The sequence below is a fragment of the Lytechinus pictus genome, chromosome 9 (assembly GCF_037042905.1).
Source record: "Lytechinus pictus isolate F3 Inbred chromosome 9, Lp3.0, whole genome shotgun sequence".
Classification (NCBI taxonomy): Eukaryota; Metazoa; Echinodermata; class Echinoidea; order Temnopleuroida; family Toxopneustidae; genus Lytechinus; species Lytechinus pictus.
The window spans coordinates 15735922-15880100 of record NC_087253.1 but is presented as its reverse complement, the minus strand read 5'-3'; the positions used below and the strand labels follow the sequence as shown (position 1 = coordinate 15880100).

The window sequence follows — 144179 nt, the reverse complement described above, 5'->3', positions numbered from 1 at the left end:
GCAGAATCGGTCTTTGACGTGTACACCGTTTTTCGAAGTCATACACATTTTCATGAGGCAATGACTTCCTGGTATAACATTGAATACACAGCATCATGCAGTCTTTAAATGATGCATACATGTAGCTCATGTTCATGTACAGACTGTACAGTGCGTAGTGCAAAGCGCACTATCATTGATCACTATTGATACTGTTATCATTATCATTGAATTATTCTGATATATATGGGATATCCAATATCTAGAATTCGTTTTTTCAACTCGTTCAGAAGTCAGAAGGAGGTGTGGGTCCAGGTTAAGTGTATTGTTACAAAGTAGAGTTGTGGACTTTATGATCCATTGGTGAATGATATATGTGACTCCTAGTGGCGCCTAAACGCTCTGGCTTAGATAAAGCGTAGGATGTGTGAACCATTGTGTAAATAATGACTCAACCCTCCAACTCTTTGTTCAGAATGTTCCTGCAACATGACTGGTGATTCCAAATCCAATTACAAGATGGCAATAGGTGATACTCTCAGTCTCTCATAACCAAATAAATGTACCCTACATGGTTGGTCAACTCATTCACCAGCTTAACCAAGTATAAAAGAAAATATAATCCTGCTGCAAAAAGTTATGAAAAAATATTTCTGCCATAAAAATTAAGTAGAAAGGGAAAATATGAAAATACAATGACTTAATAATTTCGTACTTTATTTTTGCTATGAGTATGGTAGAAAGAGATATAAAACCCAGTATTTCATTGAAGTATGGTAATAATGTAATGGTATAATATTCTAGTATTTAAACCTAGGTTTTAATCATCCCAATATCCACCAATGGGTCATCCTTGTGTCCATCTTTAAAGGTCAAGTCCACCCCAGAAAAATGTTGATTTGAATAAATAGAAAAAAATCAAACTAGCATAACGCTGCAGTTTTCATCAAAATCGGATGTAAAATAAGAAAGTTATGGAATTTTAAAGTTTCAATTATTTTTCACAAAACAGTGATGTGCACCACTCAGTGACATGCAAATGAGCCAGTCGATGATGTCCATCACTCACTATTTCTTTTGTTTTTTATTGTTTGAATTATGCAATTTTTCATTTTTTACAGATTTGACAATAAGGACCAACTTGACTGAACCATATAGTTTTAAACAATACTAATTCCACATGTTCAGGGAGGAATTAATCATTGTTTTACTTGACAATGAGGAGAAAATTAGAATATTTCATATTTTATACAATAAAATACAAAAGAAATAGTGAGTGATCAGTGATGTCATCAGTCCCCTCATTTGCATACCGACCAGGATGTGCTTAGAACTGTTTTGTGAAATTAAGCGAAACTTTAAAATGTCATAATTTTCTTATTTTACATCTGATTTTGATGAAATTTTCAGTAATATGCTCGTTGGATTTTTCTCTTTTTATTCAAATCAACTTTTCGTTGGGGTGGACTAGTCCTTTAAACTTGTCAACTGCAAAAATCTGATAATAAGAAGCTGTAAAAATATGTTTGCTATGTGAGTGTATGTGACTATGAGTTTTTTTTCTTTATCTTTTAAAGGAATCCAGCTGACATATTTTTGAAAAGGCCTGGTTTAAGCTTAGGACATTCTTCAGTCTGACTTCTGACTGTATCAAGGTCGGAAGCATGAATGCCCTCAGAAGACTCACCTTGACAGAGACGATAAGGAGGGGGTTTCTTCAAGGTACTGTTGCTCCACCCTGCAAGGTCTGCAGAAACCCTGCTCTTCCCTTGTCAACCTTGCCTGATACAGGAATCAAGATGCTAGCATGGCAGATCGATGACTACGGTGGAATAGATCGGTTTAAACTTGTTGAGAAACCTGTCCCCATAATCACCAAGCCTGATCAGGTGTTGATTAAAGTCCATGCGTCAAGCATCAACCCTTTAGATATTCGAATGCGAGGTGGCTATGGTGCTAGGTTGTTCAACCGGGCGCGAGGTGTTAGTAAAGCTGGTGATGAGCTTCCGTTGACTCTCGGTCGCGACTGCTCTGGAGTGGTCGTGGACATGGGTCGACTCGTAAAGGGGATTGATATCGGCCAAGCGGTCTGGGCCAATGTCCACGCAGCGAGCCAAGGTTCCCATGCACAGTACATCCTGGTGACGAAGAACGACCTCTCAAGAAAGCCAGAGAATCTAACCCATGTTGAAGCTGCTTCTATAAACTACGCAGCTATCACCACGTGGAGTGCAGTCTATGCAGTGGCGAAGATCAGACCCGAGAATGCCACAGACAAGCGAGTGTTGATTCTTGGAGGATCTGGCGGTATAGGATCATTCGCCATACAGCTCATGAAAGCTTGGGGCGCTCATGTCACCACAACTTGCAGTGCATCAGCCACAGAATTTGTCTCCAAACTCAAACCCCACCATATTGTTGACTACAAAAGACCGGATGTGGAGTCGGAACTGAAACGTATCGGCCCTTTTGACTTCATCCTTGACACCGTCGGAGGAGACACAGAACAATATGCCATGAAGGCCCTGAATAAGGGATCGCAGTATGTCACGCTTGTCTCACCCCTCATGTTGGAAACTGACAAGCATGGTTTAGTACGAGGTAGTCTCTCTTCGAGCTGGGTTCTCTTCAACAAAAACATGCAAGCCAACAAATACGGTGGGAAGTACCGATGGTCCTTCGCTCATCCAAGCACCTACGCTCTGAACGAGGTTGCAAAATTGGTGGAACATGATTTGATACGGCCATGCGTGGAAAAGGTCTTTCCTTTTACAGAACTACCTGATGCGTTTGCAAATATTGAGACAAGGAGTGCGAGAGGGAAGACTGTTGTGAATGTTGTAGGACAAGAATTGAAGGTTCCAAAGTCAGCTGATTTCTACATGTCATAATACATGTATATTATATACCTATAAATGTAATTCATGAGTATTGAACATAATATCAATTGCCTATTAACACCCTTCTATATTTTGCAAGGTCTCTATTAATTTATTTTCAAGACAACCTCAACTATGGTGGTACCTGTTTCGGCTCTAATTTGATATTAGTCTACATGTAGATATTGCAAGAAACTTGCTATCAATTGCAATTCAATGTTAGCTCCTAAAATCAATGACAAGTCTTTGATTATTTTCAAATTTGCAATTGATTGCTTGTCAGCTTCTTGCATCAACAAACATGAATTGATTTGCTTTAGTTGAAACTGATTTATCACTTTTAAATTTGCAACTGATATTTGCAATTGATTACAAGACCCTGTAAGACCCTTTTGGGCTGATTTTCTCTCTCAAATATTAAAATGTGAAACACACTTCGGGGTTTCCTACTTTAAAGATAAAGTGTAATGTAATTATCTATCTATTTGTCTTGTACCAGAGAGTAACATGAATTTGTAAAATGATCTTATAGAAACGTAATAAATTTGCACAGAGATGATAGGCAATTTCAGGATGAGAAAACAAAAGTACAAGATGATTGTTCAAGTTGAAACAAGGACTGGATCTTGTCAAGTCAACTTTCTCAGGTTAAAAGACATGATGACAACATGTCCTGGCCACTGTAAAGTCAATTTGAAGAGATGCTCCTCGTCTCCTATCCTATCAAAGCTTGTCTGATAAGGCCACTTTGTCAAAAGTATGTGCTGTGTCTTTTAGCTGGGATCTTTTATGAGGGCGCTGTGCATCTTTTCGTATTAGGTCCAAAACTGACAGTATCATTGTAACCCTAAGAATTTTTTAGACTTTTTAAGATCTTGAAGTTAGCATTTCTAATCTGCACTTGTGATATTCACAATCACAACACATTTACAAATCAGAATCATCTTTTTTTCAAGGAAGAAAGTTATCAGTTAGTGACAGTAGTTGATTTTAAAGAATTTCAGGTTATGCAAATCGATTCAACCAATATTGTGTGTGGCAGTAGGTAAAATAATGTCCGTTTTATGGTGTGCATGGTTGTTTTGTCTTGTTGAATATGATATGTGGAGCGTTGTGGCCCAGTGGATTAGTCTTCTGACTTTGAAACAGAGGGTCGTGGGTTCGAATCCCAGCCATGGCGTAATTTCTTTCAGCAAGAAATTCATCCACATTGTGCTGCACTCAACCCAGGTGAGGTGAATGGGTACCTGGCAGGAATTTATTCCTTGAAATGCGTGTGCGCTGTAATCTTAGTAATTACGGCTGCCAAGCTACAGCCGGGGTAATAATATCCAAGTCCTTCAGAAGCGCGCGCATAGACATTATTCATAATGTGATATGCGCTATACAAGAACTGTATATTATTATTATTATTCACAAGTGGTGTACATCTACATGTTGAATTTACAATCTTTGTCAGTGACAGGTGCTTGTGTTTGAAATTAAGGAGTACAGTTTCATTAGCAAACATCTAGATATCATCAATTTATGAAATACATGTAGCTCAAGTTATCATTGGTTTATTCTGAAATATTGTGCAGGCAGTGTTTACTTCAGCTTGGGAAAAATGTGAAGGGGTGGGGGGCAGGGGTGAGTTGGATACATGTTCATGTCGATTTATCGTTTTATTTTTACCTTCTCCTTCAACCAATGTGAGTTTGAATTTATAGAAGGCAAGGATTTACATGCGTGGGATAGTTTCCTCTGATGCAGTTTCGTTTTCTTGAATGTTATCATGAAAAGTGTGACATTGTGTATATTGTATCATGCAATTCATCAAAAGATTCACAGCAAAATGACTAGAGTTTGAAATACCGTAATCCAACATAATTTTGCAATATAATTTGACTCGCATATAAAAAATTTGGGGAAATTATTATTTTAAGAAATTTTGGTAAACAATTTCGGTACAGTTTCCAGTTTTCTGTGATACAGAAAAAAATGGAGGGAAAAATCACTGGTTTCAGGAAGATCAAAAAATCTACAGATTTTCACAGATAATGCAATCAAAGCAAAATCCAATAAATAATACTGTGAATGAGTGTAAAATGTGCTCATTAAACCTGTTTGAAGTATTCAGCATCGGTTTCACCAGCTGTCTGCATGGAAATTTATATTTTTCAAAGAATTTCACTACCCGTAATTAAAAAGTTCTTATGTGTATTACTATTTGTACATGTTGCCGAACCACATAGAATGTGACTTTTAGAGCACCAAATAATACAGAATATGCATTATAGAATACAGAAAATTGATGTCTCTAGACCCCCCCCCCCCCCCCTCTCTGCCTAAAGCTAGACTTTGTGTAGTTGTTAAACAATCTACCATAGGTCTACATGTAATTCTATGTGATTGTTTGTTGAGAACTTGAGACACAAAGCGCATCTGTTACAGATGACAGATAGTGGCCATGCTAATATCTAGAATCAATGTGAATAATCATTGTGTAATGTATTTTGCTTGAAACGGCTCATCTTATGACAAATTAAATTGATTTGATAATTTAGTAAAAAAAAGTATGTTTACCTGTGCCCTGGCTTTTTATCAATTTGTATGAAAGTGGGGAACGAGAGAATGGATAAAGTTTGAAAGAAAGTTTTTCAAAATTATATGTAAAATAAGAAAGTTCAAAGTTTCTCTTGAATTCATAAAAACTCTTTTTATTGACATCCTGGTCAGAATTCAAATGACGGAATTTGGGAACCTATGATGTCACCCACTGACTATTTTATTTCTTATATGAAAATGTTTATGTATTCATTGCAATGTCATGCAAAGTTTTATTCTTACCTAAAAATGTGGAATTGCCATTGTGATCCCATGATGATCTTCGTAATGATCAAATTTACAAAAATAATAATAAATTGAATATATTCAAAGTGTATTTTAGAATTTTTTTTTATTAATCACCTTTTATTCGTAAAAAAGGGAATCAAATACAATAATATGCCCAGGTTATCAGTTCTAAATGAACGAAATACAGGGCAACATAAATTGAATACAGTATAGGTATACATAAACAAACATAAAGCAAGAGATGATAATTATTTACATATCAAACGCGTCAATTCGATTCAAAACAAAATTTATACTTAGAGTGGTGAGAAGGGGGAAGTAGGGGATGTGCTATCCTGTGGTTTAACTTAGGTTGTTCTGATTTTAAAATGAGGTCATTGTACTAACATATGGTATTACAAAAATATATAAATTATGCAATTATAAATATATAAACAAATAAAAAGTAAATTCACATAAGTAAGCCTAGATCTTGAGTTTATATTTTGTATATATAACAAATGTGATTTTGTTCCGCAAATTATGATATATTACAGTCTGGCATACATAAATGAAACAAGAATGGTTGGAATAAAAAGAAATCACGGTGGGAAGAATGAGGAAGCAAGGGCTGATGGAAAAGAAATGGTGTAGAAAAGGTTTGGAAGAAGAGAAGAAATAGGAAAACGGGAGAAGGCCGGAAAATAGATAAAGAAGGTAGAGAGGGGGTGAAGTATAAGGAAAAGGGAAAAGGAATCAGCCCTTACGCCAAATACCCCAAAAATAGTAAGTGTATCTACATGTGATTTACACCATCAAATCTTCCATTTGCATACCACGGTTTTGTCCTTTCATATGGAAAAAAGTGAGATTTTAAAATGTCATAACTTTCTTACTTTACATCCAATTTTCGAATTATTTTCAGTGTTATGCTTGTTGGATTTTCTCTAATTCAAATTATAAACCATCATCTCCCCCTTCATGTGCATACGTTTTGCTGCTTATAATGAATAATGTTCATGCAAATTACTGGATCAAATATGTTCTCAGGGTGTGCAGTTTTCATTCGAATATCAAATTTGATTTTTCTTCTGTCTAAACAATGAAGAATATATATTGACATTTTCACATCACAAAGCGGAAGGCGTCCAAAGTCCACCCTTTTCAACATGATGAAGTGTTTGTTTCAAAGGGTACCATGGCATTAGTTTCATGATTAAAGTATACATGAAGATGTCAGAGCACTTGTCACCCATTTTTTTTTTTCTTGCAGACTACATTCTCAAAGGCAAGCCCGTAGCTGCAAGGGGGTACGGTGGGTTAACCCCCCCCCCTAAATTTTCAAAAGCAAGAAAAAGTATTGGAGGAAACCGGCCAGTTTTCTGGGGATTGGCCAACAGTTTCAGTTGATAACCTTTTTTTTTTCGGGGGGGGGGGCTTGACAATTTTTTTTAACGAAATGTCCAACAGTTTTGACTGACACCATTTTTTTGAGGGGGGGGTAAGCAATTTTTAAGCTACATTCGAACCCTCTAATTAAAATCCCTGGCTACGGGGGCTGAAAGTGAAAATACATCTCTACATCTCTGTTGTCATTATAGACACATGAGAGGTATACAAAAATCAAAATGCCTGTACGTTAAAATATCATTCTTCTTATAATCTAAAGTGTGAATAAAAAAAACAGATTGCACATCAATCTAGTGGATTGGTGAGATGTGTCTGCTCTTCATGAATTCCTAAAACTTTGACAGTCCTTAAAATGTTTTGGGTGCATGCTTTTTATAAAATTACACCTAAACACATTAAACACTTTTTGTAGTGTGATCATGAACATGAGACGTATTTCACTAATCAAATATTGCGAGCGCGAAGCGCAAGCTGAAAACTTTTTATATTCAGACCAGGAAAAAGGGACATTTTAAGGACTGTTATGGGAATTCATGAAGAGCAGACACATCTCACCAATCCACTACTCATTTTAAGTAGTCTTGAAAAAAGCATGTGTCACTAAAAAATAAAAGTCGAAGTGCAAGGAACTATATTCGGTGTATATTGACTTGAAAACGGAATGTTTTAGTACCATTTAATCCCCTTGAACGGGACTATTTATCTCATTAAACAGACAATGCGAGTACCAGGAGTGATAAACAAAAAGGCCCTAGGCAAATTAGGTTTCCTAAAGTAAAAAAAAAATATATTTCGTGTGTAATATAATAAAATATAATGTAACATCATAATCAGTGGCGTACCTAGGATTTTCAACAGGGGGGGCAAAATCGGCCGCCAAAATTTGACAAGCAAAAAAAAAAAAAAAAAAAAAAAAAAAAAAAAGGTCTTCAATGAAAAAATGAAGGTTTTCGTACCAAAAAAAAATTGACAAAAACAAAAAAAAGGACTTCTATGAAAAAATGAAGGTTTTCGTACCAAAAAAAAATTGACAAAAAAAAAAAAAAAGTCTTCAATGAAAAAATGAAGGTTTTCGTACCAGAAAAAAAATGACAAGCAAAAAAAAAAAAAAATAAATAAATAAAATAATAATAAAAAAGGTTTTCAAGCTCATCAGGGGGGGGGGGGGGGCAATAAAGGTCTTCAAGCTAGCTCGTCAGGGGGGGCAGGTATATGTCTTTTGTATGGGTTGTGGCCCCCCCCCCCCCCCCCCCGTAGGTACGCTAGTGATCATAATATGATAAATAATAACTTCTTCTTATTCTTCTTCTTCTTTTACTCCTTTTCCCCCGGTTTTTTTATTGCCAGCCGATTGGGGGATGGGCACGTGCCCCCCGTAGTTACGCCACTGGATTTTGACATAATAATAAATATTCGGAAAATATAATCATATTTCACCCTTATCCCTTTTCTCTTTATTTTCTTGGTCGTTAACAATTTCGGGAGGGGCAAGAGCCCCCTATCTAGCGCTGTACGCCCATGCACCCGGGATTTATTTAAGCCCGTGCTTTATTTATATTAGGTAAGTTAATATATTTTCTGCATTTTAATTGGCTTTATTAGACCAATGGTCATGCCGCAGCCTTCAATCAGCTAGGGATGATATTGCAGTATCTCGGAGATTCATTGAATTTTGTATCTATCACCATTTAATGGTGCCGTGGCCGAGAGGTCTAATTAGGCGCCTGGCTATATATGGAGAGTGCGGGTTCGATTTCCGGCCGCGGCACCTATGCCCGTGAGCAAGGCATTTAATCTACAATGCTCTTTTATCCTGCTTTCAAATACTAGTAAATGGAAATGCTATACGCGTTATTGGTAACTACTGGTGTGCACTTGTTAAAAAAAAATCCCCGCACACACACACACACACACACATATATATATATATGTATGCATTATGCAGGGGCGGATCCAGCCTTCGCCAATAGGGGGGGCCCAGATTTTTTTTTCAGCCATATTTTCCCCGATCGGCCGCTCGAAGATGATTTTTTGTTTGTTTCTTTGAAGGGGGTAGCCTTATAAGTCACTTCTTAGCTATCAACACAAATATATAATATCATAATCCTTATTTTATAATGCGAGCGCGAAGCGCGAGCAAATAATTTTTTGAAATTGTATTATTTTTTCCTAAAATTTGAACATTCTGGGCAAAGTTTTTATCCTGAAAAAGATGTGCCTGCAACTAAATAATTACTACGAACGCGAAGCGCGAGCAGAAATTTTTGATACACGTTTTGAACTGATCGAAAAGGTAGGCCTACCTATTAAAGATTGCTTGCAGTTAGCCATGAAGACGTTACATATCTACAATCAAATAATGCGAGCGCGAAGCGCGAGCTGAAAATGTTCGTATAGGTTTTGAACTGATCGAAAAGTGCCTTTTAAGGACTGATTGCACTTAGCAAAAAAGACGTTACATATTTCAACAATCAAATAATGCGAGCGCGAAGTGCGAGCTGAAAATGTTTGACATATCTACATAAAGAATGGAAAATTTTAATCAATTTTTGTAATCGTAAACAGGATAGCTATATAAGTAAACAATTGATTTAGATTTAGACCTAGAATCTAGGCATTTTAAATACATCTTTTATCATGAAAATAAAAGCGAGCGCGAGCTTAAAATATTTGATATTCCGATCTGAAAAAGGGGTAAATTTCAGCTTTATATTTCAAGCACTTTGTAGGAAAATTGTAAGGTGGATATAAATTGCACTTAATAAAGAGCTGATATTTTTCATTATTATTACTTTGAGACATAGGACCGGGACATCCTTAGGACAAGTTATCATATGAATAATATGATGACTATCTTCCTATTCCTCTTGCTAAGCGCGAGATTAAACAAAAGGGACAATTTGATTATTAAATTGATATCTTATCTATTAATGCATAATGAGGGCGCGGAATCTGATGATATTATTACTTTGAGACATAGGACCGGGACATCCGTAGGACAAGTTATCATATGAATAATGATGACTATCTTCCTATTCCTCTTGCTAAGCGCGAGATTAAACAAAAGGGACAATTTAATTATTAAATTGATATCTTATTTATTAATGCATATAATGAGGGCGCAGAATGTGATGATATTATGGCCTGAACACTCTACATTTCAATCACTTTTATTATTATAAATAGGATACATCAGTAATCAGTTGATATATTTTTAACCATTAATGCAAGTGCAAATTGCGAGCCGAAATTTGTGATAAACTGTCATAAAAAGGGGATTTTAAGCCTGTTATATATAATTAATATTGAGACATACATAACCCGCAAATTAAAATGCAAGCATGGCAGCGCTAGCTGATACGTTTTGACAATCAGACCTGAAAAGGGATATTTTTAAAACTTTATGGAATACATGAAAATAATAGGTACCTGATAAATCAAAATTCGCGAGCGCGCGGCGCGAGCAGAAAATGTTAATATTCAAACCATAAAACTGACATTTTTACAGAGCACTTTTTAAAAATCAATTTGTACATCACACAAAATAATGAAAGTTCATTTCCGAGGAGAAATATGTTTTTTATATTGACTTCCAAACTTGATATTTAAGCTCCATGTTGAACAATATATGTGAATCACCTAACAGGCAATGCGAGCGCGAAGCGCGAGCAAAAATTTTATATAGTGACATGAAAGATTTTTTTTTTCTAAGTCTTCCTCTCATCTTATTTTATTCACTCGTCTTCCTCCTTTTCTTTTTTCTCCCTTCTTTTCCTTCCTTTTTTCTTTCTTTCTTTCCTTTTTTCCCTTTATTTTGCTCCGCCAATAGGGGTGGGGAACCGGGCCCCCTGGATCCGCCTATGAGGGCGGTGCTACACGGCACCACCCCCCCCCCCCACACACACACACCCTCACACACATTCAAGGGTCGCTGAACGGGGGGGGGGGGGGTCTTGGGGAAGAGGGGGCGCGGTCCCCACACTTTTCTGTTGGAAAACAAAAATACAATCTTATTTTGATTTTTTTTTTGCATTATCAGCATCCCCTGCCCCCCCCCCCCCAAAGTTGGGAATCTTACTGAAAATAAGCGTTTGATCTTTCGTGGCCTGTGCAAGCTAGCTGTTGTTAAGGTTATGTTATAATAATGTACTGTAGGATCTATACTCGGTGTGTGTGTGGGGGGGGGGGGGAGGTAATCTGAAAAGTCTTATAAGTGGTGATACTTGCCAAATAAAATAAAAATCAATCAAGAATGCGCCTAACTGGCCTATACAGTGCGTATCAAAAAAAGTTTACACTTTGAAAAAGCCCTAGGAATTAAAAAATGTACAACATGTGGGTAGTTTTATTACATATATTTTTGGGTTTGGGTCTCGTCTATCCAATGAAAGTAAAAGTTATGACAGAATGTTACACTTGAGTGAGCATGCACTGTCCATTTTTGTTAAACTTGCGGAAATCTGTTAGCGCAGAAATGCTTGTTTTCACGCTGTGTCAAGGGGAAAGGGCGAAATCAAACTTACCCTGCGAAACATTTCTCATACATTTCCCTTGCACTTTTAGTCGATTGAAATAAAACGGATACATTTCAAGCCTTTTATAACAATTTTGCCACCCAAATTGAAATTTCAACACTTAGTAAGCACAATCTTTACCCTTTTTGTGCCAGCTGGATCCGAGGACATAACTAAATCTGAACAAAAGTTTATATCAGACATCTCCAGCATTTTTCACTAAATTTTTATCATTGGGTTTCATTTAATACTTGTTTCTCCACACTTTTTCCAAGCTTGACAATGATTAACAAAATAAAAATCAAGCCTAAGCCATTTCATGTAAATCACAGCTCAGAGTAAAGCAAATATCGTCACGATGGCCTCGTTGTGTGGGGGAGTGGGGTGGGGCGTAATGCACTCTTCAAAGTGTTTTGGGCAAGGAAACAATTAAAAAAGGGTAAAAGATATCTTCAAATCAATTTTACTAGAGCTAAATGCCATGTGTTTTTCATGATTAAGGTCTACTTTTATTCGCATAACTATTTCAAAGTTCTGCGCAAATGATTTTTCACTAACTTTTCAAAAGTAAGTGGTGCTCACTCAAGCGGAAATATTTTTCGACAGTTGTATAATTTGCTTAAATGGATCTGTACCAATGTTAAAATGTGGATAAATCATCAGGATATTACAAATGTATAATTCTATAGGATTTTTTGTAAACTGTAGTAGCTGCCCCATGGCCCTGGGAAGCTGGGATGGGTGCTGGGTGCTGAAGCCCCCAAAAAAATTCATTGGGGGTGGTGCGTGTTATTTTCCATATATAGGCATCGCACCCGGCCCCTGGAAAATGGCAGAAATGTATTGGCGGCGGAAGCCAAAAAATTCTAGGGGGAGGTTCACCTGAAATTTTTGAATTGACACTGGTAAAAATTGGACAAGCAAAAAAAAAAAAAGGTTATCAACAGAAACCCCCATGCCCCCCCCCCACCCCCACCTCACGTCCCCCCGCTTCCGCCGCCTATGCAGAAATGTAATGAAAATTAACGACATTTAGTAGGAAAACCATTTTTTTTTTTGCTTGTCAAATATTTCTCTGGACTCATGATGATGATATCATTTTGGATTGAAACCTTCATTCTTTTGTCGAGACCTAAAGCACTCCATTTTGTAGTGATTTTTTGTTTTGTTTGCTTGTCAAAATTCACTTCGGCAGCGGCCCCACTAAAAAAATCGTTCCCAGGGCGCGGTTGCCCCATATTTTGTGAAGTGAAAAAAATGCTAAAAGTAAATTTTTAAAATTAATATAAAAAAGGATATTGGTCGTATGTGTACCTCTATGTGACCTTTTACCCCTATGTAGTTTGATAGGAGGAATCTGTCTTCTTGCTTCCCCCCGCAACCCCTCCCCCGGCCCCCCCCCCCCCCCCCCCCCCCTTTGTGCAGCGCAGCTGAGAAACCTCTCCGCTCGCTCAGCTCCAGCTCCCATACCGTTGTACGCTGACGTCACGCGAATCGATGCCTGATCTACTTACTGACCAATCAGCGCACAGCTCTCATATTGATTGACCAATCACAGCAGATGACTAGTGCGGTTACTTCAAACGTGAATTTGCGACTGTTTACGTATGCACGCCGCCGTGGACATTTAAAAATTGGTAAGTTACCATTTGTAAATTTTGTTTCAAAGATGAAATTATTGAGATAAAAAAGTGTAAATGTGAAAATTTGTTGGTGATCATGGTAATATGAATGGTATAAAAGAAATTGATGGTTTGAGTGACGGGGCGGAGGCGCTGGCAAGGGCCAAGATTCGGCAGCGGCTGCGTAACCCAGGCACCACCACCAACGCTGCTGGGCGCGGCCAGCCCAGCGGGCCTGGCTGAGGCCTAACCATCAGTAGAGGCGCACGGCCAATATGGGAGACTCTCTCCAATAGGGGAGACAATCTCCCACATTGGAGACTTGCTTTGCAAAAGGACAAAAGAAACAACACCAACAAAAGCATGATTTTTTCCACCCAAAATTTTGTCTCACTGAGGTCAGAAGCCCATTTGTTTTGTGTGTGATTGACAACAAAAAAGACCTTATCAAAACAAAAGTAGACGGTGAATTTTTAAAGTAGACGGTGAAAAGGGGTAATTTTTCATGAGGAATCTGCTTATCACATTTTTATTTGCCGCCAAGTTAATCCTTTTGCAGCAAATGTAAACAAAGGAAATTGGACTCGAAAACTGGAGACTGTCTCTGAAATTGGATACCCAAAAGGCCAAATTCTTTACAAAAGTCTCTGATATTGATTTGGAGATAATCTCCCACATTGGAGACAGTCTCCAATATTGGCCGTGCGCCTCTACTGACCATAGACAAATAAATACGTATAGACGGAAAGGTAGCACCCGCGGAAAAGCCTCATTTAAATAACATTTGCATATAACGTACAGATACTCCATAGAACTAGAAGCTCCATGGTGATAAGCGTATTTTTTACCACTTTCGGCCACACCTCCTGGGAGACATTTGAACCGAATCCTAAGCCCCCATTTGCATATTGCTAAATGAATCATTTATTTTTTCTTCGCGTACTCGCAAGATACTGTGATTTGATTGGACATTACCTCATGAATAATGTATTTTTCTATTGAAATTCGTACGTCATAATTTGACCCCTTTCGTCACTTCTGCTTAATTAAGGGCTGATAGGTGACGTCACCCGCACAGAAGAAGGTTATATCCTTGAAAGATTTTCGGTGAGTACTGTCAGATTAACGCTGAATTTTAATTCATTTACAAAAATAAATCAAAAGATCTAATGTTATATATGGGATCTTGAGAAGTCTGGGTACAACATGAATTAATTTGTGTTTATAAAAAGTGAACAATTAGGAAGCAAACGACTTGCGAAAACTCAAAACTATTTCCATCGTCGTGAGCTAAAAATGTAGGCTAGATTACATGTAAATCTCCATCTGCTACCATTTGAGACCTCGTATTAATTATCACGCCAGACTTTTGGGCGAGAGTTTCTCTGAAATTTCGACGCCTACCGAGATCTCGGCAGGCATGGAAAGAACTAACCCACGGGGCTCCGGCCCGCGGGCCGAACAACAACAACAACCCCTGGGTTAGGAAAGAACTAGATATAGTCCCTATAACGTTTAGGCTAGACGTTGTCTGGGATCTATCACGCATCCATATTGACTCTATAGAAAGACATTCACTCCATTAAGGCCGTTCCCTTCTTTGAATTCACATATCGACAATAGGACCGGAGCCTAGTCCTTGATTTTTTAATTTTATAAAGATGTTTCATTTCCCAAAGCCAAAGTCCAAACTTATTTCTAGTTCTTTTCATGTTTTTTTTTTATTTTTCTAAACTTGAAAGTTAATAATAGGCCTACAGGTCTTGGCTAAAGCTAAAAGATAACTTTTCTACCTCTTATCCTATCTATTCTCTAGCTTAGGTTTATAGACCTAGACTAAACTTAGGCCTACAACAAAGCGACATCCTGTATAATCTATTTAGGCCTAGCGCTAGGCCTAGTATTATTTCAGTCACTGAGTCAGGGTCGAAGTTAAGGATTTATTTATTGGAGGTTAGCTTTTGTTTGGCCTAACGTGTAGATTTTCCATCGGGGCATTTGTCGTCAGAGCAAATGTCATGAAACCATTTAAAAAACCCTGGGTCAAGACAGCTTTAGTTTAGATCTAACACTTGTATGATTAAATAACATTGAAATTTTGCAGAATGGTAGGTTTAACAAAAATGAAATTTAAATCTACTTTTGAGTTTTGATGTAGATCTAGATCTACTTACATTTAGTTCCAGATCTATGTACGTCAGAGTCTATGATTAGATCTAGATATATACGCTATAGTCCAAGTGTTATGTGGTTTTATTTAATTTTTACAATAGCTTGTATTGCTGACATTTCTGTCTGTGTGTATTGTTCTATTCAACAGACATAGAACATGATGCTGCTTCACATCCTCTTTTAGAGACTCAAGGATTACAAGACCGAATTAAGCTGCAGGACCCTCCTGATTCAAAAAGGTAAAAAAAAAACAATAATCATCCTATCTATCAAACTGAATGTCTTCATGTATTTACAGACCAAATTACTTTATCCAAAAATGAGTCCAGATGTTAATGATTTCATTGTCCTAAAAGGGTTATATTAAAATCCATTTCAAATTTCAATACCCACATGTTCAATAATTTACAAGATAATTGTATAGTAAACTCTTTTTAGTGTCAATACACAATAAATTTCTTTGAAATTTTGCTAACTCATAGATTTTGACATCATTGGCATCTGGAGTCATTAATTTTAGCCATGCCTTATTTCGGTGCAAATCAAAATCTACATCTCTGCAAAGAATACATACTGACTATCTAAATATGAATATGGTATCAAATTATTTGGGAGAATATATTCTTTCTAGTGGTATATAATTATTATGTGTTCATGACATATTTTTACCTTAAATTGGGGTTTTGTGAGGTGTCCTTTTTTTTTGGGGGGGGGGGGGCTCACATGGTAGACCAAGATCTAAGTTGTATTGACTAAATGAAAATAAAATCAGCTCAGAGACTAGGCTGGAGTCGTATTGACAGGCTCCATTTTAATTTTCACCTGTCATGTTTTCAGGGGACAATTAATATCACCTACCGGTAGATCTAGCTTGTCAAAATTAAATAAGAAAATCAGAATATACTAGGCTAAGCAAGTGGAAAATCATATGTAATCAACTTATTTGCTTCCTACCCACTCATGAATTCTTCAATCCACACCAGATTTTGTAAAGGTGACTCATTCGGCTTGTGGTTTCATTAAAATTTTATACTATTTTTTTATTTTTTTTATTTTTTTATGATGGCTTGATTGAATTGCTAACATTTCTGTCGTTTTTTTTGGGGTTTTTTTCAACAGATATGGAACATGACTCTGCTTCACATCCTCTGTTTTAGAGACTCAAGAAATACAAGACCAAATTAAGGGTTTGCTTTTTAATTCCAATAATAATTTTCTGGAGGAAGAATTAGGGAATAATGCATTGACAATATGCCAAACATCCTATATCAAACTGAATTACTGCATGTATTTACAATAGAGTATTGTAACCGCTTCCCCCCTCACCACTGACCAAACAAAACCCACAAACAATTTAAGAGGGATAGGGTTATTTTAGGGGTAATTATCCTTGCTGATTGTAGCAGTAGTTTTTACAATTATGGATGTAGATAATGATAATGTTTATTAATAATACTTAGAATAATAAATTTATTACAATGACATAACAGGAATGAAGAAAAAAGAAGGAAAATTCAGCAATACAATATGTGCATGAAATTGTGTAACAATTTTGGCAATGAAGAATTTTTTACAAAAATAATGATCAATGAATTTGGGGGGGGGGGGCATGTGACATTGCATCTGTGTTTGTGAGGACAGTAGTCTCTTTCACACCATTTCATCTTAAGCAGATGGGAACGAGCTCTGATCAAAATTTGATCTTTAAACTCAAGAGGAAAATAATTGTTACCTGATTTATGTATGTGGAATAAAATGAATTGAAATAATAATTTTGTCATTGTCACTGAATTAACAAGTCTTCTATAATTCTTTTTAGCTGAGAGTTTAGGTGAATCAAGTTATTTGAGGAGACACTGGAAGTACTAGTAGAATTAATGGACGAGCAATAGTGAACAAGCAGCATAAATTTAAGAGTAATGAGACCTACATTTTGCAGCCATGGATCAAGGTTGAAGGGATGGTAGTTGCAGGTTTTCTCTGTAAAAATCACCCCCATTAAAAAACATAACAAATAATATATAAAGATATTTAAAAGAAATGAATAAATTTGAAAATAAAATAGAAAACAATCCTTTTGAGAACCAGGACCTTTAAGGTGGAGGGCAAAAGACCCCCCTTAAAGAATTTTTGATCCATGGCTGTTATGTAGATGTGATAGAGAATTTCTAAATATATATATTTTTTTTAATGAGAAAGATACATCCATGGGTGATTTCAAGTTTGCTGTTGAACTTTTGCTGTGGCGTCTTACAAGTTTTACATCATCATCACAGCACCAAAATTACAATCAAATTGATTCATAGATTCATCTCACTTGATGTTGAGCTATTAATGTGATTTGGATTATTTTTGTAAACTCACATTAGGTTTTGGAGGAAGGAAGAACTAAATTGTGCTACGAACACCAACGCCAAAGTTGGAATCACCCAGTGTATTTTCTTTTTTTAATGAATTGCGAGAAGAGCTGAGAGGTGGAAAATATAAGAGAAAGAGTTGTGTGTGTGGTTTAATAATGAGAGTGCGATATGGCAAAGAGAGAGCTGAAGAGAGATTAAAAGAATAGATAATGTATTATAATAATAATGTGAAGGGGCATAGGGTGCACAAGAGAGTGGACAGAGCCAATTGACAATTTACCCACAAGGAGAAACCATGAAGGGCCATTTTATTCTTTATTTATTTTGATAGGAGGCGGGGATAAATGAGGGAGAAACAATTTATAAAGAGTGGGGAAGAGGAATAAGATTAATAGAGATGACTTTTAAAGACAAAGATTAGGCCAATCAGAGTGTGTGGGGGGGGGGGGGGCAAAGCCGATCAGTGCGCCCCCCCCCCCCAATTTGACAGGCTCAATTAAAAATTGTAATGTAAAGTGTGTCCCCCTTCTGAAAGTGAAGACCCCCCTTTTTTTTTGCTTGTCTAATTTTTCCTTGGGAAAATGTGCCCCCCTTTGGAAAAATCCTAGATCCGCCCTGCCTGAAACTGATGAAGTTTGGTAATGACATGTCACTTATTTGTGCTCTTAAAAAGAGTGAACACAAAGAAATTAGATTACCCCCCCCCCCTGCAAAAAAAAAAATTAAATGATCATTATCAATATAAATTGGAAAGGCTTAGCGTAAAAAACACACTATTAGTACTATTAATTACAGAAAATAAATAGGTTCTAATTAAATCCAATCCTATTTTCTAAAGAAATTTCTAAAGAAATTTTGGATTCAGAATTTGTTTTTACTATATCATTACTAACGATTACACTGCGATGTGAAACATGCCTCTAGTGATTCTGATCTGGAGAACAGCAGAGAAAGGTCATATTTTTTTAAAATGAAAGAACCAAATTACAAAACCAGTAAGTGAAACGTTCAAACTGAAATACATTGTTATATTGGCGTATTGTTATTGTGAAATAAACTAGTTCGTAAATATCTTCCCCTTTCATTTACACCGATGTTAAAAAGAAGATAAAAACAGGCAGATTCACCCCCCCCCCTCCATCTCCAGGTTAAACAAGATTAAGAAAAGTGTCAGGCTGCGGTGCTAGTGTACGTTGCATGTAAACTGCATTCTATGCACGGATTGAAAAACGATGCATGCATGATGACTCATTGTAGTGAAGAACGCTGATTGGTCAATAGTAGTAAGAAGTAGATTAATCACGTGATGAATATATTAAATGTCATGAATAATTAACGCAAAGTTGACCTCGCTCAATGCGCATGCGTGACGCTGATCTCCACTTTCTGCTTCGTCATATAAAGAGTCTATTGGGATGTGTGGAGCAGCGAACTGATGAATTATTCATGTATATGCAAATGGGGGCTTAGGATTTGCCCAAATGTCTCCGACAAAATGGCGGAGCTTCGGGGGCCTGGGCCTAACCCAGGGAGCTCCGGCCCGCGATGTTTAGTTCCTGTATAACCAGTTGTTGTGTGACCGGACAGGTTGTGTGTCCGACTGTCCGGACGATCAATTTTAGAAAGTCATTTGGAAAAAATTACAAGCGAAGTTTCATCAATTTTTAGAACAAAATGTTAGGTAATATTATAAAGTACAAAATAAAATAAAGAAGATGAATACAAATTAGGCCTAGTTATTTTATACAAGTATTTTTACTATTGAATTCATATTTATAGTGTAATCCAAAGACAAAAAAGAAGGCTTCAAAAAGATAAACTGTCCGGACACCCGACCCCCCATCCTACTCTGTAGAGTATTATTTAAAGCCAGGGTGACCAGAGTTCACAAAATGAAATACGGGAGTAACGGGACAATCAGCAAACAAAGAAGGCTACATAGTGTTAGACTTGTGGAAAAAAAATAAAGATTTGGAAGGGAGGGTGAACGAAAGAATGAAGGAGAGAAAGAAATGAGATGAATTGAGATTGAGAAGAAAGAAAGGAAAAATGGAGGGACAAAAATAAAAGAAGCATGAAAGAAAGAGAGAATAAAATGTTTCCGTCATAGCTTCTTTGAAATGAATATAGAAAGAAATTAAGAGAAAGGAAGGGAAGATGAACAAATGTGTGAAAGACAAAGTATAAAGGAGAGAAAGGAAAAAAGAAAGACAAAAGGAGGAGGAATGAAAGAATGCAGGAAAGAAAAATGTTTCCTTCATTCTTTGAAAGAAAGAAAGAGAGAAGAAAAATAGGAAGGAATGGAAAGAAAGAATATTAAGGGGAAAGAATTAGAAGGGAAAAATAAAACAAAGAATGAAAGAAGAAAATAATGGAAGGAGAGAAAGAACGAAAAGAAAAGGGAGAGGGGGGAGCAAAGAAAAGTTTAAGGAAGGAAAGAATGAACATTTTAATAAAAATATAAAAGGAAAGAAAGAAAATGAACACAGAGAGAGAGAAAGGGTCGGGAAAGAAAGATAGTACATGTATACAAATAGCGAATAGGCATGAGTGCGATGGTGCGAGATTTCGCATGAGGTGAAAGAAAGATGCTCTATTCAACGAGGCGTTAGCCGAGTTGAATAGAGCGTCTCTTTCTTTCACCGAATGCGAAATCTCGCACCATTGCACGAATAAGAATATTCGCTGTGTTGTACAACGCCTCGGAATTTAGCGAAAATACGAAAAAACAAGAGTTTTTCCCTGCAGTAATCTATGGAAAGGGAGCTCAAATATTGGAAGCAAAAAGCAAAATCCCACAAGCGCACATGGCCTTAGGCAGCTTTGCGCATTTAGTCAGCAGGCTATACGCGTATTGCACCTTCCTTTTTACTGAGCGCAATGAATTAAATCGTATTGTGACGTCACCTCATAAAGCCGTGCAACGGTACATTTTGGATGGTACGTCTTGTGTGCAACGGTACGAATGTTTGACATTCAGCCTCCATTTGCTCGCGTACAACAAGCTAAGTAGGCGTTGTACAATATGGAACAAAAAAGGGCAAGCAGGAAGGTTAGAAGGATGAAGAAAGAAAGATGAAAGAAGTTCAACTTCAAGCAAACAAAAGAAATTCAATCGTTTAACAAAAATCATGATAATAGGTGTTTTCTTAATATATTTTAAAATGAATAAAATTTCAAAGTGAAACATTGTCAAACTTAAAAATTAGATGAAACATCGCAGCATCATACACACCAAGACTCGTCAAAACGAAACCTGAAACAACTAGATCTAGTTATGAAAATTCAATAACTTGTTCCTCTGATCTCCAAATCACCAATCTGAGAATCCATAATATGAGAATCCATAATAGGATCCATAATCCATAGGATCCATAATCCATAGGATCAATAGGATCCAGAATCCATAATAGGGTGTCAAAAACACAAAAATAATGAAAAAAGGGTGTCTATTTCGCTAGGAAAATTACGTGTTTAGGGTCGAATTTGCGGGAATGATAAAACAAAATTAAAATGTTTTATAAAGGATGTCCATTTTGCCCCAACACTTCGTGTTTAGAGTCCGATTTGCGCGAGGTGTAGAAAGTGGGGTCGTACTAAACCAAATAAGGTAAAGCCGACGACCGAAGGACCCGTAACAATAAAACATTCCTGTACTTGTTTAGGGGTTCATTTCAGGGAATATTTGCCAAGAGTATCGTTTTGTTTCCAATACTTGTTAAGGGTAGGGTTTCACGCGCCAATACTTGTTAAGGGGTGCATTTTCAGAATATGGAAATTACGTGTTTTGGGTGCTTTTCGAGACCCCATGGTCGCGCATGGTATCCACTCGTGAATGGAAGTGGCCCCCCCGGGTCTTTTTCACATATACAGGTTTTTTTTTTTTTTTTTTTTTTTTTTTTTTTCCCCCTACTATATAGTTTAATGTTTTTTTTTTTTTTTTTTTCCCGTCACACCTAGCGGATTACAATATCAGTTACACCATATGCGTATTTATATATTTTTTCATATACATTTCTTTTTTTGATATATTTATATACATATCACTTTATATAGATACATATTTACACTTACCTTCTTCTCTTAGTTTGTTTAATGCTTTATCATATATACTTATATGTCTTTTGCACATTATCAGTTGTTCCCCATTCTTTTTCTTTTTTCCCCCACTCTTATGCACCAGTTTATTATAAAGCCTTTCTTTGTAACCTGTTTGACCCACCTCTTACTAATTCTCTTGTTTTTCATCCCATTATCACTGTTTTGTTCCAGATCCTGTTTGATGTTGCCTGCCTCATTATTTTAATCCCTCTTGGCTTGAGGTCTTTTACTGGCCTTACTTACACTAACTTCCCTTTGTGTCTGCCTACTCCTTTTCTTTCATCCCGTTCACTAACCTGATTGGTCTTCTCTACTCACTAATGCCCCTTTTGTCTCCTTGTTTCTAGTGTTGCTGTAGCTTGTTTGTGGTCTATATTATGGTTGTTCCACTTTATATGTTTGTCATTTTGCCTCCGACGAAGATTCTGCTAGGATCGAAAGCTTAGGCCCCTTTTTGACTTTCTAATCCATAATATAAATAAAAAAATTCCTGCTGATTTTGTGATTATTTTGGTGGAAAAACTGTTTATCATGTGAGATTGTTTGCACTATTGAGAATTCCTAGCTAGTAACCTGCCACGCACAGGCAGGAGGCCAGGGGCGGTATTCTGAAAACGTTCTTATCTTAATTTTTTTCTTATCTACGTCACGATCTCAAATTGGTATTCTGAAAACGTTCTTATCTTTTTCTTATCTTTTGTTCTTATCTTTTTCTTATCTTGCTAAACATCCTATGCTGAGCGCGTAAATGTATTACTCGCGCATATAATACAAAAGCGCGCTAAAAAGATAAGAACAAAATGAAGATAAGTGGTATTCTGAAAACGTTCTTATCTTTTCTCTTTCTTATCTTTCACGATATTTATGATAATATTTAAGATAGCTAGAGGGTTATCACATCTCACGATGTCCGCGTTCTTTCTTGCTTAAAATCGATGGCCACTAGTAGTAACAAGTACCCACAAGTATTTCTCCCACCCTTTCTTTCATTCACCCTTTATTTTCCCGTCTCTTTTTTCTATCCCTTTTTTCTTTCTTTCTTTCTTTCTTTATTTATTTTCTCTTTTTCTTCCTTTCTATCTGTCTGTCTTTCTTCCTTTCTATGTGTCTGTCTTTCTTCCTTTCTTTAAGTTCATTCTTCTTTTATATTTTTTGTTTTATTCTTTTGAATCTTTTAATTTCTTTACTTTTCTTTTGCTTTGTTTCATTTATTCTTCATCGTTCTTCCTTTTTTATTTTCCCTTTTAATTTTATCCCTTTCTTTCTTTTCTTGAATAAGTCTTTATTTCTGCTTTTATTCTTTCCCCTTTCTCTCTTCCTTTCCTTTTCTTTTCATTTTTCTTTCTTCCGTCACATTTTTGTAATCTTTTTATTTCTTCCTTATTTTTTTCTTTCATTCTTTCGTCTTTATATGTGCTTTTCCTTTTTTCCCCTTTTTCTTTCTTTCTTCCTTCCCTTAATATTATTTTTTCCCCTTATTTCTTTTTTTTCCTTTTTATTTTTGGTTTTTTTTTTTCTTTTTTCGTTCGTTCATTCGTTTGTTCTTTCTTATATATTTTTTTTCAATTTCTGCTTCCTGACACTCTTGTGTCTTATTTACTTTCTTTTTTGTGTTTTATTCTTTATTCTCTCATTCTTTTTCGTTCATTCTTTATTTACTCTCTTACTTTACTTTCCTCTCTGTGTCTTTCTTCTATCAATTAAAAAAAATCTTTTTCTTTATTCTTTCCATTAATGTTTTTTCGTTTTCTTTTTTTATTCATTCTTCACTTTTCTTGACTTTTTATTTTCCCTTTTCGTTCCTTTTCTTTATTTGAATTTACCTTTCTTTCTTTTTATCTTTCTGTAATCTTTATTTTTGCTTTAATTTTCCTTTCATTTTTTCTCTCTCATCTTTATTTCTTTGTTTCATTTTCCTTTTCCTCTCTTCCTTCAATTTTTACATTTTTTATTCTTTCGTTTTCTCTTTCTTTCACACTGTCTTTTTTTTTCAAACTTTTCTTTTTCACTTCTTCATTACTTCATTTTATCCTCTTTTAATCTTTTTTATTTTGTCATTGTCTCACCTGCATAGCAGAGTGAGACTATAGGCGCCGCTTTTCCGACGGCGGCGACGGCGACGGCGGCGTCAACACCAAATCTTAACCTGAGGTTAAGTTTTTGAAATGACAGCATAACTTAGAAAGTATATGGACCTAGTTCATGAAACTTGGCCATAAGGTTAATCAAGTATTACTGAACATCCTGCCTGAGTTTCATGTCACATGACCAAGGTCAAAGGTCATTTAGGGTCAATGAACTTAGATCATGTTGGGGGAATCAACATCAAAATCTTAACCTAAGGTTAAGTTTTTGAAATGTCATCATAACTTAGAAAATATATGGACCTAGTTCATGAAACTTATACATAAGGTTAATCAAGTATCACTGAACATCCTGTGCAAGTTTCAGGTCACATGATCAAGGTCAAAGGTCATTTAGGGTCAATGAACTTTGGCCAAATTGGGGTATTTGTTGAATTACAGCCATAAATTTGAAAGTGTGTTGGTCTAGTTCATAAAACTTGGACATAATAGTAATCAAGTATCACTGAACATCCTGTGCGAGTTTCAGGTCACATGATCAAGGTCAAAGGTCATGTAAGGTCAAAGAACTTTGGCCACGTTGGGGGTATTTGTTGAATTGCCATCATATCTCTATAAGTGTATTGGTCTAGTTCATAAAACGTGGAAATAAGAGTAACCAAGTATCACTGAACATCTTGTGCGAGTTATAGTAGTTTTCAAAATCAGCACTGCTGCTATATTGAATCGCGTGATGCAGGTGAGACGGCCAGAGGCATTCCACTTGTTTTACTTTTTTCCTTTAAGTTTCTTTCTTTTCTTTCTTTATTTTTTCTTCCTCACTTTATCATTGATAATCGTTCTATTTCTTTTTCCTTATTTTTATTATTATTTTTTTTTCTTAAGTCATTTTTGATTGCTTACTTTCGTTTACTCTTTATTTCTTTCATTATTTTCTGCTTTGTTCCTTTCATCTCTTTTTTAAATTTCTGCTTCATTCTGACACCTTTCTGTCTACTACTGTCTTTCTTCATATTTTATTGTTTATTTGTACATTCTGCTTTATTTACTTTTTTTCTTTCTTTATTTTGTGCACGTGTCTCGAAATAATTATCAGTCATTGCGTATAAAATGCCTATTTCGCGTAATGCGCCAGAAACAGTGTACGCACAGCGCCCATGATATTCTCTTGACATAAGGAACGCTTCTATTGGTTAAACTGCCAATATAAAGCGCATTTTGATTGGTAATATCCTAAAATGGGCGTGTTGAAGATAAGAAGGAGGCAGTCCTTACAAAGATAAGAACGCGTTAAGAAGATTTTCAGAATACCGATTTGCAATGATTTTAGCGTCTTCTTATCTCAATGAGATAAGATAAAAGATAAGAACGTTTTCAGAATACCACCCCTGTTCATTTGCAATGTATTGGGTTAGCAAGAAAATCACTTGCAAAAGAACTTGCAAAAGTTTACAGTTATCGATTTTATTGTTGCCTCTGCTCCGTCATCTTTTGGTTATTTGATGAAAATTCGTCACTTTTAAATGTATTACTATTAAAGTCTACATTTTGATCATTCTGAAATACGGGACAAATAGGCGTCCCGGGAAGGGTTTGTCGGGACAAAGGAGCAAATTACGGGAAATACGGGACGTCTGGTCACCCTGATTAAAGCTGAATGTATGTTCTGGTCATGATATGTTGCCTTTGTTACCACAAAGTGCCACAATTTGTAACTGGTTTTAGAAAGCGAGTACATTTGTCCCCCGAGGGTTCGGATAGTGGAGAGGAGGGTAGCGGTAGTAAAGTGAAGCGGAGCCTGTAAACACTCGCCTGAGGTAGCAACGCTTCAGCATTAGTCAGTAACTTTAGGGGTGCTGGTCCGAAAATTGGGATTGTCCCAGAAAACAAGGATATTCTCATAAACAAGGACAAATATGTCTTGATATTAAATTGAGATTGTCCTTGTGTATGAATTAAGGGAACATTTTTTTTTTTCACTTACCCCTGCGGGACATAGACGGCAATTACGGAGATTGAGAGTGCTAAAATAGATTCAGTGACCACAATATCCCCCAGTTCACCATCTATTTTTCATGACTTGCCATCTTGTTATGAATGAAACCTGATATATGTTTACATTGACTAGCGGCCTCTAGCGCACTCATTGATCCAAGTCCTTTGGAAGCGCATAGAGACGTTATTTATAATGTGTTATGCGCTATACAAGAACTGTCTATTATTTATTTATTATTGATGTCGGCACTTGACAGGTGTGGAGAAATCTCTGAAAACTGGGACAATCCCAATTTTCTGACCAGCGCCTCTACTGTTAGTTAGAGATCTAGATTGCTGAAATGACCATCGCGGAGTTCAAATATCCCCCACCATATTGTAAGGATCTAGTATTATCATCTGTAATATATTTTTCTTCAAAGTAACATGGGCGCAAGCACGATCCAGGTCGCAATGGTTAGATACGTGATGGATATGATTATGCAAGCACTACTCTGTCACATATAGACTGATCTTTACATAAAAAATTATCACAGATAAAATTTAGAATACCACCTCTGATTTTTGTCATTTTGAATTCAAGCACCCTGTCCGATCCTACAGGTACATCTCGTGATCTGGGCCCTGAAATGTTTTGGCAGGAGAACAACAAAAAGAAGGTCAAACTGAGTTGGGGTCTTGGGGAACAAAACAATGCTATTGGTAGCATATTTTAGCCATAACTGTCTCACCAGTAAGTTTTGTATTTTTGCAAATTGAATCTCTCTCCATTCAGTATCTAGATCTACAACTTGTTTCCTTTTTTTGTCAATTTAAAAAAAGGACTTTTCAAGGAAAACATACTGATCCTGAGCCATGCGACCAAGGGCAGGTCGCCCTCAAGCAGGGAGACTGAATCATAATGGATCAACTTCCGATTCTCAGCAGCAGACCAACATCCGGGTCGTCATACGCATTCGTCCTGAAAACCAGCATGAAAGAGATGCACAGAATTCTCGTACTGTTGTCCGTCCACTCGATGAGAAGGTACTGGTCTTCGATCCGCAAGAGGAAGCATCGCCCTCGTACTTTCGTGGAAGACGTGTCCGGCAGCGCAATGGGATGCGGAGAAAGAACCGTGACAAGCAGTTTGCCTTTGATCACATTTTTGCAGCAGGAGCGTCGCAGGAGTATGTCTACGAAAACACCACAAAGTCTGTGGTAGACGGCGTTCTAAGTGGATACAATTGCTCTGGTAAGACTAAGAGTTACAAGAATGTGTTTATGGCACTGTTTCATGAAACTTAACATCCAATATTCATGTTTATATTCATTCATATTGGATTTACAAAGGATGAGATAATTAGGTCCTACATTAAAACACTTTTAAACTTTTTTTCTTAGTCTCTGATTGGCCAGATATCCTTCAAGTTACCATTATCATCCACTAGTGTATACTGAAAACTCTCCTCCGCTGTTTTGCAATCCATAACAATTAGAATTTTCTTCATATTTGTAGCTAGCTGGCCACAAACATTATTGAGCTGTCCAAGATTTTCTACAGTCAAAACGATTACCATGACCGACCTCAAGATCTGATAAGAACTGCTGTGATCACTACGATTATTTACACCATGATTTAATGTAGACCACGGTTTCAATCCCAGTGCAAATCGTGAATTAGATATTACCAATTTACCCAAAACTAATCTTCAGTTTCTTAAAGGACAAGTCTACCCCAACAAAAAGTTGATTTGAATAAAAAGAGAAAAATCCAACAAGCATAACACTGAAAATTTCATCAAAATCGGACGTGAAATAAGAAAGTTATGACATTTTAAAGTTTCGCTTAACTTCACAAAACAGTTATATGCACATCCTGGTCGGTATGCAAATGAGGAGACTGATGACGTCATCCACTCACTATTTCTTTTGTATTTTAGTATATGAAATGTGAAATATTCTAATTTTCCCCTCATTGTCAAGTGAAACAACGATTAATTTCTCCCTGAACTTATGGAATTAGCATTGTTTAATACTATATGGTTCAGTCAAGTTGGTCTTTATTGTCAAATCTGTAAAAAATGAAATATTGTATAATTCAAACAATAGAAAACAAAAGAAATAGTGAGTGATGGACATCATCGACCGACTCATCTGCATGTCACTGAGTTGTGCATATCACTGTTTTGTGAAAAATAAGGTAAACTTAAAAATGCCATAACTTTCTTATTCTACATCTGATTTTGATGAAATTTTCAGCGTTCTGCTATTTTGATTTTTCTCTATTTATTCAAATCAACATTTTTCTGGGGTGGACTTGACCTTTAAATTCAAATTCTTCTCTCTTGTGTGATACAGTGTTTGCTTACGGTGCGACCGGGGCAGGAAAGACGTTCACCATGTTGGGTGGCCCAAACCAACCTGGTATCATGTTCCTCACCGTCATGGAGCTCTACCAGAAGATTTCTAGTGAGAAATCAGAAAAGCTTTCTGATGTCGCAGTGTCGTATCTGGAGGTATGGTGTTTTTATTATAATTTGCATGTTTAGATTGGCTTTTATACATATATGATAATAAAAATAAATTAGCACTTTAATAGCACATCAGAACGACGTCTCTAAGTGCTTTCCCTTTGCTTTGCAAATATATTATTACCCCTGACCCTGTGTGGTTCTAGCTTGCCTGCACAGGATGTACATGTACATGTATGCACTCCCTTGGGAGCATTCGTACAAAAGTTTCCAAACTCAATTGCGCTAGGCATCCTACATAGACTTCTGCATTCTGATTGGTAACCATTTAACATCTGCGTGGATCTGGAAAGAGTCAAAGTGTGGATTGACTCCTTGCCAAATGATGTGAGGCTGCATTGTAATTTGAATACACAACTCCGATTACAATAGAAGGGTCTGAACCACTACACCACAATGTTTCATTCTCCATCTATTCCATGCACAGTGTTTGTCAGGAGAAAATGTGAAAACTGATTTTCATATCACGAGATTATCAAACTCAACGTCAGTTTTAAAGTTCTAAATGTGCAACTTATAAGCATACCAATGATATCTCATAAGGTTCACAAGACTACGAATCTCTAAACAGTAACACCATCAGTTGTTTATTTCTTGCTAGATCTACAATGAGACTGTGAAGGATCTGTTAGTACCATCAGGACCTCTGGCCATCAGAGAAGACCCTCAGAGGGGCGTGGTCGTCAGCGGACTCTCCTTACACAAGGTGAGAATATCCTCCAAATATGGCCTATACCAAGTTACACAACAATCTGTGATTGATTACAAATGTGAAAGAACATTTGTGATTTTTTTTTGTCATGGACCCCTAGTTGCAATTTCCTGATATTTTTGCTCATGCTGTGGCCCATAATGGCAGAAAGAGTTGCAATCAAACGAAACTCCACAAAGAAATCAATCCCAACTTCATTGCGAGCCAATCGGACGCCCATATCTAGGACTTGTCCTTGATTTTAATCTGATTCTTTCTGCAAAGGGACCTGCATCTGCCAACTGTTCTTGTGAAAAATAGAAATATGGCAAGAATACAAAAGGGTAACTAACATCCAAGAAATTCAGGATTCAGGGTCCAAAAGAGGAAAAGATCATAAGATGGGGCAAACAAGCATCGTTCATAATATTGATAGTAAACATATGCAAGCACTGAAATAATCTTGAATCTTATGTAGTCATTGATTGAAGTACACCTCATATTAGAATTTTGCATTCTCGCTGCATGAGAGCTGTTGATGAGCAATAAAGAAAAACAAAATATGGTCTTTTGAAGAAAAAAAATGCAAATTTCAATTGAAAGAGAAAGATTCAAATATAAGATGCACAGAATGGTGACATAACATTTGCTCCTGCGACAATTGCTCCGGGCTTTATTTCGTCTAAGATGTAGGGTTAGGGTTGCAATAGGGTTTTATGTTAGAGGTTTAGGATAGGGTATATTGTTCAATCCAGGGTTGAAGTTGGTCTTTTCCTTAGTGTGTGAAATTTACAGTGGAGCAATTGTCGCCGGAGCAAATGTCATGGAACCGTATAGAATATGTTTTTGTTTTTCTACATGTTGGTAGCACTTCTCTTCAGTTATTCATATCATGCTTCTTTTTATTTTACAGCCTAAGAATGCCAAGGAGTTGTTTAGCATGCTCGAGTATGGCAATACTCATCGGACCCAGCACCCAACCGATGCCAATGCACAGTCGTCAAGATCTCATGCGGTCTTCCAGGTAAATCATTACTAGATCAACATACATATAGCTTATGGCCAATTGGCAAACTTAAACTTATAGGCTTAGGTTTTTATTTTATGTGGTGGTTGCATGCAGATCTCATAATAAGCTTTTAGATGGGCAACAAATTTCTTTGAAAAAATGCCTTAGGAACACTCACAGTAATGGGGGAAATTTAAGGGCAGCAAGTTCGCTGAAGTGGGCACCCATAAATTTCTTTGAGTTAAAGATAAATTCCAGTTGTGGGAACGATCTCAAAATGACTTTTTACAGAATTTAATATAATGATCACCAAAGTGTCTGTTTGTATGAATAAAAAATATGTGCCAAAGGATTCTGGAAGAAATTGTGTAAATGCTGAGAAATAAGCAAAATAAGCGCGGATTCGGTCACTTCCATCGGGTCTTTATTCCAGCAATAATGATACACTGTCCCACGTGTGCCTATCTGTGTTGGCGATCTTCAGTGTGATCGTTTTTTCGCTAGATATAATGATTTCACAAAGTTCAGTTTATGTAACTGTACCAGATCTAGATCCACGATGATATATCAATACTTTTAATACCTTGGTTTTACAGACTTTCTCACGAAATCAGTGTTTTACTGCATCTACGTTTATTTAGCTTTAATGCAAGCACTATCCTGTAAATTTCAACACTTTCAAGACTCAGTGTTTATGTGCCTCTCATTCTTTCGGGTTCTCAAATGCATATGACGATCTGGAGCCCATTGCATGAAAGTTACCATTATGGTATTAACTTTGCCATCCAATGGTAACTACCATGGTAACGATGATCAACAGCCAATCAGAATATTGGATTTCATGCAAGTTACCATTGGATGGCAAAGTTACCATTATGGTAACTTTTATGCAATGGGTCCCAGGATGTCGGTCTGTTGCTTGGGATTGGATGTTGAGAATATGTGTAAGAAAATTGAAGAAAATATCAATGATATTTCCTATCAGCTTTGAAACAGCAAGTAAAGGACTAGTTTTTACATTTCATAATATTCTTGATAAAAAAAAACAAATTTTATGTATTTATTTATTCATTTATTTTATTAATTTTTTTTTGTTCTTCAATATATTGCAGGTGTTTGTTCGGCAACGTGACCGGACAGCAAACATCAGCACCAACGTGAGGGTGGCCAAGATGTCGCTCATTGATCTCGCGGGATCAGAGAGGGCAACGGTGACGACCAATCGTGGGGCTAGGTTTCGGGAAGGGGCGAATATCAATCGCTCACTTCTGGCACTTGGGAACTGCATCAATGCATTGGCAGATAGCAGGGTAGGTTTCTTTGCGGATGATGAGCATACAGGTGGACGGTCAGCCAGTCTGTTACAAATCTTGAGGATTGAACTTCTTTCTCAGTTTTTACCCAATGCTCACAGGACTTTGCACACACATTGGACTTTAACCCTAACTAGGCCGGGCTTTTTTTGGCTGTTCTGTGGCCGGGGGGGGGGGGGGGGGGGGGGGGGATGGTGATTCAACCCCCCCCCCCTGAGATCTCGGCCGCCGATAGCGCGAGCGCTGCAAAAATTTACACGCTGGTAGTGTGTGATGTAATCTACAAGGCTGTATGGTAAAATTTTCCAAAATAATGAGATTTTATTTTATATGAATTAATTATGCTAATTAATGCATATATCATACTTTTTGCTCTAATTCACTAAATAAAGCTCCTAGAATGCTTATTTTTGGTAAAAATATTCTTTGTAGCATTCTTAACCATCGCAATAGAAAAAAACTTCGGTTTGGAAATCAATTTCTTATGTATTTTATTGTTTTATGAATTTCTTATGTATTTCTTTGTTTTTCAACCTTTTGTTTTTCTATGTTTTTTTCACCAGATTTATTGCACAACCTTTTTGAAGCATAATTATGCTAAAATCAATAGATTTCAGCTGTTTAAAGTAAAAATAATCATATCTTTGATTGAGAAAACTCAATTTGCATTGACTTTGTACACAAAATCACGTTTTGGAATAATTTTTGGTCTGACATGCACTTACAAAATGTTGCGTAATTTCGGAACCGCGTACCCAGGCGTCGTAACTTTGGTCTCAAAAGATGCGCGAGACTTAAAAGTATAAAGTCTGTGAGTGGCGCGGTAAAAAAATTCCGGGCGGCGGAATGATCGCAGAAAATGTTGAGGGGGGGGGGGTTGATTCAACCCCCCGGCCTGTTTAGGGTTAAGTAAAGATGTGCAAGACCTGCTTCTGCATTGGCATGGCATGGCATATTATGGCAATTACTCAAGGACAAATCTTGCTGAGTCAAGTGTTGCCTCAGTTTTTGCCCAATGCTCATAGGCATGATACATGTTGGGTAATGCATTGCCTTGGCAGCAACATATTGTGCCAATAATTTCTGAGACATGCTCAAGTTTTTGCTTTGCTTGATATTAAGTGTATAATTCAACATAAATTTTATGTAAGCTTCAAGTTTGAAGCATGCCAAGTACCATTTTACAGACTGAAGTTTTATTTGTTTTAATTATGATTCTTCTTTCACAAACAGAATAAAGGCAAGCATGTACCGTACAGGAACAGCAAGCTAACTCGCCTATTGAAGGACTCCCTCGGTGGCAATTGCAAGACAGTCATGATTGCTGCTGTTAGGTATGTACATGTAAGCTAGTCAGGCTCTGAAAAAAAATAATAATGGCCATCAATTTGGTTCTGGTTGAATTGTTTGGGTTTTTTTTTTTTTTTGTGGGGGGGGGGGGGTTCCTTTTGAAACATGTACAAAAAAAGAACCCGGTAGTGAGCAAGAACTTTGTTTGTCCCCATCTCTTGTATCTTCTGGCAAGAAGTCTCTTTTATGAGGATACTTTCAACATCCTCTTGGTGTGTGAACAGAGAATAGATTTATCAATCTGAGTAGTTTGATATGTATATGCTTTCAGCCTCTTTATCAATATGAAGTTGAAGTTGAAAATTTATTTCAAAAAAATGCATACAAGATTGAAAAGACAAAATTATACATTTTGTGCCTACATGATATAGTAACACCCAAACACGTCTTTGGTACATAATATAGTAATACATCAAAATAAATAGAGACACATTTATTTTCAAAAAACATTATTCAATAAACTGACAATTCATTCAATGAGACTATTGGTAATTACGATTAAATGATAGTATTAGTAACAACAAAACATAAAGGGAGTGAAATGTCTCTCTTCTTGCACATTTCAGCCCCTCTAGTCTCTCTTATGAAGATACCTTCAACACGTTGAGGTATGCGGACAGGGCTAAGGAAATCAAGTCTAATCTACAGAAGAATGTCGTTAGCATGGACCTTCACATCACCAAGTATACCCAGATCATCCATGAACTAAGGATAGAGGTGAGGCTAAAAGAAGAAATTGTCTGCCATAAACCGATAAGCCCTTGTCTATCTGCCATTTTCATTTTTAATTCAAATTTGTGGGAGGAAATGTGCCGACCAACTCATACATTTTTCTTCTTTTTTTTTAATTTTTTTAAATGAAGTTGATAAATGGCAAAATTGTGGTAACAATGTCCAAATTGTAATAAGAGAGTACTTATGCCTGAACATTCCTCAATTTCCATATAAGAATTGATCTAGGACTAGGAGCTTTTTCATATTGTGCCTTTTTTTTTATTCATTATGCCAAATATATTTTAGGCATAAGGATGTTTTTATTAATTAGGAGAAATTCATGCATTACTGAATAGGATTCTTAACTGATTTATAGTTGTGGGCAATAACTTTACAATCATCCATTCTCATATATTTCTGAAATCTTATTCTTTTGATGCCAGGTTGCCGAATTGAAGGATAAACTACAGAAGCAGACAGGGGTTGCTACTGCAACGGTTGACCTGCCGGCAAGTGTACCAGATAACGAGCATGTACTTGGGTGAGTGAATCATCATCTTGGCATTGATTAGGGGGTGTTTTCATAAAACAGTTTATAAAGTTATGAATGACTTTAATGACCAGGCCATAGAAAACCAATTGCAGAGGATAGTGAGGCCTCTACCCAGAGCTGCCAATTAGTAGGAGTATATAGTAGAACAGAGTTTCGGCATTTACAGCATGGCATCTGCATTAGCGTCAAATAACGTTGATGTCAGTGGGCAGCTCGTGCCGTCCGCAGCGCGTACGTGTACAGGTTTCTGACAGCGCCCACTTGAATCCTGAGAACGCATACATTTAACTTTCTCTCTGTGCTTTTCCCCCTTGTTTTATTCAGTCTCCAGGTGGAGGTCCACAAGGTGTTCCAGGAGAGATCCAGCATACGCAAGGAGCTCCTGGAGCTAGAATCCTTCGACCGAGACCTCACTGCCAAGATCATGCGAAAGACCCTACTCGTGGAGAGAAATCGGGTCTTTCACGGCAAGACCACGTTAGGAGAGAAGGTAAAGCCTAAACTCTGTTTTTCAAAGAAAGTTTGTTTTATTACTTAGCTTTCTTTGTCCTTGGCCTAAAATTGCCTAGATTATGCAAAGTCCTTCTTTGTGGAGAGAAATCAGGTTTTCCATGGCGAAACTACATTAGGAGAGAAGGTACGGTCCAAACCCTGTTTTTCAAAAAAAAGTTTGTTTTGGGGGCAATTTCATGAAATTTCCTTTTTGTGCATTATAGACTACTCTTTATGGAATTGCCCTTTGTATTCACTTCACTTTCTTTTTGTGTGACCTACAATGTAACTGCCCAGATCATGTGAAAAACTACTAGGGATAAATCGAGTTTTGCTCGGCAAAACCATGTTAGAAGCGAGACAAAATCCAAACCCTGTTTTTCCAAAGAAAAATTTTGTGTTTGTGATACTTACCTACCTATTTTTGTCTATGACCTCACCGCCAAGATCATGCAAAAGACTATCTTCATGGAGAGAAATCAGGTTCCCCAATTGTTTCTTTTCTTTTAAACATAGAGACATTTAAATCGTCATTACAGCTGGCATGCGACTCTATACAAAAGTAAAAAAAAATCTTGACAGATTTAGAAATTAAGAAAACATTCTTTCCGATAAGAAAAGGGAACATTCTAGATAAAATGTCTTCTTTTAAATATCTATTTCAAGAGGTATCTCTCTAATGGGTATATGGTTGAAAGTTGATTATTCATGAATTTTGATTTTTTTTTTCCCCCTCTCTTGATTTTAGACAATATCCAAGTTGGACCGTGCAATCGCCGCAGCTACGAGTCGTCAGGAGCGCGTGAGGACTCGTAAAGTCGGCGTGGAGCAGAGGATGAAGGATAATGAAGGTGTTCTCGAGAGGCTCTCAGGAGTGATGCGGGGGAGCGACGGTACCATGCCACAGGTAATTAAACCCTTTAATGGGGGGGGGGGGGGTTGAGCCAAAGATAGGTACATACAAAAAAAAAAATTTCTTTGTGGCTTTGGGGCACCGTCCAGTTGATTGTTGCAATTGATTCCACATATTAATCTGTAATTGATCGTATCAGTATTAGGGGGTGTTGCAAGAAAATATTTGCAATCAATTGCAAATATTCTGTTGCAATTTTACCACTGATAGATCAACGTAAGCTGTAGCAAATCAGATAGAACTTCTTGTTTCAAGGAGCAAATTAGCAATCAATCACTAATTTGTAATTAACTGCAAGACATATGATTGATTTAGGGACCAAAATTAGACTTGCAATTGATCGCAAGTTTCTTGCAACACCCCATGAGATTAATTTGTCAATCGCGATGCTATGTGTTAGTGGTGTCACAGTTTTTTACTCTGTTTCTCTTTTCTTATTGTGTGTGTGAATTTTTTTATCTTATTTTTTTTAATATAGATTTTGAAGGACACCTTACATATGAGGCATTTGGAGATTGAGGTAAAAGATGGTCGAAGGCAGGCCAAGCATCTGAGAAAGTTTGCACGGAATCAGGAGAGTCATATCAAATCTTCGGAAAAGTAAGAAAAAGAAGTTTGTGAGTTATCTGTAGGGGAAAACGTTGGTTTCAAGAGTCAAGATTTTATGGTCATAAAATTAAAGCAATGTTTGTAAAAAGAAAAAAAGGAAAAAAAAGAACTATACAGGCTTATCACCACAGTAATACTTCATTTTATTATGTGATTTGAAGCATTCTACCATCGTTGGTCCCTCTTGTTTTTCATCTTTAAAGTGAAAGAAGATTAAAAACCAACCATTGATTTTCTGTGTCATCTATTAAAAGCTAATGCTGAATCTGGGGTCCGTTGCAGAAAGAGTTGCTTTTAAACGCAAGTCAAAACACCAATCGCAAGTCCCAAATGCATGCTGTTGATTGGTAGAAATCAAGTTATGCATGATTTTAAAAGTTGCGAATGATTGCAACTCTTTCTGCAACAGGCCCTTTATCAAAATGTTTCGCAGTCATTGCTACCTGTCAGATCAAGGGCTGTGATTCCTAAAGATTCGCAATCATGTAGATATGGTTTACCATCAATTGCAAATGTAATTTACAATCCATCACAATGCTGATCATTTATTTTTTATGGCATTATCCAGGCTTATGCTGAACCTGATCACAGCGTTTCGCAGTCAGTACTACCTGATCAAGGGCTCGGGGTTCCTGACCCCCGACCTCGTCGAGCAGTTTGAATCAATCCAGAAGCAGGTCGAAGGTGAGAGAGAGGTCATGTGGGCCGACCAGAGTCTCAACGAAGGATCGGAGGAGCCGGGAGTCGACGACTTCAACAGGTTGCTCAACCTGCCTGTATTGAGCTGTGTCCAGATTACCCCAAGAGGTTTGTTCTATGTTGCCTCAAGCATCCTTTCAGACGTGAAAAATATCAATAAATCAATAAATTTTTTTCAAGTTCTTATATAGCGCGTATTACTATTTTTACATCTCTTCGCGATTTCAAAGGGACTTGGATGATACTACCCTTGCCTTGGCCCTGCTAGCCTTTTATAGCACATTTTTAACCAATCAAATGTGCGCATATGGGGTTTGTGTTTATGTCTTTTTGATTGCGCACCTAATTTTGGTTCTGGCATGTTCTTTTCCATAACGTTGCATAATTCTGGAACTGCGTAATCAGGGTTCGTAACTTTGGTCTTAAAAGATGCGCAAGACTTAAAAGTAAAAAGCCAGCAAGCGGGTCAGTTGGAAATATTTGCCTGGCAGAAATAGTTTGGGTAAATGTTTGGGGGGGGGGGGATTGATTAACAACACCCCTGCCATTTTCGGGTTAAAACACTAAAAATAAAGGTTGTTAATGTTATTTTGCCCTTTTCTTTATTTTTCTCTTCTCTTTTAGCACCTATCCCAAAAAGATCTGTGAAAACACCGAATTCTGATACCAAGAAACCAACAGCCACGCCTTGCCAATCTATGCCTATCCGTCGGCTTTCCTACGCCGGAGTCTGTCAGACTATGGTGGGCATTACACCCACAGCTAATGGGAGAGCGCTTAGGATACCTGATTCTGATGGCCAAAACATCGGTATGATGATATTGACCTGTTATAATGTTCAGCTCATGTTGTTTTAAAAACTATTCATCATCCACAGTGACGGATCCAGACGGGGTCACAAGGGAAGCAAACCCCTTATTTTGTTCTTTTTCAATTCAATTCATTTAGTTTCAATTTTGATAGAAATGTTCAGGGAAGTACCTTATGCATTTTTTTTTTTTTTGAGAATCACACATTGAACATATTGATAAAGCTAAATCTAAGAATATAGTCATCTGCACTGTCTTTTTTTAATTTGCTCTTAGCGCCACCTCTTTTTCAAAGTCCTGGATCAGCAACTGAACTAGTATCCTTTGAAATTATTCTGTTTTATTAATTTTTTATTTATTTTCTTTATATTTTATCATTTTTTATGTAGCATTTTCACATGATCTTGTATACTAATATATGCATTGTATTCTAGAGCTTTCAGAGGTATTTGAAAAATGAAATATGTAGATTCAAGACTTTATTCCCTCATATAATTTAAATGTGCTCTTAATCAATATCGTTTCATATCGCTTCCAGAGTTTTCAGAGCTATTTCAGAAATTAAATATGTAGAGATTCAAGACTTTATTCCATTATATTTATTCTATTATAAGTTGAATTTGCTCTTAATCAGTATTTTATTATGTTGTATTAATTTTCTTCTAGGTCAAGCCCAAAGGATTGCAACACCATGCAACAGGGAGGATCCCAACAAACCCCAGAGAATTGTCACACCTCAGAAAATGACCAAGAGTCCATCCGGCTCTGCCCAGCGTATCCCTTCATACAACAGAGATGAAATTAATCTCCCGCAACGGGTCCCAACACCACAGAAGTCAAGATCTCCTTTTACTTCGGCGGAAGCCTTAACGGCGGCTACCTCTCGGACGTTGCCTTCCCCAGCAGAAGTGGAACAGTCCTGCTCACCAGTGACTCACCCTGCATCGGAAGACTCCACTTGTAGCAGAGTAGGGGGTGACAGCATTACAAGCCCGGATGTTTTGAGGACTAATACATCAGACAATGTGGACATGGATGGTGTTGTGCCCCTCCCAATTACACCACAAACGAATGAAAATCCTACCCAAGAAACAATGGAACATGCCAAAACAGTGGTTAAAAAATCAGCCGACACGCCTGTCTGTGAGTCGTTGCCAGTGAAACCTATTGTTGGAGGAAACACTGTCATAAAGATCCCTGCAGAAAGGACCAGTGGACCAGTCCATTCTCTTGAAGGGGTTGCCAGGACGATTTCATTCGATGAGGAAGGACAATCAAATTCTCACCGTACGAACACGACTCCGGTAACTGGTAAGTTTGTGGATAAAAGTTTATCTGAATTATATAAGTGCAACAATCACAGAATGAGTCTGAACGGAATCCGACAAAGGGTTCAAATGTAAGGCCTGTATACTGAACTACACTGTAAAGTTTGATGTAGACTCTGGTCTAAAGATGTGGTTTTTAGCAAATAGTGGTAAAAACCTCAAACAGTAAAGATTTTATTTCATCTTGGTGCTCACTTTCATCATTACTTTTTCGAGAAATGATGTATGAAATAGATTTTTCAAAATCCCTTTCGATAATGATGTCCATGTTTTTATTGTGTTTTTAAAATGTATATTTCTTTTTTTCTTCTTCCTATCTCTTCATGGTGGGCATGTACGTGTAGGGCAAAAGATGACGTACGCTCAGGTTGCCAGCTCACCGGTTCTTCAACCCACCCGCCTTCCCTTCGGTGAACTCTCAAACTCTCCCCGCATCAGCAGTGCGCCCTCTCCTGACAAGAAGCCCGCAGGTTTCAACGAATCGTTTACAATCCACAAGGGCGTCTTACAGGAGAACTTCAGGAAGGATGCTCAGCATAAGGGGTGAGTTCTGTTGCTACATGAAATGCACCTTTTTTGAGAAAATATAGATGGAATTTTTGGTCCGAATTTGGATGAGCAGTTACTATTTTTACTGAAAATAGTAATACCGTTTGTCCAACCGAGGAAGGATATCTCCCTCCATACTATCCAAAAAAATGCCTGGGGGCCGTTTCATAAAGCTGTTCGTAAGTTAAGAGCGACTTTAAGAACGACTGGTGATCCTAATTACGCGCTAAACCATCTCCAATGAATATGCCATTTACCATTAGAAAGGATCACCAGTCGTTCTTAAAGTCGCTCTTATCTTACGAACAGCTTTATGAAACACCCACCTGGTATTATAATGCATACTAGCTGTAGAATTCTTTTAAAAACATTTAATTCATATAATAGAATATTCCCCAAAATTAGAAAAAACTGACATACGTTTGCTCAATCGCACATCATTCTACAATCCATTTGATGAATTTTCAGCATTATGGTTTTGTTCTTTTCTTCTTTATCCAAATCAACCTTTTATGAGGTTGACTTTTCCTTTTAATGCATAAACATTGCTTATCATTAAAAACAACTGACATTTTTCTACATGAATTTACAGATTTAATAGGAGGGAGACGTTCGCTGGCAGACCGTCATTACAACATCAACGTAGCAAATCGCACGGTCATCTAACTGGAAGCTCCGGTCAGTCGGTCAACAGGGCGATACATGCAGACACCCTCAAGAAATATGGAATGCCCTCTATGGCTGACACAGCATCAGGTATGTAAGAGGATCGCACGAGGGTAGGAAATAATTTTTAGTTTTTAGGGGCTATTTTTTGTCCACATTGGGGCGATTGATGAATTTGGGGGGCTATTTTCTTTCATTTCCAGGGCTGGTTTTTGTACATCAAGCAATTATGCGGTACAAGCAAATCTCAACCTGTCATGTGTAGAATATCGATTTTCAAAGTGTTAAATGTAGTTTGTGACAGATCTTGAGGCGACTCTTGAAGCGATGTTTGGCCCAAAGCATGCACTATGGGGAATTTTAGAGGCGATTTGGGCTGTTATGAGACCAAAATCGCTCTTATGCATTTATTTCCTACGTTGGATCGCACCTTTTAGTGTGGTAGCATAGGTTCGTGCTGAGCCCCTTGATTGCAAACATGTATTGGTATGAGAAGTTGATGAATGGATATTGCTGCAGTGACCTTTCCATATTGGCACAAGAAGAATTCATAACATAAGACATTCAAACCCCAGAAAACTTAATTGGCCCCTTTTCTTCTGTGTCCGTCAAATGCAGAACACACAGTGGAACTGACCCTGCCAATTTTTTCACCTTTGATCCACTCAGTTTTTACGAAAATTACAAAGAGTATTCATTACAGTAACCACATATAGCATTTATGAGGCGCCGATTATCTCTTTGCCTATTCAATGGTGACTATACATTACCCCATCTGTAGCACCAGCTGCTAAAGGTGCTTGGTGCATTCATGCAAGGAATTAATCCTGCCTGGGACCCATTCACCTCACCTGGGTTGAGTGCAGCACAATGTGGGTAAATTTTTTGCTGAAGGTAAGGAAAACATCTATGCTAAGGCTGGACAGATTTAGTGAAACCCTACTTTGACTATAATAATGATAATAATATGGTCCACTTATAAAGCGCAGCTACTATAATTGCATATTCTCTACTGCTCTTGTCTTGATACTTGGTTTCATACTTTTACCCCGGCTGTAGCTGAGCCGCCATATAGGCGCTAAAGCATTCAAGGAATTCACCTCACCTGTGTCGAGTGCAGCACAATGTGGGTAAATTTATTGCTGAAAGAAAAAAGGCCATGGCTGGAATTCTAACCCACGTCCCTCTGATTGAAAGACGAGTGTCGTAACCACTAGACCACGATACCCCACAAGGGACTGACAACTTGCAACAGATTAATGATTGTTTCCCACCATTGTTTTTAAAGATCTTGTTGTAGTTGGTGTTACCAAGCCTATCCCAGCCTATATGTCTATGACCAAAGCAGCAGCTAATAAGAGAAGGCTCAATACTGGAAGCCAAGTCAGCCAACGGTAAGAGATATTTGACCACCCTCTTTTTTGTATTCATTTGACCATTTAAAGCATATTTCATGATTGAAATCATTAAAGGTCAAGTCCACCCCGGAAAACTGTTAATTTGAATAAATAGAGAAAAATCAAACTAGCATAACGCTGAACATTTCATAAAAATCTGATTTAAAATAAGAAAGTTATGACATTTTAAAGTTTCGCTTATTTTTCACAAAACAGTGATGTGACATGCAAATGAGACAGTCAATGATATCCCTCACTCACTATTTCTTTTGTTTTTTATTTTTTTAATTAAATGTATACAATATTTCATTTTTTACAGATTTGACAAGAAGGACCAACTTGACTGAACCATATAGTTTTAAACAATGTTAGTTCCACATGTTCAGGGAGGGATTAATCATTGTTATACTTGATAATGAGGAGAAAATTAGAATATTTCATATTTCATATAATAAAATACAAAAGAAATAGTGTGTGGATGATGTCATCAGTCTCCTCATTTGCATACCGAACAGGATGTGCATAAAACTGTTTTGTGAAATTAAGCGAAACTTTGAAATGTCATAACTTATTTTATATCCGATTTTGATGAAATTTTCAGTGTTATGTTTGTTGGATTTTTCTCTTTTTATTCAAATCAACTTTTTGTTGGGGTGGACTTGTCCTTTAATTTAGCTTTTATGTTGCGCTTTTCTGTACTAACATGCTAAAGGCTTTTTACAATCTAAAATAAAGGATGATTCTGCTTTGCAAGTGTTTATGATATGTGTCCTTATGTACTCTATGTTTATATATTCACATTCATTCACATGCATATTATATAGCCTAAATTGGTTATTATGTGCAGGATTGTAGGATATTAAATTATATTACATAGGTTATGTAGATTCGAATCAGTGATAGGTCAATACGCCATCACGTGACCATAGCTGCGAGGATCGCATTTGTTATATTCTGGGTTTTGACGTCACCTCAGTAGATATAACTGCGTTGTATTGTCAATTGCGGCGTTATATTCACTAAGGTGACGTCACTCGCTGCTTACAAGTTGCGTAATCAGGTAGTTTGATGTACGCGCTAGTGTTAACGCGTCGATTGCATGAAGAATGCGCTTGATGTATTTTCAAAATAGTTTCTATTATGACGTAGATGGATCAGAGCTGTAGCAAGAATTTCCGGTTGGAGCAAGATGATGAATGTAATCTCTGATGGCGAATCCACATAGACTATATAATATAACAGATATTGCCTGGTCTATCGTTTCGGGCAAAATATAATCCCTTGGGAAAAATATAACTCCGTCGGGGAGAGGAAATGTTGTATTCAAACTCTAGGTAGGCAATATCTGTATAATATTATTCATTCATCAATTCTATTGTTTCATGAAAAATGTATTGTCAATACAATTTGTCACACCCGAATATGCAAAACCTAGGGAATATACATCATATTTTAAGCCCAGTCATATATCTCTGGCTCCAAGAGATTTGACTGAGGCAGATTCTGCTATTATCCTTAACATGCTTCCACCCATCCTAAAATTAATAAATTCTCTATTTCAGCTCGTACTCTCAAAGCAGCAAAGAAAACCATTTCCCCACCAACAGAGGGCGCTCTACATTCAGTTCTTCTGGTTCCTTGCAGAACAGCAACAGGACTGGCCTTGCCAGAGCATTTAGTGTAGGAAACCTGCATCAAACAACAAGGAATGTCAATAGGTAAGTTTGAAGGAATACACACTTTATTTCGTAGCTCAGAATGGGTCCATGCGGTGCATCCTAACCAATATAGTTACAATTTTGTGTTTTTCAAGTGTTGAGTTCTAAAGTTAAGTTCCCTTTTTGTTGTGAAGACTTTGGTTGATATCATTTACAAGTAAATGAAATGAATAAAAAAAATTAGTAGAATAAATAATAAAACTAAATACCGGTATATACTTCCACAAAAAAAGCATATTCTCTTGAATAGACTGTTAAATAGAACATTCTGCAAGCTCTTTTATGAATGCTCTCCTGAACTCAAGTAAGGCTTGAGATGGGGGCGGGAGGAGTATAACTGATTTTAGTTTGATTTTTCACCCATTTTGGGAGACCAAATTAATGACATCTGGAAATACAGTTTTAGAGTAATGTATAGTTTATACATATATGTGCCGGATTAGAAGCAAATATTTTGGAAAACCTGGATTTCACAGCTCTGCATATCTAGAGGGTTTACCTCTTTTTCCTCCAATGAGTCTGAAATGTTCCCATGGGCCTTATTGAAACATTAAGCCCGGCAGCATTGTGAGCAACAATAACTAATAGAGGAGGAGGAGGAGGATGATGATGGTGATGAACTGATGATGATAATGATGGTGACGATGATGATGGTGATGATGATGATGATGATGACGATGATGGTGACGATGATGATTGTGATGACGATGATGATGGTGATGTATGTTGATAATGACGATGGTTTTGGTGGTGATGATGATGAGGATGATGATGATGGAAGTGGCAATGATGATGACTGACAATAATAATGACGGTGATGATTTGATAATGAATTTTTAAAAATCTTGTTCTCTGTTTTGTTTCAGGAGCACTCACCGGAATCAGTCAAACTGGAATCTTTGAAGTTGTTTTCATCATGTCTATCAAAAAAGTCCTTGAAAACAATCTACCCTGATGGTCCTGAAAATATAAAATAATGATACTTATTCTATAAACATCCATTATTTATCTGTGACAGAGAGTAGATTGTGGGATGTCATGTTAAGTGCTGACTGGTGTTAGTGTTGAGCCAATTTTTCCATCAGCATAATGCCAAAGAAACCAAGACTGGTCGTGGGACAGGTCTTGGTGTTGAGCTACTTGTATCAATATTGTGATTTTTACCATCTTCGTAAATTCACATTAGGTGTTGAAGGTCGAGAAGGCATTAAAAATTGTGCTTCCAACGCCGGCATTAAGACTTGATTCGGGATAGGTCTCATTTGGTGTTGTGCTACATTTATCAATAATGTGATTTCTAATTTGTGCTTCCAACACCTGGATCCTATTTCATAAAGACTTGTTAATGCAATATTTCTATAACAAATTTACTATCAACCAATCACATTGAAGGATTTCAGTAGCTTTTAACTGTTATTGAAAAATTGTTATTACAAGAGGTTTCATGAAAAGGAGCCCAGTACTAACAACAAACTTGAAATCACCCAATGACCTTGGTTTATTAGAACCCACAGGAAGGGAAAGCATGGGGATGGGAGAAAGGTTAGATGTGGTGGTAAAAAGCCAGACTTAGATCAATCAAATTATTTTTAAAAAATAGCACATTTTTTTTTTTCTGAGAGTTTGTCATTATCTTGTTAGAACTTTGGTAGAGTTTGTGTTTCTAACGTTTAGTAACATTCAGTGACTCCATTGTCTCACAACTTGAAATGGGAAAATGTTCCATAGCTTTTTGAACTAGCTAGGCTTAGAGAAATCAAAGTTTGTGTAAAAAAAAATATCCCAAATTATCCCATGAGTCAGTTGCAATTAGTTTTTTTTTTTAATATGTGAAAATTGTGAAATTTGCTTTACAAATTTATTCATTGGGTATTAGAAAGCTACAGATAGAGATTATTTCATGAAATTTCCAACCCATTCTATGCTAGAGACGGTGGCGGATCCAGGAAGGGGCACATCCGTCCCTTGTCCCCCCCACCTTCCCCCTTAAGACCTTTGGGGGGGGGGCTTGTTAATTTTTTTTCTGTTCAAAAAAGGAAAATTTCTGGATCTGCCCCTGGCTTGAGAAGGTCCTTTATGTAAAAAAACAAGAATACACAGATATTTTGCTGAAGAGGTAAAGATATTTAGATATTTTTATTTTATGTAATTCACATTACTGATTCAGGGCACACACATTTGTATAATTAATAGCTACATGCACTTTGGAGGGATTTACCAAGAGATAGCCTTTGAATCAGGGTCCTGTATACCATATTTTTCTTTCACATGTAAATAAAACAAAGATACACAGATATTTTTCGCTGAAGAGGTTTAGATATTTTTTTTTTATATCCTTCACATTACTGTTTCAGGGCACACACATTCATAATAGTGGCATGCGCTTTGGAGGGATTTACCAAGAGGTAGCCTTTGAATCGGGGTCCTGTATACCATTTTTTTTCTTTCACATGGGCAATCATGGGAGAGTGTATATGTTATTCAAATGTCACAACTAACAAACAAAAGATAACTAATGAATTCACTGCAGTATTTTTAAATCTATTACCATACTAATGTGGCCTTGAGACGTATTGTGGCTATTGCTCTCTACGGTGATGAAAATACTTGTGGAAAATTATAATTCAATTTTCAAGTCTTTACTTCACATTCTATGTAATTTCCTTCAATTGTGTATGCAAATCTATAATTACTAGAAATGATTTTGTTGAAGTTTAAAGGGCCAGTATCTTTTGAATGCTAATATTCCAATTTACTGAATTCGGATTAATCTATTTGCAAACACAGGATTATGCTGGAATGGGAAATTGATTAATGCTAATTATGGAGTCTGGGAGACTTATTTTATCATATTTGTTTGGGGGTTGGGTATTTTTTCTTATAAATCATTGTGAATTCACCTGAAAAGAAAAGAAAATAATTATCACATCACACAAGAGAAAAAAAATCTTTCTCTCTTTCTTTCACTTTCTGGTAAAATGGTATCATATTTTGGCACCTTTTTCAGAATCAGGTAAACTTTAAAATCATGAATAGTTTGCAATGCATTATGTAATCATTTTCACTGTTCGAAGATTAACTTTGTTTTGTTTATTTGTTTTTTGTTTATTTGCTATTGTTAATCAATGTGTAAAGTTTCATTCAATGCTATGGCTAAATGTAGAGTAAGTTTTAGAGTAAATTTTAAGATGGAAGGCTCACATATAGTGTATATAGAGAATATATTATTGTATTATTATGTTCTTTTGGTGTACATATTTTTATATATATATGAATTAATTTGTATTTTCTGTCAATTATCATGCCTTAATTGTAAGCAATATGCACCTGTTGATATCAAATAAAAGCTATTTGCAGTAAGAAATTTTATTGTGTTGTGGTTGTACTTTAATGTACAGTTTGTTTATTTGGTCATTTAGTATTAGGATAAATTAAAACGTGTCCCAAAGCAGTGATATATGACTCATTAATGGGACTCGAAGCTCTGACAATTGGGCTGCAAATTCATAGTTAGGGTATGGTATTTAACCCTAATTCTCCCGGGGGGGGGGCCATAATGGCCCCCCCCTCGACAATTTTCGCGATATATCTGCTGCGCGAAATTTTTTGACCTCGCCGCTCACTGACTTTTTACTTTCAAGTCTCGCGCAAATTTTGAGACCAAATTTGTGACGCCTGGGTACGCGGTTACGACATTACGCAACATTATGTAAGTGCATGTCAGACCCAAAATTGCTCATAAACGTGATTTCATGTACAAATCCAATGCAAATTGTGTATTTAGCCAAAATTCATAAATGTATCATTATTTCTACTTTTACTGTTTAAACTGAATTAATTTTGCCTTGTTTATGATCAGAATTAAGTCTGGAACGATTTCCATTGAAAAAACAATAAAAAACAAAAAGTAAAAAAACAAAGAAATACATAAGAAATTCATAAAACAATAAAATACATAAGAAATTTATTTCCGAACCAAAGTTTTTTTGAATTGTGATTGTTAAGAATGCTACAAAGAATATTTTTTCCAAAAATTAGCATTCTAGGAGCTTTATTTAGTGAATTAGAGGAAAAAGTATGATTTATGCATAAATTAGCATAATTAATTCATATAAAATAAAATCTCATTATTTTGGAAAATTTTACCATACAGCCTTGTAGATTACATCGCCCACTACCAGCGTGCAAATTTTTGCGTCGCTCGCGCGATCGGCGGCCGAGATCTTAGGGGGGGGGGGGCCATAATGGCCCCCCCCCCCCCCGGGAATGACAAAAATCAAAATACCCCGGGAGATTTAGGGTTAATCTTAAAGGATTTTTGTAATAGTTAGGGTTTGGTATTTAATCTTATAGGATTTTTGTGCCAAAATGTTTTTTTTTCTTCAATATTCTCATTTTGTAAAAAAAATGATGGGGTTAAAATTTTGAACACCTTGATACTGTGATCTCCATTATGCAAACTTTTTTCACCAATTGCATCAGAAAGCTGAGAGAAATGTGAAATAAACAATATGAATTTCCGCCACTCTTCATCCATATATTATATGGAGCCTAATCTTGGAAGTATTATAGCCTCTATTTGAAAAACAGTGTTGATTAAAGTTATTTTTAAGTGGAGAGGGGCAGTTGTCACATGGTCCCTTGTTAAGTAGTAAGTCCATGGATGTAATAATATGTCCTATTCACGCACATACAATTTGAAAGTGAAGAGAAATAAATAAAAAAAATTGAATGAGATATCAGCCCCCACCATGATGAAGAATTTCAGGGATTGAGCAAAAAAAGGGAAAGCTGAAAATGAAATGCACTATATATTCTGGAAAGGAGAGAGCGGGGGGAGGGGGGGCTGCTGTTGAGATTGAGTCTGAGAGGGAAAATAGCTAGAATGGGGTCTGAGGCTTGCCTCGGAATGAAAGTGCCTCTCCCGAGTTATAAATTGCAGGGAAAGATATTCAGGATTGACAAATATGGTGGGGGCATTCATAGTGATCCATGCACTTTTTTGTTCAAGTTATTAAAAAATAGGTTAAAGATCATGATCACACAGGCAGTTGCCCCCCACGACGCCCCCCCCCCCCAAAAAAAAAAATGACAGGCCAAAAATATTAAATAGTTAAAATGGATATTGAGGGAGGAGGGCAGCGCCTGTGATATGTGCCCCAGAAACTGGGGTGAAAGCAGAGGGCATCCCCCCCCCCAATATTTTTTTTTCAAGTAGTGCAAAAAAATGAGTATAGCTAGAAAAGGAAAGAAAGAAGATAAAAACTAGGTCGAGGTCTCAACCATACTAATTCAATTAAAAATATATGACATAATATTTATATGAAGAGGTAGTATAAAGAGGCTATAGGAAGTCAATGTTATTATCATCATTTAATGCTGGCCACCCCCCCCCCCAAAAAAAAAAAACAATGAATAAATGAATTAATAATAATAAATAAATGAAATATACACAGAGATAATATGAATGATATATATAACCAAGAATTAAACTAAATGAACGGTAAAAGAATAAATAAGTAATGGTTAATGAATACATGCATAAATTACTAAATAAATGAACAGGTAGATAATTACGACCCCTTTATATCTGAGTGTACCTTATCTCACCTAAAAAGCTAATTGACCCTATTAACCCCCCCCCCCCCTCGATTTCAAACATTCGAAAATAGACTACTACCTTCAGCTTTCTGAAGCTATGTATGACGTCACGGGGTCAGAGTGGGAGTGTGATCGTTGCAATCTCGCGTGGATTATTTTGTGTGTGTAATTTGCATGCAAATTTACGTGGCTGCACTGCACTAGCTGCACTGGTACGGAGCCGGGACCTGACAGAAATCACGACTTAAAAAGCATCAAAGTTCCCTTCATTTTCGTCTTCTAATCAAACGTTTGTTGTATATTTCAAGGAGCTACCCGTCTGAACAGTTACCATGATGGATGTAGATTTAGATCAAGATTTAATGTCGAAATTCAGCAGCATGGGAACGACCGATCGAGATGTTTTGATAAACGAATTTCAGAAGTTGTTGGGCAACAATCTTAACCCGGCGACCTGTGCATTTTTCCTTGACATGAACAACTGGTAGGTTGGTTATGGTGCCTTGGACTTGGTGGCCATGGAAATTGTGATGGCGATGACTGATAACGATGATAAAGAGGGAGGAAAGGCAAGGAGGGTGATTGTGATGAAAATGATAATGATGATGCTGGTGGTAATATGATCATGCGTTGCCATCGAACAGCAAATTTGATTGGCAATGCAATGCCAAATGAAAATGGGATGTCTACTGACATGACTGAATGAGGCCGAGGCAGAGGCCATGCTGAATCAAATGGTTTTATTTTGAACAATTTGAAAGTGGGGTCTTGGACTTGGTATTGTTGGGAGGGGGAAGAGGTGACCATACAATTACAAACATCACCATGATCACAATTGAAATGGTAGGTTTGTTGGTAGTTTTATGTTTTGTACTTTGTAGACGTTCACAATAAAGACAAAAAAAAAATTACCGCGGCCCCTCCCACCCAGAGTTTCAACGCCTATGCCATGGGCTGGCTTGGCCTTGAATAGATTAATGTTTATGAAATTTGAGAATAATGTCCTGATGCCATGATAATCAAGTTGATGTAGACAGCTGGCAGCCGTCTGTTTCGAGGAGTTTTTTAACTTTTTTTTTTTTTTATTTCTCCTCGTACACAGACGGCTCGCTAGCGTGCAGCCACCATTAGGGGACTTGCAATGCAAAATCCCCCCGTCGGGGCTCTTCAATTTTTGTCTTTAATGAATAAAAATTTTGAAAATTAACGCGACCAAAATGCAAATTAATATTCCCTCTTGGCATTAATTGCCAAAAAACTGAGAAAAATAAAGTTAAAAGGAACAAAAACAGTGACTTACCTCGGCTGTCGCGCAAATTCACTTCCCCGTTTTATCCGATCTTAAGTACATAAACATATGGCCATTGAGTCCCCTGTACAGATCGCGCTAGAACTTCGGTCTCTGTATTTGGTGTGTGAAGCCAACGGAGTTCAGCTGAACAACCAACATAACAGAGACCGAAGCTTTTGGTCTAAAGTTGATGTGGATTGTGGGTGATTGAAACTTATCTTTGTAAAATCATATTAAAATCTCAGCTCAAAATCTGCAAACATTTGTTGGTGGTTTCATTGGATTTTGTTCTAACTCATTTTGAGATCGTTACCACAACTGGTATTTATCTTTAATTGATGAGACATGTGGCTGCAGGCTGATCCACATGATATGGCCGCAACAATTGTGAAAAGGGGCCGGGACAGTAAGTTAAATGTGCAGGTCTGAAAGTGAGGATTTTCCTAGAAACGAAGCATATCATAAACTGAGACAGCTCATGTCGTGATGAAATATAGTTCAGTGTCCTTGTTTTGAGGACAGGTTTTTTTTCACTTGCCCCTGCAGTACATCAATGGAAATTACTGGAATAAGAGCACTAAAAAAAGATTCTGTGATCTCTATTTCCCCATCTATCATCAGCTATTGTCCTACATTTTTGTTAGCACACTCGATTTGTGTTTGCCAGGTTATTTAATTTAACTCGAGCGAGGAGCTCTGCTGCTGTAACCTATGGCAAGCTTCACAACAAAACTCCTTGAGTAAATCTGATTTTTATGCATTACTTTTAATTTGAGGAGCCAACTTTTTGTATATATGGCAGCAGGTTTACCAAAATGAAAATTATTTTTATTTTTTTATGATTTAAGGACGTTCCCCAGTTATGTTTGTGCCCATTCTTATCTGCAGGCGAATATTTTAGACCATGCGCGTTGATGTCACAATAAGTGAACAGGTGAGTAATCAGCTGCAGGTACCAGCTGATTTTTTTCCAGTCATCCATACTCTAACTGCTGATCTTGATGCACATATTTTACAAAGCTATAAATGTGCTGAAAATAAGCTACATGTACCAACTTTTTAAATGCCTCTACATCTTCAGAATATTTTGCTCTGCAGTGTTCTAACCTAGCCTGGCCTTGAGGACTCCGTGATAATATTTTTTTATGGTTATGATATTGTCATTTGATCACGGAGCCTTGAACCGCCTCCCATATATGTTAAAGAGACACATGTAAACAAAGATGGATTTCCCTGGGAAATCCATCTTTGAAGATAGAAATCACGTAAATTTCTATCATTTTATTTAACTCTACACCTTCATACACCTAATGCGTATGAAGGTGCAAAATAAATGTTAAATGTTAATAAAAAGGTTTAGAGGTTTCTTACCAGACCGATCTCGTTTAGATCCCTCGATCCATTTGTATACACCGCACATACAATAGGCTTGACCCTTGAACCGCTTCGTTATGACGTACATGTACATGTACGTAGCTCCGATAAGCAATGTTACAAAATGCCGTTTTGAAGAACAATTTATAGATAAAAATTATTATTTAACATTTAAAATTTAAAACTTGATTATGAATATTATAAATATTATAATGATTATTTATGATTAAGTTTTAAATTTTATAACCATAGGTTTTTGAAAACTTCATTTTTTAAGCTTGTGCATGAAGTGTCTGAAATTGATTTTTTAAAATCATCTTTCATACCTCCTTTGAATTAGAATTGCGTAGGTACATGTACATACTGCATACTGTATGTGCAGGTAAGAAGTACTTTGCAGATTTGGACACCATATTTAATGGGATACTTTTCAAATAACCTTCATTATTCTCTTTTTACTCGTTTTACTGGACATCATCAGGAACTTGCAAGCTGCCATCGGATCCTATTACGACATCGAAGCCAACCTCCCTGTCCAGCGGCTACCACACATGACGTTCGTAAAAGACGTAACGATAGGAGAAGGAGAATCGGTCCCACCGTGTACAGAATTCACCAAAACATGGAGAGTACGAAATCCTGGTAAGACAGTCTGTTTTTTTATTTCCCCATTGCTTTAAAAAAACTGTTGGAGACTGATCCCACATTAGATATATTGCGGGATGGAGTCTATGGAAAGTATGCATTACATGTATAGCAGGATTATTCAGTATTCAACATGTTATATGTAAGTTCGTGAACTGGACGAACCCTGTATGAAGCATACATGGATAGGAATTACAGAATGCTTCAAGATTAGTATTAAAAAAATTCAAGTGGTGAAGATAGATTCTTTATTGGCGCCATTTGACACACTGGGTATTGTGGCGTGTACAGTTCCTGTAATCCAAGAAGAGGTTTGAGGTTTGAGCCCTAGTCACATCTTTCAGATGGTGTTGTAAATGACAGTCTAAGGCTTAAATAATTGCTTCAAGATTTAACTCAATCACTCAGTTCCAGTACTGGAGCCTGTTTCATAAATTCAAATACATAAAACTATGTAGACCTTGCCATCACCATGGAAAACTTGATTATGATGGGCTGCTGAGCTATGCTACCGAGCTATGCTACCATGGTATATATCTTATTGGCAATGTTTGAAATTGGGTTCTGGGTCAGTTTGCAGAGAAATTTTGATATATTTATAAAGAGACCTTAGATTTCAATACTTTTTATGTCGAGGTGACTTTTCCATTGGGCACATTTGTATATTCCGGCAAGAAATGAAAAAAAATAAAATGACAAAACAAATCCCCGGCCCTAATTAATGAGACTCTTAGAGGAGCATCATTGCTAGTCAACAGGGCATCCAAAGTCATAGCCTTCAATGGCTTGGATTCACAAAGCTCTCTGATAAATGAATATATTTTTCATTATCCCTGGCAATTGGACCTGGATGAATAACAAATATATCTTTTAATCGTTCACACCTACATGTACAGCCACTGACCAATGGCCACCGGGGTCGTGTTTACGTTTCATACACGGTCATCAGCTAGGACCACTGGACAGAGTCTATACAGAGCCGTTGAACGGTCAGACAGATATGGACATCAGTGTTAAGATGCACAGCCCCTCACACTGTGGGGTCTATCAAGGGCAATGGAGGATGTGCACATCAACAGGGGTTTTCTACGGGGGTAAGTATAGTATACGTATATAATATTAGTACAATTGTTCTGTGGCTCCAGGAAATGTACAGTGTGCTGCACTTACTGTATGAAGTAGAATCGTGAATATTTGTGAGCTACCACCCCAAAATCCACCAATAAGTCGCCAGGTAAGGTTCTCTGTAAATAGCCAAAATAGTAATTTAGTCTCCAATATCCAAAAATTTAGAAAATAGCTTATCTGAAAGAGCAATTCTTTTTCTTCATACTGTGAAAATTTGAAGTCGTGAAGTTGAATAAAAGAAAAGATACAAGAGTTTCTTGGCCACTTCTTTTTCAGACCGCTCGGAAGTTTCAATGAGATTACACCGTATGCACATCTCATGCTTGAGTGAACCCCAAATTTCAAACCTTTTTTTCTCCTTTTTTTAAGCTCTTGCTGAATTTCCTCTGCATTCAATCAATTACTTGTAATGGTTATTGTTGGTCAATTTCAACATATGACATATTTTAAAGTTTAGGAAATTAATTTTAAAGCTCAATAAAAATCTTAATATTCATTTTGGTCAACTTATTGTTGGTTTTGGGGAGGCAGGTCACATTTGTAAATTCTGGTAGATGTGTCATTAAGCTGTTCATAAGTTATAAGCGACTTTACAAACGACTGGTGATCCTTTTTAAGGTGCTAAATCAACACTAATGGAAATATTGTGCATATCATTTACCACAAGAAAGGATCACCAGTCATTCTTAACCCTTTGCGTGCGACGGGCTTCCACAGAAGCCCAGCGAGTCGTTCACTTAGCTACGACGGGCTTCTACAGAAGCCGAGATTTGTTTGGTTTAATTCGATGAAGTTTTTCAGCTTTTTCGTAATTGTTATGTACTAAAACTTTTCCCACCATTTCCTTTATAAACCTATTTCAATAATCAAATGAAAAAAATATACAGCTACGTGGAGAAAAATGCCCAAAATAGGAAATCATTTCAACTTTACCCGAATTTTTCGTTGGAGTCAAACGGGAAGGATAAATTTTGTGACGTGCACGTACGCGCGCGCACACTAGGCCTGATCACGTGATTTGTTCTGATCACGTGATTTGTTTTGATCACGTGATTTGATCCATATCGTTGTTCTGAAAGATATAAGCTAAAATCTTTTCTGGAAGATCGTCGCGTAATAACCTACGCGTTTATTCACCATTTTCGTCTTATTTGTTTCATCAAGAAGATATTACTCTAGATAGAATGATATCTCCTTGGTTTCATCGATCGATTGTATTTTCAGAAAAACAAAAAGCTTGTAATGTCTTTTTAGTACTTTGAGCTGATCGCGGTGCACTTATGAACTTTTTCCCTCCCCATCATCCCTCTTCTCATTATTTTTCTCTACTATTCTAAAAAAAAAGAAGAGAAAAGAAAGCAGTTTAGCACACCATTTATCTTATGCTCTTTTCAAAAGGGAAACGTCCATGTAGTTCATGATATCGGCACTACCCAAAACAAAAGAATGTCTGGGCGGCAACTCAAACGAATTCCTTCCGAAAAGAGCAGGATACAGATGGTCAACGCCCCGAACAAAAGAAAGATTAGCGTTTATCGGCAAGATTACCTATTGAATGCTCTTCGTACTTAGCAATACAAAAAGTTTTTATGAATACTTTTTTTCCGACCAACATACCTTATCTAAAAAAAAAAAAAATTGTCTCAATTACCAACAAAACAGGTGCTTATGACATCGGTCAGTGATTCATTTTGCATAAAAGCGCTTCCCTGGGTGATGATGCATATGAGGATGAAAGAAGAATCATTTAGGGAAATTATAGGAAAAAAAATGTTCAGATGTCACGGAGAACGAGAGAGAATTAGAGATGGAGAGATAAAAGGGGGGATAGACAAGTGCGCTTTTGCTAACATTCCATAATATCTACTTAAACGAATAATAACATGACTTTATTTTTTTTTTTTTATATTACTTTTAAAAAAGTCCCAAAACGTTTGTTTGTCGCAACTCGGTCCTCAGACCCTTGTCAAACTGATGACTTTGTATTATTATTCTTGTTTGACCTAGCCCCCCTTCCCGATGGAAATGTTCTGACCTACACTGTCATATTGCTTGTTTGTCTCCTCTCTCCTATTTTCTGTTTTAATTGCTATAGTAACACGGTGGAAAAGATAATAATAAAGACCGTCCTGTCCAGTTTTTTCCCCCGTTACGACCAAAAGAAAATAATTTAAAAAAAATCGCATTGGGGCGCTTCCCATTGTTAGCATCCAAACCAAAATATTTGGAAAAAGATTTATGTTATTCAGGGACAGCAATGTATTTGTTTACGGGGGTGAATCGGCTAAAAAAATCAAATTGTTTTAATTCATGTCATTTTACAGAATGAATTTATTATAGGATAGGTTTTAGATGCTCTTTATCTTATTTTTATTTTTTCTCCCAGATAATTTTTTTTGCATTGAAAAGTTGACGGAAACATAATCAATTAAAATGATAAAACCAATAATGAACTAGAAGTTTCCTCGTCTGATATGGAGGAAATATATATGATGAGAAATTACGTTAAGGCGCCCACTATAAAGAAAACACTGGCGTGTCCGGGGTGTCACCCGACAGAACCCTCTCAATCCTACAAACTTTTATTCACGTGCGACCTACACTCCCCCCCCCCCCCCCAAGGGTTGATACCGACCCCAATTTTATTGATTTTCCTACTTTTTCGCGAATTTCTATTTTTTTACCGGCCAATAGCGTGGTAGAAAAGATTCATATAAAAAAATATGTTTCCGTTACTTCAAACATTTTGGGCACTTATCCTGGTTAGCATCAAAACCAAAATATCTGATTTTTAAAATAAAAAACAGGGGCCGCTGAGCGTTTTGATAATGGAGGGGTTGAGCTGAATGTGGGAGGGAGTGGACTGGCCAAAAAATCACAAATTTATAGTCTTCGGATTTGTTGTATGTTTGCTGAAAGGGGTGAGGAATGAAACTTCCTACCAACTCCGCAGCCTTTGGACTATTAGATAGAACAATTAAAACGATAAAGACAAAAATGAATTCTAACTATTAGGAATGTTTTTTTAATAATTTATTTATTACTTTGTTTTCGGTTGTAAAATCAAGGAGACAAATTAAAAATAGAACAAAACGAAAGTACAAATAAAAAAATGCTTTTGATTGCGGATGTTATAATCAATTCAAGAAAAAATACTTTATTTTACTATTAGTAATTGCTAGCGTGGCTCTTTTTTAGGGAAAAGTAAGATAAAGAAAGAAACGTAGAAAGTGTCAAGAAGAAAGTTGAGAGGTATGATTTCAGACAATTTTAATAAGTCACTTTTACTCGTTTAACTCTGAAATAATTTCAGGATATTACAAATTGAATGCCGGTGCGCAAACTTCAGGAACAAAATTATTTTATTATCATAGCTGCGTGGAAAATCGAATTAAATGAGACGTATGATTTATGAAAAAATCTTTAAAAATGACTTTTAGTGAAAGATTGAGGCCTCTTTCTTGCCATAACCCTAAGCCCCAAGTTCACACACAAAAAATAGTTTAGTCGTGCATTTTTATAAGATGATCCTCATCATTATCATTTTGTCTTTTGCGAAAGATATCTACCTATGTTATCAATATAGGAAGATGATTTAATATTTATTGTGAAGTGACAGTTACAATAGTAATTTTAAAAGTTTTTTTCGGGATATTAATTTGAGAAACGGGGGGGGGGGGGCCTAAATTTTCGACATGATGACCACGATCCAATTGGACGAGAGGCCCACAAATGCAACCATCTCCGATCAATACAAGTTGGCAAAAACGAGGCATATATATTCTCTCGGAACCGTAATATATAATGTAAAATGACAGGTACTGAGAAGAAAAATTAGAGAGACAGGATTGAGGGTGGTGGGGGCGGGTATATACCTCGTAATCCAAATCGGGGAGAAGGAAGACGATACAGATATAATTTAAATGATAAGAACTCAGAGAAAAAAGGATGTTGAACTCTTTGAGATTGCAACAGGAAAACAGATCGAATACTGGTATGCAATCTTCAGGAACAAAATTATTTTTATTACAAGCAATAATTCATGAATAGAAAAAACCAAAGGCGATTTTTAGTGAAACATTGAGGCCACCGTCTTGAAGCCCAGAAGCCTCAAATCACAAATTAGTTTCGGACTTTCGTTGCGCAGCATCATCATTGTACTTGCAAAGGAACATTTACCATTTTTTATTCATTCTGGAAAATAAAGGTATTTGGTATGCTGTGATTTCACAAAAAAAGGATTATCGTCGTAATTATACACTTTGCAAATGATCTCTCTACAAGGAGGTAAAGAGACCATTCATGAGTACGTGACAATATAATAGGCAATGAAAAAGGCACTAGAGCAGACAACAAAGCGGTATCGATCGAACCCGACCTGTCCGCGTGTGCTGATTGCCCTTACGCACTTTTGTACACAGTGCCTATTGACTTGGGTAAAAGCGAAGATTTTACAAAATAACACGACTTTTTCCTCGTAAATTTCTCAACTATTCTGTTGATTTGAGAAGCAAAACCTTTATTTCTAGAAAGAAAAATGTCTGATCTTTCATCTTTACATTTACTAAAAATCCTGAAAATACATCAGTTTGGCGCAATTAGCAATTGATTCGGAAAACACCGCCACAGATCCAAATACCAGCAATGTACCAAAACGGCTCCGCCGCAGGGAGAGGTATCGGGATTCGCGGGCCCGCACGCAAAGGGTTAAAGTCACTCTTATTTTATGAACAGCTTTATGAAACACACACCTGGTGTTTGTGTTAAAGATATATGTGGAAATATGTGCCAGAGTATCCGTGGCAATTCTTTTAAGTGAAATCAACATTTCCTTGTGATTCCTCACCATACTAGTGGATGTTCTCCCTTCCAATATTTTCCCCTCAACCCCTTGATGGAGAGGGTAGAGCACATTGTTCTTTGAATAGAAGATTCAACTTCAAGATTCCCCTCCCCACAACATTTCTGAACATGCATTAAGTACAGACCTAATAGTGAAATACAGGTGTTTGACGAATCAGAAGGCGAAATATAACTTAGATGAAATATTATTACCAAAGTTTTACTTGGGTAACTCTGCTTAAGTCAATCTTGTGTTAAGTCAATCTTCTATAAGTCAAATAATCGCCTGAAGTCAGATCATTCAAAACATGTGTTGTATATACCTCTTCTTAGTCAGAGTCAAACAGATTTCTATGGTAAAAAAACATTTGACTTTTTAGGTTGAATTGCCTGTATTTTGTTGACGTAATACTTTGAGTTTATAGGCGATGATTTGACTTTTGGAAGGTTGACTTAAATGCACACTCTACATTTTGGTATTGTGTTTACACATTTTGTTTTGCAGAGACCATATGGGTTATCGTAGAAGTGAAAGAAGGTGGTATGCTAGGACTTACACAACAACTATCTCAACTCGGTACAGGATCAATGGAAACAGATAGTGCGCCCTCTACAGATAGAATCATGCCTAACCCTTTTGGTTCTCCAACAAAACCAGGTCAGTTGTTTAGGGACAGTGATTTTCCGTTTAAAAAAATTGCCTTTTCCGTTTCAGAAAATCTCAAATTCCGTTTCAGCATGTCAGAAAACGGAAATTCCGTTTCCCCATAGACTTTGTACACACGGAAAAGTGACAATTCCGTTTACACATTTACATGCACACTCGAACTGGTCAAAATTTGTATCTGCTACTGTACCAACAACACAATAAAATCCGTTCTAATCGGATCTATGCGGGTGAATAAAATATTTTAACACACCCATTTTGCATGCATACATCCTCACCTTTCATATTATTAGCATTATTTCACGGTGAAATGATATTTCATCGATAATTTTGGGGGTTTTTGGACATCGTTATCATCAGTCATCGTCTTTTCCCAATCCGCCATCTTGGATTTTAAGACCACGATATCGTGCTGTTACATCTTCAAACGTAGAGGGCAGCAACACACAACTGTGTACATGTAGTTGAACGATACACGTGTGCATGTGAAGCCCAACCCGGCCGGCCGGGTACGGGTACGGTGGGGGGTACAATCGAGTGTGCTGATGTCGAGTGCAGTCACGATGTGTGAATTGTCATGATAGTAGCGAAGTGAGATCGTGTTTTCTGGGTTTTTTTGGCCATTTAATATTCTCATTTTGTTGTGATTTTGGAGTAATTTCTGTTGCTATTCTGTGTATTTTGAGGGAAAATACGTTTTCCGTGATTTTCCGTTTGAAATGCCATTTTCCGTTTCAAAAGGCCCTTTCCGTGAATTCCGTCCGTTTTCCGCGATCGCGGAAAATCACTGTCCCTAGTTGTTCTGTTGACTTTTTTTGTGTGTATTAGTTTATTTGTGTGGGTTCTATTGTCTTTATGTCTATATATTTTGTTTTTAGTAGTTATTTTTTATTTATTTTATTTTTCTTTATTTTCACTTTATTTATTATTATTTTTTTTTTTTTGGGGGGGGATTCAAACCAGGTAAAACACTCCGAAAAGAGATTGTGATTTACCTACTATATAAACCCATCTTTGTGAAATCATTACTATAGTATAAGCTGGAAAAAAAAACCATGACACTGAAGATGACCAACGTAGATAAGCACACGTGGGACAGTGTATTATCATCACTTTGACGAGACTACATTGCCTGGAATGTCTATTTTCTACGCTCGGGCATGCGTTATTGGATTCTGTTCGAACTCATTTTTAGATTGAGCACTGGCATTTATATTAAATCATATATACCTGTGGTTCATGGTAAAGATTTCAAAGTGAGTTTGTATAGAATTCAAAAATATATGACCACCCAAGTGTCTGTATGTATGAATTAAAAATATATGCCTAAGGAATCTACAAAAGATTGTGTAATTGCTGAGGAATTAGCAATATACGCATGATATTCCACCTATTTGTCAGGTCTTTTTCCAAAGAATGATAATACACTGCCCCACATGTGCCTGTTTGTGTTGGCGATCCTCTTGGTGATCTTTCATTTATTTATTTAAATGTACCAGCATTGACCGCATTGGTCAGATCATGCCATGAGGACGCGCACTACTATGTATCAATCAATGAGATCGCGCGTTGCATATCATGTACGCGTCGGCATTTAAGTGCGACTCTAAGTCATTTTTGTGAAACCCCCCCCCCCCCCCCCCAGATTTTCTCATGAAATCATTGTGTGCTGCAATTAAGGTACTTTCATTTATCTTTAATTTATTGTGTTTTTTTTTTTTCTGTTAGATGGTACTTTAATAAGAGAGTCAACACCCGAGCCTCCATCCTTTCACTCACCAAGTAAACCAGAACACAGCTCACATCTATCATCACCGGTTAGACCTCCTTTATTTCAGGTAAGTCCACTTTGGAAGGGAAGATCCCCTTGACAATGATTTTACTAATAGCGTTAGAGCACAATATTGGTGAAGGTTCAATGAGAGTTCATCAAAAAATAAGAGAGTTGTGAATTTGTAATGCTTTGAATTTATATGTCATACACGAGCAGTTCCCTCATATCAAGGCACTGGTCTCCTGCTTTGTATTGTCCATTGTATGAAGGGAAATTTAAAACCCATTTTTGCCTGAATAACGTAATCTTGGCCTTGTCGCGAAGACAAAACTTTCCGCAACCAACCATTTAGTATGTTTTTTGTTTGCTCTCTCTTCACAGCACGATTCTTCAGTACAGATCCCCACCCAGACGCTGTCAGAACGTGACCCCAGGATGCCAGCGGTCTTCCACGACTACCAGCTCCCCCACCACCATGCCCCCGAGAACACTGCCCAGCCTGCCTTCCCAACCAACCAATCAACCGCTTCCTTCTCCACCCTTCAAGCCCCGAATCCAACAATCAACCAATCAGAGTACACGTTTCATGATCTCAGGACAGAAGACACAATGACGGATGAGGACTTATAGCATATGCAGAAATCTTTTTTTTTTTTATTAGTAAAATTTAGAGAATACCTTTAGATCTAAAGGGATTTTGAAATCCTTTTTGGCCTACTTATAGTGCTGATGCACATGGATACATGTACAGTTAGTAATTAATATATTATGGTAGTACTGCAACTCGAATTATTGAATTGAATAGCAAGGGGTAAAGTTTTTAAACATTTCCCACCTTAAAACCAGACTTCTGAAAAAAAGTATGCAATGGAACCAACATTGGAGCAAAGTTCTGTGTGTTTCTTTGAGGCTAAATGATTTGCTCTTCTCTCTTTCTTTCATACCTTGCTTTCTTTCTTTGTTTCTTTGTCTCCATGTTTTTGCTCTTTCTTTCTCTCTTTCTCATTTCAGGGGCCCCTTTCATAAAGAGTTACAACTGTTGTAACTTTGCCTTTATGGCAACTACCATGGTAACCTTGATGTTGATTGGCTGTTGAGCCCTGCTGCCATGGTCGTTGCCATTATGGCAAAGTTACAACAGTTTTAAGTCCTTTATGAAACGGGCCCCTGATCTTTTTTCTATCTTCCTTTCTTTTTTTCTGTCCTGTTTTATTTTTTCTTCCTTCTTCTTTCCTCCTTTGCCACCAATATCATGAAGATCCGAAAGTTATGGTAACTTTTCAATCATGGTCATGTACTTACTGGTGTAACAGGGTTCAGCAGTCAGTCGAAATCAAGATCTCTATAATTAGCGCTTTACAGCGTTTATCCCCCGTCACAGGATTCTGTGTTATCTGCATGCGGTGTATGAGCACTCTCCACTCTCTGGGGAGTATGCCACACTGGCAAAGTTAACATAGTGGGCGATTCCATGCTAGAAAAATCACCCATTTTCACAACAATTTTTAACCTGCTGTCCAAACGAACAAAGAAGTTCAATTTGCTTTGTGGTAATATCAAAGTACTTCTGGGTAGACATGCAAAAAAACTGACAACCAACAAAAATATGTTGTCCATAGGTGAATTAGAGCTTAAAATGTTGCGTGTCGTACGGGACATTTCTGCGTCCCGTACGACACAACATTTTCACCTACAATATACCCATAATCATTTATTTTGTGTTGGTTATTAGTTTTTCACATGACTACCCACTATAGCTTTATCATTGACAAAAGAGAATATTTTATTGCCCAAGCAATCGACTAGGAAACTAGAAATTGCTGTCAAAATGTCCCGTACGACACGTATGGAATCGCCCTAATATGGCCTTTTCCTGCCAGTAGGTTTATTAGAGATGGACAATCTTTCTTACCCCAATTGTTGGATATGGCTCACCGTGACAGTGTATGCAAATCTCCACTCCTTGGGGAGTATTTCAGAATGGCAAAGTTACCATAATAAGACTTCTTCTAGCCAATTGGCTAATCTCAATCAATTCTCTTGGTATTATTCGGTTGTGGTTTTACCGGGTACTCTCCAATCTTTCCCCACAAGATAAGCAGAAACCTTTCCCTGCAAGATAGGCAGAAAGCCGGTTCATCATTGCAGTTATTGTAGTTCTAATGTCCAGAATATTCCTTTTTAGAGATATATAACGTGGAACTGAATTTAGTAGAGAGTGTGAGAGAGCAAGAGAAAGTGAAAGGGAGTGATAGCTTGTATAAAAGACAAAGTGGCGTGTGAAAGTGGAACTGAATGTGTCATTGAAGTGGCTGATACTGTCTCAGGGGGGTGTTTCACAAAGATTTAATGTTTACTAAAAAGGAATCCTTATGTCAGTCCAACACTGTGATGATATGTAACACGCATTCTCATTGTATAATATGAAGTAGCGAGTGGGTGTCTTGAACATGATTTGACCATGGCAGTGATGCATTATATATACCACATGCAACTGGTAATGTAGATGTGAGTTTAGTCACATTGAAACCTGTCTGAAGCACCCCCTGATACAGAATTCAAAGATATTTATTTTTTTCAGAAATTATTTCTGACGATTATTTTCAAGCTGACCCATGAGAGGTTATCTTTTTTTTTAATGAACATGGAGTTTTAGTATTGGTATAAAACGAAACAAAAACCCAAGTGGCATTATTTTGGAATCATCATGTAAGACATAAAGAGGGAATCTTTAATGGTGTTGATTAGACCTGGGAACTCAAACAACCGATGCATTCAATCAGTTTACCGACAACCAGCAACCGAATACTATTATTTACACTAATCAAAAGTTTGCCAAATGTTTGATTACTGATTTTAAATATTCGATTATCAAAAGTATATGGCTTATCTTGGATATTTGACAACAAAGTTCAAGATACTTGAATTTTATGCTAAAAGTTAAGGAATTCCAAACTATGTAACTCTTTCAATACACAATTATTACTCTGGTCAGTCGAATGACAGTAAAAGGGTATTTGTCCCAGGCCCAGTGTTGATATTAATTTGCCTTAATCTTTCACATTTTTTTTATCATGTTAGTATTACTCACTTTTCATATCATTATGAATTTTCAAACTTGTTTTAGCATACTTATTACTCATCAGTATGGTACAAGTTTAATATGTTTGGGCATAATTTCTCTGAAAATTCGGGTTCAGTATACATGTAGTTGGCATTAAACAGATTGTCTCATATTGTCTGTCTTTTAAAAAAAAATGCTGTTTGGGGTAAGGCACTAAAAAAAGAAAAGAAATGTAAAGTAAGGAAAAAAAAGTTGGTATTTTTACAGGGGTTTAAATGTTACGTAATGTTACATTATTGAAATTCAGTTCTGTGAATTTGGACCTTAATGAGCAATAATTATTATTGCAGAAGATTCATGTGTAAAACTGTTGTCCATTTAGACAATGTAGGGGTAGATTTTATGTATATTTTACCAGGATAAATACTTGCAATATTATTATGTTTATGTTGTGAGAATGTGTGTATTAATCTATATGAGTGTAAGTGCGGTTTATGTTTTGAAATATTGACATGATTTCTGAAACTTGTGTTAAATGAAATAATAAATGAAACGAGTAAATGATAATAAAAACGTAAAAATATTGTTCATAAAATGGAAATTATGACATGTGCAGTGCTTCAAATTCTGGTATGTGTTTCTATTTTTGTTGAAGGTTGTATTGTGGATAAGTTGTTTTAGAGGAGAGAGGGAGAGGGGAAAGGAGGGAATGAGAAAGGGGGGAGGGAGGGAGGGAAAATAAAAAGCAAGACAATTAATCTGACAGTGAGACTGGGAGGGGGTGTCCTTTCTATGGTAGGTTCGGTGTCATTTTTCCCTTGGTGGAGTGGTCGTGGGCCCCGACCAGGGGTTCCATGGTGAGACTTTTTTTTTGGGGGGGGGGGGGTTAAGTTATAAAATGAATTCTCTTTGGAAGTTCAGGGTCTGATTCTTGGCAGGGCTCTTAAAGGAGAATGAAACTCTTGGAGCAAGTTAGCTTTTGTGAAAGCAGAAAAATCAAAGAATAAGATCAACAAAACTTTGAGTAAAATAGGACTAGCAATAAAAGAGTTATGAGCATTTGAATGTCGAGATCACTAATGCTATGGAGATCCTCCCATTGGCAATGCGACCAAGATCTGTGATGTCACACACGTACAACTCCCCCATTTGGACACTGAAAATATACCCCAAAACATCTCTTTTTGCTTATTCTAATCATATGACAAACGATTCATCATTGATATAATGTTGTGAGACCTCTGTACTTGTCCTCTCATAAAGAGAACACCTCACCTTGTGATAGACTCTATAAAAGTGAGAATATAAGTGAAATAAGTACTAGAGTAATGAGGGAGTTGTACGTGTGTGATATCACAGATCTTGGTCGCATTGCCGATGGGAGGATCTACATGGCACTAGTGATCTCAATATTTAAATGCTCATAACTTTCTTATTATTCATTCAATCTTCCTCAAACTTTCAACAATATGTTTCTTTGATTTTTCTCTTTGATATGGATTCAGCTGGTTTCAAGGGTTTCATTCTCCTTTAAGAAAGGCATGTTGGCCACATTGTTCTTTTGTCTTGCATAACAAAAATAAACTGCTTTTAAAGCTGGTGTTCACCTAGTGTGAGATGAAGTTAATAATAAACTAGGGGAAGGCGGGGTAAGTTGTGACACATTTTGCATGTTAGAATTGATATGACTAATTATATTGTAGAAATAAGTACCTTGCCTTTTGAATTTGAATCTTGGGAAATATTTTTAACCTATATATAACTTTCTACCCACACACTAAAATTCATTGTGACCTTTGAAAAAAACGATGTCAAATGGCTCAACTTGCCCCATCTGTGGGGTAATTTGTGCCACCTTCTGGGGTAAGTTGAGCCACAAAAACTATGTACAAAATGTATGCGGGAAGAACCAGAATGTCAATTTTTTATTTAAAGTCTTTTCACTCATGCTTGCTAATTCTCTATGAATACTAAAATTCTCTAAAAGTAAAAGAACTGTCATGAGAATTTGCTCCTTTCTGCCTGCATGTATGGCTTTTTAAGGTTTATTATTATTTTACATTACCATAAGAATTACCATGGCTCAACTTGCCCCATGTTGGCTGGCTCAAACTACCCCAGTCCGAACTTAATGCAATATTTTTACATCCACACATTTCTTATGCATCCATCATTTAAAAGACTATATGACAAGAATGAGAATCCATACCTGGACTAACAATATTGTTCTTATTTCTTTATTGTATTTAAAGACGTGTGTGGGTAAAAAGCACTGATCTATTTCACACGTACCCTTTTTAAATTTTTGGCTGAAATTTGAATTTTCCCCCCGTACTTTTTGTTTCAAAGTCGAAAACAATGTGGTGGGGTTAAGGGTTATGTAATGGGTCATCAAAACATACTACAACGTCTGACTCATTCATTATTGGCCTGGGGGTGGTGGCTCAACTTGCCCCTATGCTCAATTTACCCCGCCTTCCCCTATATCCCCTTTTCCGATAATTCAAGTTTAAATTCTAAATTTGTGAAAACATCAGGGGTCCTTTCTGGGGGGGCAGGGGATGTTGAATATTGTTTTATTGTTTCTCCATCCTAACATATTGTAATACAATTATGATTATCACACAAAAAATGTCGGATAAAACAGTCATCACACTGTTCACACACAATTTTCTTTTTAATTCATCAAACTAGAAATATCGTTCATATAATTTTACATCTAATTTAAGAAATTATATATCACATTCATACTAAGCAAGGGCATAGGCTGGTTTGATCATGGGGAAGGTGGAGGGAGGTGAAACTATTATATGGGGGTGCACATATTGGGGAGGTGGAACTAAAGTTTGGAAAATTAGCTGTTGAAATAAGCAGAAGAAGGGGGTACAATTACAAATGTCGTTTTGTTTACCAGTGTTGGAACTCCTCTACCTCAGCGGGAGGTTGCACGTGCAGCCCCAGCCTACGCCCTTGCTAAGTCCTAAAACACATACAAAAGATAATAAACAAGCATTTTAAAAGTTTCAAGATTAATATAAACGGAAGTAATTCTTGAACTTTTGGCATAAAAAAGTTCCCCTGCTTTTCTTTTTGGTCAAACGCCATCTACGGTTAGATAAGGTAAATCACTAATCGGTCTTTTCGCCAAATCGCCATCATGGGTCGTATGCACGCTCCCGGGTTAGTGAATCAATTTGTCATAAAATCACCAAGTTTCTTATGAATAGATATGATTTTTATGTAATACCCATAATTCAATATATATTTCTCCTTCCAATTACGTAGTTATTAGGAGTAAATAGTCGCAGATTATAAGAAAGTAAGGGATAATATTCGGGGCTTGCCATTTTTCTCGCACGCGTCGCATGACTGAACTGTGAATCACATGTGTGTAGGCCCTAGTACCCGGTAGGTACAAAATCAATGCAGTGCCTATGGCGTCCAAAAGCAACGGCCAATGCATACAATCATGTGCAATAAGATTGGAATGCATTGTAGAAGAAATGGACGAATTGCACAAGTAGATCATATTCTACTCCACAGTACCAGCTTCAGCTTGACCAATTCGCAGATGACAAGGAAATTGATTCAATGTTGGTTTTTCAATGACTCATGATGCAAAAACATGGTTTGAAAATGCGATGCAACGGCAAAGCAAGTCGCAACGGCCACGCCAATGTCCGACAACTCTTCCTCAAAATGTTTGGGCTTTACACAATTGTGCATTGGCTATGATTGGGGCATTGACATTTAACACTAGACTAGAGATCTAATAATAGTGAATGGCAGTATCGGAACGGAGGAAAAACTTGAGCAGAAATTCTAAGAATTTTTTTTTTTTCAATTTATCTTAAATTAAGATTTCAATTACTGATGAGATCTGCCCAACTTTAGGCCTAGATCTAGATCATTCACACAAGAACGAGGTTACTAACATCGCACCAAGAACTGCATTTGGCACTGGCAGTGGATTTCTATTTTCTAACTAGTATTAGTAATAGTAGTAGTGGGTCGCTCGCGCGGCGACGCCAATTCTCATGATTCTGGCGTCCACAAGGCACAACACCCAACTTCTAATCTAAGTAATAAGTTCTAGGCCTATGGCTTAATTTTTCTGTGTGCGGCGGCATGTAATGAACCCTTGAGTGATCTAGATCTACTTCTATACCAGTAGAGGCGCACGGCCAATATTGGAGACTGTCTCCAATGTGGGAGATTATCTCCAAAGTCCAATATCAGAGACTTTTGTAAAGAATTTGGCCTTTTGGGTATCCAATTTCAGAGACAGTCTCCAGTTTTGGAGTCCAATTTCCTTTGTTTACATTTGCTGCAAAAGGAATACCTTGGCGGCAAATAAAAATGTGATAAGCAGATTCCTCATGAAAAATTACCCCTTTTCCCCGTCTACTTTTGTTTTGATTTTGAAAAAATCATGGTTTTGTTGGTGTTTCTTTTGTCCCTTTGCAAAGCAAGTCTCCAATGTGGGAGATTGTCTCCCCTATTGGAGAGAGTCTCCCATATTGGCCGTGCACCTCTACTGTAGACTCTTTATCTAACTATGTAATTTGAGAATGGGGTCTGAACTAAAGCCAAAAAATGAAAGGATTAAAAATTAAACATTGCTGGGCTTTAGATTTTCATGGGAAAATGGCTACATGCATTCATTTTGGAGCAAATATGAATGTACTGTACAATTTTTAATCAATTTAGCACCACTCTTTTTACATGTGAATGTAGACATTCTTCTTAATTGTCGGGCAGTAGAGGTGCTGGTCAGAAAATTGGGATCGTCCCAGTTTACAGGGACTGTCTCAGTTTTCAAAGATTTCTCCACACAAGAAATCTTGGGAAGTCCACTTGTCAAGTGCCGACACCAATCAAGTGCGCTAGTCAATGTTAACATATCAGGTTTCATAAAGTTCTAGATTATTGGAAGACGGCAAGTCGTGAAAAATAGACAGTGAACTGGGGGGAATTGAAGTCACTGAATCTATTATATTTTTTAGCACTCTCGATTTCCGTAATTGATGTCTATTTCCCCAGGGGGTAAGTGAAAAAAAAACGTCCCCATAAACAAGGACAATCTCAATTTATCAAGACACAATTTGTCTTGGTTTATGAGGATATCCTTGTTTTCTGGGACAATCCCAATTTTCAGACCAGCGCCTCTACTGTGAGTGTTGGGAGTGGTCAATTTTACGATTGCATTTCTGAACTTTTACTATGACTGAGTGATATTAAGAGTAGTATTGATGATTTGTAAATTATATAGGGGCATGTTTGTTGTTCTTGAGGGTTTCAAACAGAATTGGGGCCAATTGGTAAATAATTTAATGTTAATATTATAATTGTTACTAGTAATAATAATAATAATAATAATGCTCAATTCTTGTATAGCGCATCACACATAGCATAGCATGTCCCTATGCGCTTAAAGAAGAAATAGTGTAAGGTAAGAATAAAGTAAATGTCAAGTGATTGCATTAAACCAACTGAACTATTTTTACTTTGAATACAGTAGCGTAAAATAGGTTTTAATCAGGCGGGCTCATTTGCCCCATTTTGGTGGGGCAAGTAAGGCCACACAACAAAAATATTTATGGCTCATTGATAAGCAAATTAGGCTGATTAGTTCTAACATTTCTAATGGATAATGTCGGTCTACTCTAGATCTAGTAATATACATCTAATCATGTTTCTACTACTGATTTCCGTTAAAAAGACATAATTGGAATCATGAAAATTATTTACCCCACTTTCCCCTATGGACTTCATCTTTGAATATCGTCTCAAGTATTATTGATGTTATCAAGCTTTTATTTTATTTTTCCCCCAACAGAAAGGGTATCTCTGCCTCAGCACTTCCATACAGACGAAGTGTGCCAACAGTAAGTATGAATTGGAAGAAAAAAGATATTACTGTCGCACGCACTGGCACTCAGCATTCTTTTACTACATGCAGGCAGTGAAAACCAGAATCATATAATGGCCAAGTCAGAATTAGTGGACTCGCCAAACCATTTACATTTGTTCTGGCTGTTAGAGTGTAAAGTTGATTGTAAATGGTCAAAGAATGCTGCCTGACTGGCTGCCAGTTCTGATTATAGCTATGATGATGATGATTGATGATGATGGCATGGTGGTAGTGATGATGATGATGATGATGAATTGATGATAATGCCTGATAAATGTGATGATGAAGATAATGGTGCCAGTTCTGATTATAGCTATGATGATCATGATGATGTTGATAATGGTGATCACGATGATTGACATTATGACGATGCTGCTGCTGTTAATACTGCTAATGATGGTGATGAATGATGATGGTGGTGGTGATGATGACGATGATTGTAATGATGATGATATAATGATGTTGATTGTCGATAAGGATGATGAATTTCTAATTATGTAATTTTAATTCTCTTCAATTCAGTGGCTGAAACTGTCTTCAGATGATGTGAAGGAACACATCCAAAAGATGGCCAAGAAGGGTCTCACTCCATCACAGATCGGTAAGTTCTATCTCATTTGTGCAACCCTCCCCCCATCATACATGTATCTGCTATGACTGATGTAATAATATCACAAACACGATACATTCAAGTTTTGACCAGGCTTCACAAAACTAAAAAAAGTCTACAAAACTGAAATTTTAGTTACATATCATTTATGGACGAGAGATTTCTAATTTTTGAAATAAAAATGAATGATCCTAACTCACCAGGACTGTAACTCACTTAGCAAGACAATGTTCACTACAGTAGAATATTCCTTAGGAAATAAATTCAAACTGTCTTTCATTGATAAATTTACTGATTTACATTAAAATACAATTTGATTGGGTGCCCAATCAAAGAGAAATATATATTTATATACTCAATGTTTATGACATGCTTTTCCCACATGGCCCAACGCGCTCACAATTTCAGTTTTAATTTATACAAAAAAAACCAGAATGACATATTAAATGAAGGCAGTTGCCAAGAACAAAAAAGTTATAAGGGACTTCTTAAATGACTCAATTGTTGGGGATTGTCTTGATGTGAGTGGGAGTTCGTTCCATTCCATTGAGGATGCAACGGTGAATCTCCGGTCTGTTTTTGTTTGTGTGGATATATGTTAATTTAATCTGCATATTTCTTTTCTAAGACCTCAAGCATCAAATGGGCTGAAAATATTAGGATACCATATTTGTCTGTAGATTTCTAGTATCCATTTAGTAAATATTTAAAGTGAGTGCTCAAAGAGCTATTTTATATTGAAAATAAATACATTACCGAGAGAGGGCACTAGACTTACATTTAAAATTTAAATCCTAACGGCCAGAGAATTGTCATATTAAAATTCTAATGGGTGAAAAGATGCATCCAATGACTATGCTTTTGTAATTTTGTAACGTTGATGATGCTCTTGTATAGCTTTAGACAGGCTTTAAGAATTTCAATGGGTTTCTATTTCTGATTTCATTAGGTGTGATGCTTCGTGACTCCTACGGAGTAGCTCAGGTACGCTTCGTCACCGGTAACAAGATCCTCAGAATCCTGAAGGCCAAGGGTCTGGCTCCATCTCTCCCAGAGGACCTCTACTCTCTGATCAAGAAGGCTGTCGCCGTACGCAAACATCTCGAGAGGAACCGCAAGGTATGAAAAAGTCATGGTTAAGTGGTTTAAACTTAAATTCTAGTTGCCACAATGATCTGAAAATGACCAAAAATGAATCAGAACATAGTAAAATGAATAGCAAAGTGGAAAGCATTTATAATTAGAGAATGGGCCAAATGATTCTGTTAGGAATTGTGTGGTTGCTTATAATGACATATGACATTCATGCCGTTTGACAGGTCTTTTCCAAGCATTCGGAATAGTCTTTCCTACATGTGCTTATCCTCGTTTACTTCAATGTGATTGTTGAGCAAGTTCAGCTTTACAAATGTAGGCTTATGTAAATTTACAATATTTATATCTACAATGACTGTATGATGCTATGGTGACAATTATGTTATTTTGTCAAATCATTTTTTGCTTCAACTTTATCAGTTAAGCTTTAAGTTAATAATCTTCATCTTACCGGTAGTCCAATTCGCTTTATCCTCTTTTTTTGGTGTGTGTAGGACAAAGACTCCAAGTTCCGTCTTATCCTGATCGAGAGCAGGATCCACAGATTGGCCCGATACTACAAGACCAAGCGTATCCTTCCTCCAAACTGGAAATAGTAAGTTTCTCTCTTCAATAATTCACAAGGATGATCAGGGGCCAGCAATCAGGGCCCCGTAACACAAATGTTAGCGATTTATCACTAAATGAAATGGCTTATCAAGATCATCGTTGCATGTGCACTTTGCTCAGTAGACTGACTAGGATCCAATAAAAATTGTTCTTTCAAATTCCCAATTAATCGCTTACCTTTGTTTGTGTTACAGGTTCCTGATAAGTAATGTTGAAAATAATGATAGCGATAATGTTAATACTAGTGATGACAACGATGATGAAAATGATGCTAAAATATTTGTAATGATATTGACTGGGAAAATTTGTACGTCTGACCCCCACATTTCTCCATTCTTAAAATTTGCTTGGACTTGGGGCGATTATTCAATTTTGCTGATTTAGTAATTAGCTAAATAAGCAAGGCATTGTGCACTTAAACTTAAAGTGGCAGAATTTTTTTCACAGAATTCAGGTTGAACAGTGTATTTCATGGAATACACAGCTTTTCGGACAGCAACAATTAGTACCAAAATGCAGCAAAACATCTTTAAACCTTTGCAAAATCAAATAAATATAAGAATCTTGTTTTCCTAAGTTTGACTTAAGGAAAGTAATTTTTTTTTACAAACAGATTTTGCTTCTTCTTTTTTCAACTGAAAAAAACAAAACAATCCAATTTTAGAAAAATTAAACTGGTAGTTCTACATTAGATAGGTCATCCACCCCCCCCCCCATATAATCAAAGATTGTACTTGTGTGCTTTCTGTGTGTTTGTTTTGCAGTGCACCAAGATTTTTAGCTAGTTTCCATCTGCAGCATGTACTTGTAAGACAAAACTTGTGATAATTTGCTTTAAAATATGTTTCCTTTTCTCTCTTTTCTTTCCTTCTACAGTGAATCATCAACGGCCTCAGCCCTCTTGGCTTAAGGAGATGACCTTGTGTTGACCTTGAGTGTAGGAGCTAAGAGTATGTACATGTACAGGTAGTAATAAACCAGACCAAGATCAAACGGTTAAATCCTGACTCATAATCAGCGATCTTTATTTCATTTGTCAGTTTCCTTTGCTTTGGATTGTGCAGATTAGTAGCATGAGGAAGTGTGTTAAGCCCCTTTCACAATTGGTGATGCGATTTAGAACCGTTGCGATTCTGTGCAACATATATTGTGACCAAATGATCGCACAAGCAATTGTGAAATCCCCTTTATTAACAAAATTTGATCAGGGACCAGGGCCTCGTAACACAAAGGTTAGCGATTACACGCTAAATGAAATGGCCTATCAAGTTCACCATTGCATGAGCAGTTTGCTCAGTAGACTGACTAGGAACCAATCAGAATTGTTCTTTCAAATTAGCGATTAATCGCGAGCCTGTGTGTGACGGGCCCTGATGCAGAAAGAGGTTAAGGATTTATGTCATCGCTGGGCCGTTAAAATATCTCTCAGAATTAAAAAAGATTGAGGTATCTAAGAAATGGGTCAATTTTAGACATCGGTAGCAACCTTGTTCCAGAGAATGAGTTATCTACAGCAAGTGTCGTTAAACCTCAATCAATCTATATGAATTTGGAGACTGATTTCAGACTATATGAGGTTGCGAGATATCTTCGATACAGGTATCGCTGAACTGGCCTCTTTTTCTTTTTTAAATATTTATAAACAAGGTTTTTTACAGCCCAGTGATGATATTCTACTCTAAGAAACAGCGCCAGTGCCAAAAATCAGATCTAATTGGGGTACAAGTGGTTCCTTGCCCTTCTGAGTTTAATCCTCTCCTTCAAAAAAAAAAGCAGTGAAAGAGAGAAAGACCGAGTTAGTGAAAGATGATAAATGACCCCAAACTAATGTAGTATTAGAAATGTTTGTGAGAGGGTTGTGATGATTCTGTGTTTGTATCGAAAAGAGGATAAAAAAGTAGAGACGGTAATGAAGAGAGAAAGTTGCGAGTTGGTATCCAATGAGAAATTTCAATTTAAAGGACAAGTCCACCCCAACAAAAAGTTCATTGGAATAAAAAGAGAAAAATCCAACAAGCACAACACTGAAAATTACATCAAAATCGGATGTAAAATAAGAAAGTTATAACATTTTAAAGTTTCGCTTGATTTAACAAAATAGTTAATGCATATAGGGAAGTGATGACATCACTTAATATTTCTTTTGTATTTTATATGAAATTCTAATTTTCTCCTTGTCCTGTGAAACAAAGTTTTATTTCTCCATGAACATGTGGAACTACTATTGTTTAACATTTTATGGTTCAGTCAAGTTGGTCCTTATTGTCAAATCTGTAAAAATTTAAATATTGTATAAAACAGTATAATTCAAACAATGAAATACAAAAGAAATAGTGAGGGACATCATCGATTCTCTCATTTGCATGTGACTAAATTGTGCATATAACTATTTTGTGAAAAATGAGCAAAACTTTAAAATGTCATAACTTTATTATTTGTCATCCGACTTTGATGAAATTTACAGCATTATGCTTCTCTGATTTTTCTCTATAGGTTCAAATCAACATTTTCCTGAGGTGAACTTGACCTTTAATCCTCTCCTTTAAAAAAAATAGCAGTGAAAGAGAGAAATATTGAGTTTGTGAAAGATGATAAAGGACCCCAAACTAATGTAGTATTAGAAAGGTTTGTGAGAGGGTTGTGATGATTCTGTGTTTGTATCGAAAAGAAAAAAATGGAAAAGGTTATGAAGAGAGAAAGTCGGGAGTCGGTATACAATGAGAAAGTTCTCTCAATTTTAAAGTAATATATATGTATGGGATTGTGTTTTTTTTTTTTTCTTGTGTGAGTGTGTTTTTAGAGAGAGAGCTCTGATTCAGAAAGCATGTCCCTTGATACATGTAGGGGGGGGGGGGGGTCGCCACTGTCATCACGTTGAGTTGAGTTTTGAGGTGATAATACAAGTATATTTATAAACGCTGAACTTTTAAACAGGCATGGGATGATGAAATATCAAGTAGTATTTCCTTTTTATCCAGTTTAATATTGAGCTGATTGATGCCTGAAGATATTTGTTTTCCTTATTCAATTTGCAGCTCTAAGAATTCACATACTAATTAAATAACATTAAAAAATTAAGAAAAGTGATTGCCTTATACACCTCATAGAAATTTGTTAAATTTAGAGTAGAGTAGAACAAAATGGAAAAACCCCACTCTGTTTAGTCATTTGAATACGCCCACTATTTGGCAATTTTCTCTCCATCTATTCAGATTTACTTTAAATTACAGTAGGTTTGGATTGAGGGATAAGAAAATAATTGTGACACCAAAAGGGTGATGATGGATGATGGAAATGTCATTAAGAGGTTGGGGGATGGAAGAAGGCTCTACCAATATTATTCAGCGTCCAATGTCACTATCTCGCATTCTCCCTCCAAATTCCCAAATAGCCAAATACTGTATAGCGCCATCTGTAGTTCAATGCATGTACATGTTTAATTGCTTTAAAAAAAATACCCAATCAAAATCGACCATGCATTTTTTTCCATCTCCGGCTCATTTTGTTTGTTTTCCTCGTCAGTTTTATGCTAGGGAGCAATTGAATTAAAGGGATGGTCCGGGCTGAAAATATTTATATCTTACTACAAAGAGTAGAATTCACTGAGCAGAATGCCGAAAATTTCATCAAAATCGGATAACAAAATAAAGTTATTGAAGTTTAAAGTTAAGCAATATTTTGTGAAAATAGTCATCATGAATATTCATTAGGTGGGATGATGATGTCACATCCTCACATTACGTTTTCTTTGTTATTAAATAAAATAATGATTTTTTCATTATTTCATACTTGTGTGAATAATATGTCTCCCTTATAATGAAAGAAGTTGCGGCAGTAAATATCTAATGCACTAAATCAGTTGTCAATCCAATTTTTCTAGTTCTTGAAGGAAAAAAAATTGAATAAACCTAATTTCATATAATAAAATGCAAAAGAACAAGCGGGGATGTGACATCATCAGCCCACCTAATGAATATTCATGACGACTGTTTTCACAAAATCTTGCTAAACTTTAAAATTCAATAACTTTGTTATTTGTTATTCGATTTTGATGAAATTTTCGGCATTTTGCTCAGTGAATACTACTCAACCCTTGAAACCACCTGAATCCATATCAAAGAGAAAAATCAAAGAAACATATTGTTGAAAGTTTGAGGAAGATTGAATGAATAATAAGAAAGTTATGAGCATTTGAATATTGAGATCACTAATGCCATGTAGATCCTCCCATTGGCAATGTGACCAAGATCTGTGATGTCACACACGTACAACTCCCTCATTACTTCAGTACTTATTTCACTTATATTCTCACTTTTATAGAGCCTATCACAAGGTGAGGTGTTCTCTTTATGAGAGGACAAGTACAAAGGTCTCACAACATTATATCATTGATGAATCGTTTCATATGATTAGAATGAGCAAAAAGAGATGTTTTGGGGTATATTTTCAGTGTCCAAAAGGGGAGAGTTGTTCATCTGTGACATCATAGATCTTGGTCGCATTGCCAATAGGAGGATCTCCATAGCATTAGTGATCTCGACATTCAAATGCTCATAACTCTTCTATTGCTAGTCCTATTTTACTCAAACTTTTGTTGATCTTATTCTTTGATTTTTCTGCTTTCACAAAAGCTAACTTGCTCCAAGAGTTTCATTCTCCTTTAAGCTATAAATACTTTCAGCCCGGACCATCCCTTTAAGTGTACATCCGATTCTCTCTCTTTTAAGTCTTCCGGATCATTTGTCTCGATCTGTTTTGAAGTTAATTGGTCTCGAATCGACTTAAATCGGAGCATCTCGAAATTAGCTCGCGCTGGCATTATCTATGTAGGTATAATGAAGCAATGAATAATTTTCTTAGTTTCATAAAACTATAACGTACATAAACTTCAGTGCTTAGAATGCCCCTAATAAAAAAGTAATGGCTTCTAGATCTTTGTGCTGCCAATCTGGGAAAAGTAAAGATACCCCCCCCCCCTTTACAGGGTCCTTGGAACGATTTTGAAGAGAGGGTGCTGGTTTTGTAAAAATTATTTTGACAAGCTAAATAAAAGAAGGGTCAATCCAATATAAACGTGCAGCAGAGAAAATTTGACCAAAAGGGGAGGAGGTTCGCTCCAAAATGAAGCACCCGCTTCCGAGGGCCAACCCCCTATGGGACAGTGCTTGAATCCCCCCTAGCAACTTCACCTAAGTCTACTATAACAGGTCGTCTTAACTGTGCTAAGGGGCTCTTAAAAGTTGGCATACGGGGATGTGCCTCTAGAATGGGTCGGTTTTTTGGAATTTCTAACCATGGGGTATGGTTTTATGCTGCAAAATCCCTAAACATGGCTCCAATTTTTAGATACTGGCCTTAAACATGGGTCCATGGCCCCAATTTTTTGTTACTGGCCCTAAACATGGGTCCATATTATACCCCAATTTGGGGTGATAACCTTTTTTTTTCTTCTTTCTTTGCTTGTCAAATTTTAATAAATCCTTAATAATGGGTATAGCTTTTTAGCCAAAATGACCCGTAAATATGAGTATGTGCTTCGAACCTTCAGCCGCACAGCCCCGTCCAAACCAATTCTAAGTACCCCCCTCCCCCCGGACTTGAAAACAAGGACTCTAGTCAATTATAATTAAAAAAAAAAGGAATTATATATAAAGAATGTTGTAATGCTATTGATTGTGTTTATTTGCTTGTTATTATGCTGATCATGAAACCAATAAATCACTTAATTATAGAAATAAAAGAGAATGTCGAAAACTCACATTCACTAGCCGGTCACTGTTAACGCTTATTCATCACTTAATTCACGAAGAGATAAAGTCGAATAAGATATTAATGAAAATCACATTTGCATTTCAATGAACCCCTTGTTGTCTTATTAATCACAAAGATTACAAAATAAACATTATATCCTGCCGAAATACAAGCGATATACTTTATGCAGACATTGCAAAGATCAAAGGTCTGCTTGTTTTGTGCTATCACCCTTATCCTCATCTTAGGGGCCGCTGACACGAAGTGTAGCGATTGATAGCACGCTTGATGTTTACGATGAATTGTATGTTGTGGTCAATGTAATCAAACTTTAAAAAGCAGTTCTACGATTGATAATGTACTTCGTGATACAGGGCCTGGATCTTCCTAACAAAATGCATTGAAGGATAACAAAGTATGTAAAGCAAACAAATCTGGTTACTGTGCCTGCATTTATACTTCATGAAAAGCATTTTCAGAAAATAGATATATTGGTGTCGGCCGATTGGTCCCTGGAAATTCGCCCCATGCTGTTTTGGAGGACCTGATTCAGTCACGTTGTAGTTGTACGCAAAAGGTAAGTATTTCACGTTTTGTTTTATTTCTTTTTGTTTTTCCACTACATTTAAATATTATTTTTTTAGAAATAAGTTCCGACTGGGTTTGTTTTATTGAGCCTTCATTGATAGTACATGAGAATTTTGGTCTGATTTAGACATCAATGAAGTTATGAATAATGTTAGTACCGAAGTGTAACGTCATCAATTTTCACTTTTTGCATATCATTGTTCTTTATACCATGTTTTGGTAGAGCATGATGAAAAACCCCCACTACCAAAATTTGGTGGTAATCGGTCCATGGGGCCCCCAAATATGACCTCATGAATACATATATAATACACTGACTTCAATGGGGCTAATTATGTATTCATGAGGTCGCCCCATGGACCGATTACCACAAAAATTTGGTAGTGGGGATTTTCATCATACTCTACCAATATATGGTATCAAAAACGCTGAAAATGCTTAAAAAATTGCTGTTTTTTTGTGACGTCATCACTTCGGTACTCTATTGACCAATTTGGTTTGGATGTGTTTTTAATGGGGATTTCTAAGGGGGGGGGGGGGGCTTCAAGTATACCTAACAAAATATAATGTATGCATTAGTACCACACCTGGTTCAACGTATAACCCAATGAAAGTGCTCTTGCTGTTCTTCGGAAGCCACACCTCCAAGTTATAGTGGTCACAAGTTACAGAGCTCTGAAGTCGAATTGCACTTATAGACTTCGTATGTACTGTTAGTAGATAAATCAATCAACTTAAGAGTTTGCCTGCCTGCCTGAGCAGCTGAATTAAAAAAAATATAATTACATTTTGATGAGTAAATGACGTTAAGGATTGAACACAAGAGGGGAGTGAGAGGGGAGGGGCGTTATTCAGGGTCAATACTCACGGAAGTAGGGGAAAACAAGATCAGACCTAAAAACTTTGCCTTGGCTAAGATAAAGTAATATATATTATATATAAATATTACGTCAATAAATTTTGTTGGATTAAAGCATGATTAAGTAAGCAAGAGTATTATATTATGTATCATTACTTATTAAGTAATATATATATATATATATATATATATTACTTCAATAAATTTTGTTGGATTAAAAAGTTTCAACCTTGTTTCTCTCTCTCTCTCTCTCTCTATCTATATATATATATATATATATCCCTTCCAGGGTCTTGTCATTGTTATTGAATCATCACTGGCGAATAAATGGGGGGGGGGGGGGGGGTCATGGCCTCCACCAAAAGAAAAAAAAATGACATAAAGAAAAGGAAAGGAAAAGGGTTGAATATGATATTTTAAATATATTGTCTAAATCTAACTCAAAATATAAAGCGTTTCCTATATCGTACATGTATATGTCAAGAGGATCGAAATTCTTGCTTGCTAGCTAAAAAAAAAAAAAATAATAAGTCGCTCGATATTTGGCCCCTAATACGCGACTGCTGATCATTGCATTTCTTGAATTACTAGAATTATCATTATTTGTTTAAACAAACATGTTTATATTATCTCCGTATCAACCAAAGTAAACCAGAACGATGTCACGTCTTGGCCTGCTCATCGCCACGGCCGTGGTCGTATTTCAGACGTTGATCTCCTCGTCGACGTCGGAGTTTGTCTTTGAGGATATCTTCAACGACCCCGAACGCGACACCTTCCTCCGGGGGACCTTTCCCGAGGGATTCCTCTGGGGTGCCGCTACTGCAGCTTATCAGATCGAAGGGGCATGGAGTGAAGACGGAAAAGGTACAAAAAAGTGTGAAATAAGGGTGAAAATGGAAATGAAACGTTCTAAAAGCAGGGGCTTTTTTTTTGGGGGGGGTCCCATAATTGTTTTGTAATGTACTCTGTTTAGATAAGTGTTTTTTTTTCATGTATTATGTATTTATTGTCTTTCTCATGGTGCACTCATCTTAAGCTGTACTTTTTGAGTTGCTACATTGTTTTGTTCAAATCCTTAAAAATGTATTAATGCTTTTATCGTTGGAAACATGTTCTTTTATTCATTCATTCATTCAATCATTCATTAATTCATTAAATTCTTTCAAATAACTTATAGTGACTTCGCCGTGGCCTATCCCAATATTGTAACTCGGCAGCCAATCAAATTCATGGTTTCCATGTTAGTTACCATGATCGTAGATCTCCACGAAACGGGCCGTCCTATAAAGTTTATTTTTATTTAAAAATAGTCTACCGATTCCGATGCTCACAGCTTATGAAGTTTATTCTGATGAACATCAAAGAAATTGAAGGGGCACAATTTTTTTTTTAAATAGCCTTTCTCACTGGCGTAAAACCGTGACGTCATACTATTCAAGTGGGGGGGGGGGGGGGTGAAACAATAGATCACCCCCCTGAACATGAACAGTAGGTTCACCGCTAGGACTTAGACCAGTGTCCTTTCCACATGATTCTCTTTATTGAATAGACAATTAAAAAAGATATAACAGTACACATGACATTAATAAAAAAGAATGAATAAAATGTTTTTTAAATATGCAATAAAACATTCTAAAAATATCATTTCCATTGTTAAAGATCAAACAGTTAAAAAAGGGTATATTTGCATGGTGATAGAAAAACATTATAATCAAACGGAATTAACTATCCGTTCTACATACCAACGGCAAGAGTACAAAAATATCAAAATTCTTTTAAAATAGAAGTCTGATCATTTGGTATTATTAATTTCCTTTCTAGTTTATACGCATGGATCCGTTTCGAGATTTGCTACTGCTTCTACTTTGAAATTAGTAATCATTCTTGAGATGGTCATAATTTGTAAAAAAAAAAAAAAAAAAAAAACGCTTTCCATGCGTCTATATATTGCTATTTTTCTCCTCCTCCTCCTTTTTTGACTCCTGGAAAAATCATAGGGGAAGGTCGATCGCCCCTGTATCCACCCCGATAGGGTGACCTATTTTTGTTTTATTCTTAATGAATGCTTATAAATCAATTTTCTAGAATTTGATGTAAGGCCCCAAGCTATCAGTGGCGTCATATTTTGTCACAGGTGCAGGGATGGCACGGGACAGAGAGTGAAGGGGTTGCTAAGGCAATTAAGGCGGCCAAATTATGAAGTAATGTTTGAACATGGTTTATCTACACCGCCCAGACCGTTCATTCCTATCTATACTCTCTCTATTTTTTTTTTCTTGAGTTCCTTTCCGCAGGGTGCTACATAATTCTTTAGAATCACTTGCCCTGTCGGGCTAGTAACTTTTTAAATATATTTGCCTGAAAATCAGTTTCGCTTGCCCGAAAAAATCCTTGAAAACAAAGTTTTACCTCTTCAAAAGAAAATATTGCGGTATTATAAACCATTGACTTTTTTTTCTCTCTTGTGACATGAACTGATGTACCTTGTTCTTGCATTCTTTTTTCCAAAGTGATTTTATCTTGCCCGCCATGACCAAATTTAGGGTCATTATATCATATCGACCCTAATTTTGGTTAATTCTACTGTGAGAATTTTGCTTGCCCAATTCGGGCAAGTAGTTTTGGTCTTTTCTTCAAAACCCTTGCCCGACTTTAACTTTTACTTGCCCCGGGCAATCGGGCAAGTGCTTATGTAGCACCCTGCTTTCCGTATACGCTATATAGCTTTCTCTCAATTTTTCCCACCTCTTCTTCCCGACTATAGTTGCAAAATGTAGGGGCAGCCGCCACAAGCGGTGCTCCGTGTATTAGCGTACCCATTTTACAAAGTTCTATCTTTTACCCAGGGCCAAACGTCTGGGACGCCTTCACTCACATCCCGGGGAAGACCTACGGCAATCAAAATGGCGACGTCGCCTGCGACAGCTATCACAATCTAGAACGCGACGTCGAGATGGTGAAGGAGCTCGGTCTGACCCACTACCGGTTCTCCCTTTCGTGGTCGAGAATATTCCCGACCGGTTTTACCCATCAGGTAATTGTCTCGTCATCCCCCGGGGGGGGGGGGCAGTCAAATGTATTGCTGTACACATGAGTGGCCAAATTATTTCCAAACACCTCCTAAACGAGATTTTTCTCTGTGTGCAAAATAACCCCTAAACAAGTTTTTCGCGGGCTTTACTTACACATTTTGGCCCCTAAACTAGTTGTCGCCAGAATATGACCCCGGGGAAAAAGCTTGGGGAAAAACATACCCTAAACACGTTTGGCTAGTCTTAAAAAAAAGCTTTGTAACAATCCTAATTACGTTTGACCCCGCGATTGACCATGACCAGTCTTTCAAAACCACAATTTTTCTTGAAAATAGCCCTTTTTTTTTTCATACCATATAACGAGTGCACGCGCGGCCCTCGTCCAAAACTGAAAAAACACCCCTTTAAACGCGGTTTTTTTTTGGTGACACATGCGTACAGCAATATGTTTGACTGCCCCCCGGGCTCGTCACTTCTTCCATTCCTAACTTTAAAGATTTCATGGTAAAGAGAGAGATAGATGGGGGGGGGGGGTTATATTTGGTTCCAAGTTGGTTGCCACTATATACGCATAACTGTAGCCCATTTAATCTGTTCTTTTGGCTAAAATAGTTACCATTTTGACCAAAATATCTCTGCTGATATTGCGATTTCCCGTCGATGCGGTTGATTAAAGACTATACGATCTTACGATTTTGAAGGGGAAACCGCTTAAACAAAATCGAAGTTGTTATACGATGATCGTTAATCCAAAAGAAAATCGTACATTGTAGATGCACGAACCCCCCCCCCCCCCCTCAGGTCAAACGATTAGCAGGATTTAATTACCCTCCGATTACGGCCCTCCGCAGAATTGTTTCCGAGGGACGGGTGCAAGACACATAAGCAATTTGGAAAAAAAATGTCAAAAATAAGGGAGCAAAGCGACCGAGCTTGTGATGGGCATTTCTATCGTGAAATTAAAGGATTGCGTGCTTACTTTTAGTGAGTTTTTGTGACATCTTTGCAAATAAAACAAAGTTTTTAAAATTTCTTTCGAGGGGGGGGGGGGGGGGGGGGTCCTGTCCCCCCAATTTTATTTTCTGTTGATAACCTCCACCCCTCCTAAAATTTTTGTGGCCCCCCTAAAATTATGGGTGATAACCTTTTTTTTTCTTGTCCAATTTTTTTTTTACCTGTGTCCATCCAAAAAACTTCAGGTGGACCCCCCTAAATTGTTTGGCTTCCGCCGCCAATGACCGGGGGCAACACGATTAGCAAGATATGATTACCCATCGGACACCCTATATAATACCATTACATCAGACAAAATATCAATAAAGGATTGATGATTCATACTTTCTTTTCATCCAGGTGAATCCCGCAGGGGTGCAGTACTACCACCGCTTGATCGATGCCCTCCTTGAAGCTGGTATCCAGCCCGCCGTTACCCTTTATCATTTCGACCTTCCTCAGATGCTAGAGGAGCTCGGTGGGTGGGAGAATGAGATGATGGTCCTTTACTTTCAGGCTTATGCAGACTTTTGCTTCAATGAATTCGGTGAAAAGGTATGAGGGAAATGTTGTTTTCGTGAAATAAATTTTCTCATTTTTCTCTTCACAAACCACACTTCGTCAAATTGCATCAGCAACTACGCCATCTACGACAAAGGTCTGATATTGTGGCGGCGTCGCAAGTGATAGGCCTAAATGTAAATTTTATGATTGTGAAAAGGAACTTTTTTCTGTCTCCACTGGCGTAATGATGAGGGGTAATGGTTTGGACCATAACCCCCCCAAAAAAAATTCCTACCACCAAGAAATAAAATAGAATAGGAAATAAACGGAAATGACAAAATCTCAAATATGATATTATTTTCTTAAATAAATCAAAAATCTATCAAAACATTAGATTTTCGTATCAAGAGGGTCAAAATTTTACTCGCTCGCAAGATGTAAAGAAATTGTGCTCCAGACACCATTTTGTTGGTCCCTCAAAACATTTGATTAATTTTGCATTATCCTAGGTGACTTTTTCAGTGATGCCCCCCCCCCTCCTGGCGAGCTGAAGACACGATGATGAAAAATATGTATCCGATCATTGAATTATGTTAACGAAATTGCACGATGGCATAATATAAAGCATTAATGTGAATTTTTACCGCTGTAAGTTTTGGAAGTACATACCCTAATTAGGAAATACAGTAACTGTTTGACGTTGGATTTATTTCATTGCCCCTAACTTGTATTTATTTACTTATTTATATCCATCTACATGTATGTATGTATCTATCTGTATATTTAATTCATCTACTTCTTTACTTATATTTTTTCTTCTTTGTTTCCCCCCCCCCCCCTCTCTCTCTCTCTTAAATAGGTAAAACTCTGGTTTACAATCAATGAGCCTAAGGTGATCGCCATTCAAGGGTACGAGGCGGGAATCTTCGCACCGGGCAAGACGCGTCCAGGTTACGGCACCTACCGCGTCGTGCATACTATGCTGAAGGCGCATGCGCGTGCTTGGCACACGTACGACCAAAAGTACCGCGCAGCGCAGGGCGGGAAAATATCCATAGTGTTCAACTCGTTCTGGTCTGAGCCCGCCGATCCGGAGAACCAGGCAGACGTCGAGGCAGCGGATAGGATGAGGTTGTTTGAGCTCGGCTCCATGGCAAACCCAATTTTCGGAAACGGTTAGTAGCCTAATATAAAAGAAAGAAAGAAAGACACAAAGAAAGAAAGAAAGAAAGAAAGAAAGAAAGAAAGAAAGAAAGAAAGAAAGAAAGAAAGAAAGAAAGAAAGAAAGAAAGAAAAAAAAGAAATAAAGAAGTCAGTATTAAATGGGAAAATCTAAATAAAGTAAATGAGAAAATAAAATACGAATGTGAATGAATAGACATTAAATATAGACGAATGATTTTATAATGTTATATAGTTACCATGACTTTGATATTTCTTTCAAAATCAGAATGAGAGTAATTTTGAATTCAAATCGAATCGGAAATTCGTTTAGTCATTTATTAATTCAAATAATCTTTCCAGCTGAGTTTTTTTTGAACGCGTAATTCAATTCAGTTTGTAATTCCATGATTGAAATATGAAAAATGAAATGAGAACTCAATTTCAATTTTGTTTTAGGAGATTATCCGCAGCTCGTTAAGGATGTAGTGGGTAATATGAGTCGTGCTCAGGGTCTGACAGTGTCTCGTGTGCCCTTATTCACTCCTGAAGAACAACAGCTAATCAAAGGCACTGCCGATTTCTTTGGACTAAACCACTACTCAACAAGGTAGGACCAGGCAGTTGTATATATTGTTTCTTCTATAGTACCTGATTCCATACACCTTTTCAAGATATATATTCCTCCACTTCCAGTTCTCTTGTGACCTCCAAAGTTTCCAAAACCTGGGGAGGCCATTAATTTGTCCTCTCGTCCTCTAAGTTAAGGAAAAGCCTTCCTGGAGACATTTAAAGATTTCTGAAACTTAAAAAAAAAACACCTAAAGAATTTATGTTCAATTCTTCTTAACTTCGTCTAACATTTCTTGAAAGGCGCCTTGAGCACTCTTGAGAGTGGATCTGGCGCGGTACAATTCTAATTAATTGTTGCTATTATTATTGTTATTAGTAGTTGCTTATACAGTGCGTATCAAAAAAAAGTTTACACTTTGAAAAGGCCCTGGGAATTGAAAAATATACTACATGTGGGAATTTTTTTCACATATAATCTTGGGTTTGGGTCTCATCTATGTAATGAAAGTAAAAGTTTTGACAGAATGTTACACTTGAGTGAGCACTGTCCATTTATGTAGCGCTCGCAGAAATCTGTTTGCGCAGAAATGCTCGTTTTCACGCTGTGTAAAGGGGAAAGGGCGAAATCAAACTTACCCTGCGAAACATTTCTCATACATTTCCCTTGCACTTTTAGTCGATTGAAATAAAACGGATACATTCAAGCATTTTGTAACAATTTTGCCACCCAAATTGAAATTTCAACACTTAGTAAGCACAACCTTTACCCTTTTTTGTGCCAGCTGGATCTGAGGACGTAACTAAATCTGAACAAAAGTTTATATCAGACATCTCCAGCATTTTTCACTAAGTTTGTATCATTTAAAGTGGGTTTACATTTCATTTTTCATTTGATACTTGTTTCTCCACACTTTTCCCAAGCTTGACAATGATTAATAAAATGAAAATGAAGCCTAAGCCATTTCATGTAAATCACAGCTCAGTGTAAAGCAAATATCGTCACGATGGTCTCGGTGTGTGGGGGAGTGGGGTGGAGCGCAATGCACTCTCCTAAGTGTTTTGGGCAAGGAAACAAGTTAAAAAAGGTAAAAGATATCATCAAATCAATTTTACTTGCTAAATTCCACGTGTTCTTCATGATTAAGATCTACTTTTATTCGCATAACTATTTCCAAGTTCTGCGCAAATCATTTTTCACTAACTTTTCAAAAGTAAGTGGTGCTCACTCAAGCGGAAATGTTTTTCGACAGTTATATCGTCATTTGCTTAAATGGATCTGTACCAATGTTAAAATGTGGAAAAATCTTCAGGATATTACAAATATATAATTTTACAGGATTTTTTCTAAGTGTAAACTTTTTTTTGATACGCACTGTATAGCACTTATTAACACGTATGATAAAGACTTCTGCAATAAAATTTCCACCAAACTTTCCATGGCCTTAACCATGTTATCGGGGCAGGAATACATGTAGTACGCTCCGCATTTCAGTGATAACTTTCTGCTAGCTCAGCAATCATTTACCTCACCTGGGTTGATTGCAGGAAAATATGGATAAATTCCTTGCTGAAAGAAATTAACGCCTTGAGTAGGATTTGACATTTTGAATTTAATGAATATGATGATAATACCGATTTATCAGCCAATGTCGTTTTACTGGAAGTTTTCTAGAACATTTTGAATTTTGAATGTCTTACTCTTCCAAGGTTTGTCGCCTACAAGAAACCCGAGTTCAACCCGGTCCCTACGGTATACGATGATTTCCAGGCCGAATTCAGTTCTGATCCGGCCTGGCCACAGGCTGCATCAGAATGGTTAAAGGTAATTGGGTTTGAATCAATATATCAGCCCATTAAGCATGCTAAGAAGATACTAGAAATTAATGTTCTACCGCATTACACGATAATGAATCAGGGGGTGCTGTTTTGGTGTGTAACTTTGCACCATGCATGGAGAAGTATGCACCATTATATTTAGAGGTAAGAGCTCCGTAAACCATCTACCTCCATGGTAAAACAAGTTGATTGTGACTATTTAGAATTGTAAAACATCAACTTAATGGTAACAATTTAAACTTTAAGAACTGTTATTAATATTGTCTGGCAAGGCAGATTATTATTAAAAATGGGTCTCCTTATATAACTATGGTCTCCATGGAAACTAGCAATTGAGAAATTTCATGGCATCTTTGTTTTTGTATGAAACCTGATAAGTCACCAAAGAGCAATAGATAAATCACAGTAAATATAAAAGTGATGGCAATGTTTATCCAATTCTCAAATATTTTCTCCAATTTGTACATTAAAAAATGACTCAGGTTGTTCCATGGGGCTTCCGTCGTCTGCTAAACTGGATCAAGAATACCTATGGTGACGTACCCATTTACGTCACAGAGAACGGTGTATCTCTACCAGACGGTCCTATGGATTTGGAGGACGATCTTCGAACAAAGTACTACCGATCGTATGTAAATGAAGCTCTCAAAGGTAAATAAAATACAATTCATTTTTTTATTTGATTTCCATTCAAACATAATACAAATCCATTATATTTTTTTAATCAGTTGTGTATTTTTTGTGTATGTTATAATTGTGATTGTATTAATGTTCGAAATGTGAATGATAGCAGGGCTCCCTTGTGAAGCAGGCCTCTGGTTTCAATGGGGCCACCATGCTTTTTATAAAGAAAACGTGAATAAATAAATAATAAACAATATAAATCAGATAAAAAAATAACGGATTGTCATTTAAAAAGCAGCATACAATTGGGCTCATTGACTTGAAACTGAGTGGTGGGTCCACGTAAAGCAAAGCTTGTAAAGTGAGACCCCCGCCCCCTTAAATGTAAAAAGAAAGAAAATAAATGTTTAATATCATACACGCTTACAAAAAAAAGGGGAAAAAAGAAGAAAAAAAAAAAGGAAGGAAGAAACGGAAGAGGTAGAAATCAGAGTGAGGTTGACAGTATTTTTAATTACAGACTACGTACAGGTTCAATCACATAAAGATTCAATACAATACAAACCTAACCTCTATACCCATTTATTCTAACTTATTATTTATAACGATCAATAAAAATAACAATTATAAATTATCTCTTGATGCTTTTACAGCAGTGGACCGAAGCGAACAACATGTGTCGCAAATCATAGTATTGTAATATTAATATTAATCTCAATCTCAAATGATTTACCTTTCAGCATCGCAAATTGATGGCGTCAACCTGCAGGGTTATTTCGCTTGGACTTTACTAGACAACTTTGAATGGGCGTCGGGATTCAGCGAACGCTTCGGCTTGTACCACGTGGATTTCAACGACCCTGCGCGTACCCGTCGCGCCAAAAACTCGGCGCAAGTCTTCACCCAAATCGTGAAAGATAATGGATTCCCGCCTAACGAAGAGGGAAAGGTTGAACTATAAACAAATGTTTCTTTAAATTGTTATGATATTTATGAAATAAGTAATAAATAATAGTATTTGGAATTCGTGAGTTTGGATTGCTTTTGATTGGGAGAATTTCCTACAGACTAGAGCCGTTACGTTAGCAACTTTTTATTCTGGACGCAAGTCTTGTTGCGCACCTTTTCTTTTGTTGTCAAATCTGGGCTCCGTAACAGGTTTGCGATGGTTTGCAAATATGAAAGAACCGCACTCATTGGCTCCCAGTCAGTATTTCAAACAGAGTGCGCATGCAACGATGATCTTGATTGGTCATTGTTATTTAGCGATTGATTGCAAACCTTTGTGTTACGGAGCCCTTGTGTGCTTGGGTATGACAGCTATATCTTTTCATATTTTCTGAGAAATTGAGTCGCTATAATTCCGAAGCTTCACAGTAATGTATAGCATGGTAAGTCCATAAACAATGCGAAACCACTATAGCAATTCCCTCTATGATAAGAAGGCCCAATCGGACTTTATCTTCATGTTCATATTCATATAACATTATCGTCCTTGATTAGATCATCACAAAAACTGCGATCGATGGAGAACCAAATCGTTTAATGCATCGTGTACGTACTTATCCTTCGGGCGTAGGATGCAGTGACATATTTGAGCATCATCGCATTTATTTCTTTATTATATTCCCAATTAACGCTTTCCAAAATTACTATATCTACCGGATGCGGTCCAAACAATATTTTTACAAGGTTATGAATTTAATGATCGACTATTTTTTTATTTGTTTGAATTGATAGACATGTATATTTCGGAACATGTGCGCAGTATTATGAGGGACATTAGTTCACGGTGACCAATACCGATGACATAAATTTAAATTTAGATTATATATTTGAATAATTATAATGCATTTTTAAATACGTTGGGAATGGAAAATGAACATGGTATGAACTTTCTTAAATCGAATGTGTTTCCTTTGAACTTTGAAACCACTTAGAGTGAACTCTCTTCTTATCTAGTTCAACCAGGGGCGATACTATGCCTACAGGGTATATATCTAAGCCGGGGGGGGGGGCGCAAGAAAACATAAAGACGAATTCCCCCAAAGGGGTATTTATAGTTCACACCCCAAACGTCTCTTATCAATGTCAATACTAGTTTTTTTCTCATTCTCAATCCTCTCTTGTCAATTTTTTTCTTCTCCTTTTTTTTTATCTGGAGAATAAATTGATTTTTTTTTAGTTTACTTTGAATGAAATTATGGAAATGAAAGTATAAATAAACTTATAAATCAAAAATAACAAACAATAAAGGTTTAGTTTGCTGTATTTCTATTTTGCAAGCCTTTTATTTGAGACATTTTTCTTCAATAGTACGGTATGTACTGGACATGATCAAGATTAGCACCAAAACTGCAGAGAAAAATGGCGGATAATTTTTTTTTCATGTAGGCCTAAAGAGTCAATGTGTTACAGTCAACATGAGATATTTTTAATACCTCATACTAAGATTGTTGTCTCTGATTGGTCAAAACTGCATCATGTGACACGTACTATTCCGCCTATCATCATCTCAAGGGTTTGACTTACTGTACATTTCTTCTATCAAACCTCTGATACTACTGGCAACCCCTGAGGGCGGAGCCACAAGTTGTGTTGCTACGCGCGCATCTGGCTAGCTAGAGCTGACTGGCTGCGCTACTGCTGCTTGGTCATGTACGCGCAGCCAACATTGCGCTGGAATTGGTGGATGAGATGTCCTGGCAAGCAGCATAAGAGATAGCATTTCGTTTAAATTACAAAGTAATTCAGAAAATCAAATTAGATAACGGTTACACTAGTGGTTCTAAAGTTGAAACCTTTGGGTCCAGAGTAGTGTGACTAACGATGAGGTATTTAAAACAAATATGCATGGACTGCTCTGTATTCGGATGACAATGGAAATCATCACTCCTGGCCCTCAGTGGTTTTCATACCGACTTCTACTCGGCCAAGGCCTCGGGGTGATAGAAGGGCGAGTATTGGAATAAAATTATTATATTTTTATAGAAAACGTTTTGTTCGCTTGAAACAATTTTTTTACCAATAAGGATGGAGCCCCCCCCCTGTTACACCCACAAATGTAATAATCGCCCACAAATGTAATAACGCCCACAAATGTAATAACACTTTACCCACAAATGTAATAACGCCCACAAATGTAATAACACTTTACCCACAAATGTAATAATTTCACCCACAAATGTAATAATGCACTTTACCCACAAATGTAATAATTTTTGATCGCCCACAAATGTAATAATGACTTTACCCACGAATGTAATAAATTTGAAGGGATTTTTGGCGAATCCGTTCTGAACTAAAATCCTATAGTAATGCGTTCATATAGCACAAAAGTGCAAAGTCTTTTTTCCAGACCCGGTTAATAAAACATAGTACAAGTCTAAAGTCTTTTTGCAGACCCGGTTGTTTCAAAATTATAATATACGTCCAAAGTCTTTTTTCCAGACCCGATTAATTAAAAAATTATAATGCAAATCTAAAGTCTTTTTTTCAGACCCGGTTGTTTCAAAAATTGTAATATAAGTCCAAAGTCTTTTTTCCAGACCCAGTTGTTTCAAAAATTATAATATGCGTCCAAACTAAGATACGATAATGATATTCTAGTGGAATAAAAATGAGAATCGAGCTTAGTCTTTTCTCCAGACCCAGTTAATTAAAACTGGTCGAAAAGTAACAAAGACCCCCAACTCTCTTATTAATGTTAAAAATAATGGAAATATAGCGTAGTCTTTCATTCAGACCCCGGTTGTTTCAAAAATTATAATATAAATCCAAAGTCTTTTTTCCAGACCCGATTAATTCAAAAATTATAATGCAAGTTCAAAGTCTTTTTTTCAGACCCAGTCGTTTAAAAAATTATAATATATGTCCAAAGTCTCTTTTCCAGACCCGGTTAATTAAAAAATTATAATATACGTCCAAAGGCTTTTTCCAGACCCGGTTAATTCAAAAATTATAATGCTAGTCCAAAGTCTTTTTTTTCAGACCCGATCAGTCAAAAATTATAATATACGTCCAAAGTCTTTTTTTCAGACCCGGTTGTTTAAAAAATTGTAATATAAGTCCAAACTAAGATACGATAATGATATTCTAGTGGAATAAAAATGAGAATCGAGCTTAGTCTTTTCTCCAGACCCAGTTAATTAAAACTGGTCGAAAAGTAACAAAGACCCCCAACTCTCTTATTAATGTTAAAAATAATGGAAATATAGCGTAGTCTTTCATTCAGACCCCGGTTGTTTAAAAAATTATAATATAAATCCAAATTTTTTTTTCCAGACCCGGTTGTTTTATAAATTATAATATACGTCCAAAGTCTCTTTTCCAGACCCGGTTAATTCAAAAATTATAATATACGGCCAAAGTCTTTTTTCCAGACCCGGTTAATTAAAAAATTATAATATAAGTCCAAAGTCTTTTTTCCAGACCCGGTTGTTTAAAAAAATTATAATATAAATCCAAAGTCTTTTTTCCAGACCCGGTTGTTTAAAAAAATATAATATAAGTCCAAAGTCTTTTTTCCAGTCCCGGTTGTTAGAAAATTATAAGATGTGTCCAAAGTCTTTTTTTCAGACCCGGTTGTTTCAAAAATTATAATATACGTCCAAAGTTTTTCTTCCAGACCCGGTTGTTTCAAAAATTATTATATAAGTCCAAACTAAGATACGATAATGATATTCTAGTGGAATAAAAATGAGAATCGAGCTTAGTCTTTTCTCCAGACCCAGTTAATTAAAACTGGTCGAAAAGTAACAAAGACCCCCAACTCTCTTATTAATGTTAAAAATAATGGAAATATAGCGTAGTCTTTCATTCAGACCCAGATCTTTCATATAACAAATGAATAATAATAATAATATATTAGTAATAATAAAAAAACCAAACAAAGACCCACGATCCTGTTTCTTGAATAACATGGAAATATAGCGTAGTCTTTCCTCCAGACCCAGATCTTTCAAATAAGAAATGATGAATAATAATAATAAATTAGTAATAATAAAAAAAGCAAACAAAGCCCCAAGGTCCTCTTTATGTTGAAAAACATGGAAATATAGCCTAGTCTTTCCTCCAGACCCAGTTATAAAAGTCATTTAAAACACACCAACAACAAAACAAAGACCCCGCAATCTTATCAACATTGAATAACATGGAAATATGGTGTAGTCTTTCCTCCAGACCCAATTATTTCAAAATAACCAAAATCATTAAAAAAGAATAACAGAATCTAAGGCCCAACTATCCTTCTATCTAAGAACCTTCAATAAATAAAGTTTAGAGAGTTTTCTTTATTCCAGACCTTGTCATTTTCAAAAATAAGATAAATGATATCCTCATAACTAAGACTCAATCATATTCTTGTGCCTGCTCAACATGAATAAGATGATTGGGGGAGTATTTCATCAACATTTATGTCCGACAAGTTGTCATATCTGACAAATGTCCCTGATGTTGATTGGTTAAGAAGCAGTGCTACCATGGTAAGTGTCGGATAAAACGTCAGACAACTCCTTTCATGAAATGCTCTCCGGTCTCTAAGTTTTGATGTTGTTTTTTTATTATAAATTTCTTTGCCTGGAAGAAAAAGTGAATGTTTAATTACTTCATTCATTACAGGATGTTAGGCTGGAAGAGGGTTAAATGTTTTTTTTTTTGTTCTTTTTTTTAATAAACTGGTCTGGTCAAATTAAGTATGCATTATCACAAGGGTTTAATAGTTTGGAAGGTGCTGGGGTCTAAGTTTTAAGATTAATGTTTCGCTTAATTTGTATTTTCAAGAGAACTGCGTGAGGGGTAAACACAACACTCCAAGCCCAAGCATTTTAAGTGGGTTTAATTTTGAAGATTAGTCTTAGCTGTGATTTTTTTTCAATATTTGTTTATCTTTAAAATAACCGGGTCTAGACGAAAGACTAAGTATAATACTCGTCTTATTCCACAAGAATAAGAATATGACAAAGTCTTTTGTTTTTAAGATTGTTAAAGTCATTTTTAAATTACTGGGTCTGGAATAAAGACAACGCTCTAAACATGTGCTTTTCTACATGCATGGTCTTAATTTGGAGGATTGTCGGTTCTCAGATTCGTTGTTGGGGGTTGGGTTTTATTGATTTTTATTCTTGAATAATTGTGTCTGGAGGAAAGTCGATCTTCGACAATCGGTCTCCATGTTATTCCACAGTAATTAGATTATTGGGTATTCGTTTTAGAATATTTGTAAAAACAATTTTTTTTTAAAAATAATAACCAAGTCTGGAGAAAGGATGTTTGCTTTACCCATGCATTATTACAATGTTTTGTAGGGGTCGTAGTCATGGGCGGAAATCCCAGGGGGACAAGGGGGACGTGTCCCCCCTACTCAAAATAGTAGGGGGACACACTATCAAATGTCCCCCCTACTATTTCTGGTCTTTTATGATGGTAAGAAATTCATCATTCAAAATCGAAATAAAACATGTATTTTAGGACGAGATGACCTTACTTCCGGGGATAACCTTTTTTTTGCTTGTAAAATTTTCCAGACACTTGTCCCCCTACCTTTTGGGAGAGATTTCCGCCCCTGGTCGTAGTATTATTAAAAAAAAAACTGGGTGTGGGGTAAAGACATATTTTTTTACTGGGTGAAACTTTGGAAAATTGGTCTTAGATTTGAAGTTTTTTAATTCATTTTTTTAATAGCCGGGTCTGGAGGAAAGAGTACACTTGATTCTCAATTTACCCTTAGCGCATATATTCACAATATACGCCGTATAAGTTGAAATAACAACAGGGACATTAATTCTACTAGTTTTAATTAACTGGGTCTGGAGAAAAGACTAAGCTCGATTCTCATTTTTATTCCACTAGAATATCATTATCGTATCTTAGTTTGGACTTATATAATAATTTTTTAAACAACCGGGTCTGGAAGAAATACTTTGGACGTATAGTATAATTTTTGAAACAACCGGGTCTGAAAAAAAGACTTTGGACTTGCACTATAATTTTTTAATTAACCGGGTCTGGAAAAAAGACTTTGGCCGTATATTATAATTTTTGAATTAACCAGGTCTGGAAAAGAGACTTTGGACGTATATTATAATTTTTAAAACAACCGGGTCTGGAAAAAAGACTTTGGACTTATATTACAAATTTTGAAACAACCGGGTCTGAAAAAAAGACTTTGGACTTATATCATAATTTTTTTAACAACCGGGTCTGAAAAAAAGACTTTGGACTTGCATGATAATTTTTTAATTAAACGGGTCTGGAAAAAAGACTTTGGACGTATATTATAATTTTGAAACAACTGGGTCTGCAAAAAGACTTTGGACTTGTACTATGTTTTATTAACCGGGTCTGGAAAAAAGACTTTGCACTTTTATGTTTTATGAACGCATTACTATAGGATTTTAGTTTAGAACAGATTCGCCAAAAATCCCTTCAAATTTATTACATTTGTGGGTAAAGTCATTATTACATTTGTGGGCGATCAAAAATTATTACATTTGTGGGTAAAGTGCATTATTACATTTGTGGGTGAAATTATTACATTTGTGGGTAAAGTGTTATTACATTTGTGGGCGTTATTACATTTGTGGGTAAAGTGTTATTACATTTGTGGGCGTTATTACATTTGTGGGCGTTATTACATTTGTGGGTGCAACACCCCCCCCCCCCCCGAGAAGAGTAGACAACTCGAAAGAAAGAACATGCAGAGAAAGAGAGAGGGGGACCCCGGGGATCCAACCATCATCTCCATTAACAGCTGAAAGTGGGGAAATGACTATTGATAACAGAGCTGTTTACCAATTTCATAACCAGTCATTTCGAATGGCATTGACAACTAGATTGCCTTCCAGACACTTGCCTGTCGTAGCAACAAAGCAAAATGCAAGTAAACTGAATGACAGGTGTTATGTTTCATTCACTAAAACAGTTTCAACGGCATGCTATCGGATATCCAAGGAAAGATAAATACAGTGAATCTCACCGGGAGCCTCATTATTATTCCCGGGTCTCATTCCGTCAAGGACTGAGAGGAGCGTCATTGGGGACCAGCTTAGCTCCTTTGGCCCGTATTCTGAAGTAAAGTTGTGGTTTAAGTATGGGAAGCCAAACGTGTCAAAATTTTTATAAAGTTGTATGTTTCTTATGTTTACTGCATGCGCTCTTTCCTGATTCATCGACGGTGAAGACAATCATCTATTTATACTTCCTAGACAATTATGAATGATTTGAGAGCCAAAATGAGCTTAAATATGATACCTCTATGTTAGTGATTTATGTTACAATTAGCTATCCATACTTAAACCACAACTTTAAACCTAAGTTTAACTTAAACCCAACTTAAGAATACGGGCCTTTGCATTTAGAGAGTATATAGCTTGCGAACATATCCATTTCGAATTCGAAAGAACTAATTGATTGATGGACTAAAGAAGAATCCAACTTTGGTTATGATATGATGTGTAAGAATTCAACATAAATGAGAATTAATGTGGAAAACCTGAAAGAAATTGGACTTAAAAAATATGACTGTTTGAAGATGATTGAGATCACTTAGACTTTGCAAAATTGAACAAAATTAAACTAACGTGTAAAAAAAATACAGGCCTGTAACCTGGTCAAGTATATAAACTTCTGGTTGTTGTTTTTTAGAGTTTAAAGACAGTTTAAACACGTGTTTTTTGAACTAAAGAATTATCAACTTTTCAAAAATAGATTAGAAAGTGAACATTGCTGTTAAATTTTAATTTAAACTGATGTCTCTGATCAGCTGATTATACTTAACCAGATGGTAAAAAAACGTTTATATTTGCTTGAAATTTTAAATGGCTATTCGGTAGATGGAAAAAAGTAGGATGCACCCCCCATTTGTCGTGAACTTAATTAGGGCCGTGTCAGAAATTATTGGTCCTCTCAGGCTCTCAAGCATTTATTTCCTCCGGATTTCCTCCAGGGCAATTTATTGAAGAAAAAAAAATTGTATACCGATACATTCACTGGGCACGTATCTTTGATATACAAATCCTAATACAATTCAACTAAAATATAATCGAAATGATTATGTTGCAAACCATAGGCTAATCATAACCAAATTTGAATACTAAATTTAGCATATATTGTGGCTGCATGGGCGGAAATCCCAGGGGGGACACAATGTCAAATGTCCCCCTACTATTTTGATCTTTTAGGATGGAGAAAAATTCATCAATCACAATAAAAAAAAAAAACATGTATTTTGGACTAACAGAAACTTTTTTTTGCTTGTCAATTTTTGGGGTTAAAATGACCATACACTTTGGGTGATAACCTTTTTTTTTCGTCCCCCTACCTTTTGGGACAGATTTCCGCCCATGTGTGGCTGTGAATGTGGGTGGTCCAATGCAATTTAGTGGATTAAAAACTCGAAACAAAACTTTGTTTTAGCAGGATTATACATCTTAAATATTACTACGTGCAGTCACACGTACACAATCTATGGAAAAAAAAGAATTGAGACGCAGAAAATAGAATACAAAACGAAATACATGTCATAAGGGCCTATAAATGCAGAAATAAATAGAAAAAAATTATGAATATAGAATGGAAAAGAAATATAAATACAAAATTTAAACTCACTTACCTATTGGTACCACAATAATAAATTATGTATTAATATTGCTAAGACCAAAGTAATGACATGTTGTTAAGTCCAAGATCTTCTTTTCATATGAATATATTTATAGGTAATTAGAAAATTGAACAGGTGAATAACATTCGATATCTTGGAGTAATGACCGATAGTAAGTTAAATCGGAATTTTCATGTTCAAAATCTTGCCAAGTTACTTGCCAAAAACTTTTATGCTTTGCGAAAAATGAGCTTTTATCTCGATTCAAATATTTTTTATCTAATGTACAAAATAATTATTTAACCTAACTTTGATTATTCATGCTCTGTATGGGGTAATTGTTCAGCTAAAAACAAACAGATACTTACACGCTTACAAGAAAGGGCTGCAATGCTCGTAATAAAATTGTTATAAAATACCAAAGGGTTAGATTTCATCAAGTCACTAAAATGAAAGTCCTTTGAACAAAGAAGAGGTTATTTTTAGCATTACTGATGTATAAATGTATTTATGGATTTGCTCCCACCAGAATGTGCAATAACATTGAAATTAACTTTGATAGGCATGGTTTTAATACAAGATCTGCCGATTCTCTTAATGTAATCTTGCCAAAACCTAATTTAGAATGTTTCAAACATGGTTTTATGCATGCGGGAGGTAAGCTATGTAACTCCTTGCCATGAAAAAATCAGCATCTGTACCATTTTTTAAGCACCTGTATAAGAAATATTTTTTTTTAAATTTACGTATCTTTACCAATGTAAACGTCCAGCTGCATTTATTTTTGGTATCTCCTATTTTTTTTCGTGCAATAATTTGTATAGCGCGGACCTGGACATCGCAAGCTTCGTCTCCCATTTACAAAAGTTATCCTTGTACATTTAAGAATGAGTATTGTGCGGATTGTTGTTATTCATGATTGTGTGTTGACAGTTTATGAGTGTTTAGGGGGGGGGGGTGTTAAGCGATGATTGATTGTGGGTGAAGGTGTGTTGGGTGTAAGGGTGGATGGATATATGCGTAGTGTGTGCTCCTCTATGGGTCACGAAGTTTGCAAGTGGTTCCAGGTTCCTCATCGCTTTTTGTTTTTAACTTGTAATAATTTTAAATGAATTGCGTAATTATACGAATTGCCTGTGTCATTCTTCTTTTGTTTAGGTTATTGCAGCTGGTCGGATTCTTTTATTTGGTTTGATCTTTTCAATTAAGTCTAACCTTTTCAAGACCTTGATGCAAAATACTGATCTTGTGTTTTCCTGAATAAAATATATTTCAATAAAATAAATGAAAACATGCATATGCATGCACGATTCGTAGTGCAAAAAAAGGTTTCACTAAAAATGTACGTCATTTTGATCCAGAGAAATTTGACAAGCAAAAAAATAATAATAAAAATAAATTAAACCGTTCGACCAAAAAATGAAGGTCATTTTGCATTTCTTAAATTTTTTTCACACTTACCAGAATTCCAGGGGTGCTGCATACAGGGAATGATACACCCAACACGTACCCCTGGGGAAATCACCCCCCCCCCCCCGCTTCTCAGGGCCATGAGTTCATGCGCAATTCGTGATCACCTGACAATCGATTTAGCGGAAACCCGACTCCACCCTGACTCTAAACACTGTGACAAAGAGCCTGAGATCGGAGACTAACATCTCTCATCACTTTCACCAGTTCACTCACTTGGATAAGGAGCAGTACTACACATGCTACACACCAGCTTTACACCATCAACGATCATGGTCAAGTTCAGGTTTCTGTAATGCGAACTGCGGTGAGTACGCTCCGTGCACTCGCACATGTTTTGTACGGTTACTGCTGTGTCACCTCAAAGCATAATACATGTCTGTGATATGTCCATATCACAGATAAATATAATAGTGTTAATAATTTTACAGAGAGCGGGAGGCCATGGTGATGGTATAGGATAGTTACACCCTCAAGAAGTATATCACAGACAATTGTCCTATAGCTGCTCTGTAAACATGTAGCTATATGGACTATTATTTCATATCCCATGCATGCAAGCATGGCCACACCAGTGAAGTGCCCCCGTGCCTGGGAAGTGCCCTGGTTGTATAAAGAGAGCAATGACCTTATAGCTTGTTCCCCCATGGTGACTTGGTGGATATATTATAAATCATTGCATATGAGAGCCGCAGCTTATTTGTGCACAATACGTGACGGCCTGGATATATGGCCAGAACTAATGACGGCATGCAAGACGGCTACATCTTTTGTAAAACAAGTATATGGGAGAGTTTCGTGAACTGCATTGTCACAGAGTTTGTAAGACTAAGAGAAAGTCTGTGTTACCCGACAATTAATTGCCATAGGAACTGAGCTTCTCAGCAAATCAAAATCAAAGTTGCCAAATCCGACCACTTGTCGGACGTATTAATATCGTTCTGTATCTTTGCATGCACCCCGGCATGCACCTTAAATTGTGGTGTTTACTCAGATTAGTAGATTAACAATTATATAAGTGTTATTACAACACCTTTTGTTGTTGTTCATTTTACATTCTTTGGTGTTGTGCAACATGAACACTGTGCATGGTCATCAACGGACACGAACTAGTATGGTTTTAACACCGGGTTTTAACACCAAAGCTCTTTAAGTGTGCAGTCTTACAAAGTGTAGTTAACTTCCCATGACTTTAACCAACGTAACACGTTCACGACGAAGTTTATTTTTTCTTGTTGATATAGAGGGTTAATGCAGCATTGTTTATGCATAATACTAACTACTACATGCGATTAAGAGTATCCTGAAAGTTTCGTCCTATGCCATGTCTGGGATATTATATGCCTATTTAAAAAAAGAGCCGTTTACCACATTTTTAAAACAACTTTACTTCCGAATGTAGGCTTACCACAGTGGCGGATCCAGAGGGGGGGGGGGGGCACATCCGACCCTTGCTCCCCCTTTGAGAGTCATTTTTTAAATGTAGCTCTTTAATTCACAAGTGTGCCCCCTTGAGAGACACTGAAAGTGTTTTTAATGGAAATGAATGCACAAGTGATGGCCTTTTTCTTCTTCTTTTTTTGCTCGTCAAGTTTTACGAGGAATAAAAGGACTATCATTTTTAGTTAGAAGATTTTTTTTGTTTTGCTTGTCAAAATTTCGTAGGGAAATTGTGCCCCCCACCCTTGGAAAATCCTGAATCCGCCCCTGGCCTACCATAAATATTATTTCGCATCTTTCAAATTATGTAACTTAATATTGTTGTTGGTGTTTTTTTTTTATAATTTATCCGACAATGATTTCAAACTACGGATATAATTTGAGATTTACACACATTTACGGTTACTCAGGGCTGAAAAATAATTTTATCTCGATAAATAGAATAAATTTCACCGATCAAAACGCCGATAATATTAAATCTGATAAAAAAAATAAGGAAGTTTTTTAATGTTAATTATTTATCAATATTTTGAGATAAAATTAAGGGAAATGCACGTTGTCATGATTATACATTAGGTGGGCTGATGATGTCACCTCCCCAATTTCCTTATTTCTCATGTTGCATGTATAGATTTTTCTTATTTTCATACATGTGCGTATATGGTTTTTCTTGTAACAAAATAAATTACACCAATGATTGTCTTACGCATTACATTAGTAGTCAGTCAATTCGTTTCATTTTTAGAGGACAACATTTGGAGGGGAAAATATGATATACAATGAAATAAAAACGAAATATAGGGCATCAGCTTGTCCATTGCATCTTCATGAAGGCATGCATGGAACCATTCACCGAAATAGAGCAAAACTGTGTTGTCTTTGTTATTGCTAGTCCGATTTTGATAAAATTTTCAATGTTTTGTTTGTCTGATTTTTACTATATCTGTTCAATTCACATTATTTTCATCCAGAGACCCCCCTTTTAATAATGCTCTACAATCATTGTAGTTAACAAATTGGAAATGGGGATAACAGATGATCGATTTAAAGTTTGAATTGTATATCGGTTTCGACTTTTGTGTTAAAAATTAATTATTTTGTCATGGTATTTTAGCCTCTTCATGCATTCACAGTTCACAAATTCACTTCCTGATAACAAATTAGTCCGGCAGCCCAGGAGGTTTATTCAACCGAAAGCCGGACAAGCAAATGACCCCATAGCTGGATGACATGGACCCTGAAGTTTACAAAAATGCATTGCTGCCGGGTTCTATCTGTGGTCTTCCCTCCGAAATGACGTAATATATGACGTCACTACAAAATGGCCCTATTTCACCATTTTTTAGACATTCTACACATAGCATGAAGTCAAGGGGAAATATCTCAGCTAAATCATGCTTGTTTTGTATGAAACTTTCAAAATATATTGTTCAAATAGTGCACAAGAGATATGCAAAATTTCACGAACAGAAATTATTGTTTACATATGCAAATTACGTAATGAAATTTGCATATCATTAGTTTGGGAGATTTCTTGCATCAAAAATTGTCGAAAATCAAATCAGAAATTTATTTTCTTTTTTAATGTACTTTATTTAATATATTTCCTCTCAAGCATAATATCATTCTCTTTATCTATATCTCTACTTTTAGAAAATATATGCCAGTAATTGGAAATAACATTATAGACTGTGATTTCAGCCCCCTTTTCAATATGATGCGCACATAGAAATCGTGCGTTTTTGGCCTATTTTCACCATATAGCTGAGGTGTGCGAACGATATGCGTACTTTATTGATGTTTCCTGCATTTTGCATAATATTTAATCTTCCAAACAACATATTTTCATCTCCACTATATCTCTGCTGATAAATAAATGATTTCAGCAAAGATTGATTGCCCACTGGGCAGTCTATAGGCTTCGTTTTCAGCCCAGTTTTCAACAATGAACCTATACCATGTATGACTGCATTATTGTAGTCGAGTCGGAAATGGGAGTTCCTTTGCACCATCATAATATATTTTTCACTCAACGTTTTTGTATTTAGTTAATGAATATTGATCTTCCCTTTGCAAAATCGTGTCCAACGGGGTTCAATATTGATATCTTTGGCGGTCCTCTTGGTTTTTTTTTAATGAAAAGTTATTATTTTCATATTTTTTGCACAGAGTGTGACAATGGGACAATCTTAAATGAATACGCATTTCACTATGATTCGGATAGTAGAAATCGATTGAATTCGTTTTCTGGACAGCTAATATATTTTGAAATAAAATTCATCCCGAAATTGCCATGATTTTGGTCAAAAATTTGCATGTGCATTGATATCTATCTGTTCAATCATTAACATCAACAACTATTGCACAATATCAGCATTCGACACGAAAGAGGACATGATATACCGATAATACTGAAACGCTTCATGACAGTATGTATGTCTAAATTTGCTTAGTTAAAGGGCAAATACCATATATTACTCGATATTGCGATAAAATGACACCAAAAAGCAACCTCTGTGACAGTATAATTTTTGTCTATCAGCTACATTATAAAGAAATGAGGGCGCAGTAAAGCCTACCCCCCCCCCCCCCTTATGGGACCGCCGGAGTCCCCCATCCTTTTTTCGTATTTTGCCCATTTCTTGGAAAATTCTACATTTTTGGAGCCCCATTGAAAAGAAAAGACGTTTCTGCTTTGCAGTAAAGGCATTTTTACTGTTGTTTAACCACTTAGGGATAAAAGAGTAGAGTTTTCTCTATCTGCTACATATAAAGAAGTGCTGGTACAGCAAAGCCTATCCCCTCTGGGGACTGCCAAAGTTACCCACCCTTTTTACGTATTTTATCCATTTACGGGAAAATATGCTAATCTGGAGCCCCGATTGAGGCAAAAAACGTTTCTGATATGGAATAAAGCCACTTTCATTCTTTTGAAACTCCATGGAGATAAAAGAGTAGAGTTTCCTCTATCTGCTACATATAAAAAAGTGCTAGCATATTGAAGCATACCCCCTTAAGGGAGCGTCGAAATCACCCACCCCTTTTTCATATTTCACCTATTTATGGGAAAATGTGCTATTTTCGAGCCCCCATTGAGGCAAAAAGTGTTGCTGCTATGTAGTAAGGCCACCTTTATTATTTTTAAACTATATGGAGACGAAAGAGTAGAGTTTTCTCTATCTGCTACATATAAAGGAGTGCTGATACAGCAAAGCCTACCCCCTCTGGGGACTGCTGAAGTTATCCGCCCCTTTTACGTATTTTGCCCATTAATGGGAAAATATGCTATTTTGGAGCCCCGATTGAGGCAAAAACGTTTCTGATATGGAATTAAGCCACTTTCATTCTTTTGAAACTATGCGGATACGAAAGAGTAGAGTTTCCTCTATCTGCTACATATAAAAAAGTGCTAGCATATTGAAGCATACCCCCTTAAGGGAGCGTCGAAATCACCCACCCCTTTTTCATATTTCACCTATTTATGGGAAAATGTGCTATTTTCGAGCCCCCATTGAGGCAAAAAGTGTTGCTGCCATGTAGTAAGGCCACCTTTATTGTTTTTAAACTATATGGAGACGAAAGGCTAGAGTTTCCTCTATCTGCTACATATAAAGGAGTGCTGATACAGCAAAGCCTACCCCCTCTTGGGACTGCTGAAGTTATCCGCCCCTTTTACGTATTTTGCCCATTAATGGGAAAATATGCTATTTTCGAGCCCCCATTGAGGCAAAAAAGTGCTTCTGCTATGTCGTAAAACCACTTTTATTGCTTTTAAACTATGTGGATACGAAAAAGTCGACATTCCTCTATTTTCTACATATAGAAAAGTGCTGGCATATTTAAGCATACCCCCTAAGGGGGTCGTCGAAATCACCTACCCCTTTTCCATAATTCACCTATTTATGAGAAAATGTGCTATTTTCGAGCCCCCATTGAGGCAAAAGGTGTTTCTGCTATGTAGTAAAGCCACTTTTATTGGTTTGAAACCATATGGAGACAAAAGAGTAGAGTTTCCTCTATCTGCTACATATTAAGAAGTGCTGGTACAGCAAAGCCTACCCCCTCTCGGGACTGCCGAATTTACCCGCCCCTTTACGTATTTTGCAAATTTATGGGAAAATATGCTATTTTCGAGCCCCCATTGAAGCAAAACGTGTTTCTGCTATGAAATAAAACCAATTTTATTGCTTTTAAACTATGTGGATTCGAAAGAGTCGAGTTTCCTCTATCTGCTACATATAAAGAGGTGCTGGCATTTTAAAGCATACCCTCTTAGGGGGTCGTCGAAATCCCTACCCCTTTTCCATGTTTTACCTATTTATGGGAAAATGCTATTTTCGAGCCCCCATTGAGGCAAAAAGTGTTGCTGCTATGTTGTAAGGCAAATTTTTATTGTTTTTAAACTATATGGAGACGAAAGAGTAGATTTTCCTCTATCTGCTACATCTAAAGAAGTGTTGGCATATTGGAGCATATGCCCTTAGGGGGTCGTCGAAATCCCCCACCCCTTTTCCATATTTTACCTATTTATGGGAAAATGCTATTTTCGAGCCCCCATTGAGGCAAAAAATGTTTCTGCTATATAGTAAAGCCAGTTTTATTCTTTTGAAACTACGTGGAATTAAATGAGTAGGCTTTCTTCTACCTGCTGCTAAAAAGTGGTTGCACAGCAAAGCCTATCCCCTCTGGGGGTTCCCAAAGTCACCCACCCCTTTTCCATATTTTTTCCAATATATGGGAAAATCTGCCAATCTTGGAGCCTCTGAAGAATGAAGAAGTCGATATGCCAGCACTCTTTTTACTCTTTTTTATGTAGCTGATAGAAAAAAAGCCTATTCTTTTATTTCCAAGTGGTTTCCAAAATCAAAACTAGCATAACTATATAGCAGAAATGACCCTTTGCCTGAATAGGGGCTCAAACACTGCACTTTTTCCAATAAAGAGGGAAAATAGACGTAAAAGTTGGAAGAGTTCGGCAGCCCCTGAAGGGGGAAGGCTTCATTGTGCTACCACATCTTTATATGTAACTGATAAAGAAGATCATACTTTGTCATCTCTTTGTGCTTACAAAACAAAAACAAGGGCTTTACTGCAAGGCAGAAACACCTTTTGCCTCAATGGTTCTCCAAAATGACGAATTTTCCGAGAAATTGGCAAAATACAAAAAAGGATTGGGTGACTTTGGCAGCCCCCTGAGGGGTAGACTTTGCTATGCCCTAACTTCTTTATATGTAGCCGATAGAGAAAAACTTACTCTTTTGTCTCTTAGTGATTTAAAAGAAAAAAATACATACACAAAACAAAATTTTGCCACATTGGGGGCTCCGAAAAGCACGATATCATAATAGTCAAGCTACGGATAAGGGTGTGGTATGTAACCTTCTACTGGCTCTTGTGGGACTATGCTTTAAGGTGCCCGAAAGTAATTGCATGCAAAATGAAAACGCAGAGCAATGCCTCGATCCTCTATCTTTTTCAAGAGATTTCATTATTATAAAAGTTGCTTTGTGTAGAAAATGCCTTTTACCCTCATACACATGATACAAGTAATACATACCTTTCTATCGATCGCTAAGCACGTTACATGACTTTTCTGCATGTTAGGCACATCAACAAATGCGATGCAAGATAAAACAGATAGATGTCAATGCACATGATTATTTTGGTTCAATTATATTTATAAATTCTTGTTGTTTTTTTCAAAATATATTATTACAGAAAACAATTTCAACCGATTTCTACTATCCAAATCATACTGAAATGCGTATTTATTTAAGATTGTCCCATTGTCAGACTCTGACAAATAATTGATTTTCATTAAAAAAAACTCCAAGAAGGCCGCAAAAGATATCAATTTTGAACCCCGTTGGACACGATTTTGCAAAGAGAACATCAAGATTCATTAACTAGACACTTCAGGCAAATACAAAAACGTTGAGTGAAAAATATTTTGATGGTAGACAGGAACCCCCTTTTCCGATTTGACTACAACGATGCAGTCATACATGGTATAGGTTCGTTGTTGAAAACTAGGCTGAAAACGTAGCCTATAGACTGCCCAGTGGGCAATCAATCTTTGCTGAAGTCATTTATTTATTAGCAGAGACGTAATAAAGATGAAAATATGTTGTTTGGAAGATTAAATATCATGCAAAATGCAGGAAACATCAATAAAGTAGGCATATCGTTCGCACACCTCAGCTATATGATAAAAATAGGCCAAAAACGCATGATTTCTATGTGCGCATCATATTGAAAAGGGGGCTGAAATCACAGTCTATAATGTTATTTCCAATTATTGGCATATATTTTCTAAAAGTAGAGATATAGATAAAGGGAATAATATTATGCTTGAGAGGAAATATATTAAATAAAGTACATTAAAAAAGAAAATAAAATTTCTGATTCGATTTTCGACAATTTTTGATGCAAGAAATCTCCCAAACTAATGATATGCAAATTTCATTACGTAATTTGCATATGTAAACAATAATTCCTGTTCGTGAAATTTTGCATATCTCTTGTGCACTATTTGAACAATATATTTTGAAAGTTTCATACAAAACAAGCATGATTTAGCTGAGATATTTCCCCTTGACTTCATGCTATGTGTAGAATGTCTAAAAAATGGTGAAATAGGGCCATTTTGTAGTGACGTCATATATTACGTCATTTCGGAGGGAAGACCACGGATAGAACCCGGCAGCAATGCATTTTTGTAAACTTCAGGGTCCATGCCATCCAGCTATGGGGTCATTTGCTTGTCCGGCTTTCGGTTGAATAAACCTCCTGGGCTGCCGGACTAAATGTAGTATAAGTTCCATTGCACTTTAAAGGGTGTGCTCAAGGTTACTACCATTCTACTTAAAATACGGTGGAAGGGAACCATTATGACAATTTCCCAAGGATGATATTCAAACCATTAGCCTTTATCACCAGAAATTGTATACAGCTATGCACAAAGACGTAAAATTATCATCTGATTTTTTTTTGCATTGTCAGCCCCACACTTTCTGCTCGTGCACCCCCCCCCCCACACACACACACTTTAGAAATCGTTTCGCGGCCCATGCCCTAAGCCGAATACGTCCCTATGCAAAGAGCACGTCTGTCACATTCATTGTGTCCTCTTTTGAGCACCATGATCACAATTAATCCTTCATCGGATGAATGGTTTTTCAAAATGATAACATATATTATCACAATTTACAATTACTGTAAAAGGAAGGAATTGAATTGATAACATCTTACATCGAAACATTCGTCAATATGCTTTGTACTTTGTACCCTTTTAATCTTGTTGAGATAATGAAGCTAGGGGTCACAAAGCCATACTAAAATATCTGTGCAAGAGCAATACAACGTATACTGGTATGAACAACGGCGAAATGTTAATTTTTAATACAATAAAACGTTAATGCAACAGTCTCGTCAAACATGTCAAATTGGGACTATTTCTGCCGAGACATGCTAGAGGTGGCTTTGAGAAACATGTTGATTTGCTAGGAGTGCATCTTGGAATACAATGTGTGACAGTGTAAGAATTAGCCTGCGATTGCGAAAGTGATTCTAGTTTGTTAACGATTGCTTCATGTAAACCAGGCTCTAACTGATGTTCCTCTCTGACAGTCTTGCGGTATCTTGCTTTATCTTCTGAAGAATTTATTTTGATGTAAAATTAGAGGGTTCGAACACTATACTCAAGATGGGCGCACACACAAATCGTGTAGATCTTTACATATGTCATGCATTTGTTACGAAATGGATTTGATAATCTCCGTTTAAAGTCATTCATCAATAGCATTTTCATAGATTTTGGCGGTATCGACTCTTAAAAAGTCACATGATCACCGATTTTTCAACACCACAAGCTTGAAAGTTTGCTTTATTTACACAGTCATCTAAAGAACAATACCCTTTTTTCTCGTTATATTAGCGTTTTTTTAAATCATGATTAAAGTTTCTGTTTAAATATGGAAATCGACATTGAACACACCATTGGTCGAATAGATTTCTTTATTGCCAAGATATTCGAATCGGGTAGGGCCACCTTACATTCCTTATTTATATTTCTTCTGCAGATACAGCAAACTAGCTAACAGATTTTAGACACTTGGAAAATTGCTAAGCACCACAAACTTTTGATAGCTATGGCTTCTACATTTTGCTTCTTCCTGGTCTTCGTCGTCGTCATACTCCAAGTCATGGTTCCAACTGCCTGGTCAACGACGTCGTCCAGCGATCAGTTCATATATCCCAATGTCTTCAATGATCCTCAGCGTGATTCCCTGATCGAGGGGACATTTCCTGAAGGATTCATCTGGGGTGTTGGGTCATCTGCCTACCAGATCGAAGGGGCGTGGGACGAAGATGGAAAAGGTAAAGACTCCACCTAGCTGTGGTCCGATGCGGTTGCATCCTATAAAACATAAACGAGAAGAAAAAAAAGCTATATCAACATAAGTGCAATGTATGCGCTTGAATGTAGATTTAAATGCCTGGGTCCCGTTGCATCAAAGTTACCATTATATGGTAAATTTGGCATCCAATGGTAACTAAGATATTAACGATGCTCAGCAGCCAATACAAATAAAGGATTTCAAGGAAGTTATAATTGGATGGCAGAGTTACCATAATAGTCAGGCAACGGGGCCTAGTACTAGTGTAATCGAATAATCGGCATCAATTTGTTCAGCTAAAAAATATAGGTTCACCCTTCAATGTTGTCTTTACACACCTTGCATCCGTTTCGTAAGAGACAACAGACACTTAATAGTTTCCCTGACACTATGCAGACATGGTTCCCGTAACACAAAGGTCACCGATTAATCGTAGGTACGCTTGATTTTCATGATATATTGTACATTGCAGTCAGGGTTCGGTACTTGGTCCTTTGTTATTTTTAATCTATGTCAATGACATCATTTACTCATCAAATGTGTTTTTGTATTCTCTGTTTGCTGATGACACAAGTTTACTATTGTCTAATAGAAACGTTGCTACTCTTATTTCAGTTGCAAATGTAGAAATTAAAAAGTTACTTGCATGGTTCTGTTGTAATAAACTTTTGCTAAATGTTAAGAAAACTAAATGTATTATTTTTCGATCACGAGGCAAAATTATTCCAGACGTTGTCAATATTCTTGATGTTGGGGGCCACAATGTTGCTCGTAGTGAGCATATTCAATTTCTAGGAGTAATTATTGATGAGCATTTGACTTGGAAACCCCATTTCGAATCAGTGTGTACAAAGGTTTCTCGAGGTGTAGGTGTTATATGTAGGTTAAGGTGTGTTTTACCTGGGTCTATTCTAAGAATCTTATACACCAGCATTGTGCTTCCCTATCTGACTTACTGCAATGTTGCATGGGGTAATACTTTTAAGATTTACATTGACAAACTAAAAGTTTTACAAAAGAAAATCATAAGGGCCTTATGCATCACCAATTCGACTTTCAGACACCCTAGTAAACCTTCATTCCTTCAGCTAAAATTGCTCCCTTTTGACGAGTTAGTTGCATTTAATTGTCTGATTTTCATGTTTAATCTTCATTTTTGCCCCCAAATTTGCCAACTAAAAGACTTATTTCCCCTTAACTCTCAGATACACAATTACAATACACGTCAATGTTCTACGGTATTTGCAAAGCTTTGTGTTACCTGCCATGGTCTGTGCAAACAACATGAAGACAAATTCCACGCAAATATGAAAGTGCAGAAAATTTAGCAGTCTATACATTTCGGCTATTAACCATTTTGACTGGAGCGTATATGCTCGATTCTATGGTTCCGTTTTTCACACATATGGGACTACTAATAGAAACAGATGTAATCAAATATAATTTAAGCAATCTAACGCAATTTGATTTTCAACCAATTGGAAGCGCCATTTTAAAACTTGCGCTTGGTGTTTAGATGAAAAGGCGGTCTGTTCTGCCAGAGTCCATGACGTCAAGAATGTTATGATGTATGGTGTCTCGTTCAGTCTGTAAGAAACAATGGGAAGTTCTTGATTCAACGAAGGACGATATATTTAAGAACACAGTAAATGTATAGAAAATGCCAGTAAAATGAAAAAGAAAAACTTCAAGGTCCTGGTCGAAAATTGGTGGACCAGAACAGCAATTTTGTCCTAATCTTCGGAGCTGATGAATAATTGCAAAAATGTTGCTTGATACACAACTTAAAGAATTCTTGGTTGTACTTGTTCATTGCATGAAGAGCATTTGACAATTCATTTTCTATTTTCTTGAATCCGTCTATCTTCGTGGAAGCATAAACTCCCTAATGACAGTAAAGCAATGCATCCAAGACGTCTTTTTAATTCCCATCCATCCATAGGTCCGTCAATTTGGGACACGTTTAGCCACACACCTGGTAAGATCCAAAACGACGCCAATGGCGACGTGGCTTGTGATAGTTATCATCGATATGCAGAAGACATCAGTCTGATCTCTGGCCTAGGAGTCACCCATTACCGGTTCTCAATATCCTGGTCCAGGATCTTTCCCAATGGTTTTGTCGATGAGGTATAAAAGAATCATGAATGTATTCTTGTTCATTTTTATCTTCTTTTAATTCTTTTATTTCGCCTTGTGCTTCTTCTTCTACTGGCTGCTACTACTAGTATGCTTATTATTCTATTTCCTCTTCTTCCGATAAGTATGATCTTCTTTTCATATTCTTTCACCTCCTCCCATCATCCTGGCCAAGCTACATATCTTCCCAATAATTGTCCACTCTTTCTTCTCCATGATATGATCTCTTTGTCCTCTTGAGAATTTCCTAATTTGTTCACCTAAATCGGCGGATGAGGGAATTTAGTTAACCTGTCTTGATCTGTCAAATGTTTATTCGGCAAAAGTCAGAGACATATGAGAGAGACTCTGATTGGTATGGTAGGAAAGCTAGTTATTTTTTAAATTTTCTTGTTCGTGCAAATGTTTATTCGGCAAAAGTCAGAGACATATGAGAGAGACTCTGATTGGTATGGTAGGAAAGCTAGTTATTTTTTAAATTTTATTGTTCGTGCAGCGCAGGGGACTCCTCACATCTTACAGCCGTCTACACACAATATGAAGATCGAGGCTGGGTCGTACACGAGCGTCCCTTACTCACAATATGGACGATGTTCTTTCGTGGTATTGTTTTTTTTACAGTTTCTTAAAATTGGGATTTGTCGGCCCATTTGTATGGGTCAAATCTGGATGAAAATTAAAAAAACAATAACGGCAGATTCTACTTGTGTTGATCATGTTACGGCAAACAACTTGTTTTTACCTTATCCTTTTACTTTTACTACCATACAGGTGAATCCCGCAGGGCTACAGTACTACCACCGTGTGATCGATGCGCTCCTTGTTGCCAACATCCAGCCTGCAGTAACCCTTTATCACTTCGACCTTCCCCAGAGGTTGCAAGATCTTGGTGGATGGCAGAATGAGATGATGATGGTCTATTTCAACGACTACGCTGACTTCTGTTTCAAGGAGTTCGGTTCAAAAGTGGGTAAAGGGTTCGGCCCGTTTCATCTATAGTTACAACTATTGTAACCTATTATATGGACACCTTCTTTGTTATTATTATTGGTTAACATGTTTTATTTCGGCAATGAAATGTACATCAAATTGGTACAATGTAGTATAGCACAACAATGAAGATAACGCCGCTATGTCTAATATGCTGCTAAACTTCTCAGCTGGGATGTAACACGCAAGTCGTCTGAGCAGATTGCTTAATGGTGGATTTTGGATCTAAAAATAATTTTGCTCCTAGTAAGATTTGGTGAAGTAACTTGGACAGCTACTAAGTCTTAAATGAAACATTCCTAACATGGGTCTGAAGTCAACTTTTTAAGGCATATACAATTTTCGGAAAGAATTTAAAAGTTTGTTCTCGTAAATATGGCAGTGAGAAGATGTTTTAATATTACGTTAATAGCAGGTATACTAAGTATTTATCCATCATAAAGGAGATTTTTAGGGGTGCATTCGGAGGATATTATGCATTTGCTCTTCAGTCTGTTCTACCTGTTCTACCTCCATGGTTCTACCAAGTGTACATGATTTATACCTGATAGAAAGCAGGCCAGATAACTAAAACCAACTAGGACACATGGGCCTGTGCCTTATCTGATTTATTATTGGATCAAAGTTAAAATGTGGTTCTTTCCTACCAAGTTTATGTGTCTGAACAATTTATATTTGGGGGAAAAGCATGGCCAGATATTTGAAACCATCTATGACACACTTCTACCTATGCCTTATTTATTTTATTGTATTTTTTGCATCAAGGTTAAGATGTGGTTCACCATCAACCAAGCACTCTGCGAGTCCGAACTAGGTTACGAGGTGGGTATCTTTCCTCCAGGAAGCACACACCCGGGATACGGCGTGTATCGGGTAATCCACACCATGCTCAAAGCACACGGGCGGGCATGGCATACCTACGATCGCAAATACCGCAAGGAGCAAGGAGGCGTGATATCGATTAACATCGAGGGTTTGTGGTTCGAGCCGTTGACGGAGGCACGAGCCGATGCCGATGCTGCAGAAAGAGCAAGGCAGTTGAGGATCGGTCTCGTAGCGAATCCAATATTCGGCAACGGTAAGTTCATCAAGGGTGATGTTTCATAAAGCTGTTCGTACGCCAGGCACGACTTGACCCACAACTGCCAACCCTTTCATGGGAGCTAAATGAAATCTAATAACTATTTGGAGTATACAATTTACCACACGAAAGGGTGACCAGTAAACTATGGCCCGTATTCTGAAGTCGGGTTTAAGTTAAACTCCGGTTTAAAGTTGTGGTTTAAGTATGGATAGCATATTGTTATATAAATTACTAACAGTAGAGATATCATATTTCAGCTCATTTGGCTCTCAGATCATTCATAATTGTCTAGGAAGTATAAAAAGATGATTGTCTTCACCATCGATGAATCAGGAAAGAGCACAGTAAACATAGAAAACATACAACTTAATTACAATTTTGACACTTTTGGCTTCCCATAATTCTGGCACAGAGTTGGACCATGGTCCAAGTTGAACCTGACTTCAGAATACAGGCCTTAGTGCAACTTGCGATCAGCTTTATGGAGCTCGGCAAACTAGGCAGCAATCGATGATAAAGTAACCACCCATGTCTCCGCCCTTTAGTGTTCATACACTATGTTTACGTCTATGGTAGACGAACATGTACCTATTTGGTCCATTCTGTATATTTCAATCTCAAAATTTCTCAGTTATGGAAGATACGGTAAAGAAAGAAATCAGTAAGGCTGGTCTGAACGAAGAGGATGCTGAAGAGAGAAAAGTGTAAGAGAGGATGTTATCATGGCGCACTTCGTAAGAGAGAAAGAGCTGACTGAAATAAATCATGATTTAAAAAAGAATGATGAATAAATTCGACTGTATGAGACACAGAAATAATGTTAACTCTAGACTTGATACAAATTTTCATATTCTTCTAAGTTCTAATTATTTCAGGGACTGTCCAGTTTCTGCTTAAATGCCAACAAAACCGACTCTAGCTGACCGATGTTATTTAAGTCATTATAGTATATTTGATCGGTGTTTAGTCAGGTTTGCCGGTGTGACCTTGCATAAGCCACGTCTCGAAGTTTTTTTTTGTGGAAATGTTAACGAGGCCTGAACTAGTACACGAAACCATTAGCAGAAGGCATACCATGTTCACATTGCGAGTGTAAAATCCATTGTAAAACCATCGGAATAGAGTCATTTGCCAATAGGAAATTCAGAGGACGTGACCACTACGAATCACTTGCACTGATTCCATTCGTTTGATGACAATTGCCATAAGTTTAACTGTTATGCAAAATGGTGCTTAGTTGTAGATCATAAGTGAGGAAAAGGTCTTGTGTCATAAAGCTATGTTCGTTATACTTGACTTTCCATACGATTTGTGACCTTCTCTCGTGCTAGATGTATCCATATGTAGCTGAATTAGCACTTTATTAACATCTTTCAGTCGTCTATAAAGTCATGCGTAACTTTACGAACTGCTTTATGAAACATCCCCTGGGAACTAAATCCACTGCCTCTATTATATTTGATTTTTTCAGGGGACTATCCGGCTGTAATTAAGGACTATGTAGGTAATCGAAGTCTAGCACAGGGTCTCACTGCATCAAGACTCCCCAGCTTTACAGAAGAAGAGAAGAGATTGCTGGAAGGTACTGCTGACTTCTACGCCCTAAATCATTACACATCCCTGTAAGTATACAATTATTTGGTTAATATTACAGTCACATCAATGAAACGACTCCAAACCGACCGATGGTATGTCATTGGTAACAAAGTAATAGATGTGATCGGCCTTGAGTCGGTTTCGTTGGTGTGACTGTAACCGAAGTCGACTCCAAAACCGACCGATATTATGTTATTGGTAATAACGTAATAGATTTGATCGGACTTGAGTCGGTTTCGTTGGTATGACCGTGACAGAATGCCCCTTTGAAATACGGTCGACATGAGACCGTTTGTTCGGTTTCGATCACACATTTTCAGGCTGACGTAAGCTGAGATCGCCATTGATCTTTCCAGGACGAATTACAAAGGCAGTAAAAATTACCACAGTGGTAGACGTTTTATCCGACAAGTCCTGTTTTATCCGACAGTTACCATAGTAACAGTGCTTCTCAGTCAAACAACGTCAAGGAAGGTTGTCAGATCTGACAACTAGTTAGATAAAAATGTTTATGAAGCGCTTCCTGGATTCCGCTGCACCTGCGGCCAGACGCATTGCATTTTGGTGATCCGAGTTACGTTGCAGGGGTGATTGCGAATGACATGAAGTTAATCACAACAGTTGTTCAAATCACAATCATACGATTGGACATGAAACCGTGCGAACGCTCTCATAAGATAAATTGTACTAATCGTACTTGTGACTTGCAAGCGTCGATTACAAAATTCCAGTACTATTTGAACGACTTTTGATTCCTTGCCAGAGTTCACACAGAGAGCATGCCGCCAAAGAAAGTGAATTGTTAGTTAGTGCATTGTGCTCTTCCTGCAGTGTATATGTGACGCCTTATTTTAACCCATCGACATGATGATGACTATACCATGTTCAGATTTCTTTCAAAGGATGAATGTAAATGTATATATATACTCTGCTGCGTGAACCAGTTAACGTCTAGTTCTGCAATTGTCGCAAATATGACACCTTTTCAGGTGTTGTCGAAATTTATCCGATGCTATATCATGTCATTGAAACTAAGTGGTCCATGTTCAACGCACGAAGAATTTGGAAGTCCAAACTTACGGTGTACACTGTAATCAGCAAGGAGCCTTGTTTTAGACGAGGAATTATCCTACAAGTGTTGACAACTATTTCTCTACCGTGGAGTTTAAGAGTGTTGCGCCTGTGAATAAACATTTTCGATTTTAGGATGAGGACAACTCGCATTGACGTATTGGGGAAAAAAGTATTATTAAGCCTATGCATGCCGTTTCCATCTCAACGCTGATTCATCCCAAGAACAGTCGTAAAAACCGTAGGACCGACAAAACCATCTGCCATATAGAACTGAAGCTCTTACTGTCACAATCATGCCAAGACAAATTTTATTTCTTTTTTTTTATTCTGCAGGTATGTAAAGCACAAAAACCCGTCAGAGATGAAGATACCATCAATAGATGATGACATTGGAGTGGAGTTATCTCAGGATGACGCGTGGCCGCAAGCATCGCTATCATGGCTAAAGGTGAACAAAATAACAATCATTTGCGTTTATGAGACATGGTAGCTCCCTCTGTAGCTCTGTAATATAAACGAAGCATTTAACCCTTAATTAGAAAATCAGACAACGGATGCAGTTACCATTTGAAGACCAAGACTGATGAAATGCAGAGTTTATTGCAGAATCGAATGGACACTGTAGGAAATAGAATCCCAAGTTATTTTGATAATTTGAAAGCGATATGGCGGACATATAACACACAAGCATACCGGAGATGAGTTTTGTTTAGCGATCAATCGCTAAATGGACTGACCAATCAGGATGTTATACGTGCATTTGGTTCAAAATACTGACCAGGAACCAATAAGAAGTGTTTTTTCATATTTGCTATTCATCGTTACGCTTTGTACGTGTTACGGGACCCAGGTGCTTCGGATTGCAAATGACAACGATTGAGTCAAATAACGTGAGTTGTAGTATAAGAAACCGAAGGCGACCGTCAGGTATGCCACGTGTATTTGTCAGGAGCCTCAATCGCCAGTGGGTGAATTTTCATAATCCTATAATCATGGCTGCCGGTTATTTACTTTTATATCCTACATAGAGTAAATCCTGTATAGTGATTGGTTCAAGTAGCATCATGTGACCTAATATATTTCAACTATGATGTTGCGTGACGTCAGACCTCGATATATTTTTGGATATATCGAGGTCTGACGTCATTATTTCGCAAAACTGGATATCTAGCTAAACTCTCGGGCGCACCGGCCAGCGCACTCTCTCTCCCGGGCAAGTCCAGCGATGCGTCGGCGCAGGCACTAATCTGCGTTCCGCTGAGCGCGGTGGCTCGGAGAAAAGTAGGTAATTCAACTCAAGTAATCGGACTTTGCAAGCTCAACACATAGATTTTGGTTGTAAATTATCAAAAGTAGGATATCAAACAAATATACCAGGCGTTTCATTCGAAAGCATAGTGGAAATTATTAATCCTCGGTTGGACTGGCAAAACTACTATATTTCCCTCGGGGCTTCGCCCCTGGGGAAAAATAGTAATTGCCAGACCAACCTCGGATAAATAATTCCACTATACTTTCTCAAAGCCTTATATATTTGTTTAATATATCCATCTGACGGACATTACATGTATTCCATTCAATTCCTACACTTGTATCATCTATTTCATCTCACATTCCAGGTCGTGCCATGGGGCATGAGACGTGTTTTAGCGTGGATCAAGGAAACATACGGTGACGTGCCGATATACATCACAGAGAACGGTGTCTCGGAATCGAGCAGTCCTAGGAACTTGAACGATGACGTCAGATCGAAGTATATTCGCGCTTACCTGAACGAGGCCCTCAAAGGTCTGTTCCAGTTCTCTATCAGATTTTATCTCAGTTGTTACACGAAGGGTGTTTGATGTAAAAAAATGAAGTTACAACTTGACCGCAAACATGGCAAAAGCAATAGAGGCCTGCTGTTCTTTATTGTAATCATAACCTATAAAGTTTTAAATAAGTATAATATACAAGTATAAGTAACTATTCTAAACGTTTTCGAACATTTCAAAAATGGTGCGCGGTATCGAAAATTAATATCCATAATTAGATTTTGCCTCTTATGCACCACTGTCAGTAAAAAAAAGTTCTATGTATATCCATGGATGATTTCACGTGTGCTCATTGGTTCTAAATTACTTCAAAAATATATATCCCGTTTGTAATTAGGCTTATGTAAGCATACCAACCTTAGTAACGAGGTAGAAACCTCAAAGGGCTCAATATAAATAGTATTCAATTTAATTGAATCGGGAATATTGTGCAAGGGACTGTAGGATTTTGGTAGACCTACCTGACTTGTTAAACCATCATGTCAAGCGCTGGTTTCTCACTCAGTTCATTAGCAATAATGTAAATCATTCTTGAAACATTCCTTTATATACCTGCCTTTCTGACAAATGGTCACATAATATTTCCAAACTCCCGGGATACCTGGAAACACAGGCCCGTATTCTGAAATCAGGTTTAACTTAGACCATGGTCTATCTCTGTGCTAAAATTATGGGAAGCCAAAAGTGTCAAAATTTTTATTAAGCTGTATGGTTCTTATGTTTACTGTGCTCTTTCCTGATTCATCGATGGTGAAGACAATCATCTATTTATAATTCCTACACAATTATGAATGATTTGAGAGCCAAATGAGCTGAAATATGATATCTCTACCATTGGTGATTTATGTAACAATTGACTATCCATACTTAAACCACAACTTTAAACCTGAGTTTAAGTTAAACCCGACTTCAGAATACGGGCCAGAGTCTTTGAAAAAAGCGCCAAGACAGAGTCACCGTGCCTTTAAAATTTGGCCATCGGCCTGTGTGAGTAGTCACCTTTTGAACTTAACTACCAGAACAGGCTAGCCATGTAATACCGGGGTAATATAATGTAACGCTTAGAAACAATGTATTAAAAACTATAATCATTACCATGCTTTTAATTCACAGCTCATCACCTAGATGGTGTCAATCTACGTGGCTACTTTGCGTGGTCCTTGATAGATAACTTCGAATGGGTTGAAGGATACGATGCCCGCTTTGGCTTGCACCACGTAGACTTTACTGATCCTCAGCGACCAAGGACGGCAAAGACATCTGCAAAGACCTACGCAGCGATTGTGAACGACAATGGCTTCAAGCCGAAGGAGACCGGTGCCAAGGATGAGTTGTGACCTAGAGACAATTTTAACTTAACCGATCCTCAACGGCCAAGGACGACAAAGACATCTGCCAAGACCTACGCGAAGACCTGCGCAACAATTGTGAAGAACAATGGCTTCAAGCCGAAATAGACCGATTCCAAGGATGGGTTATGAACAAGAGACAACTTTGGCCACTTTTGCCACCAAAGCATTAAGATTGAATAAGACGTACTATACATATTCGTAATTACTATACGACAGCGTTCATTTATTAATTGCCTAAGTGTGTGATATTTCTAAATGACACCTAAGTCATGTTGCAGTTTGTTTACATTTCATTACATGTAAGTTTTTGAGACAGATGAGGGTTTTAATTTGTACGTTATCAATTGTCTAATTGTCATGATTGTACTGCCTAAATGTCATTGAATTGAAGCAATATACTTTGGCGATGTTCCTGAGTGTATTATAGAATGGATGGGAAAATCCCTGCAATCTGATTGGTTGAGAGCTATGCAAGAATTTTTACTGGGCTGCATGAACGATATCCACTGTAAACAAGCTATCGTCCTAAAAGGTAATTGTGATGTCATCGCACATGTACTGTTACGCTTGTTTACGTCAAAATTTTGAATTTTCGATCAAGGCAGAATGAATCAAATAAAGGATGCAAAATGATCTGTAAGTACAAATACGTTACCGTAATTGTCATAGGGATTAAAACTGCCTGCATACTCGTTAGTTGAGAAGTCCAGACATACGATCTAACGTTTATAGATCTACTGCCCTGGGCTGGCTGTGCACAGCCAAATCTCCACTGCGGGCCCAGGCAGCCGTAGGCACTGGCCACCGGCGCGGCCCGGGCATACACACACAGCTATTGGAGGTCTGAGGCTGCCTCATAGATCTAGTCAATGCAAAGCTGTATCTGGCATTTTGGGTATAATGATGCCTTTGTGCAAACATATTATCAAGTTAGGCATACATATTTATGTTTTCCAGGGTTATCAAAGGGTCTGCAGTACATTTTGGAATTTTCATGCATCCGGTAAAAAATCATGCGTCCGGTAAAAAAAATCATGCGTCCAGTAAATATTTTCATGCGTCCAGTAAATTGAATTTACTGGACGCATGAAATTATCATGCATCCGGTAAATCATTAATTTTTGTGGTTTATTCAATAAAATGTTTCCATTCTATAAAACAGATGATGCATGGGTTTCTTTCGTGGGTCAGTGGAACTGTGTGCACGCGGTAACTTTGGCATTATGGTCTAAACCATGCCAAAGTTACCTTGTGCACACAGTTCCTACTGACCCACTCTAACCCATGCATCATTTGTATACTAAATCATGTATTTTTTATTTTATTGTGCACAGCTTGGGATTGATAATGCCATTAACATTTTCATTTTCCAATAATAACGAGAATTGTTTTGAGACTCATTGAAGGTCCGCGGCTGAAATTGTACCCCAGACTGTCACTGGTACTTCTCGATCATCCACTTATGCTAAAACAATCGTCGCCAGGAAGAAAATACAGATCAGTCGCAAAAGTGGTTTACGGTACGCCATATGTGGAAAGTCCTAGTAGGGACTAAGAAAAATGGATTGAGGTAGAAGTGAAACGAAGAGACGAGAAAGTGAAGGTGAGAATGTGGAGTATCTTTTGGAATGGAGTGTAGTCATTAGAAGGAGTGTACTGATTTGATTTGATTTTATTCGTCAAGAATATCACAGGAGATTACAATGACATTGAAGAATACCTTGACAGGATAGCCCATGAAAGCCGAAAGGCTTATTTCCAATGGGGTCCTTTAGTTAGTATAAAACATTAACATATTGTAACAAAATGTATAAACTACGACAAGTATTGGAATATGGAGAAAAATAATAATGACATACATACATATACATCAGTCAAATAATATGCAAACATCTGAAGCAAACAACAATCTTCCTAATATATGAAACAATATTATATTTTAACTTACCCTACATTATCTACAATACTAGAAACCAACTGTACAAAATGTGTGATTTTTACTGGTAATACTGCTCTCGAGTAGCTTCCAGTTTAATGCACTCTTAAATTGAGAAAATATTTTATCTGCTTTTACTTGGTTTAATAGGAAGAGCATTCCAAGATTGGATGCCATTAAAATAAAAAGTGTTCCCTATATGTCCTTCACGTTTTGGTAATACAAAATTAAAATTACTATTTCGAGTATCGTACTTACGGATATTTGATACACGGGTGAAATTATTTGCTATATAATGATCTAATGTATCCGAATAGAATATTTTATGCACGTGGTGTAATACTAATTTTTGTGATCTGTGATCTACATGAAGTAATCCTGCCTTTTCAAGTTCATTACATCCGACATGTGCTCTTGGTCCTAAAACATTTATGTATCTCACAATTTTATTTTTAATTATTCTTAGCTTTTTCTTATCCGTAACACCCAGACTACCGTACCAAGCCGCATTAGCATAATCGTGTGTATATCTTAACTTTCGTTTTGAACGAAATAAAATGCTTTCTGTTTTCCCAACGTGTAAACTAAGCTTGTTGTCAGACATCCATTCAATGCAATTTTCCAAATCTGCACTAAGTTTTTTATCAATCTTGGGATTTGTATATGAATATAGCAAGGCACTATCATCAGCATATAAAATTAATTTAGATTCGTTAATACAAGTACACATATCATTGATGTAAGACAAAAAGAATGGGGCCTAAAATGCTTCCTTGAGGGACTCCGCATTTAATAGGCAGTGAATCAGAAAGAACCGTCTGCATGGTAACTACTTGATGGCGGTTAGATAAATATGATCTAAACCATGTCACACATGCAGAGTCTTAACCCATCACTTCTAATTTCTTTAAAAGTATGTAATGATTTACAGTATCAAAGGCTTTTTGTAAGTCTAGGAGAACCATTCCAACCATGCGCCCATGTGAAATTTCGTTCCTGATAAAATCTGTTAAATGTATTAAACAAGTTTCAGTGGAATATCCGTTACGAAAGCCGGACTGAAATTTATATATTAACTTGGTTTCTTGAAAGTATTTCTCCACTTGAGCATGAACAGATTTTTCCAAGTTTTTCGACACTACACTTAATACACTTATAGGCCTATAATTACTAACGTCAGTTTTGTCTTTCTTTTTTATGTAGCGGGGTAACTTTTGCAAATTTCGGATCATCAGGAAAGGTAGAAGACATAAGAGATAAATTAATAACATAATTCAAAGGTTTGTACAAATTTCTTGCCCCATCTTTTAAAAATCTTGCAGGTATCATATCTAGACCAGTACTTTTTGATATTTTCAACCTATTTAGTTCATCTAAAACAAATTTTTCTGTAACAGGGGAAAAATGAAAACTACCTTTTGAAATACCCTTTTCTTCATAAAACTTTTGAAATTGGTCTTTTTCTGCATGAAATTTGTTTGTATTTACTGGTAATTTACAAACAAGCTTGTCGGCCACAGTCGTAAAATAACGATTAAACTCATTTTCAATTTTAGCCTTATCATGACTTAATTCACCTTGCACATTAATAACCGTTTTTTGATCAGATTTCCCTTTACTTTTTAGACCTTAACCTTTCAAATTCTTCCACAATTTTCTAGAGTCATGTTTGTTTTCTTCGATTTTTTCTTGAAAATATTCGTTTTTGGCACTTCTTACCTTCCTTTGAACTAAATTCCTTAAAACTTTATATTTTCTTTCAATGTCTAAATTGCCAATGTTCCTTTTCATATTTTTGTAAGCTACATTTTTCTCTTTAATTAAAACAATAATTTCATGGTTCATCCATTTTTCAGTTGATTGCTTAATTCTTACCTCTTTCAGAGGTGCGCTCATATCTATAATTGATAAGAATATAGATTTAAAATTTGCACAAGCCATATTTACATCGTTACATTCAGTTACCAGGCTTGGACCAGTCTGATCGGGATAACTTTAAGTTGAAATTATCTACATTATAAACTTTTAATCTCCTGATGGATACAGTTCTGTGGTGCCCAAATATGGGCCTAACAATCTTCCTTGAACAATAAATTAATAAATGATCACTTATACCTAGGTCAATAACACCACTTTGACTAATATGCTCTACTTTACTACATACTATGTGATCTATCAGGGAGGAAGATGTCTGAGTTGTACGTGTGGGCAGCTTTACAAGTTGGCTTAAACCACTTAGATTAAGTATATTCTCATATTTCTGGGATAAAGGAGACTTTTTCGAAAGGCAAATATTCATGTCCCCTAAGACTATAATCTCATCATCTTTCACCAGGAAGAGCTGAGAAGCTTGAGTAGTTGGAGATATGGGAGGAAGCTGGCTTGAGTTGTAGTGATGGGAGAAGGTTGTCCAACTCAAATCAGCCTTTCTAATCTCTCGAGCTCAAGCCAGCTTTCTCTCACCTCTCCAAGACCTGGTGGAACTTCACAGACGACCTCCTGTTGCCACTGACCAAGTGCATATAATTTGGGGTGGGTCCATGAGTGTTACATACGGTTTTTTTTCTACAGCAAATAGTTTCCGCTCAGCCTGATCCTCAACGTATAACTGAAATACGCAGCTTAGAAAACCCCGCAGTCAACTCTGCACCTTGTGGGCCTCTTTTGAAACCGAAAGCAAGGTTTATAAGATCAGGCTTAGCTAAGCGGAAGATAATTCATAATTAGACAACGTTTTCCTCGGCCTCGTCGGAAGCCCATGTAGTAAGGGCAAAGGGCGGGCGTTTTGTATTACTAAAACTAACTGTTTTACACAAACTGGATAAATATGTCAACATACGTTTTTAATTAATAAGTGGTAATTATGATCAGAAAATTAATGTGAAAGCAATAAATAATTCTAGCTTTCGAACTCATGTAAGAATCGACACAGATAACAGTAATAACATATATAACGAAGGATTACGTTTCAAATGCTATCATATAGGCAATGATACCAAAAATAGTGAAATGTTTTGGCTCTATGGCTGATCCCGTGGCCAGATCTAAATACCATATTTTTGGGTTGCTCTTTTCGCGGAGCATTTACCTCTAACCGTTGCTTGTTCATTTGACCCTCCTTTCTGTTAATATTTCGTTCTCTGCATGTTGTTAACCATTCTTTAAAAAACAAACCACAAAACAATTTTTTTCCAATACTTAAGTTTTTATTATTTTATCATATATTTTATTTGTTTCCGTTTTCTTAAATGGGTAGTTACAATACAGTGTACTACTAAAGTACCTTCCCCTTAATTGGTTTGTTTTGTATTGTATATTTTTCAGTTATCTATATTATGTTGGTAATTATAGTTTGCATTGTTAGAATTTTGTATATCTTTTGTTTGGTAATAATTATTCTATAGTGATGAAAAACATTTCAGTAACTAAGAATGTTAGTTAAATGCCCTATATTTTTCCTACATTACAAATGCCACAAAAAATAACAGTGTATAAGGAAGTTAGCCAAATTAACTTAACATGTGTTATGTTAATGGTATGCGTATATGAGGTGTAATTTACCTGTCTTTGACTTGGTGTTTGTATTATTTACAAATCTACGTTATGTCTGTATGTATTTTTGTTAAATGCTTTATGACTTTCCGTCATATAATTAGACCCGTCGAATGACGAATATTGAATTTTACCTTTTATCATATCTGTTAAGATGATGTTTGAAGCCAGCATATTGGAAACGCTACCTATATAAAGATATTGTAATAAACACATGGAATTTAAACATGAATTTATATGATTTTTTCTGTAAATTTTTTTAAATATTGGTCATTTTCACGATTCATTGTGCTCAAGTTCAGACCAAGATAAAATTGTGGTTCACAGTCAGCTATGTTTAATAATGAAAAGGGTATTGGAAAATTTAAGTCAATAGTGAAATGTTGTAACCCAAGTCACAATTCGTTTTAGGTGACTACCTCTACTTCTACAAATCATTGATGACGGATTAATATTTAATGACCACAATTTATCTCGGTTGCGCTCCTTTATTGTAACACTTTTAACTATTTAAATGTGATGATTGTGATGACGTGGCGTGTGGGCCCTTACTGTCTCGATTGTATTTATATAGTTTTGTGCTCTCGCACTTGGTTAGTGCGTATCAAAAAAGGTTTACACTTAGAAATAATCCTGTACAATTATAAATTTGTAAAAGCCTGAAGCTTTTTCCAAATCTAAACATTGGTACAGATCTCTTTAAGCAAATGACGATATAACTGTCAAAGAATCTTCCCGCTTGAGTGAGCACCACTTACTTTTGAAAAGTTCGTGAAAAATGATTTGCGCAGAACTTGGAAATAGTTATCTTATATGAATACAAGTAGACAACTTGGAAATAGTTATCTTATATGAATACAAGTAGACGTAATGATGAAGAACACACGGACTTTAGCTAGGAAGATTGCTTTGAATATATCTTTCACCTTTTTAATTTGTTTCCTTGCCCAAAACACTTCATAGACGCTTGATTTTCTTTCTCTTAATAAAGTCCAGCTTGGGAAAAATGTGGAGAAACTAGTATTAAATAAAATATGAAATGTAAACCCCCTTTAAATGATAAAAACTGAGTGAAAAAAAATGCTGGAGATGTCTGAAATAAACTGTTGTTTACATTCAGTTATGTCCTCAGATCCAGCTGGCACAAAAAAGGGTAAAGGTCGTGAATACATAGGGCTATAAAGGTAATTTTGGATGGCAAAGTTGTTACAAAAATGTTTGTATGTATTATTTTTATTGTTTTATTTCAATTGGCTAAAAATGCAATAGAAATGTACCGCACGGTCATTTTGTTTTCCCCTTTTTTTTCTTTACACATCGTGAAAATGAGCATTTCTGCGCAAACCGATTTCTGCGAGCTTTATACGAAAATGGACAGTGCTCACCCAAGTGTAACATTCTGTCAAACGTTTTACTTTCATTTGATAAATGAGACCCAAACTTAATAATATATGTGAAAAAATTATCCCAATATGGTATATTTTTCAATTCCTAGGACTTTTTCAAAGTGTAAACATTTTATTGATACGCACTGTATTGTGTCATAGGAAGTAATATTGATTCCGCGCACGTGTTGTTGCAACGTGTTGCTTTAATCATTTAAATTCTAGGGCTAATTGAAACAATGAGATAACCCCACACCCTCCCCCCTAAAAAATATTTTATATAATAATGGAATTAGATAATAATTATAATAAAATGAAATATATTGAATTAAAAATAAAATTTCAAATAAAAGAGAGAGAGAGAGCAAGTTCAAAGTAAACAAAAATGCAGAACTCTGCAGTAATTGTTAATTTTCTCTGAATGATCAGTATTTTGTCACAGACTTTCGACATCCCCTTTTTCTAGCCGTTAGAATTCCATAAAGTGGTACAGAAAAGCAAATGGTTAAGTGGGTTGCTAAATTATTAACACGCAAAATATGTATGTATGCCTACCGCAGAATGGGTGGGGTAGATAGGAGTCAATGGGCAAGAAAATAAAAAAAATCGAGACCCCCCGCCCTTTATAATTTATTCTTTACTGTCATTAAGGGGGGAAAATTCATACTCAATAATTGCTTTGTAGTCTGCGTAATGTATGATATGCTAAAGTTTGCAAACTTGGAGGGAATGGAAAGTGATCCACACACACACCCCATCCACATGAAAACACGCCCTTTTTTTTGTTTTAAATTTGTTATCTCTCTTCCTATTAAAAAAAAGTATTTTATGAAATCATATATTATAATTTAAAAAAGGAACATCCCTCCACACACCCATACACTTTTTTTTTTTAAACAAGTGCACCACCTCGTTACAGCTAATGCGTAAAGCACGTTTCCATTTATTTGAATGCAGGATAAAAGAGCATAGGTGTCGTAGCCGGGGATCGAACCCCGTACTTTCCATGTATAGCCAGGCGCCTTAGACCACTCGGTCACAGCACCTCCACACACACACACCCACCCACGCCCACCCAAACTGTGTAATTTTGCACACGAACCGTCGGATATACATTGATCAAAGTGAAAGCCTTGCACCACCTCGACAATACAAAATGAAGGTAATTATACGATGTCTATATACACTCTTATATTCAAAGTCGTATGACGCAGGTAAAACTACTCGGTTTTGTTTTTCTTATCCTGCCTGTCGTCAATCCTCTCGTATACCACCAGTATTCTGTATAAAAAAGGTCTTACAGATGTATATTTTTCTCAAAATAGAACGAATCCTTTTAGTGGGTATCTGGAATGCTTCTAGAGAGGAATCAGTATCACGAAACGACCGAGTGCGCCATTTTTATGACTTCATGGGTCCGTTGCAGAAAGAGTTGCGTTTAAACGCAAGTAAAAAAATCAATCGCAAGTCCCAAATGCGCGCTGTTGATTGGTTGAAAATCAAGTCGCGCGTGATTTTTAGAGTTGCGTTTGATTGCAACTCTTTCTGCAACGGGCCCCATGTCTCACTTTCCTGACTCCTCACTGATCAACTTACACAGTACACATGGTAATGCACAATTTTCATTCAATTTACTTTCTATCAGTTTTAAAAGAATGAAAAATGTATGTTTAAGTTATGATAATATAATAACGTTTAATCTACCAGGGGTAGACACTTCAGTTGGGAAACTGCTCTATCAGCGGGCCCTGCACCACTTAATAAGTCATTATTACCCTTGTCCAATCTAGATGCTGAGCGCCTAGCAAGAAGATCTCAGTATAAGTCTTTGGTATGACTCGGCCAGGTATCAAACACACGACCTTCTCGCGTTCATGAGGCGGGCGCTCTCTACCACTAAACCAACGTGCCGGTTAGTATATTAATACAATAATAACAGCTCGTGAATAATGTGAATTTGAATTTTAATCTTACTAGACATTGGATGATGAACGATCCAAATGCAGGCATCTTCAAAGGCACAAGGGCCAATCAACAATATTCACAGACATGCACCATGGGAACTGGTCCCTCTTGAACCCTAAAACAATGTTGTTATGTCGGAATATATAATGTCATGAAAATTGTTAAGAGGATCGAGCACGTATATGTTCCGCCACGCACTGAAAGTCTCACAAGAATGTTTAATTTTCTTGGAGATGCAAGATTCTGTCGCACCTGTAACAAAACTCATAGAGCTTGCGCGAACATTCATTTAAATTTTCGTTCTGTGGCAGAATCCAAATGATAGCTCCGCCTATACTGACATTGTCTGTTAACTTATTGTGTCAATTCAGTACCGTTCAATCGTAGGCTATATTAAGAGGTTAATACACTCTTGTGTTTGATTTTTGTTCCAGATGATAATTATACAGGAATACTAACATGTCTTGCAAAGTTGCTGTATTACTCATTACATCGTTGGGTACGTATTGAGACATTGTTATATACATTATACACTTGATTTTTTTTTATAGTCGACGCGGACAAAATAGGATTATTTAATCTTTTTCATAAAAAAGGGCTATATTCAAATTTATTATCTAAAGGGATGAGACAGACTCCCCCATCTTTTATTTTTCATCCCCGATCGTTCACACTTGATCTCCGCCGCAAAATCTTATCCTTGGACAAAATACCGCTGGCCGTGAAGAGAATATACGAATTATATGTGTGTGTTCTCACAATAGTAGGCTAAAAACGGCAGTGATTAGCAGTCATTCTTCTGTTCGTGTACCTTTATTAGCGCGTGGGGCCTATTCGTAGAAATTTCATCCATGAAATCAGGTGTGCCCTATTATTTCTGTACGCAGAAATGCTCTCCCCTCCATATTTGTTCCCGAACCATTCAATCGAAAGGCGGAGAAGTTCAAAAGAACCGTTAAGAGCGACATGGACAATTTTCATTATTTTGTCTGCACAGAATCAAAATTGTTACATTACAGTTTTCCCGAATTTCCGTTTTCCACAGTACATGTATGGCTTTTCGTCTCATCGGAAGGATTCATTGGAACTAATACGTGTAGATCGGACAGTTTAGGCCTTAACTACACCCTACCAATGTTCAACGAATGTAAGAAGAAATTATACAATGGAGCTATGGTACACTACGTCCCAAAACTCATCCGTTCTCATTTCTCCGCGAGAGAACTCAGAGAAGGCAGCTGCTCCGGAAGGAAAATCAGATGGGGGATTCTTTCCGGTCATAGGGCGTGCAGAATTCCTGGTAATAATACAAATTTGGAGGTATCACAGGCCTAATTCATTTCCCATAGACTCGTGTGTTAAAGTGGCACTTAAAAAAAATCATAAAAAATAAGGAGGAAAGTCGAGGGTTGAATGTTTACTACCAGTGGACAGGATGTCTGAGATTCCATATCTGACCAGAAAAGGGTATCTCGACTGGCTCATTTTAAAAATAAATCGGCATTTATCAAGACTACACCTAACAGGATCAAATTCATCACTTGAGAGAGTAAAATGGCCATAATTCTTCCGCCGGTAAAAAAAATAGTTCCAAAGTAGTGATATATCTTTCCAATTTGGAAAAAGGAAGTTCAGTAGGTACCCTCCTTAGAATCAGTGTTAGATTGTCAATCATATTCATTCATTTTTGTCAATCAGCAATATCAAATTTCAAAATTGAGCAATGGGTTGGCTCGAATGAATATCTTTGGCCTGCCAGTTGTAGTTAGGCCCGTGTGACCTGGAGGTAGGCGCCTGGCTATGGAAAGTTCGGCCGCGGAACCTATGCCCTTGAGTAAGGCATTAAATCGACAGTGCTCTTTTATCCTGCATTCAAATCAATCAAAATGCTATACGCATTCTTGGTAGCTAGGTGTGCACTTGTTAAAAAAAATAATAAGTAACAGAAATATGAAAGAATAAAGAATGGTATGCAAATAGGCCTGTAATAGACAAAATGGCGCCTGTGTGGTCACGCATGGAATATAAGGTGCACAATTTTGGGTCCTGGACAACATGACTACCATATTTTGAAGAATTTGGCTGGGCCACGGGGCCTGGGCAAGACTAACAAAAACTATGTGTTAAATGAATGGGATTTTGCAGAAGAAAAAGAAGAAAATTACGGAATAGGAATGAGGAACAAGGCATGGACGCTGTTAGCCGTCAATGCAATAATAGTTCGTGACATATGGGCCCTTTTCTCAAGCAATGATATGAAAACCTTACTTGTTTGAAATTCGTTCAATTAATTATTTGTTGGGAGTTAATGGACTTTTCTCTCCGTAATGTGTATGAAACGACGATAATGTCACGACCGAAATTCTGAAGACGAGTCTTATTTTTTTAGTTTTATCAAACTTTCCATTTTTTGGTCGCAACTATTTTATCATAGTTGATAGTAAGTTTATCATCTTTTTGCCATAAGGATCAATAACTGGTAGGTACCATTCCGCTCAGAAGGTAAAGGAGAAGAATTATAGGTACTCGTCTTTGTTTTTCTCCCGGGTTTGACTTTCTTATTTGTACTCTTCGTGCAGTGATTATGCTACCACTCGATAAGTAATAAATTCCAGTGTTGATAATAAGAAAATACATTCTGTGCTTAAAGCTCTGCTAAAGCTGTAGTAAAGGATCAATGAAGAGAATGAGACTCCATTAAACAGTGACAATCAACTTGTTTTTCTGTCTTTGTTTTTTTTGTGTTCTAAACCATTAAAATTCAAATTTCTGTGGCATTGTTTTGTATCAAGTGCGGGCTCTCTAAAAAGAGCTTTAAATCACTTATATCTTAAAAATCTAATTCTGACGATCAAATTGAATTTTCCGTCATGGAAGGTCTCACAATATTCCTGTCAAACGCATTTTCAGTTAATATCTTCTACAAAATAACTTTTTAGGGCTACACTTTAATACCATATTTTAATGAAGTAGTCTCAAAGGTGTCACGACATTTGCTCCTGCGACAATTGCTCCGGGCTTAATTTCGTCTGTCATGTATATAGGGTTAGGGTTTCAAGAGGTTGTTATGTTAGGTTTAGGATAGGGTATACACGATATAGTGTTAAAGTTAAATCCAGGGATGAAGTTGGTAATTCCATTAATGTGTGGAATTTACAGTGGAGCAATTGTCGCCAGAGCAAATGACATGGAACCGTGATAAACGCATGGTGTGTGTGGGGGGTGGGGGGTTCAAATCCAAATGGTTTTTAAGCTAGACAGGTTTTAAGCTAGACAGGTCTACTTAATCTATGTAAAACTAGTAATTATCACCCTTTTAAGTGTATACGGCTGTATGAAAAAAATACCGTTTCATCCAGAAAAAATGCAAGGTTATAGGATAAATTCAAAGAGCGTGTAACCCCAATACCTTTTCAGACTGCAAAAGAAACCCCTGTACGAACGGCTGGTGTGAGGAGACTATGGATAGCAGGATTTGTCACCATTCATCTCGAAGTGAAGGCAAGTACATTCAAAGTTTAATTCATTCATTTCAACAGAAAATAACAGAAAAGAATTAATATAGCTTACATCCGTTAGCATAACTGTTAGTAACTGTTTAATCTGTTTAATCTGTTAGTATTTTTTTCTCTCTCTTAATGATTTTTGTCACCCTTTGTGTTATGCCCATTGAATTTTTTTCCCATGTAAAGTTAAATACAGAACACAGCGCGCTTAGAAACACCCGTATTAAGCGCCCTATAAATGTTTTGTATTATTATTATAACTGAGAGTAAAAGTGAAAATGTACTCCAGGCAAAAAAAAATAGACAAGGTAAAATCAGACAAAGAAAATAATTAACATTTCTTCATATCAGACAAGGAATAAAAAAGTTACATGACGTTTTGAGATTTCGTATTATTTCGGTGAAACTGTTTAGGGCATATTTCACACGTGGTCAAGTTTCAAGGGAAAGTTTTAAAAGCAAAAATGTGTACTGTAAATAAGGGATCAATGATATTGATACAAATACCTCTTAGGGAATGTTTTTAAGAAAAGAAAACGAATTTATACCTCTTTAATGCACTTGAAATAAAAAATAGTAATTGCTATATCGCAATTGGAGGCGCGATAGCTCAGTCGGTAGAGCGGGGGATTCGTATTCTGATGACCCGGGTTCGATTCCCACTTGGTGCGCTAGTGCCCTTTGGTAAGGCATTAATCCTCAGTACCAGGTCCTTCGGAGAGGACATTAAGCCGTTGGTCCTCTGGTTGCTTGCTTACAAGCATTCATGCTTTCTTAGCAATCAGGTAAAAAATCACCACCACCACCAGTTGAATGGGCAAATGACTGATCATGCTTTCTAAATTTTTCAAAACAATCCCTTAAATATCAGCAGAAACGACAGGAATAATAACATCGGGAATAACGTCTGGGGCTGGAACCACTCTTGAAATTAAAGCAGAACCGAGTATGAAGACAATGCTGCTAGATCAAGGAGTAACATCGGGCTTTACCACAGGATCAACCAAAATTTCAACATCTGAAACCACTCCAGGAATAACTACATTAGCCCCAGGTAGGGTCAAATATCACTATCAACATACGTTTTATTTAGTTGTTTTAGTTGTTTAGTTTGTTTGGTAATTTGTTTTACTTTTTGTTTATCTGAAGATAATTCATTTCGAACCTTGAAAGCCTGTAGGCCTTTATTATATTTTACTCTTTTTATAAGTCATGGTAATGTAAAGTGTGTTAAAATGGCAATCTCCCAAACTAAGTAACCTCCAAATCTCTTTCATTCGTTAGTTCTTTGTAAAATTTTGTTTTTACATTTGAAAATGAAAGTAGTATCAGCAGTGACCTTAATTATGATGATGATAAGAAGAATGGCATAGAATCCTTACCATCTTGATCTTAGAGTAATACCCCAACACAAATTATTGCACAAAATAACGAATGTGGGACATTCGTAGACTTGTAGAAAGAAAAAGATGACACAAAAATAAAGAATCAAAACAATAAATGGAAACTGTAAAGCCTGTATATAGCTTAGGAAAATGGTCAATAGGCCTAATGTTAAATATAAGTTAGTACAGTATAACATTTCAATCTTAGAAATTCTCTGTGCAAATTTAGATATTCTAATCAAACATAATCTAGCAATGGCTCTTTAAGAATTAATTTTACAAATTTAGGGATTTTATATAAAAAAGGTACAGGATAGATTGTATCCCGAATCTTTTAGTCCAGCCCATTCTTTGGAATAGGTTTTATAATTATCAAATAGAAAAACACACAGCTTTTTCATTTTAGTCAGGCACCCGAACAAAATACATTTCCATGTAAAATTGCAAAATTTATCCTCTGAAAAATTCCTCGACGTCTCAAAGACAATAACATTGATTGTACGTCGTCATCAAGCGACAACGACGATATCCCGCCAGTTCAGACGAGCTGAAGAAGCGTCCCGGATCGGAAGTGAAACTGTCCTCCGTTTCAAACCAGTAAGATCAGATGATCAGATTGATTTCTATTCGTAATCCTCTAAAACGCGTTCTCGCTTCATGTCCCCCACATCGTAATTTTTTTTTTTATAGCATACACATTAATAAAATCAATTTTTTTTGGTAATAACCACATTTGGGGAAAATTACAAAAAAAATAAAGACAGGCTTTATTTTTTTGGTTAAAGATATTCCTCCATGTAAGCTTGATCTTCATGGGCACAACTACACGGGGAACTTGTCCCGGACGCTGTCTGGTCGCATCTGCCAAAATTGGGCATCTGACACTCCGCATCAGCAAAAACATCGTCATGTTGGGGATCACAACTATTGCCGGAACCCCGATGAAATGGGAACTGCGTGGTGTTATACCACTGATCCGGAGAAGAAATGGGAGTACTGTGCCGTCGGTTTATTTGACCCGGAATGCGACCCATCACCGAAAGGGGGGAGTAAGTTTTTTTTAATCTCCCTTTTTAAATTCTTTTGTTGATAATCGCAAAAATTGACATCAGCAACAATATACATCTTTTTAACAAGCGAATGATATTACAAATACATAAACGTGTGTAACGTTTCCATCTAAACAGGGAGACGGGGGGGGGGGGTGTGGCTCACTAACAAGGGAAGTAATTTGATCAAATTCAACTGTAAGGGTTGTAGAGGCAATCCCACAACTAGATCGTCTTGGATTCACTTTTGTTCTCATTTTATTTTATTTCATTTCCACATTCCAATAACAAAAGTATATAATGTATAATGATTTAATTTTTCAGCATAACAGAGCAATAAGCAAAAAGAAAACATAATTAATAGCATATAGATACAAATAACATTATTATTATAAGTAAAATATAACTATACTTGAAAATTTATTGTTTTTAATATTATTTTTGAAATATGGGAGACCACCTTTTCAAGCTTAGAGCTTGAAATTAATGGAGACCTCGAAATGTAAGGGGAAAGAAAACCAGAAATAAAGAGTTCTCATACGCTTTTGTCGCACAGTTTTTATCCTGGAACACAGGTAAGCTGATTTCTAGACCCTATGTCAGGCGAAAGGTCTTCGATCCAGATTAAACAGTAAAAATTTGGCAATTGAGCTCTTGCCCGTTTTGCATGTAGACCTATACTGGTAATCGAATCCACCACCTTGCTATTATAAGGGCGAGACTTATCCCATTGCGCGTTGTGCAATGACGAGTTGTGTGAGTCCGGGAGCCAGTGGCGTAATGAGCCACTAATTTTGAGGGGGCAATTTTTTTAAGTGCGAGTGAGCGAAGCGAGCGAACAAAGAGTCGGCATTTTTATTACAAAACTCTATTTTGTGATAAATCTTAACGTAATATTCAGAAAGTAATATATTTCATCCTTCTCTCTGATTGTCTTGGTTGTAAACATTTTGGGGAGAATATTAGGCAAGCGCCCCCAAGGCCCCCCCCCCTATCTGTACGCCACTAACGGGAGCTTAAACATGCCATCGACTTCTCCAGATAGCTTCAACAAATTGTTATTTTTGCACGTTGACATATAAAAAAGTAAACGACGAGATTTAATTTCATATCGACAGCATGCCCGCACATTGATGTTGATCTGTATCCAGCAGTCTGGATTCGTTTCCAAAGGAATATGGTGCGCGGACGCTGTGCATGGATATAAAATTGAATCTCGACCTTTGCCTTTCGTATGTCGACTTGGCCCGATAATAGCGAGTTTTCGCCAACCTCGGGGACGCGACATTAGGGTCCGGTAACACAAAAGTTAACAATTAATCATAGACTCAATTTTCAAGATTGGTTGTACATTATAGTCAACAGAATCGAACGTAGAAAACTGTTCTTTTATGCGATACCATGTATGCCATTCCAAATTGTTAAAATCTTGCTTCCATGCATGTACGACTGGTCATCATAGCATATGCCCGCCTGAGCCCGCGGCGGGGCTGTACTATCATGACTATGGCAGCTGGCTGGAGACATGCGAAACGTAAATTATGACATGGATAAGAAAGTCGTTTTTCGAACAAATCGAGTACATATTGAGGAAAAACTTACTGAGTCCATCGAATCGATGTTGCATCTAATGTGGATTATTGGTGGATCACTGGCAATTGATTCCATGGGTCAGATCACCTCTCCAGCTAAACAAGGGAAGAAAGTCTTTTCCAGATTATGAAAGCGCACTCCTTAACAAGTATTGCATATATCCCTTTTTTCAGTATTTTAAACATCGTTTTTGACACCCTTATAACGTTACATAGGCCTATACGTAACGTACGTGACCACTCTTTCCCTTTTTACGCGTGCTCGCGCCTGGTATCCACTCGTCAACGGAAATGTGCCCCCGGGCGGCCTCTCGAACGCTAGGAGGAATCAAATCTGGTTCTGGAAACTCGTCCTAAATCGGATATATCGTTGTTACCATAGTAGCAACCAGAATTGCACACGAAACGCAGATTGAATGTTTCCGTTGCAGATGCGAAACACAACAAATTCTCATGTCACACAACTTGCATTGCAGGACAGTTTTTTACGACGGGCCCATAAGTCTCTTCCGAAATCAATATACCGTCGTAAAGTCCGTCTGCGTTTCACAGCGAAAAGTCGGGATAGTCGATAAAAAAACGTTATCATGTTAACATGCAAGATAAATTATCTCACCATTTCGATGGAACGTTCTTGTTACGTTGTCTGTAAATTACCATAATATTTCAGCAATTATTCCAGTTACGTTTTGAAATCTTGACTTTTCCTTTCCACTTTCTTGCAGACATCTCTTCGTGTTGGTATGACTACAAAGGACTGAATTACACGGGAACCTTGTCTCAGACGATTTATGGTCGTACCTGCCAAATTTGGTCGTTCGACTATCCTCATGACCACATCTACAACCATGTAGGCGATCACAACTATTGTCGCAACCCAGATCATGCTGTCACAGCGTGGTGCTATACCACTGATGTAAATGATAGGTGGGAGTACTGCGCAGTGGGTATATATCAGCCCGACTGCGCTGATTTCATCCTGAAAAGAAATCAGTAAACTGTGCTGCACTCGACCCAGGTGAGGTGAACGGGTATACCCGGCAGGTTTTATCCACTGAGTGCTGGACCGGCAGCTTGAGCTAAAATGGTTTTAATGATAATACTAGTAACGCTTATTAGAGTAGATTATATATTCCTAGATGGCGCTATAAAAATACCGTAATATTGTTTTTATCACTATTATCATTATTATTGTTGTTGTTGTTATTAGGACCATGATTATTATTATTATCACAATTTATTTAATTATTACTATGATTATTATCATCAGCATTATTATTATTATTATTGCTGTTGTTGTTGTTAATCGGTCTAAAAGCTACCATAGGAAAATGCAACGTTGGGGAGAATCCCACGAGAACATTGGCTGTATTTCATGTACTTCAACAAAAGAGTACAAGAAAAATGATGGGTCACCAGAAGGTATATGCATGTGTGTATTATATGGTCAAAACCTGGCCGAGCATCACACACATATGAGAATTACTATCAATTTTTCAAAAAGTAGGCAGAACTGACTCGTCTCCTAAATATCGCATTACTACCGAAATATTATTAGGATTGTTCGGTATTTTTGCGCTACTTCTGTAACACAACTTTCGCTGACTGTACATGGAGCCGTGCATGTCGTTAGCGTACACACCAGCCAAAGCATCATGGGTGCATTGTATAGGTAAACTATTCATCTGAAAAAGGAGTGGCCACAGATTGGAACCTTGTGGGACTCTAATAACTTTTGTTGTTTGGAAAGTTACAGTGGTCAAGTGTCATTACATTGGGGTCGTTTCCTGGAGGTTCTCAACATTTTGGACATGGTTGAAGATTTCTTTATGTGCATGTAGTTCATAGTCAATGACCATGCTTTCATCAGCCAAGCAAACGTATGGATATTTGGCATAAATAAATATTCAATTTGTGTGTCGTATATGCGTGCACCTGTAAATATGGCAGCCGGTCAGAATTCTCCCTTGTAAGTGGGAAATGTATATTATGTAAAAAAAAACACCAAATACCGTTAACATATAAGCGATTATAGTTATCTATGAAAACCGAAAGAGTGGAAATTACACTCACGAAAGTGGTAATGCTGTCGTTCATGCCAGAACTGCTTCAATTTCTGACAATCTCATAAATGTTTGCTAACCTCAAATTTGGCCATTATGATAATATTTTTAGAATAGTTCGTGAACTTTGTGTATATACCCTATGCGATCGAAAAAAAAATTGTTAGTTTTGCATAGAAAAATGGGTTATATTTTACATTTAAAAAAGGGATTTGAACAATATCAGGTAACAATTATGTTTGTTGGATAAACTCACACTAGTTTTCACGCAATAATGTTTGAAAATTAACAATGAAACGTACATTTTGTTACGAAACAACCATGTTCCCCTGAATATTGGGTAACTTTTTACTCATTGTTACAGAGAAGCTCTATTAAAATGAGAAATATTTCAGATGTATTCTACTCATCGAACATTTCTTATATTTTCATTTATATGTGTCCCGATCGGACATTCTAAGCAATTTTTGCAACCGTGAACATAATAGGTATATGTATATCTAAACAATTGATGCGAGCGCCGCAAAACACGAGCTGACAATTTGTGAATGTCCCACCCAAAACTGGACATTCTAAGCATTTTTTGTGATCATGAATATGATGGGTATCTATCTACAAATTTAAGCTAGAGTGAAGCGCGAGCTCAAAAATTCTAATATACTGACCTAACATTTAGACATTTTCAGCACTATTGGTATTCATGAACTGGATGGGTATCTAACCAATCATGTTATGCAAGCGCGAAGCGGGAGTTTATATTTTTTGATATTCCGACCCAAAACTTGACATTCTAAGCGCAGTTTGTATTCATGAAGAGGATGGGTATCTATTCAAACCATTGTGCGAGCGCGAAGCGCGAGATGATATTCTAAGCTTAAATTTGGACTTCCTAAACACTTTTTGTAATCATGAACAGAGGAACAGAGTATCGAACGAAACAATTCATGCGAGCGCGAAGCGCGAGCTGAAAATATTTAATATTTCGACCCAAAGTTAGACATTCTAACCATAAAAAGGATCGTCACCTTACTAAACAATTGATGCGAGGTTGAACATCAATTTGGCGCCCCCCATGTCGAATATTAATTCGGCGCCCCTATGTCGGACTTCAATTTGGCGCCCCTAGGTAAAATTTCAATTCGGCGCCATCCCCCCTTGGTTGAACATTAATTCCACTCACCTTGGTCGGACATTAATTCGGCACCCCCCCTATGATGAACATCAATCCGGCGCCCATATTTCGAATATCAGTTCGGCGCCCCCTATTTAGAACATCAATCCGGCGCCCCTATGCCTGACACCAATTCGCCGCCCCGAGGTAGAACTTCAATTCAGCGCCGCCCCCAAAATGACCATCAATTCGGCGTCCATATGTAGGACATTAATTCGAATCCCCCCCATGGGATGAACATCAATCCGGCGCCGCTAAGTCAAACATCAGTTCGGAACCCCCATGTCGGACATTAATTCGGAACCCCCATGTCGGACATTAATTCGAATCCCCCCATGGGATGAACATCAATCCGGCGCCGCTAAGTCGTGCAGCTATTCGGCGCCCACCTGGGTTAAAGATTAATTCGGCGCTCCTAAGTCGAACGTCAATTTTCGAAAATCAATTTGGCGTCCCTAGGTCGTAAATCAATTCGGCGTTCCCCTTCACTTTTTCCCCCTTTTCTCTTTCTCTTCTTCTTTCTCTCTTTCCCCCTTTTCTTTCCTTATCTTTTCTTCCTCTTTTTGGCGCCCCTTTTTCAATTCAAAGAGCGATCCTGCTGAATTAGTTCATGGTGTACCGCAGGGATCAGTCGGAGGCCCGACCCTTTTCTCATTGTACTTGGGTGGTCTTAAACAGATTTTAAGATGCCATTGTTTTAAATATCATTGTTATGCAGACGATATTCAACTGTACACATCATTCCTACCTAACCAGACCAATGCCATTGATACTGTAAAAAATCTTGAGGCTTGTGTTCACGATATCAATAGGTGGATGAGCAGCAATTCTTTAAAATTAAATGAAGATAAATCTGAGCTGCTGTTTATTGGCTCTAAAGCTGCACTAGATAAGATAAGACTTCCCTCTTTGAGAATAGGTAATGCTAATGTTATGCCATCCAAATCATCCAGGAATCTTGGAGTTTTGTTTGACTCAACAATGTCTATGTCTACCCAGATCACTGCCGTGTGTAAATCAGTCAGGTATCAATTGCGTAATTTAGGCATCATTCGCAAGTATTTAACCCGCTCCGCTACAGAAAAGATAATACATGCTCTGATATCATCTCGACTTGATTTTGGCAATTCTCTTTTGTTTCAGCTTCCACAATCCCAACTCTCACGCTTGCAAAAATTACAAAATTCTGCAGCCCGTATTGTTACCCTTATCAGACGCTCTACTCACATAACTCTAGTTCTGTCCTCACTGCATTGGTTACCCATTGAGTACCGTATTGTATTTAAGTTATTATTGTTAGTTTTTCACTGCATCCATGGATCTGCCCCAGAATATAATGTTAATTTGTTGATGCCATACAATCCTCCTCGACGTTTAAGATCTTCCGATTCAGAATTGCTTACAGTTCCTCAATCCAAGAAATCATGGGGGGATCGGTCATTTGCACACGCTGGGCCGTCCTTGTGGAATCAGTTGCCATATTCCATTCGTAGTATTTCAAATATCGATCATTTCAAAATTACCCTAAAAACACATTTGTTTAAAATTGCCTTCCAGTAGTTTCCTTTCATTGTCATGACTGTCATTCTTTTATCTTTGTCCCTTCCTGTACTGTGTAATTTTTCTCTTATTTCCTTTTCGCAGCGCCTTGAGCACATAATCAATGTGGATTTGGCGCTTTAGAAATACTCTATTATTATTATTATTACCTGGGAAGTCGGGCCCCGAGGGTCCCCCAGAATACATGCATGGTATATCACCAATTCCATGATTTATGTTTCCTATCATGCTTGTGGCTTGTTATGACTTGGTAGATATTTTATAAAGTGTTTAAAGAAGCATGAGTGAAACATCTTGTCAAATGTTTGGCCTACATATTCCTGTAACGAGCCGAGAGATAAAAAGAATCAATATAGTCTAAGCAAAAATAAAGAAAAAATAAAGGAAGTCTCATATGCAAGTCAGTGAAGTAACAAAATGTGATCCATCTGGATGCATTTCCGTCAAACTATTTTTTATATCTTTATTTCATTTTGATATTTTTATTTATAGTGTTTAAGAATGACCTTTTTGTTTTTGTTTTTATTATATTCATATTTTCATATCGACAGAAAAATTAGGACCGTAAGCATAGCACAAACTTATGAGCAAAATAAGGAACAACTTCACCCAATTGCTTATTGATATTTGTGTCGAACCTAGGGCGCAGCACCATGATAAGAAGACATGAACTATTTTAAAGAAGCATTCAAATGTGTAGAAGAGCACCCACTCTGCTTTGACAGTTATGGAGCTTGTTCCTGAAAATCTGCGTTTAATGAAACACAAATTAAAACTTGTGTTAAAAATACTAAAGAGAATTCGTGTATATACGTTAAAGTGAAAATATGTTCTTGTGAATAATCGATGGTGTTTGTTTGCAACTCATTGTAAAAAAAAGAGAAAATGCTCCAAATTCTTTTTATATAACTTAATGTCGTTTCATGCGTGGATTAATGTGTTTTTTGTGTGTGTGTTTAAAGGGTTCCTTTAGTTTAGTTACATAAAAATCATGGTTGAGATACTCAATATTTTGAGTGTTCTTTGAAATTCCGTTATGAAATTTCATAATTCATCTCCGATGAATCACCACCGCTACTATCAACATCATCATCGTCATCCTCATTATCATCACCACCACCACCACTACCATCATCATCATCATCACCACCATCAGTATCACCTTCTACACCAACATTTACTCTATGTTAATCCTTTATTTATTTTTCAAAATTTCACTCTCTGTTCATCTCATCACATTTACCACCAACATCATACAAATCTGATACAGAAAATTTATATACAAATCATTTATATTTATAATCATGAATTATTGGTAATATCACAATTTACTCTTTAATAGTGACATGGATTTTTTTCTCTATTTTCAATACAAATAATACATAATATGATATTAACTATTACTCAACTGAAGAATTTACTTCTAAATTCAAAGACATGGAACATAATTTCAGTTTACTTCACATAATTTCTCGAAGTTTGAACAAAAATTTTGAATCAATTGAATCATTACTTCTCACTCTAAATAAATCCAAATTTATATTATTGGTGTCACGGAAACCTGGCTTCACAATACTTTACCAAACATTTTCAATTTGCAAAACTATAATATAGGCGAGATTGTGAAGAACAAAGAGGAAGAGGTTTAGCATTTTACATCAGTGATCATTTGCAGAACAAAATAAGAAAAGAAATATCATTAAAACAAATTGAGTCTTTATTCTTATAAATCATGAATCCTAAAGGAAAAAATGTAATTATTGGGTTAATTTATAGACCTCCTCATGGTAAAGTAAATTCATTTTGTGAAGACCTCGAAACATGTCTCCATACTATCACAAAACAAGAGAAACAAATATATATATTTAATGGCTGATTTCAATATTGATCTATTATCTCAAACTACTGAACATGATATATTCCTACACACTATGCATTCATTTGGATATTATCCCCACCATATAGATAAACCGACCAGAATTGACAGTCATTCCTCAACACGTCTTATCGACAACATTTTTTCAAACATATTAAACAGAAATACTACAAGTGGATAAATAATAACTGACATTTCTGATTATTTACCCGTTTTTCTATTATGCGAAAACGATATTGTAAGAGATAGTACATCGAATTTGATGATATATACAAAATAATCACCTAATAATATTGAATCATTTAAAAGTGATCTTGCAAGTGAAGAATGGTTGGACGTTTTTCATGAGTCTAATTCAAATACAGCATACATAAACTTTAACAAAAAATTACAGACATATTACGAAAACAATTTTCCTCTGGTATCACCTGTCAAAAAAGGAAAGCTAAAATGCCATGTATTACGAATACGATTCTACGGTCCATAAATGCCCGAAATAAGCTATACAAAGCATTCCTAAAGAACCCTTCTATTGAAAACAAAAATAAATATAAAACTTATAGAAATAGTCTAACGAATATAATTCGAGCTGCTCGCAAATCTTTTTATTCCGAGAAATTCATTAGAGTTAAATCAAATATGAAAGCCACTTGGGAGATTATAAATGATTCAATAGGCAAAACATAAAAAACATTACCTAAAGATAATTTCACGGTTCATGATGTTGCAATAAATTCGGAAGATGTAGCTGATACCTTTAATTCATTTTTTGTTAACATAGGACCCTCATTGGCAAACCAACTTTACAGACCAAATCAAAATTATGCAAAGTTTCTTCCCACACCCACCGACTCCTCGTCATTCTTTAACCCCACAAATTTCAGGAAAATAATTGAAATAACAAAATATCTCAAATCTAGCAAATCTCAAGGGCATGCTAGAATAAGCACATCCTACATTATATTGCACCTCCTTTGAGTCACATTTTTATCTATCGATCAGCACCGGCCAAATTCCTGATTCCCTAAGAATTGCTTAGGTAAATTTGGTAAAAAAAAGACAATCCACATGAAATAACTAATTACAGCCCAATATCTATTCTTCCCAGCATATCCAACGTATTACAAAAAAAATTATTTACAGCAGACTTTACACGTTCCTTGATGCTTTTCATTTTCTAAATTCAAACCCATATGGATACAGGAAAGGACATTCAACAGACCAGGCTTTAGTACATACATACGGTAAAATTACGAATGCAATGGCAAATAGAGAACATATAATAGGAGTATTCGTGGACCTAAGCAAAGCCTTTGAAACTCTCGACCACCAAGTTTTAATTAAAAAACTTGAAAACTATGGAGTTAGAGGAATTGCGTTATCATGGTTTGAGAGTTGTTTATCAGATAGAGAACAATATGTAATTCACAATAATATTTCTTCTAACCTTCAATCAATAATATGTGGAGTTCCACAAGGGTCAATATTGGGCCCCTTGCTTTTAATATATATTAATGATTTGACTTATGTAATATCTTTGTTATCATTTGTATTATTTGCAGATGACACAAACATTTTTTGCTCACATAATAGTTTAAAAAACTTTAGTAGACGTGAATTGCCAAAACTATCTATATGGTTAAGTGTAATAAGCTTTCACTTAATATAGATAAAACAAACTTTATGTATTTCAAACATACACATTCACATTTTGCTGGATTTCCTTACAATACAACCATAGACAATACTCCTCTGAAAAGAAAAAAGGATACAAAATTTTTAGGTTTTACAATAGATGAAAATTTAAATTGGAACGAACACATACGTTGCATAACTACTAGTATCTCGAGAAACGTCGGTGTACTTTACAAAAATGAAAAACAGTATTCCACAAACTAACCATGTTACACTATACAATTCATTATTTTTACCATATATATCGTACTGCAATATAGTTTGGGCAACCTGTGCAAAAACTAAAATTAATACAATATGTTTATTACAGAAAAAAGCTATTCGAATTTGTACTGATTCGCAGTATTTAGCACACACAAACCCATTATTCCATAAAATAAAGACTCTAACAATATTTGACATAAATTCACTTCAAAGTTTACTGCTGATATTCAAGTACATAAATAACATGCTTCCACTTCATTCCACAATTTTTATACAATGAACACATCTATTCATTCATACCCTACACGGAATTCTTCAAATTTTCACTTAATCAACCCCAAATTGTTCATTGCACAGAGATCCGTAGTCTATCAAAACATGTTCATCTCTTTACTCATTCAAGGCAAATGTTAAATCCATGTTATTGTCAGAATATTTAGTAAGTAATCTGTGTCAGTATTTCAGTTAATCATAAAATCACTTTTCATGTGAT

The 144179-nt window shown here is 36.7% G+C and overlaps 6 protein-coding genes across 14 annotated transcripts in view; all 6 read left to right on the top strand.

The window, feature by feature from the left end:
* Positions 1-6151, top strand: part of LOC129268743 (reticulon-4-interacting protein 1, mitochondrial-like) — a 7301-nt gene extending 1150 nt beyond the window's left edge. Inside the window, exons 2-3 of one of the 2 annotated variants that reach the window (XM_064104785.1) lie at positions 455-583; positions 1557-5406. In XM_064104785.1, the coding sequence (XP_063960855.1) occupies positions 1644-2870 (1227 nt within the window). In that variant the 5' untranslated portion in view covers positions 455-583; positions 1557-1643 and the 3' untranslated portion in view covers positions 2871-5406. Of the gene's footprint in view, positions 1-454; positions 584-1556 lie in introns of both variants that reach the window. The other variant, XM_064104784.1, reaches the window with a different exon arrangement.
* A 20589-nt stretch (positions 6152-26740) lies between these two features.
* Positions 26741-46617, top strand: LOC129268210 (kinesin-like protein KIF18A). 2 transcript variants are annotated; one of them, XM_064104783.1, is made up of 19 exons: positions 26741-27164; positions 28271-28428; positions 29045-29149; positions 30048-30158; positions 31256-31453; positions 32690-32790; positions 33373-33523; positions 33964-34061; positions 34398-34563; positions 35314-35472; positions 35957-36078; positions 36656-36894; positions 37411-37596; positions 38262-38906; positions 39268-39466; positions 40065-40228; positions 41439-41532; positions 43098-43253; positions 44120-46617. In XM_064104783.1, the coding sequence occupies exons 1-19, from the start codon at positions 26786-26788 to the stop codon at positions 44154-44156; spliced, it is 3468 nt and encodes a 1155-aa protein (XP_063960853.1). In that variant the 5' UTR covers positions 26741-26785; the 3' UTR covers positions 44157-46617. The 2 variants fall into 2 exon arrangements, with proteins under 2 accessions (XP_063960853.1, XP_063960852.1); XM_064104782.1 differs by having other exon boundaries at positions 41427-41532.
* Positions 46618-48931: 2314 nt separating this feature from the next.
* LOC129268211 (protein ILRUN-like) lies at positions 48932-64212 on the top strand. 2 transcript variants are annotated; one of them, XR_010294662.1, is made up of 7 exons: positions 49033-49338; positions 52001-52161; positions 53061-53258; positions 58640-58792; positions 60530-60639; positions 60957-61616; positions 61717-64212. XR_010294662.1 is itself a non-coding variant. In XM_054905789.2 (6 exons), the coding sequence occupies exons 1-6, from the start codon at positions 49187-49189 to the stop codon at positions 61203-61205; spliced, it is 1023 nt and encodes a 340-aa protein (XP_054761764.1). In that variant the 5' UTR covers positions 48932-49186; the 3' UTR covers positions 61206-64212. The 2 variants fall into 2 exon arrangements, 1 of the variants encoding a protein (XP_054761764.1); XM_054905789.2 differs by having other exon boundaries at positions 48932-49338; positions 60957-64212.
* Positions 64213-66771: 2559 nt separating this feature from the next.
* LOC129268745 (small ribosomal subunit protein uS15) lies at positions 66772-72868 on the top strand. The gene is made up of 6 exons (XM_064104780.1): positions 66772-66819; positions 69479-69527; positions 70076-70154; positions 71113-71282; positions 71753-71853; positions 72744-72868. Exons 1-6 carry the CDS (start codon positions 66797-66799, stop codon positions 72775-72777), a joined length of 456 nt encoding a protein of 151 aa, XP_063960850.1. The 5' UTR covers positions 66772-66796; the 3' UTR covers positions 72778-72868.
* Positions 72869-77935: 5067 nt separating this feature from the next.
* Positions 77936-88815, top strand: LOC129268212 (cytosolic beta-glucosidase-like). The gene is made up of 9 exons (XM_054905790.2): positions 77936-78195; positions 79713-79932; positions 81915-82102; positions 83454-83648; positions 84457-84772; positions 85218-85368; positions 87039-87153; positions 87650-87818; positions 88532-88815. Exons 2-9 carry the CDS (start codon positions 79725-79727, stop codon positions 88750-88752), a joined length of 1563 nt encoding a protein of 520 aa, XP_054761765.2. The 5' UTR covers positions 77936-78195; positions 79713-79724; the 3' UTR covers positions 88753-88815.
* A 10120-nt stretch (positions 88816-98935) lies between these two features.
* Positions 98936-120126, top strand: LOC129268215 (cytosolic beta-glucosidase-like). 6 transcript variants are annotated; one of them, XR_010294660.1, is made up of 10 exons: positions 98936-99166; positions 108381-108678; positions 110641-110828; positions 111609-111803; positions 112593-112905; positions 114383-114533; positions 115915-116029; positions 117201-117369; positions 118509-119920; positions 120009-120126. XR_010294660.1 is itself a non-coding variant. In XM_054905792.2 (9 exons), exons 2-9 carry the CDS (start codon positions 108450-108452, stop codon positions 118730-118732), a joined length of 1584 nt encoding a protein of 527 aa, XP_054761767.2. In that variant the 5' UTR covers positions 98936-99166; positions 108381-108449; the 3' UTR covers positions 118733-120126. The 6 variants fall into 6 exon arrangements, 3 of the variants coding, with proteins under 3 accessions (XP_054761767.2, XP_063960849.1, XP_063960848.1); XR_010294661.1 differs by lacking the exon at positions 98936-99166 and adding an exon at positions 107593-107935; XR_010294659.1 differs by lacking the exon at positions 98936-99166 and adding an exon at positions 107631-107836.
* The last annotated feature ends 24053 nt before the right edge of the window (positions 120127-144179 follow it).

What these genes read in the sequence shown, in the direction of transcription:
- LOC129268210 (XM_064104782.1), top strand. Translation starts at nt 26,786, where the DNA reads ATGCGACCAAGGGCAGGTCGCCCTCAAGCAGGGAGACTGAATCATAAT. An exon ending in AAGTGGATACAATTGCTCTG is followed by an intron (nt 27,165 to 28,270) that starts GTAAGACTAAGA and finishes TGTGTGATACAG; the next exon opens with TGTTTGCTTACGGTGCGACC. An exon ending in TCGCAGTGTCGTATCTGGAG is followed by an intron (nt 28,429 to 29,044) that starts GTATGGTGTTTT and finishes ATTTCTTGCTAG; the next exon opens with ATCTACAATGAGACTGTGAA.
- LOC129268215 (XM_054905792.2), top strand. Translation starts at nt 108,450, where the DNA reads ATGGCTTCTACATTTTGCTTCTTCCTGGTCTTCGTCGTCGTCATACTC. An exon ending in CCAATGGTTTTGTCGATGAG is followed by an intron (nt 110,829 to 111,608) that starts GTATAAAAGAAT and finishes ACTACCATACAG; the next exon opens with GTGAATCCCGCAGGGCTACA. An exon ending in CTAAATCATTACACATCCCT is followed by an intron (nt 114,534 to 115,914) that starts GTAAGTATACAA and finishes TTTATTCTGCAG; the next exon opens with GTATGTAAAGCACAAAAACC.
- LOC129268745 (XM_064104780.1), top strand. Translation starts at nt 66,797, where the DNA reads ATGGGTCGTATGCACGCTCCCGG. An exon ending in ATCTCGAGAGGAACCGCAAG is followed by an intron (nt 71,283 to 71,752) that starts GTATGAAAAAGT and finishes TGGTGTGTGTAG; the next exon opens with GACAAAGACTCCAAGTTCCG. An exon ending in CTTCCTCCAAACTGGAAATA is followed by an intron (nt 71,854 to 72,743) that starts GTAAGTTTCTCT and finishes TTCCTTCTACAG; the next exon opens with TGAATCATCAACGGCCTCAG.
- LOC129268212 (XM_054905790.2), top strand. Translation starts at nt 79,725, where the DNA reads ATGTCACGTCTTGGCCTGCTCATCGCCACGGCCGTGGTCGTATTTCAG. An exon ending in CGACCGGTTTTACCCATCAG is followed by an intron (nt 82,103 to 83,453) that starts GTAATTGTCTCG and finishes CTTTTCATCCAG; the next exon opens with GTGAATCCCGCAGGGGTGCA. An exon ending in TGTAAATGAAGCTCTCAAAG is followed by an intron (nt 87,819 to 88,531) that starts GTAAATAAAATA and finishes TTTACCTTTCAG; the next exon opens with CATCGCAAATTGATGGCGTC.
- LOC129268211 (XM_054905789.2), top strand. Translation starts at nt 49,187, where the DNA reads ATGATGGATGTAGATTTAGATCAAGATTTAATGTCGAAATTCAGCAGC. An exon ending in TTCCTTGACATGAACAACTG is followed by an intron (nt 49,339 to 52,000) that starts GTAGGTTGGTTA and finishes GGACATCATCAG; the next exon opens with GAACTTGCAAGCTGCCATCG. An exon ending in TGGTTCTCCAACAAAACCAG is followed by an intron (nt 58,793 to 60,529) that starts GTCAGTTGTTTA and finishes TTTTTCTGTTAG; the next exon opens with ATGGTACTTTAATAAGAGAG.